The sequence below is a fragment of the Lepidochelys kempii genome, chromosome 13 (assembly GCF_965140285.1).
Source record: "Lepidochelys kempii isolate rLepKem1 chromosome 13, rLepKem1.hap1, whole genome shotgun sequence".
NCBI lineage: Eukaryota > Metazoa > Chordata > Testudines > Cheloniidae > Lepidochelys > Lepidochelys kempii.
Window position 1 is genome coordinate 30,125,719 of NC_136392.1, and position 121,896 is coordinate 30,247,614.

Sequence of the window (121,896 nt, forward strand, 5' to 3'; positions counted from 1 at the left end):
GCCCCGGCCACCCCCCACCCGCTCCTCCGTCACCGACCCCCCCATCCTGACACGCCCCGGCCACCCGCTCCTCCGTCACCGACCCCCCATCCTGACACGCCCCGGCCACCCCCCACCCGCTCCTCCGTCACCGACCCCCCATCCTGACACGCCCCAGCCACCCGCTCCTCCGTCACCGACCCCCCATCCTGACACGCCCCGGCCACCCGCTCCTCCGTCACCGACCCCCCATCCTGACATGCCCCAGCCACCCCCCACCTGCTCCTCCGTCACCGACCCCCCATCCTGACACGCCCCGGCCACCCCCCACCCGCTCCTCAGTCACCGACCCCCCATCCTGACACGCCCCGGCCACCCCCCACCCGCTCCTCAGTCACCGACCCCCCATCCTGACACGCCCCGGCCACCCGCTCCTCCGTCACCGACCCCCCATCCTGACACGCCCTGGCCACCCCCCACCTGCTCCTCAGTCACCAGCCCCCCCGCTCCTGACATGCCCCAGCCACCCCCCCACCCGCTCCTCCGTCACCGACCCCCCATCCTGACACGCCCCTGCCACCCGCTCCTCCGTCACCGACCCCCCATCCTGACACGCCCCAGCCACCCCCCAGCTGTTCCTCCGTCACCGACCCCCCATCCTGACACGCCCCGGCCACCCGCTCCTCCGTCACCGACCCCCCATCCTGACACGCCCCAGCCACCCCCCACCTGCTCCTCCGTCACCGACCCCCCATCCTGACACGCCCCAGCCACCCGCTCCTCTGTCACTGACCCCCCATCCTGATACGCCCCGGCCACCCCCCACCTGCTCCTCAGTCACCAACCCCCCCGCTCCTGACATGCCCCAGCCACCCGCTCCTCCGTCACCAACCCCCCATCCTGACACGCCCCGGCCACCGGCTCCTCCGTCACCGACCGCCCCCCCCGACAGGCCCCGGCCACCCCGCCACCCGCTCCTCAGGCACTGACCCCCCATCCTGACACTCCCCTTCCATCCGCTCCTTCGTCACCGACCCCCCATCCTGACACACCGCTGCCACCCACTCCTCAGGCACCGACACCCCCCTTCCTGACACACCCTGGGCACCTCCCCTCACACTCCTCAGTCACCGACCCCCCGCTCCTGACACGCCCCGGCCACCCGCTCCTCAGGCACCAACCCCTCATCCTGACACTCCCCTGCCACCCGCTCCTCCGTCACCGACCGCCCCCCCGATACGCCCCGGCCACCCCGCCACCCGCTCCTCAGGCATCAACCCCCCCCGCTCCTCAGGCACCGAGCCCCCATCCTGACACTCCCCAGCCACCTCCCCACCCACTCCTCAGTCACCGACCCCCCCTTCTGACACGCCCTGGCCACCTCCCGACCTGCTCCTCAGGCTCCGAACCCCCATCCGGACACTCCCCTGCCACCCGCTCCTCAGGCACGAACCCCCCCGCTCCTGACACGCCCCGGCCACACTGCCACCCACTCCTCAGGCACCGACCCCCCATCCTGACATGCCCCGGCCACCCGCTCCTCAGGCACCGACAGCCCCCCTTCCTGACACGCCCCAGCCACCCCCCCACCCCTGACACGCCCCTGCCACCCGCTCCTCAGGCACCAACCCCCCATCCTGACATGCCCCAGCCACCCGGTCCTCACTCACCGAACCCCCATCCTGACACGTCCCGGCCACCCGCTCCTCAGGCTCTGACCCCCCCCATCCGGACACTCCCCTGCCACCCGCTCCTCAGGCTCCGACCGCCCCCCCGACACACCCCGGCCACACCGCCACTCACTCCTCAGGCACCGACACCCCCCTCTTGACACGCCCCAGCCACCCTGCCACCCGCTTGTTGGGGACCACAGGTCATGGCCACTAGTTAAGTCGAGGGGATGGAAGGTCATAAGGGTCGAGGAAGTCTCCCTGCTCTAGGCCTAAGGGCTTCTTGTCAACCCCCCCTTAACTAAACTCAGGCCCGGCTGGTTTGAATAAGTTCTTTTGCTCTTAAAACAATGTTGCAGCCGCAGATAATGCCTTATAGTGTAAGGCAAGTTAAAGGTAACAGGTGGAGACAGCTTCAAGGCCAGACAGGATGTGCTGGTTGTTTAAGTTGCTAGGAATGCTTGTTAGAGGTTGCAGGAAATAAACATTGTTGTAGCCCATATAAGGAAGGCAGAGTATTTGTGCAAAGCTTTGATTGGCTGATGTGTAGTGCAGTAGCATTAAGGAATATAAAAGTGTGTGTAATGACCTGCTCTGAGGTGCAGGATTTGAGATTTCTCTCCCGGTACCTTTCTTTGGAATTCCAAATAAACTTTTCTGCTTCTCCACCCTGTTGTGTTTATTGGGTGACGCACACTGGACAACAAACCCCTGCTGGTGCTTGCCTCAGGCACGCCTTGCTGGCAACACGCTCCTCAGTCACCGACCCCCCATCCTGACACGCCCCAGCCACCCACCCCTCAGCCACCGACACCCCCTCCTGATATGCCCCGGCCACCCTCCCACCTGCTCCTCAGTCACCAACACCCCCCCCCGCTCCTCACTCACCGACCCCCCCCTCGTGACACGCCCCGGCCGCCCTGCCCCCCGCTCCCTGCTCCTCAGTCACCGAACCCCCAACCCCCTCGACACTCCTCTGGCCACCCTGCCACCCACTCCTGACACTCCCCGGCCACCCTGCCACCCGCTCCTCAGTCGCTGACAAGCCCCCTTGTCACATGCCCCAGCCACCCTCCCACCCGCTCCTCAGTCACCGACCCCCCCGCTCCTGACACGCCCCGGCCACCCTCCCACCCGCTCCTCAGTTGCCAACATGCCCCCTCGTGACACGCCCCAGCCACCCTCCCACCCGTTCCTCAGTCACCGACCCCCCCACTCCTGACACGCCCCAGCCACCCTCCCACCCGCTCCTCAGTCAGTGACCTCCCCACTCCTGACACGCTCCAGCCACCCTCCCACCCGCTCCTCAGTCGCCGACATGCCCCCTCGTGACACACCCCGGCCACACTCCCACCCACTCCTCAGTCACTGACCCCCCCCGCTCCTGACACGCCCCAGTCACCCTGCCACCCGCTCCTCACTCACTGACCCCCCCTCGTGACACGCCCCGGCCACCCTGCCCCCCGCTCCCTGCTCCTCAGTCACCGACACACCCCCCCGACACTCCCCAGCCATCCTGCCACCCACTTCTGACACTCCCCGGCCACCCTGCCACACACTCCTCAGTCACCGACTGCCCCGCTCCTGACACTCCCTGGCCACCCTGCCACCCGCTCCTCAGTCACCGAGCCCCCCCCGCTCCTGACACTCCCCGGCCACCCTGCCACCCGCTCCTCAGTCACCGAGCCCCCCCCGCTCCTGACACTCCCCGGCCACCCTGCCACCCGCTCCTCAGTCACCGACCTTCCCGCTTCTGACATGCCCCAGCCACCCTCCCCCCCGCTCCTCAGTCACTGACACACCCCCTCGTGACATGCTCTGGCCACCCTGCCACCCACTCCTCAGTCACCAACACCCCCTCCTGGTCACCGACCTCCCCACTCCTGATACTCCCCGGCCACCTGCCACCCGCTCCTCAGTCCTCGACCCCCCTCCTGACACTCCCCGGCCACCCTGCCACCCGCTCCTCAGTCCTCGACCCCCCTCCTGACACTCCCCGGCCACCCTGCCACCCGCTCCTCAGTCACTGACCTCTCCTGACACTCCCCGGCCACCCTGCCACACACTCCTCAGTCACTGACCTCTCCTGACACTCCCTGGCCACCCTGCCACACACTCCTCAGTCACCCTCCCCCAGTCACCAACACGCCCCTCCTGCCACTCCCTGGCCACCCTGCCACATACTCCTCAGTCATGGACACGCCCTGGTCACTCACAGCCCCTTAATCTCTCAGTCACCAACACCATTCAATTGAGTGTTGAGAGCCACTATAGCTGGCACAGAACAGCAGGCATGAGTAAAAGAAGAAAACCCCTCTCTAGGGCAGCATTCAGAAAAAGAAAGGAAGCAAAGGAAGCTTTTCTATCTAAGCAGGAAGGAGCTCTCCTGAGATACATAGACACAAATGTTCACGGTGAGCCTTCCGGCCCCAATGAGGATGTGAGTGGCAAGGAGATGCCTGATCTTCCAGTTAGTCAGAGTGCAGGTGACCTGGCAGCTACTGCAGCATCCATATCTCCTTCTCAAATGGATGTAACCATGCACATTCCTGAAGAAAAGTTTAGATCAGAGAAGAGTGTGGTGGAGGCACAAGAAACAGCTGCTGCTGAGTTTAGTTCCTTAAGTCTAGATGATCCAGGACTGTGGACCCACTTGAGCAGTAGCCTGAGGGACTTCCTTGTACTGCGTGGACTACAGCAAGTGAAAAACTTCATGTTCCCCAAAGACAATGAAAATAGAAGTGTCCATCCAACACATTACTGGCATGAAATCCCCAATGGTGACAAAGTGGAGAGGCCATGGCTTATGTACTCAAAACCCCAGAATGCTGCATACTGTTTTTGATGCAAACTCTTCCAGTCTAATGTTCCAGCCACATTGGGTTCTACAGGAACAAAGGACTGGAAAAATCTGGCTAGAAATCTGGCATGCCATGAGAAGGCAGCAAATCACCAGGGAGCATTCCATAGGTGAAAAGAGCTTGAGATGAGATTAAGGTTAAAGGCTACCATAGGTGATCAGCATCAAGAGAAGATTGCATCAGAGTCTCTTTACTGGCAAAAATGTTCTGAGAAGGCTCATTGCCATTGTGAGAATGCTTGCTACCCAAAACTTAGCACTGTGTGGCACTTCAGATCAGCTGTATGTGCCAAACAATGGAAACTTCCTTAAAATTGTGGAGCTGATGGCTGAGTTTGATGCTGTACGCCAGGAGCATCTAAGAAGAGTCACCACCCAAGAAATGTACACACACCACTACCTTGGAAAAGTACACACACCACTACAGCTTGGCTGTAGACAATGGATCGTGTGGTGTGGTCTGGCTGAAAGCTGGAGGCATGTAGGTAGGAATAGCGATCAGTAGGTTTCCGGTATAGGGTGGTGTTTATGTGACCATCGCTTATTAGCACGGTAGTGTCCAGGAAGTGGATCTCTTGTGTGGACTGGTCCAGGCTAAGGTTGATGGTGGGAGGAAAATTGTTGAAAACAGAAGATTGTGGCAGATCTGAAGTCAGCAAGATATTATTCTGTTATTCTGGACTGCACACCTGACATCAGCCATACTGAACAAAGGACTTTAATGGTGCATTTTGTAATAACAGAACCTAGTGAAAATGTCCCTGCAATGGTGACTGTCAGAGAGCATTTTCTAGAATTTATTGACACTGAGGACTACAGGAGCTGGTATGACAAATATGCGTCTTAAAAAGCTGGAAGATACGGGAATTGTGATAGCTGACAAGAGAGGTCAGGGCTATGACAATGGTGCCAAAATGAGAGGAAAGAACAGAGAAGTGCAGACATGGATCCCAGAGTTAAACCCTCAAGCTTTTTTTGTCCCATGCAGTTCTCATTAATTGAGCTTGGTGGTCAGTGATGCAGCATCAGCTTCTAGTGAGGCTGCTGAACTTTTTAATGTATTCTTCCTCTGCATCAACTCATCAACGGAAAATTTTGAAGCAACATCCTCTCTGACACTGAAACTACTGCGTGCCACATGATGGGAAAGCCGAATGGAGGCGGTAAAGCCTATCAAACACCAAATTGGGAAGGTAGATGATGCCATAGTTATCATTATGGAGGATAATGCTATGACAGGAACTGTTCGTGGGAGAACAGTGGCAGAGGGAAATGGAATCACCAGAAACATACATACCTTCAAATTTCTGTGTGGCTTAGTGTTGTGGCATGACATACTGTTTAAAATAAATGTTGTAAGCAAGAAACTCCAAGGTGTTGATCTTGATATATCTGAAGCAATGGAACAACTGGACAAAGCAAAGTCATACCTACAGTCTTACTGGTCAGATGAGGGATTTCAAAACATTCTGAAGAGCGCACAGAAGTTGGCAGAGGAACTTCACACTGAAGCTATTTTCCCACCCATTCAAGAATACAAGAGTCACCGAAGATGATGACATTTTGATTACGAGGCATGGGATAATCCCATAAGAGACCCCAAACAACAATTCAAAGTTGAATTCTTTAACCAGGTGCTAGATTGTGCAATCCAGTCAGTTGAAGAACATTTCATGCAGCTCAAAGAACCATAGCACTATATTTGGGATGTTGTATGATATTCCAAAACTCCTCTCTTTACCAGCAATGCAGGGCACTAGAGACAGTGTTGACACATGATGACATGCACGATATTGATGCGAGTGATTTAGGTGATGAACTGAAAGCCCTTTCAAGATACATTTCAGCAGGATCAACTCCAAAGGCTGTTCTGGAATATATGTGTACAAATAAGATGACCACCCTCTTTCCAAATGCTTTTGTTGCCCTGCGCCTACTTCTAACACTTCCTGCAACAGTTGCCAGTGGAGAACGCAGCTTCTCCAAGCTGAAGTTAATAAAACCACATCTACGCTCCACAATGACACAGGAGAGGCTGGTCGGCCTTGCAACTGTCTCAATAGAGCATGAGCTGACCCAGACTGTGGACCTTCAGGAAGCAGTTCAAATCTTTGCAACCAAGAAGGCACAGAAAGCACCACGATGATTATTCAAACAGATAAAAATGCCAGTGTTTACTATGCAGACAAGAAAAGTTAACAGCAAATGTAAGTGTTACTCAAAATTTTTGAACAAGGCATTTTAAGTTATTAGTTCTCCTTTATTGGGGTAGGTGGTAGAGCAGTACCATGAGAGAAGTAGAACAGGAAGAAGGTAGAACTGAGACCTTTCAAAGTTTTGGCCCAAGCGAAGGGGTATGAGGGCGTCATTTGAGCTCCCCACCTCAGGTGCCAAAATGTTGTGGGCTGGCCCTGCCCAGACTACAAGGAGACTGGTCTGTAAAGGAAGCTTACTGGAACACCTCTGAGGGTGAGGTTTCATCTGGATTCAGTTTTCTTACTGTATTAGACATAGACTTGTGTGTTCTATTTTATTTTGCTTGGTAATTCACTTTGTTCTGTCTGTTACTACTTGGAACCACTTAAATCCTACTTTCTGTATTTAATAAAATCACTTTTTACTTATTATTTAACCCAGAGTATGTATTAATACCTGGGGGAGGGGGAAGAGGGGGGAAAATAGCTGTGCATCTCTCTCTATCAGTGTTATAGAGGGTGAACAATTTATAAGTTTACCCTGTATAAGCTTTATACAGGGTAAAACAGATTTATTTGCGGTTTGGACCCCACTGGGAGTTGGACATCTGAGTGTTAAAGACAGGAACACTTCTTAAGCTGCTTTCATATCAGCTTGCAGTTTGTGGGATGTGGTTCAGACCTGGGTCGGTGTTTCTGGCCGGCAAGCGTGTCTAGCACATCCAGGCAGGGTTCTGGAGTCCCAAGCTGGCAGGAAAAGCAGGGGCAGAAGTAGTCATGGCACATCAGTTGGCAGCCCCACGGGGGTTTCTGTGATCTAACCCGTCACACTCCCCTTTTCCCAAACCCCATACACAATAATGCTAGCAATGAGACAAGCGCTATAAGACAAACATGAGACCTAAAACATGAAACACAAAACATAAGACAACATAAGACTTCGTTGCAACGATGCACCATGGTACATCTCAATTGTTCTTCAGCTGGTACCAGCTCTTTCTGGTGCTCTGAAAAACAGAAGCTGTGAAAAAGACTTAAACATTGTAAACTGTAGGCTATCATAGAGCAGAACATAGGGTCGGGGTGGTTCCCCCTACATGCTTGACTTGTCCCCGATGGACCCACTTCCCACAGGGGCCTCAGTCAATTTGGAACACTATCACTTCCCTTATTACAAATAGTAAACACCCCCTCCCACCTTGCTTGGAGGGGCTTAGTGTTCCATTTCATATACATTACCTGATCACTGACCTATAGGGTAATCCCCAGATATTCCACCTGTGGTTGTATTAATTGTGCCTTTTCCAGGGATGCCTTCATACCATACTGCTGAATCAACTCCAGTACTCGTTCAGTCCTCCCTCAGGCATCCACATCATCCATTCCCATTATCGGATATTGTCCACATATGAGACCACCCACCCCTTATCCCCTGGAGCGAGATGGTCTAACATTTGGGTCACTACCTTATGCGCAATAGCGGGGTTGCTATGAAATCCCTGGTGTACAAGGGTAAAGCAATACTGTACCCAGTCCACATGGAAGCAAATTGGTCCTGTGATCCTTCCTTGAGTGGGATAGCATAGAAACAGACAAATCCAATATAGAAAATCTTTTAGCTTCCCTCGGTATGTCTTGCAACACCTGGGTCACATCCATGACTACTGGAGCCCACTGGGGGGTCATCGCATTGACCCTCCGATAGTCAACAGTCAGTCTCTATGAGACACCATCAGCTTTCCTCACAGGCCACATGGGGGAGTTAAAGGGGGAAGTCATTCTCTTCACTACTCCCTGCTCTTCCAGCTCTTTGACTAGCTCTGCTACAGACCAGCGTGCCACAGTGGGGAACAGAATATTGTTTCTGGGGGCGGGGACTGCTGGTCCTTCTATTTTCACTGGTTCCCCAGTCCATTTACTGCAGTCCAACTTGTGGGCCACCTATGCCTGGGGAAAATGCTTCCTCCATTCCTCCTTGCTATCCCCGGTCACTGCCGCCACTCCCAACACACTACGCGTCAGCAATCCGGTATCTCCCTTCCTTACTTCAGGGGTCCAGTCTTTCTTTGGGGTCCTCCATAAACCTTCCTATTAGCACAATCAACCACTATTCCTCCCTCCCACAAGCAATCTATGCCCAAAATTGGCTCTATAGTTGTGGGGATATAAATCCAGTGCCATCTTTGGATAATATTCCCCTCCCAACACTTGCCCCTTCACCGAACTGCCATCAAATCCATGGATCTCAATGGTTCCCTGGATTGGCACTCATGGCACGGGGCAGGGAAGCAGCGAGACAGCAGCGCCAGTGTCCACCAGCACCACAAAATCTAGTTCAGATGTCTCAGAGTGTTCATGTGGCCCCCACACCCGAAGGTGCACCCGCAACCTTCCTCCCAAATCCACTTGGAGAGGACCCACCCAGGTCCATCCCTGGGTGCTTTCCTCTCCCAGTCCACTGGGGCCCCCCTAATCTGAAGTTACTTTCTTGGCCCCAGTATCACCCCCCAGCTCCGGGAGCTTCAACCCTAGCTGAATACAGCGGAGTACTAGGGTCTCTGTGGGTTTCCCATTCCATTGACCCATGGATTCCCCATGGTCCTTTAAGGCCATCCACAACTGTGTGCGGAGCCGACTGGTGTCTGATCAGGGGTGCCTTTGTCGAGGCGCTGGGGCTGAGGCCACAGCGACAGGAGGAGGAGCCCCAGCTCTGGGCTGACCAACCACTCTGGTGGCCTGGTACGCTGCTTCCTTAAGGTGTGATATGTCTAGGGGCTCTCCCTGCCTCCACACTCCCATAGCAATCTGAACATCTTTGGGCAACATTGCTGCAATAAGCCTTAATTCGGCCGTTGGAACCACAATCTAGGACAGAGTGCTAGGGATCGCTCCCCCCTGGGCACGGGCCGGATTCCGCCCAGTTAACAATCCCGCTAATACCATTCTCTCCACAAAGACATCAGGGGCCTCCCCTGGAGCATGGGAGCCTGCTGCATACTGGCAGCTCCTGCAATGCCTCTCCTTGAGCCAAACTGCAAACCATTGTGAACGGGGACTGCCACCGTCCGTCCACCTGCGTCCGCAGTGTGATTCCCATATCGCACCCCGGTACAGTGGATGCCATCCTCAAACAGCTTCCTAACCTCCTCTGGATTTAACCCCTGATCCTCTGTCTCCATCAGAAACTGATAACGCCCTTTCCAAGAATGTGCTCACCTTGGCCCTAACCCAGAGAAGTTATCTCCATGGGGGTCAAGGCTATTCCTGCATAGTTACCCTGGTTACGGGTCTGGGGCTCCCTCCATGGGCCGGGGGGCCATGCTGGAAAGTTAACCATTGCACAGCTGCCACCGGGGCTGGCCAAGCTCCTGGCCCATCTGGCGGCTATCCCGGGTCTGGGTCATACCATGTGTCTCCGTCCCAGTCTCTGGGGTCATATCGGAGCGGCAGCTTTGTCCCCGATCCTGGGGGTCTTGCTGCTCTACAGCCGGGACGGGTCCCCTGCTCTAACATCAGTTCCCGCAAACACTCCACCCAGACCTCCAACTCCTTAGACTGTTCCCTCTCTTCCTCGACCTGTTCAGCTCTGTCCATTGCCTTGACGGCGGAGATTGCTAGCTGCTGACAACTTGACCCTGCCGCTTGCGCCTTCCACATATCCCTTTCCGCCTTTACTCACTCCAACTCCTATTTCACTTGCATAGTTTCAGAATTATAATCAGCTTTAGCAGTTTGCCAAGCACAACAAGTTTGCCACAACAGCCATGCTGCCGCCCGATCCTTAGTCTTTGAATCCGGATGATAAAACTCACAGTATTTCTGGTACATATTTTCTACATCCACCCTGGTGTCCCCTGATGAAACCACCCCTGGGACAACACCCTTGGAGTGTGCCCAGAGCAGGAGGAGGGGAAATTTTGCAACCTTCACCTCCCTTGTGGATTCAGGGGGGCTCTTTCCCTTTCTAAACAGTGGCATCGTACCCAAAATCAGGAAGGGGGAGCAGGTGCACCGGGATTCGTAGGCTACCCAAATGTGCTCTCTACTCTTTGTTGCCCCTTTCCTCTACTGTACCTGGAAGGGGGAGCAGGTACCCACACATGCTCTCTACTCCGTGTTGCCCCTTTCCACTAGTGTACCCTATCGGTGGCTGCCTGCAGTCTCTACCACTAATGTTACCTCAATTTCCCTAGAAACCAACCCAGGGTTACACTTATATTGGTTTTATTAAATGCTGCTATTGGATCAAACAGAAAAGGGATGGAGCTTATTCATGCACCCACACACTCACGCAGGCAGAAAGTTACTGGAGACAGCAGAGGAAGCCGAGAAGCTGAAGCAGAGTAGATCTGGTGTGTTCGCCTGAGTCATGGATCCAGGCAGGAGAGCAGATCAAGAAGCAGGGGCCTTGTGCGCATGCCTTCCTCCTTTTACTGGGACTGGGTGGCTCCTGTCACGTACACTGAGTTTTTCCTTCTGTGTCCGTCACCGGGAAGCATTCTCAGACCTCGTTTTTTTTTATGCATACCAGGTTCTTCTTTTCTTTACAGCACCCCGTGATTGCCTTCTCAGAGCAGATTACATCAGACACATCTGGCTCCTGTCTCTGGGCTCTTTTCGCCTTGTAGTTCCTCTCTGCCCAGTCCCATGTACACTCCCTTGTTCACACTCACCCTGATCGCGTGATGGAATAGTGCGAAGCTTGGAGGTTCTACAAGTGGTAACTGAAAAGGTTACAAAGCTTGCAAAAAAGTTACAATATTTAAAAGGCTATGCTAACAATGACTAAAAGTTACAAAGTTTGCAAAAGGTTACAGAACTTAATGATTATAGTAGCAATGACTGAAAAGTTACAAATCTTACAGTCTCATTCTACTGGATTGAGCGGAGGCTTTACACAACATTCTTTGTCTTATATTGAGGCTCTGGGGGGTAAGTCCTTTTTCCTCCCCTGTCCTTCCTAGGAGTTCTCTCTTTCCAGCTCAGTGTGCTTTAGGAAAACCAGGGCCTCAGGCTCTTGGCCAGGCAGTCGCTGCGACTCCTATTCAGGTGCCATGCAGGTGCTGGGAGCCAAGTCAGAGGCTGCAGTTGCTGGCCTCTGCCTGCTGCAGCACAGTGGGCCACCAGGGGTTGTGGCTGTGAGAAGGGGTGTGCACTGGAGGATGGCAGCAGCTGGAGGAGGCATCACTGCAACCAACAGGGGCACCATTTCAGATTTCAGTGGGAGGGGCAACTTTCAGCAGGGCATCGGGGCCATATATGAGTGGCATTGTGACCCCATGTGCCAGGTCAAGATGTCAAAGTGCCAGAACATTGCTCTCTTTTGGATTTCAGATGCTGGAGAGATGTTCTAGACCGCTTGAGCGGCAGCACCCTCATCCCTAGTTGAAATACAGGATAAAAAGCATCCCGCATTGATTGAGTACAGAACAGGCAATCTTTTATTTATGTAAGGGACACTCTTTATAATATGGTACTGCTGGCAACCCTAGGCCCCTACTGACATTGACATCTTCAGTGCCCCGAGGGACACTGACACACCCACAGATATTGAGACTCCTGACATCCCCACAGACACTGTCACTGCAAAACCAACACCCCGATGGCATGCCTTCAGGGACTCGGAGCCCCCTGCAGACATTGATGCCCCCAGAGACACTGACACTCCCAATATGGTGCCCCCACAGACATCAATGCTCCTGTCACTTGTAGCCCACGGAGACACCAATGACCCTCAAAGACACCCCCACACACACACACACATCCATAACTCTCAGTTTGCCAATGCCCAAATGTGAGAGATGTATGACAAACGAACCTATTGATGCCAGCTGGCAGAGGGCACAAGGGATTCATAAAGTTTTACAGGAATCACCTGGGTCAGATATAATAGTTCACTAAAGGATGTCAGGTAAGGTCTCTATCAAGAGCCAGTAGCCCACTGATTAAAATAATCATTTGAGGCCAGGTCTATACTAAATGTTAGGTCGTTCCAGCTATGTTGCTCAGGGGTGTGAAAAATCCACTTTACTACTTGTAGCCAGTTTCTTTAGTGTATTGAGTGTTTGTTTTATTTGCTCAGTAATCTACTTTGATCTGTTTGCTATGCCTTATAATCACTTTTTATAAGTTTTTTTAACCTTTTAACTTTTTATAACCACATGGAGGAAGGGAGCAAATTTCATGAGCTTACGCTGTACAGTTTTCTGTGCAGCTCAAGACAATACAATTTTGGGTTTACACTCTAGAAGGGGTATGCACTTAAGTGCTGGGCAATTCCCACAGTGAGTCTTCCCACGCTGATCTCTGTGTTTGTGGTCCTACCTGCATGTGTGCTGGAGGAGGCTGGAGGGCCTGGCTCAGCGGGGCAATGCAAGGGAACCCACACTGGTGGAACTGGTGGGATCAGTGGTTCCCCAGGACATCAGGTGGCACCCCGGAGAGGGGCGGGGCAACTCATCACAACAACCAGGCCCTAAAAAGTCCTACGACCTAAGAACATACCAACAGAAAGGGGGAGGTGGGTCAAGCAGATGCCTGGGTCTTGCTCTGAGCCCTGTAGCAGTGTAGAGGCAGGTAAGAAAGTGACCTCACATAATTGTGTGAGCTCATATCAGGTTTGCAAGACAGTGCTGATGAGGCAGGGACCTCATAGAGGCCTGTGCACTGACATCAGCCCAGTAGGACCAGGGTACTGGTGGATGTGCCAAGAACCTTGCAGCATCCTGGGCCTTAACATAAGGCCAGAAGCAGATTAGGTTTTGGTGAGGTAGGAAACGTACAAGGGCCATTTCCCTGTCATTTATCCTAGATAAAGATAAAAGTATATGAGATAAGGATCTCATAGAGACTTATTCCATGTAAATCAGACAATGTTTGGTTTTGTATTCCCCATGCTAAGGTTTGCATATGATGGGATTTTAGACAGCTGTATGGTAGATCAGGTGACTTGTACTTTACTGTAAACTGAAGGCTAGCCCTCTGCAGGCCAAGACTGATGTAACCTTGTCAGACATTTATTTCTTGGAATTGTACTATTGTCTTCACAAATTCCACTTTTTGGCTCTCAAACAGGCAGTGGAAAAATTCAGGTAAATGATAGCATCCTTCATAGTCTTCTCTTCAGATCTCTGCAATAAGGTTTAAGTTGCCTGATGTCTTACTCCACTGAAGTGTCTTCTTAAAAAGACCTTGTCTTTTCATTTCTCAGGCCAATTAAGCAATATACAATTAATGTTAAATGTTCATTGCCCTTTTTTATACTCTGTGGAGAGTCTGTTTATATCCATCCCAGTAGTTTCTGAGATTTCCTTTCATTCTTTCTCTGCTTTTAGCAACAACAAACAAAAAAATTTCTGAAAGCAGAATCACTTCAGCTCACTTGGCAGAGACTTCTGCCAGTTCTAGGAATGGGGCATGCACAAATACCTTGATTGTTTTGTCTAAAGTTCCCATTATCTCATCTTTGGTTTCCAGTTGTGCTTTAATCATGGTGCAGACAGTCCAACTCATAGAGGTCATGAAGCAGATAGTAGACACTTGATCCATTATTTTCTACAAACCTCAACACAAGCTTGGAGTCACTCTGATTTGCAAAGAATGTATTTTCTCCTTTAGCAACTTATTTATGCTACTGTACTTTCTCTTGAGCCGTAAAAACTACAGTAAAGAGAATATCTTCTTGTATATTGACAACAAAATTCAGGTAATCAGAACTATCAGTTGTGGAGTATGGTTTCCCTCCCACCCACCCGCCCTCCAGAGCTGGTGAAGGACTTGTCTACATAGGAAAATTATTCTGGATTAAGCAGGGAGGGAGAGATTTAAAGTGCACTAGCTATTTCGGCATTGCTCCCCAGGTGGACGCTTATTCCAGAATAGCTATCATGGAATAGCTATTCTGGTCATTTCCCCCATGTAGCTTTCCCCAAAGCATAGAGGACACCTTTTACAATTAGATCAGAATAATCTTTCCCATTGTTTCCTGTTTCATAGATATTAAGGTCAGAAGGGACCATTATGATCATCTAGTCTGACCTCCTGTACAACGCAGGCCACAGAGTCTCACCCACCCACTCCTGCAAAAACCTCTCACCTATGTCTGAGCTATTGAAGTTCTCAAATTGTGGTTTAAAGACTTCAAGGAGCAGAGAATCCTCCAGCAAGTGACCCATGCCACATGCTACAGAGGAAGGTGAAAAACCACAAGGGCCTCTTCCAATCTGCCCTGGAGGAAAATTCAATCTGTCCTGGAGGACTGTTGTTGTTATAGTAACAGTCACTAATGTCATACACATTGTGAGTCACTGATGTATGATCATTCAGGATGAAACTGTCCATAGAAAGAGTTATAGAGATATCATGCAGTGACCACAACCAGACAGTCTCTTCATGGACAGTTAAACTTCTCTGCAGTTCCTCTGTCATGCAGAGCAGCTGCCCCTAGTGGTCCTACAAGCACCCCCTGCAGTTTCCCTCCAAATTCTCCAGAATAATCCAGTTAAAACTGAAGTCTTTGAAACTATATTCCCCTTCTCCTGGGAACTAATTTATTCAATATCATTCAGCTCCCACAAAAGCGTCTTTCTGCTTCCCCCTCAGGTTTAGGGTCTCAGAGTCCTCCTACTTGGGACTGTGACTTTAAGAAGGGAGTTACGAGCCAGGATTTAAATTTAGGAATTACAGATCACTCCTTTGTGGAGTGGGCTGTTGGCAAACTTCTTTCCTTCAGCAGCTGATCACTCTTCCTCAGGCTCCTCCTCTATATCCCTAGATTTGACTGGAGTTAATGATATGACCTTCCTGTCACATGACTAAAAGCATTTCCCTCACTCCTTAGAAGGCAAGTTAAGCTTATCACAGGTGGATTGGGGGCCCACGTTCCCTTAAGAGGCCAGTCACTGTAGGATAAGGACATTGTGAGGCAGCAGTGCCTTAGCTGAAGTTTCTGCCTGTGGAGTATGTAACTACCTTGACTTTGCATTACTAATTCCTCCTCCTCCAAAACCTGATCTGTAATACCCCAAAATCTGCTACTATTTGGCAAAAGGGAACCACTCATTATTTTGTTCTACAATAGCACCAGAAGTCCCAACTAAGGTTGTGTCTTTGCTACAAGTACTACAGCTGGGGGAATGCAGCTGTAGGAGGTGAGTGTAGACACTACGTTGACAGAAAGGGTTTTTCCATTGGTGTAGTAAATCCACCTCCTCGAGAGGCAGTAGCTAGGCTGATGGAAGGAAGAATCCTTGTATTGACCTAGCTGCGTCTACAGGGGTGAGGTTGACCTAACTATATCGCACAGTGTGTGAAATTTTTCAGAACTCTAAGTGATGTAGCTAGATTGACCTAAATCTTAGGTGTAGACCAGAATTAGGACAGTCCCTTCCTCAAGGAGCTTGCAATCTAAATAAAAAAAAGACAGTGTAAATATTCAGTTCTCTGCAGCAAAAATAAATATAGGCATACAATAATATAGTCGTTGCTAAAGTTTCTCACAGGGCCAGTTTAACTTGATTTATGCTGTCACTGGTTTTTCAGTCCCTGAAGGTCCCAACAGCAAAAACGTTCCTGGAGCCTGCCCTTTTCCATGATGTTCTAAAAAGCTTTGATGTGAGGCAGTGAATACCCAGGACTATCCCTTTGAACTGTGAGCATCAAATGTCTCCTTCCAGTGGCTAATCCATGCTCTCTCTCTCTCCTTCCAAAGTTGATGTCTCAGCAATAAAGAGGGACATGTATTGTGCATCTAAATGGGTTCTTTCACCAAAGCAAACAATTCTTTCTTAAAATATTAAAGGCTTGTCTACCAATATAATTATGCTGCTTTAGTTACACTGATATAACTCCCTGTGTGGACATTTTAATTCCCAAATAAGAGTATCCACACAGGAATTATACTCGTATAACTAGAGCAGTATAGTTATTCCAGCAAATTTCCCCATGTAGCCCAAAAGACTCTACGTAAATTCTTTTTGTAATATATTTTCATACCACAAAGCATTGGAAATGTGACCATTAAATGTTATCCAGATAATCATCTTAGATTTCAGATGTGATTCTACTAGTTAGAACAAAGGCCTGGAAGTCAGGCCTTCTCTGCATTCTCTGCCAGTGACTTGATACATGTGTAACCTTTATTTAGGTGGGCTAGAGTTCACTTCATTTCCCTTCTCTAGTACTTAAAAAAACCCGACTCCCACAGAAAAGTGGCTGGAGACCCAGAGTTCAGTCTCTCAGGATTTTCAGCAAGGATTGCACAGTGTCAACCTCCCGACATTCAAGTCCCAAAAGGAACTAAAGAAATTCATTTAATTAAATAACTTCATAAAATCTTATGATAAAGAAATAAATATGTCATGTTGTAAAAAATAGAGTGGCTCTTTTATAATCTACAGACATTATCTTCAGTTATACATAAACAAATAAAGAAAACAAGTTAAAATCTGAACAGTTCAGTCCCCACAGAAACACAGCGAGAAGAAACTCAGAGTTCCCAAAAGCTTAGGTTGAGTTTGCCTGAGTCTCAGTTAGTCTTTGATCACCAAATCTAAACTGTCCGCCGAGTCCAAAACAGCATCTTCCCTCCACATGCTTGTAGGAATCTTCATTTGGAATCCATGCTGACTCTTCCTCTTCTGAAATCACAGCTAGCCAGTCAGCTAACTGATTAACCAACCACTCAGTTAAGTATACAGATTAAAAAAACCCTCTGTTTCAAGAAAATACAAAATGGAGAATAGCAAAATATAAATGACTCTTTCCCCATTATCACATTTAAACAAAAATTGGTGAATCATAGTAATTGAGACAATAACTAAAACAGTTTGGCTAAAATCAAACAATATTCAAAGCATACAGTTAAAACAGAATATATTATTTCCCCCTTGCTATAATTAGCATTGCCCAGGCTTCCCTGTTATAGAGGTAACAATATCACTAACCTGCTGCAAAATGCTTCAGAGCTAAGGACAACAGCCTACTTCCTGCTCCTAGGCTCAGCTTCTCCCAACTCACCCAGGCCATGTGGCCCTTTGTAAAGGAGCTGCCTTGACTGCTTGCCTTCATGGAGTCTGACCACAGCAACAGGGAACCTATGGAGCAGATCCAAAATTACCACACGCAATGACAGAAGCTTCTGAATGTGGAGTGCTAAATCTGCCTAGCAACAATGACCCAGACACAACACACACCTCCCTCCCTCCAGTGGGTCTCTTAAAGAGATATCTCCCTTGTAGATATATGGGTTACACATGACTTTGGGTCAAGCCACTTATCTTTTCTGTCGCTCCATCTATTAAACTGGGGATAATATCTCTCTCCAGAGGGATTAGATAATGAATATTCATACAGCACTTGTCAGGAATTAGGATTCGCAGCTGACCCTGGGACCAGCTAGCTCCATGTCCCTAATGAGAAACAGACTCACAGCTGAATCACCTGATTGGTCAGACTGCATGATTGGTGGGAATATTTAGCAAACTGCTTCTTAAGCCTAGCAGCAGCTCAAAGCATTTACACATAGCTGTGTTAGCTGCTTGTAAGGGCTTGAGATCCGTGGATGAACCACACATTGTATATGTTGTTTTAGACTGGTCTTTGTGGGCCAGGCTGGATGTCCCTTCCTCAGGTGCACGGGGGAGTAGGGGAGGGTTCAAGAAGACTCCCACCTTGTGTATTCCATGCGAGGTGCAACCACTCAGAATTGTAGAATCATAGAAAGGTAGGGCTGGAAGGGACCTTGAGAGGTCATGTAATCCTGCCCCCTGCACTATAGCAGGACAAAGTCAACTAGACCATCCCTGACAGGTTTTTGTCTAAGCTGTTCTTAAAAATCTCCATGGGCGGGGATTCCACAACCTCCCTTGGTTCCAATTCCAGTGCTTAACCACCCTGACAGGAAGTTTTTCCTGAGGTCCAATGTAAATCTCCCTTGCTGCCAGTTACAGTGACATTCAGAGAAAAGTTGCCAACTTGTAAATCACAAAATCATTCACAAGCAGCTTAATAGTGTTAATAAAATCCATTCCATGCTCTTCTTACTATATTCTGTTGCACACCAAGTCAGTGTTGTTATGTCTCACTTGGGCATGTCCTCAGAAGGAAGTTCATTTACTCCTGGGGGAATTTTGCACCAAAAAATTAAAAATTCTGCACACAGTGTTTGAAAATTCTGCGTATGTTACTTGTAAAAGTAACACGCCAGGAAATCCTCTCCCCGTCGGGGAATCGAACCCTGGGGAACTGCATAGCACACGGGGATACTCACCGCTGTACTAACGAGGAGAACTGGTGGGGAAACAGGGCCCTTTGGCTCACCCGCTGCCAAGAGCATCAACTGCGGGCTCAGCACGGCCAAAGGGGACAGAGGACAAGGGAAAGGAGGAGGCCACTGTACTGGAATGCTAAACTGTATTATTCTCTTCAGTCACTTGGTGGCACTGTGACTAAAATACCTGATTTCAACCAATCTCAGCCATACCTGGCAGAGCATAAAACCATCTTATGGTGAACACATCTGCTGTGCAGAAGACAGCTCTGTAGCCAATCCATAGATGCTCCAGAAGTAGAGGACATGGTGTCAGGAGTAAAGGGAGAAGAGGAAGAGAAGGGAAACAGCAACAAAGGTTGCCAAGACAAGGAACAAAGCTTACGGGATCTCCTCAGCATGCCACTCTTCAATGCCCCAGAGAACTTCTCAATTGACAAACTTTCCCGATGGACAGGCTGCTAGCAATACTTTGCAATGTTTCGAATGGCAAAGAAACTCCATAAAGAAACTGGAAACAGACAGCTAGTTTCTTTCCTTTCTGCTGTGGGGAAGCGGGGAGAGCATATCGTTTCACCCGTTGCCTTTCCTGCAGACAGTCAACAAGGGTGGCTAGGAAAGGGTTCTGCCTATGTTCGATGCACCCTTTCTACCTCAGAGCAATGTGGTTTATGAGAGAGCATCTTTCCACCAGCGAATTGCAGAGCCAGGGGAAAATGTCCAAAGTTTTCGACGAGCTCCGCCTACATTGGCTGAGAGCTGTCCTTTTGGGAACGTACACCATGAAAATCTCAGGGACAGGCAGGTTATTGGGTGAAGAGCTACAAATCTTTCCCAGTGGCTACAGCTAAAGAGGGATTTCTCCCTAGCCACAGCCAGTCAAACAGCAAAAGACTCTGACCTGCCGAACCAGCATAACCGTGCACAAGCTGAGAAAGGAACCCACTTCCAAAGTGGCCAGCCATGAAGGGAGCAGCCAAGATGGATGAAAAGACTAAAATCACTTCCCAAGACTTTCACAAGGGACATCACTCAGTTAAGAAACTGCCAGCTCTAGAACCTGGGGGCCGTCAACTTGCATGGAGGAAAAGGACGGTCAACGCCAACTCTCGTAAAGAAAAAGAATTCAGCGCCCAGGTGATAGGTGAGCGAGATCCACAGTGCAGACATCAACAGAAACCGTCGACATCTACAGCTTGTTCCTCACAAAGACCAACGAACAGAGCAAACTCTACAGATGGAAGAGGCAGAACAAGAAGGAGGAGACCCAAGGATTCCAAACCCACCGCAGTCCGTCCCCATTGCAACTAATGGACAGCCACAGGACCAAGTTGTTATGCGCTCAGGTGCTCTAATTAGAAAAGCTCTGCCATTAGGGGACTCTTCACAGACTGATATACAGTGAGCTTCAAAGACAGCGTAAGAGTGGGCAGAGAGATGGAATGGAATGCTCAAGCGTACGCTACTGCTGATCCCTTAAGAGGCACTGTGTTGAAAGGACCTTCTTTCAAGGAACCTCAGCCATATCCAGCAGTGCATTGATGAAAGAACCTGACCATGGAGCCAACAGGCATGTCTGAGAAAGCTCTGTGGGCAGGCTGCAACTGTTTCAGAAAGACATGAGAGAGGGGAACAAAGAGCAGCCACGCCAGGAAATCCTCTCCCCGTTGGGGAATCGAACCCTGGGGAACCGCATAACACACGGGGATACTCACCACTGTACTAACGAGGAGAACTCGTGGGGAAACGGGGCCTTTTGGCTCAGTTGCTGTCAGGAGCACCAACTGCGGGCTCAGTATGGCCAAAGAGGACATCAGGCATGGGAAAGGAGGAGGCCACTGTACTGGTGGCACTAGCTTTCAGTGAGGAAGAAGAGGAGTTGCGAACTTTAGCCCTGTGGCCAGGGCTACGAGGAAGGGGTCTTGTGCAAAAAGGCCCAGGGAATGCAGCAATAGCTATTGAAGGAAGCAGCACATGGCTGCTATTTGTAGGATCCCAGGGTTGGGATCCAGATTAGTGGGGAGGCCTGGGTCCTCCATAGTGCCAACTGGCAAAGTGGCCAAAACCCCAAGAAGGAGACAAGTTTTTTTTTGAAGGCCAAGTACAGGGCTGGAATTTGAAGTTAGAGAAGGGCTGAAGACCCTGCAGAGCACCAGCCACTTGTTGGATTTTGTTATCCCGGAAGGGGACTGAACTTGAAAGAGGTACCTGGCTGGAGAGCTCCAATAAGAACCAAGAAATGTAAAGAGTCTCCAGGAGAAAACCTGATGGTACTGCTCTATAGCCGGGTAGTCAGTGACTTAAAGCTAACCCAGAAGTGGCTGAGAACTGAGCACAGACATGGGGTTAAAGACATTAACAGGGGCACAGAGAAAGGCCTTGCTGGACCTCTTACTGGTTCATCCATCCATTCACCTATTAACTGATTGTCTTAGGTGAAGGGCTGAGCCACTAAAGTCTCACCTGATGAGAATAACAGCCCACAGGGGGAGCCCCAGGTAGAGAAAAGAAAGAGTGCAGGATTGCACCCAGCCAACAGGAGGCACTCACAAGAGGTGACTGTGCCCCATCAGACACCTCAAAAGGTCCTTCTCAAGAATTTTCCATTTTGTACTTTTCACATGGCACAATATCAACACCAAGTCCCCTGTTTCAGAAGAGCATGAAAGAAATTTTGCATATGGCTAAGTCTATTAATATGGTAACATAGTAACCTGGAGCAAAAGGGAATATTGTGCTGCGATCCCAAAGGGGAGTGATAAAGTCCCAGAAACTGTTTAGAGCAGAGAGAAGGTCTCTCTAACTCTTCTGCAGCAGAAGGAACCAGGGTGTTTCCAGGGGTGGGAGGGGCTGAGGCTGGCTCCTGCACAGGAGGGAAAAGCAGCCTGCCCTCAGGGCTGGGGTGGAGCAGGAGGAGGAGATGGCTCCGGTTATGAATGAAGCTGTCCCAGATATCAGCTGTGGTCCCACTCTAGAGAGCATCACAGAGTGTGTCCTGAAGGGATCCCCAGGAATGGAAAATGGGGAAAGGTGTTTTTTTTAAGCAGATGGGAAATTGTTTAGGGAATTGCTATGGGAAAAAACAAAACACCCTTGGCAGCCCTATAAGCAGTTGGCTGTGCCCACCCAGCACCATAGGGAATTAATGTTTTTAGCATATGGTTGTCCTTTTGCTGGTCACTTGGGGCACAGAGAACTTATGACAGCTTAAAGAGAAATTCTACTGGTGAGGAGAACAGAACAATGTGAGGAATTACTGCAGGTCTTGTGAATTCTGTCAAGAAAGTAAAACACCTGTAGGACCCCAGGAAGTTGCCCTACTCTCCTTGCCTGTGATACAAGAGGTATTTCAGAGGGTAGCAATGGACATTGTGGGCCCTATGCCATGACCTACCTGAAAGGGGAAGAAATATCTTGGTGGTGGTGGGTTTTGCCACTAGAGAGCCTGAAGCAGTGGCTCTGACTAACACTGAGTCAGAATCTGTGGCAAGAGACCTCACTAGCTTCAGGAGAGTGGGTTTCCCTAGAGCAGGGGTGGGCAAACTACGGCCCAGGGGCTGCATCCGGCCCTTCAGACATTTTAATCCGGCTCTTGAGCTCCTGCTGGGGAGCAGGGTCCAGGACTTTCCCTGCTCCAGCCAGGGAGCAGGGTCAGGGGCTTGCCCCACTTTGTGCGGCTCCTAGAAATAGCAGTATGTTACCTCTCTGGCTCCTACATGTGGGGGCTCCCAATGCTGCCTCTGCCCCAAGCACTGCCTCCGCAGCTCCCATTGGCCAGGAACCGTGGGGGCAGCGTGCAGAGCTGCCTGGCTGCACCTCCGCATAGGAGCCAGCGGGGGGACATGCTGCTGCTTCTGGGAGCTACTTGAGGTAAGCACCACCTGGAGCCTGCACCCCAGACCCCCTCCTGTGCCCCAAGTCCCTACCCCAGCCCTGATCCCCCTCCCAGCCTCCAAACCCCTCAGTCCCAGCCCCACCCAGAGCCTGCACAACCAGCCAGAGCTGCACCCCAATCTCCTGCCCCAACCCAGAGCCTCCTCCCACATCCTGAACTCCTCATTTCTGGCCCCACTCCAGAGCCCGCATCCCCATCGGGAGCCCTCACCCCCTCCCACACCCCAATGCCCAATTTCATAAGCATTTATGGCCCACCATACAATTTCCATACCCAGATGTGGCCCTGGGGTCAAAAAGTTTGCCCAACCCTACCCTAGAGAGATTTTTATCTGACTGTGGGTCAACTTTCATGACTCAACTTCCATAGCTCACAGAATAGCTATGTGGGGATTTAACAACTAAAAGATACCTCATATCTCCCAGAAATAAATGGTTTGGTGGAAAGATTCAGTGTGACCCTAAAAAGTTATGCAGGGAATGTATTGTGACAAAGTTCTTTCTCTACCTTGGTGGGTCTTGCACTTAGTGGCGGATTTGCTCGCCTCGGAGATTTTCGGCAGCCCTGTTTGGCTATTTTCATGAACCCACAGTCCAGGTCAACTCCTCCTGTGTCTGACCAGGAGTTGGGAGGTTTGGGGGGAACCCGGGCCCACCCTCTGCTCTGGGTTCCAGCCCAGGGCCCTGTGGAATGCAGCTGTCTAGAGTGCCTCCTGGAACAGCTGTGTGACAGCGACAACTCCCTGGGCTACTTCCCCATGGCCTCCTCCCAACACCTTCTTTATCCTCACCATAGGACCTTCCTCCTGGTGTCTGATAATGCTTGTACTCCTCAGTCCTCCAACAGTACACGTTCTCACTCTCAGCTCCTAGTGCCTCTTGCTCCCAGCTCCTCACACACGCACCACAAACTGAAGTGAGCTCCTTTTTAAACCCAGGTGCCCTGATTAGCCTGTCTTAATTGATTCTAGCAGCTTCTTGATTGGCTGTAGGTGTTCTAATCAGCCTGTCTGTCTTAATTGTTTCCAGAAAGTTCCTGATTGTTCTGGAACCTTCCCTGTTACCTTACCCAGGGAAAAGGGACCTACTTAACCTGGGGCTAATATATCTGCCTTCTATCACTCTCCTGTAGCCATCTGGCCCAACCCTGTCACAGTATGTAAATAGAGGGTTCAAGATTGGGACAAATTATTAATATATTTCCTGTTTACTTATAGGGAGGTATCAAGAATCAACTGGGTTCTCTCCCATTTGTTCTCCTATACAGCCAGAAAGTCAGGGAACCCCTAGATCTCAGAGACTCCTGGGAAGGGGAAATTGAAGCAGATGAAGAGCCAGTAACTAAATATGTACAAAGGTTCAGAAACGAATTAAAAGACATGTTGGGTATTGTACAAACTAACCTCAAAGACAGTCAGTCCAGACAAAAGGCATGATACAATAAACATGCTTGTAAGCACCCTTTTGAAATAAGAATGGTATTGATATTATGGCCTGTGAAAAAGTGCAAAATGCAAAATTCTTAGACTACATTTAAAGTCTGATGCGTATCCTGTATGCAGTGTGGTTGTATCTATGTTGGTTGCAGGATATTAGAGAGAGAAGGTGGGTGAGTCCTGAAGAAGAGCTGTGTGGCTCGAAAGCTTGTCTCTCTCACCAACAGAAGTTGGTCCAATAAAAGATATTACCTCCCCCACCTAGTCTTTTTGGTATGTATCCTGCAGCTTTTAATTTTATTTCAATACTTTAACAATCAGAAGAAAATTGCAACATGGATAAAAAACGGTTACTTGTATAACACCACAAAAAAACCTATGCTGGATGACTTCCTTTCCCCTCTCAGTTAATTTATTTTTGTCCAACTCCTGTCTCTGACATCCTGATAACACCTTACTACATATTCACAAGACACTTGGAGAATTCTCATTGATTAGGATAATTATAATTGGTATGATCCAGCTGTTCTCAAACTGTGGGTCATGACCCCAAAGTGGGTCATGCGTTCATTTTAATGGGGTTGCCAGGGCTGGCATTAGACTCACTGGGGCCCAGGGCAGAAAGCTGAATCCTGAGTCATGCTGCCGCAGGCTGAAGCCAAACCCCAAACAACTTAGCTTCATGGGGCCCCCTGTGGCGTGGGGCCTCAGGCAACTGCCATGCTTACTACCTTACTACCTCCTAACACTGGCCCTGATTCTAGAATAAAACAGGGGCACTGGGGTCATGTAGTAATTCTTGTTGTCAGAAGGGAGGCACAATGCAATGAAGTCTGAGAACTGTTGTATAATCTACTGTTTTGTATGTGTCATTCTAAAGTGTAGAACAAACGGTTAGTAACCTTTCTGTAACTCTTGTTCTTTGAAATGTGCTGCATATGTCCATTTCACTGTAGAAGTGTGCATGCCCCAAGCACAGTTGCTGGAAATTTTCCCCTTAGTGGTACTCATTGGGTTGACTCTGGTGCTGCATACTGAGAGCATCAGTATAAAGGCCCAGTTGACCCTGCACTCCTCAGTTCCTTCTTTCTGGCCAACTCTGAAGAGGGTCCTGTAATGCTCTTATTGAGAGGTAGGGCCACTTTTGATGGACCCGCAGTGGCCGGGAGGTAGATAAGGATATGAGAGGACTCTTCTACTACCTCCGCTTGCAAGCCTAAGTTAATGATCACCCTCTTCAACAGCTCTTGGTAGGCCTTGAAGTCATCTTGAGGGGGTGACACGCCCACCCTCGACCACCTCATCTGGGAAGGCGCCCACACCGGCAGGGAGCCTCTCTCTCCTTCTGTACCAATGGGAGCCAGTTCCTGAAGGTCAGCACCAGGCTTGATACCAGAGTGCTGGTCGGGCACTGCCCGATGGGACAGAAGAGCCCTTCTCTAATAGGCCCCAAAGTAAAAGAGTCTTGTGTGGGATCCTGGCATCGGGAAGAATCCTCACAGGTTCCAAAAGGGTCACTGCATTGGCATAGGCCCGTGACCACTGGGCCCAGCAATCAATGGCATTCTTGTGCCCAGGTCCATGGCAGGGTAGGGTTGACAGAATGGTTTACAAGGGTGACTCCTCAGACGGGAGTATGACCCAATGATGAGTCTTCCCCTAGGGACCACAGAGGTGTGGTTCCTATTGGTGCTGGGGCAGGGAAGTTTGTGTTGTGGCCAGCAAGGATGGTTTCCCTCTGGATGTTACCATGGGTCCTGGAACCAGATAAGAGCTGGTAATTATGTGCTCCCTCTGCCCACCACCACAGACGCTGCTCTCTGTATTGCTGGCAACAGCAGTACTGAGAGCGCTACCAGGTCTCTGGCCGCAGCAAATGCCTGCAGCGTGGACAGCCCCTGGTGCTGACGGTTCATCCAGGACCAGATTGAACAGTATCTGCAGATGGGCCGGAGTCAGCTGTGCTGCCTGCGATGTGGAGGCAGAGGAGTGGCCTGACTTCGTTTGCACTTTGCTCTGCTCTCCATTCCTGGCTTCTTCAGAATAGGGAAATGCCCCCTGTCAGCCAGCTGCTTCTTATGCTTCTTTCCCAGCACTAGGGATGATGAACGGTACTGGGCCTCCTGTATGGCAGGATGAGTGCTCCGCACCAACAATGAGATACTCAGGGCTGAGTTCAAATGGCTTGGCTCAGAGGAAGAGCTAAGCACTGTGTTCATCAAAAGGACTGTCAAGGTTCCTCCCCCACTCTGAACTCTAGGGTACAGATGTGGGGACCTGCATGAAAACCTCCTAAGCTTACTTTTACCAGCTTAGGTTAAAACTTCCCCAAGGTACAAATTAATTTTATCCTTTGTCCTTGGAATATCCACTGCCACCACCAAACTCTAACTGGGTTTACTGGGAAACATAGTTTGGAAACGTCTTTCCCCCCAAAATCCTCCCAAATCTTGCACCCCACTTCCTGGGAAAGGTTTGGTAAAAATCCTCACCAATCTGCATAGGTGACCACAGACCCAAACCCTTGGATCTGAGAACAATGAAAAAGCATTCAGTTTTCTTACAAGAAGACTTTTAATAGAAATAGAAGTAAATAGAGGTAAATGAATCACCTCTGTAAAATCAGGATGGTAGATACCTTACAGGGTAATTAGATTCAAAACATAGAGAATCCCTCTAGGCAAAACCTTAAGTTACAAAAAAGACACACAGACAGAAATAATCATTCTATTCAGCACAATTCTTTTCTCAGCCATTTAAAGAAATCATAAACTAACACATACCTAGCTAGATTACTGACTAAAAGTTCTAAGACTCCATTCCTGGTCTATCCCCGGCAAAAGCTGCATACCAACAGACCCAGACCCTTTGTTTCTCTCCCTCCTCCCAGCTTTTGAAAGTATCTTGTCTCCTCCTTGGTCATTTTGGTTAGGTGCCAGCGAGGTTACCTTTAGCTTCTTAACCCTTTACAGGTGAGAGGATTTTTCCTCTGGCCAGGAGGGATTTTAAAGGGGTTTACCCTTCCCTTTATATTTATGACAAGGACCTTTAACCTGGCCTCCCAATCCTTCTTTGTACGAGGTTTAAACGCATGGCAGATCCAACAGTGATCCCCGATGAGAGCCTCACCTAAGCACTTTAAGAAACTAGAGTGCGCGTTGCTCAAAGGCATACCTTGTTGCAGGAGGCATGAGGCTTGAAGCCCGGTGACCAAGGCTTACCTCTGCACTGGGAGTGGATGAAACTCTGCTGATGGAGAAGCACCAACTAAACTATCAACTATTTACACTCTAACTATACAAAGTATTAAGAAAACAAAGATAAACAAAGACCACGGAGAACAGTTTGCTATAGCAAGGACAGCAGTTCCAGTGACTGTCATGGACAGTAAGAAGTAGCTGAGGGTCACAGGGTTGACCAGGCCCTTATACCAACGCTATGCGTGTGCAGCACCAGAGTCGACCCAACTGGTACCACAGAGGGAAAAGCTTCCATCAACCGTGCTTGCGGCATGCACACTCCTACAATGGAATGGACAGGTGCTATCACTTGAAGAACTGCAAGCTCTTTAGAGCAAGGACTATATCTTTTGTATTTTCATAGTGCCTAGTGAATCTGCCTCTCCAGTAAAGCGAACACTTAGAACATTTGTGGTGTTCTTCAGAAGTTAAAATGCATATTAATGGAGGAACAAGAGAAGGCTACTTACTGAGGTTCTTCGAGATGTGTGTCCCTGTGGATGCTCCACTCCAGGACACAACTCCAGGACACTCCAGACACAACTGCGCTCAGTTGCTGTCTCGCGGCATTGTTAGAGTCTGCGTGAGCATGCGCATCCCACACCCCGTCGGTTCCTTCTCTACCGTAGAGATATCAGAATAGTACTCCAAAGTAGAGGGGAGGAGGGTGGGTAGTAGAGCACTCACAGGGACACACATCTCGAAGAACCTGCTACTGCAAGGTGAGTAACCTTCTCTTCTTCTTCGAGTGCTGTCCCTGTGGGTGCTCCACTCCAGGTGAATGTGAAGCAGTACCCACTATGGATGGTGGGACTTTGGAGTTGCAGCAGTGACAACTGTAGACAGTACTGTGTGGCCTACTATGGTGTCTGCTATGGTATCCTGTGTGATAGTGTAATGTTTGGCAAATGTATGGTCAGATGTCCACGTGGCCACTTTGCAGATGTCAGTAATAGGTATGTTATGGAGGAAGGCAACAGATGTTGACATCACCCGAGTAGAATGAGTTCTGATGCCCTCGGGCGGTTGGCTATTCTGAGTTCAGTAACAGGATCTGATGCAGTCAGATATCAACTTGGAACGTCATTGCTTAGAGATGGCCGCCCCCTTCGATCTCTTGGTAGTGGAGACAAATAGCCGAGAGGATTTACAAAATCGTTTAGTCCTGTCTAGATAAAAAGCGATTGCTCATCTGACATCGAGGGTGTGCCGCTTCTTGCGAAGTCTTATGAGATTTGGGATAGAATGCAGGTAAGTATATTGGTTGATTAAGGTGGAAGGTAGACACCACCTTAGGTTGAAATTTAGGATGGGGTCACAAGATAACCTTATCTTTAGAAAAGGTTGTGTAGAAGGGTAGGCCATCAGGGCGCTTATTTCCCCTACTCTTCTCGTTGACGTTATGGCAACTAAGAAAGCTACCTTCATAGACATGTGGAGAAGGGATGAGGCAGCTAAGGGTTCAAAGGGAGGTTTCATAAGACAGCGTAGAACTAGATTGAGATTCCAGGCGGCTGTCAGTGGATGAAACTCAGGGTAGAGATTTTGCAGGCCCGTGAGAAAGCGTTTTATTGTGGGGCGGGCAAAAAAGTGAATATCCGTCCACTAACTCATGAAGGTGGTGAGGTCCGCGAGGTGTACTCTGATGGAGCTAAGCGAGAGCCCGTTGTGTTTTAGTTTCGGAAGGTAGTCTAAGATGTTAGGGAGGGTCACAGCATGGGGCGTTAAGCGTTATGGGAGCACCAGATGGAGAAGCGTTTCTACTTTTGCAAGTAAGTCTTAAGAGTGGAGTCTCTTCTACTGTGCAGGAGGATATACCGGACCTGCTCAGAACAGGCTAGTTCATGGGTTTGGAACCATGAAGGAACCATGCCATCAGATGGAGCTTCTGGAGCTGTGGATGAAGAAGTCGTCCCTTGTCCTGAGACAGCAGGTCTGGTCTGTTGGGGAGAGTCCTTGGAGGACGGGTGGAAATGAGCAGCAGTAAGGGTACCATGTCTGTCTGGGCCAAGCTGGGGCAATAAGTATGACCTGGGCCTTGTCATTGTCTGATCTTGTGGAGAACCCTGTGTATCAGAGGGATCAGTGGAAAAGCATACATGAGGGAGTTGTTCCACAGGATGAGGAATGTGTCTCCTAGGGATGCAGTCCCGAGTCCCACTCTGGTGCAAAAGAGGTGACATTTGTGATTCTGGGTTGTGGCAAAGAGGTCAATCGATGGAGTGCCCCCAGAGGGAGAAGAGCTGTCATCGTATCATGGGATGTAATTCCCATTCGTGTTCCTCAAAGAAGTGTCTGCTGAGCGTGTCAGCAGTAGTGTTGTGACGTCCAGGTAGGTAAGAAGTGGTAATTTCTATGTGGTGTTGTATGCACCAATTCCATAACCAGGTGGCCTCCATGCATAGGGAGTGCGATCGTGCTCCCCCCCCCGTGTTGATGTAAACCATACATTCTATATTGTCCATTAGGACCCAGACGGATTTGTTCTCTATTAGGGGGAGGAAGTGAAGGCAGGCATGTCTGACTGCCCTGAGCTCTAGGAGATTTATGTGCAGACGTGTCTCTGACAGGGACCAGTGACCCTGTGCCATGTGTCCCCCGAGGTGGCTTACTTGACCACGAAGGTGGTGGCTGCCATGTGGCCAAGTAGCTGTAGGCAAATTCTTGCTTGTATCCTGGGGCGAATGGAGAGTGTGTGTATGAGATGTGTAATAGCTAGGAATCTGTTGTGTGGGAGCGACGCTCTGGTTTGAATTGAGTCCAGGTGAGCACCGATGAATTTGATCTGTTGTGGGGTGTCAGGGTGGATTTTTGAAAGTTTATTTGTAGACCTAAATTACGGAAGAGAGAGATGGCAAAATGGGTAGCTTGTAATGTCTTGTCGTATGAGCCACCTTTGATGAGGCGGTCGTCCAGGTAGGGGAAAAGAATAATCCCATGCCTGCGAAGGTGGGCCACAACTACAGCTAGGGTCTTGGAGAATACTCTCGGTGCTGTGGAGAGTCCGAATGGGAGTACCCTGTATTGAAAATGGTCGTGTCAGAGTGTGAATCACAGGAAGCGTCTTCGTGCTGGGTAAATGGATATGTGAAAATAGGCATCCTGTAGGTCGAGGGCTGTGAACCAGTCCCCTTGTTCCAGCGTGGGTATTATTGTGCCCAATGTGACCATCATGTGACCATGTGAATTTCTGGACATGTACGAATTTGTTCAGTTGGCATAGGTCTAATATAGGTCTCCATCCCCCGCCCTTCTTTTGGGTCGGAAAGTAGTGGGAGTAGAACCCTTTCCCTCAGTATTGTGTCGGCACAGTTTTCACTGCACCTAGCTGTAGGAGACAAGCCACTTCTAGGCGAAGTAGGTCCTCGTGAGAGGGGTCCCTGAAGAGGGACGGGGAAGGGTGAGTGGGTAGGATAGAAAAGGGATGGAGTAACCTGACTGAACTATTTCCAGGACCCAACGGTCCTGTGTGACCTGTTGCCAGGCATGGTGGAAAACCTGGAGGTGGTGGCAAAATGGGCAAATAGGCGGTGGAGTCAAGGGTTGGTCACGCAGACCCTCAACCAACACTTCAAAATTGCTGTTTGTTTCCCGATGGGTGGGAGGTAGCTGGTTTCGCCTGGTTTTGTCTGTGCCTAGGGAGTCTAGCATGATTCCTGGCTATATCATATGGTCTGGGCTGGGGTCAGTGATATTGGCATTGGGGGAGGTTTAGATTGGATATTAGGAAAAACTTTTTCACTAAGAGGGTGGTGAAACACTGGAATGCGTTGCCTAGGGAGGTGGTAGAATCTCCTTTCTTAGAGGTTTTTAAGGTCAGGCTTGACAAAGCCCTGGCTGGGATGATTTAACTGGGAATTGGTCCTGCTTTGAGCAGGGGGTTGGACTAGATGACCTTCTGGGGTCCCTTCCAACCCTGATATTCTATGATTCTATGATATTGGTGTGTGCATGGCCTCTAATAAGGTTGATACCTTTCTCTCTTGGGGAGGGACGGGTATATGCCCAGCATGCGCAGGGTTGCTCTAAAGTCTTTCATCGTGTGAAGGACTTTGTCTGTGTTTTTGGAAAAAAGCTTATCTTTATCAAAGATAGGTCCTCCACTTCAGTCTGCAGGTCTTTGGGGATACTGGATGCAGAAAGCCAGGAAGATCTGCACATAATCACTGCAGTTGCAGTAGTGCGGGCTGCTGTGTCGGCCATGTCAATAGATGCTTGTAGGGCTGTTCTGGACATCAATTGGCCCTCGACCAGGACTGACTTAGTCTGCTCTCCTGTCCCCTGGGATATGGGAGGTAAAATCAAAGAGCTTATTGTAATTGTCCAAGTCGTAGCTTGCAAGTAGGGTGAAATAGTTTGCGATTCTGAATTGCGAAGTGTAGGAGGTATAAACCTTGCGGCCCAAGAGGTCAAGGCTTTTGAGGTCCTCGTCCTGCGGGGTGGGCCGACACTGTGGCTGTTTCATCCTGTGTGTCACCACATCCATTACAAGAGAATTAGGCTGTGGATGAGAAAATAAGGAGTTTTAAATAAGAAAGGAACTGATGGGCAGGATCCCCTGGGAGAATAACATGAGAGGGAAAGGAGTCCAGGAGAGCTGGCTGTATTTTAAAGAATTCTTATTGAGGTTACAGGGACAAACCATCCCGATGTGTAGAAAGAATAGTAAATATGGCAGGCGACCAGCTTGGCTTAACAGTGAAATCCTTGCTGATCTTAAACACAAAAAAGAAGCTTACAAGAAGTGGAAGATTGGATAAATGACCAGGGAAGAGTATAAAAATATTGCTCGGGCATGCAGGAGTGAAATCAGGAAGGCCAAATCACACCTGGAGTTGCAGCTAGCAAGAGATGTTAAGAGTAACAAGAAGGGTTTCTTCAGGTATGTTAGCAACAAGAAGAAAGTCAAGGTAAGTGTGGGCCTCTTACTGAATGAGGGAGGCAACCTAGTGACAGAGGATGTGGAAAAAGCTAATGTACTCAATGCTTTTTTTGCCTCTGTCTTCACAAACAAGGTCAGCTCCCAGACTACTGCACTGGGTAGCACAGCATGGGGAGGAGGTGACCAGCCCTCTGTGGAGAAAGAAGTGGTTCGGGACTATTTAGAAAAGCTGGATGAGCACAAATCCATGGGGCCGGATGCGCTGCATCCGAGAGTGCTAAAGGAGTTGGCGGATGTGATTGCAGAGCCATTGGCCATTATCTTTGAAAACTCATGGCGATCGGGGGAGGTCCTGGACGACTGGAAAAAGGCTAATGTAGTGCCCATCTTTAAAAAAGGGAAGGAGGAGGATCCTGGGAACTACAGGCCAGTCAGCCTCACCTCAGTCCCTGGAAAAATCATGGAGCAGGTCCTCAAGGAATCAGTTCTGAAGCACTTAGAGGAGAGGAAAGTGATCAGGAACAGTCACCATGGATTCACCAAGGGCAAATCATGCCTGACTAATCTAATTGCCTTCTATGACGAGATAACTGGCTTTGTGGATGAGGGGAAAATGGTGGATGTGTTGTTCCTTGACTTTAGCAAAGCTTTTGACACGGTCTCCCACAGTATTCTTGCCAGCAAGTTAAAGAAGTATGGGCTGGATGAATGGACTGTAAGTTGGATAGAAAGCTGGCTAGATTGTCGAGCTCAACGGGTAGTGATCAATGGCTCCATGTCTAGTTGGCAGCCGGTATCAAGTGGAGTGCCCCAAGGGTCGGTCCTCGGGCCGGTTTTGTTCAATATCTTCATAAATGATCTGGAGGATGGTGTGGATTGCACCCTCAGCAAGTTTGCAGATGACACTAAACTGGGAGGAGAGGTAGATATGCTGGAGGGTAGGGATAGGATACAGAGGGACCTAGACAAATTAGAGGATTGGGCCAAAAGAAATCTGATGAGGTTCAACAAGGACAAGTGCAGAGTCCTGCACTTAGGACGGAAGAATCCCATGCACCGCAACAGACTAGGAACCGAATGGCTCGGCAGCAGTTCGGCAGAAAAGGACCTTGGGGTAACAGTGGATGAGAAGCTGGATATGAGTCTACAGTGTGCCAAGAAGGCAATGGCATTTTGGGATGTATATGTAGGGGCATTGCCAGCAGATAGAGGGATGTGATCATTCCCCTCTATTCGACATTGGTGAGGCCTCATGTGGAGTACTGTGTCCAGTTTTGGGCCCCACACCACAAGGATGTGGAAAAATTGGAAAGAGTCCAGCGGAGGACAACAAAAATGATTAGGGGAGTGGAACGCATGACTTATGAGGAGAGGCTGAGGGAACTGGGATTGTTTAGTCTGCGGAAGAGAAGAATGAGGGGGGATTTGATAGCTGCTTTCAACTACCTGAAAGGGGGTTCCAAAGAGGATGGATCTAGACTGTTTTCAGTGATAGCTGATGACAGAACAAGGAGTAATGGTCTCAAGTTGTAGTGGGGAAGGTTTAGGTTGGATATTAGAAAAAACTTTTTCACTAGGAGGGTGGTGAAACACTGGAGTGCGTTACCTAGGGAGGTGGTGGAATCTCCTTCCTTAGATATTTTTAAGGTCAGGTTTGACAAAGCCCTGGCTGGGATGATTTAGTTGGGGATTGGTCCTGCTTTGAGCAGGGGGTTGGACTAGATGACCTCCTGAGGTCCCTTCCATATTCTATATTGATATTCTATGATTCTATAAAGTCTACCTTCTTAGCAGGAACATAATATTTACGTTCAGCCTTTTTGCAAGTTGCTGGGATAGAGGCTGGGGTCTGCCAAAGGGTGTCAGCTGGTTCCAGGAGTGCTTCATTTATGGGGAGTGCGATCTTTGAGGGCGCAGAGGGTTGGAGGATTTTGAGGAGTCCGTGTTGTGACTCCTGGACCTCCTCTAAAGGGATGTCCTGACTGCCACCCTTTTGAAAAGTTCCTGAAATTGTTTAAATTCGTCCACGTTTTGTGGAGGCAGCGGCATGAGGGCTCCATCTGGAGCTGATGGATAGTTAGGAGTCAGTGAATTAGGGTATGGTTCATAGTCCATCTCTTCAGGGCGGGTTCAAGATGGAGCTGGAGATAGAGGCACAGAACAGGCTTGTGGTCTGGTGGAAGAACCACAAAAATGAGTGGCAGCAGGAGCTGGCCAAGGGTACCACTGAAGCCCAGGCATAGGATAAGAGAATTGAGGTCTCACCCACGGGGGATGAAGTAGGGAAACTGAGGCTGGTGCTTGTGAGCCGTGTCCTGAGGTGGAGGAGGAGAGGCAGGTGGGGAGAACTCTGCCTCATGCTGCATATCGGGCTTGCTGTCAGTGAAGGTAGAAAGGTCAGGTGGGGAGAGCGGCTGGTCAAACAGTGAGCGCTGTGTGTCAAGGAGCGGAGAGTCAGGCTCAGGGGCCACTGAGATGTCGTCCTGATTTAAGAATTGTTGCTGCTCTCTGCGCTGCGATCCAGCCAAGCGGGGTTTGTGATCAAAGCATGTACTGACTTCTGCTTTGCTTTCGCGGGTGCCGCGGGCCGTTTGTAGGTGCCCTGCGGGAGGTCCACTGTTGCTGCTGGAGTGATAGGCAGGCTCAGCGCCGACATTCTTGTCGGCATCGGGTCTATTTTTGGTGCCAAGGAGACCTTCCCGCTACGGGAGGTTGGGTTCCTGCCTCTGCGCTGTGCGAGAGCCATGGCAGAGGTGCTGGGATGGTTGGAGGTGCCTGCCTTTGGCGCTGTCAGCACAGAGGGCAAGGATCTCGCAAGAGACCCTTTACTGTTTTGAAAGTCTCTGCACGGAGACTGTTGGGTTTCCTGCCTTTTCGCTTGAGAGGGTGAAGCTGTGCTCCCAACTGGTTCTGACCTGGCCGGGGAGCATGAGGGAGAGGGTTTGCTATTGCCCATCTCCATAAGCGGCTGTAGGTATTTCTCCATCAGGAGTATTTTCAACCGCAGGTCTCTGTAATGACGAGCCCTTGTTTTCAGGCTATTACAATGGACACACTTGGCAGGGACGTGTGTCTTGCCAAGGCACTTCACGCAGCGTGAGTGTCCGTTGGACCATGGCATAGGCTCCTGACAGGAGTCACATTTCTTGAATCCTGAAGACCCTGGCATTATTGTACGAGTAATGCCTGGGCAGAGTGTCTCAACAGGAGACAAACTCTAGTCAACTATTCTAAAGGAAGGGAAATAACTGGGATGTTTCTAACTAACTATTTCTATGTCTTTGTACTTATTTCCTTCAGTTACCAGGGAAGAGGATCAGTACTGCCCCGAGTCCTGTCTTCAGCTGAGGATGGTTGAGAAGGAACTGAGGGAGGTCCGGGGGGCGTGTGCTCAGGCAGACTCTAACAATGCTGCGAGACAGCAGCTGAGTGCATTTCCCGACCAGGTACTGCTACTGAAGATCTCCGATCAACAGTGCTGGGACGCACTGTCACCTGGAGTGGAGCACCCTCAGGGACAGCACTCGAGTAAGAATCAGTCTTTTCCCTGTAAACCACATGTGTTTCACATACCTATGTCAAACAAAATGGAAGTGGCTAAAACTTAGTCTCCCTCAGTCTCTCTTATGGAAGCTGTTTCTCTGGCAGGGAGAGGTGACTTGAACGTGGCTATTTCACAATGCATGAGTGCTGTACCCTAGGGGTTGGAAGTTACAAGGTAGGCAGCACTACTTCTTCCCCCCAATCCCCTCGTTTGGGGGAGGTAGACATCTGCCTTATTATTCTTAAATAAATGCCAAGCCACCTGACTCCAGGAGGAGGGTTCTCACTCATGGGTTGCTAGCAGATACGCACCTCTCTGCAGCCTGTACCTATCCCAGAGAGGAGTGGGACTTAGGACACTCCCCTTTGGTCAGCCTCTCACAGGGCCAAGGCCCTTCCATTTTAGGTTTTTACCAAAACATTCCCAGGGTTTACAATAGCTATTACTTAGTTTTTAGCAATTTTCACCCACAATTTGGACCATTAAACTAAATGAAAATACAGATTGTTAAGCAAATCCAATAGATTACATTAGATAGGTGTTTGTTGTTAATAAATTAGTCTGACTGTAAATACAAGGCTAGCTGTTTAAAATAAGGCAATGTAGTGGAAGACACACACACACACACCAGTGCTTGAGTTCTAGAAAAAAGTAGCAGAACTCCCAAGACCCAGCTCCACACTCCAGGAGAGATGACAGCTATGTATCTTGGACAGACCCTCTGGAAGGAGATGGCAGCTTGGTAACCTGGGCTGCCAAGCCACCATTTCATCTTCCCGAATGGAGAGCCTGATCAGAAGTACTCTTCCCCCCCCCCGCCCCGTATCCTCCCATCCCACAGTATTAGCCCTGATATTTACCCTGAAAAATGTGAAGTTAACTTTTTGCACCAATTCTCACCCTTTTAAAAAATGTAATGAACACTGAGAAATTTACAGGAAATTTTAAACAAAATAAACTAAAACAAAGGGCCTTGACCATTGGCTACCTTGGTTTCCCCGTATCTAGCCTGCTGGCTTTTGTGTATCAATCTAAGATACCTATCTCTCCCCATTCATGGTATAAGGAGCGTAGGCGTCTAACTCAGGCTTTGTGAATTGCAATGTTGTTTCTGTGATTTTCTAAGTGCCTAAAAGTTAGGCATTGTGATGCCTACCATGGCAATGCCTAAATTCCTTTGTGAATTTGGGCCTAAGTACTCAAGGTATGACAGCCAAAGTATTGTCATGGATCAGAAACTGGCGACAAGCAGAAAACAAGTAGGTCAGAAGAAATGGTCAATTTTCATCATGGCAGAAGGTTAACTGCAGCTGCTTCAAAGGTCTGTACTAGGCTATTCAATATATTTACTAACAATATGGAAGAGGATAGCCACATTTGCAGACGACAAAATTATTTGGGCTAGTCAAGACCGGAGAGGGGTGTGAAGAGCTTCACCAAGATCTAACTAAGCCAAGTGAATGGCAGCACGATGGGAGATTAAATTCAATTCTGATGCCAAGTAATGCACATTGTAGGGAATAATCGGAACCTCTTAAACACCTTATAGGATGTTCTAAATTAACTATCAGCTCAGTAAGAGACCTGGTCTGCTTAATGAAAACCTTTCTAAGTGTGCAATAGCAATCAACAGCAAACAAAATGTGAGGATGTATAAGAAATGAGAGACTACTGGCATGGTGCACCTCACCTGGAACGTGTTCAATTCAGTATTAAGTGCTGTATCCATATAGAAACTGAATCTTGATTGTTTTGTCATATCTCTCACATTGTTTAGAATGACTCTTGAGGAAGCTTGTGTGTAGTACATGTGACAATTCCACTGAGCAATATTTTAAAGATCAAGATAAATTATTTACATTCTAGTAACTTGATAATTGTAGGAAAGGAAATTAAGCAAAATAATCTGCTTGGCTTTTGTCTGTTGGGGGACAAAAATCTGTCAGTAAAATGAATTTAAACAGTTCTCAGAACTTAAACACTGCATCCTTTTCTCATTCTTATTTCCTGCTGCCATCTATTTGGCATTATTTTACTCACAGGCCCTGTCTACACAGGGAAATTGATCTGTGGTTGACAGATGTCAAACATAGTACCCAGGGTTTTAGTTGCTGAAGTAAATAAAGCCAATTTAAGCATAACATTACTTACAGAAAGCATGATTCAAAGGCAATTTTCCTAGTATATGCAAGGCCACTGAAAACTACAGGATTTTTTTTTTAATTCTAACATTTCACCTTTTTACTATTGTTCAAAGGCCAAAATCCATATGCTGTTTATGTATAGACTATGTCAGCTCTTTTTACAGGCCCAAAGTCCAGAGTTTGGTCAAGAGGCTGGAGGCCTAGCAAATAGTAAACAATATTAGCTAAGAGAAGCAGAACAAACAAATGACAACCTTGCTTTTTGCTAAAATAAGCTTGGTCAGCAAAATGCCAGGTGGGGAGCCATAACTGGTGTCTTTATTTGAAGCTGCAAACAGACCAAAGGAATGAAAGGGGCCCTGTTTCTTCTGTAGGAAGAGATACCTTCCCACACATCAACCTTGAGTTTATGGAAAAGGTTCAAACATGTCAGGATGAGATATGACATCCTCCCTCTCACAGAGGCACACCCCTCCTCCCAAGCAACTACCAGTGCCTGCCTTAGAAACACAAATGAGCAACTGAAAAACAATTTCTATCACCATATACTTTTCACTGTTTTCCTGTTTTAACCCCCCAGGTATGTATCTGTTGGACAATTAGAGGAGATACTTCATTCCTGTGGACCCCAAATCAGAATTCAACATATATATTTTATACTAATACACTTATACATTGTTTGAAGTACTAATTGTACGTTACTTGTTAACTTGAAACCATGATTATATTATGTAATCTTTGACTATTGGCTACTGTGCTTATCTTGTCTTGCTGCTAGACCTAGTTACTTTTCTCCGCCCACGGAAAATCCATATAATCCACTGTAATCAATTGATTGGCAGTGTCTCTGAGCCCAATAAGCAAGGTGACACTCCACCAGTGCTGTGTGTAATAAACCCACGCGCTTGATTCTACGCGGTGTCCATTTTGTTCCACCAACTGTCTTAAACTTAGTTTCTCTCTGTCACTCAGGCAGGAGCATTATACTTGCTCTTTGAGATGGTACATTTATTGACTGAAGTACAAGCAATCTGGAAAAATATGGAAAGAAAATCTGGAGAGATAACTGCATACAGAGGAACCTGAACATTTACCCATTTGTCACAGAGATATAATTAGACTCTGGAAAGCAGGTGTAAATTACTAGACAGACAGACAATGTCAGTCATCACACAGTTTTAAAGAACTTTTTATGGTAAAATACATATTTACAAATGAAGGCACTTTTAAACCATAACAAAACTTTAAAACCTAACAGCTTGGCAAACTGTTCAAGTCGAAAATTTACTTTGCTCTATCAACATTAGCATCTATTCTGGGTCAAATTTATTATGAAAAGGAATTAAAAATCCAACTAATACTTTAAGTTTTAATAAAAAACATTAAACCTAATCATAACAAACAAATTTCAGAACCATTATTTTAATTCAAGATCAGAGAAACTGAAACAGTCTGCAGGGCATACCTCTTAAGAAATAAAATAGGTTTACACATGATGAGAAATTAAAACCAAGTGACTAAATTATTGCATCATCCAATACTGCTGAGTGACAGCTTTACTGTCCAACAGACTATCCTAGCCTAGTTTTCTTGAGGAATATAACCCTCATGCAGAGATTCAAGCACAACTGGCTCCATTTACGTGAAGTCTAATTCAAGATCTCTTTCCACAATAAGGTAGGTTTTCCAGGGCTGTGCTCAGGACCATGATTACCTATGCACAAATGCATCTTGTCAGTAACTCAAGACTGGAAGTTGGTATTATGTGTTTTTTCAACTGTTAACGTTATCACATATTTAAAAGGAGTTAACTGTAATCTGAGCTAAGATTAGTATATCTTTTGTTATGCCACTTTATAAGACTGCAGTCTTCATTTTCAAAAGGCAAAATACGTTTTTCAGAGCAGTCAAAACAATGGCAGCCTTCAAAAAGTTAATCAAAACCTTACGGGACTTGTGAACTTTCCCTTTACTGCTGATTACCAAGGTGAATATGTAAACCAAAGTGCTCTCCCTTATAATCAATTTCATCCACCAGATTTCCAGTTCTGTTACCAGATTAATTCAGTGAGACTGTAACATGTGACATAACTTCTTCCTTCCACTGAAAATTATGATGCATCAAATCCTGGCGTGCTCAATAACCAAGCTAATAAAAGCTAAGTAAAATAGTCAGAGCTCTAGAAAAGAGTTGTCCATTAAAAAGACAGTTCAAGTTTATAAGTATAAGATGCTTATAGCAACTTTGAACAGAAAAGTACAACACAGAATTACCTTATGGCTCTAAGCTTTAAAAAAAATCTCAACTGTTAAAATTAGACTACTGCTTATAAACAGTATTATATAAACATTAAGTTTTCTTCATCTTGATAAAACAATCCTATCAAAATTCTCTCTAACATTTAAGATGTAGGAGTTTTGCTGGAATTTTACACATTGCCATTGGAACAAATCTAAAGCTACACGTCTGTAATAGCTACAAAAAAAAAAATGTACAAACATGCCTCATCTGTTTGGGCTTACAATCTGTGTAGATACTACACAACATAGGAGGGTACATGGGTCAGAAAAAAATATAAAAATCCTAAAAAAAAGAAATTTTTAAGTTCATTAAGTGAATCATCACACATTGTGACAGCAGTAACTGATGGCCAAAGCCCAGAACTGTTTAACCATTATTGATACACGCGAACCTTTTTCAGTTAAGATACAGTATCTATGAATATTTAGTGCTGCAGAGGCTGCGTGCAGAAGGAAGGAGTGCTTCAGATCTGCTGCCAGTGGCAGCATTCACTGCTCTGGAGGAAGCTGAATTCAGAAGAGGCTCCTAGAAACATATCCCCAACACTCTAGAATAAGTGTGCATTCAATTTATGCCTCTGCAGTTGTACTTGCTGATTTCTGTCCCAAACCATCAGAAACATACTTAATCCATGTCACAACATTCACTTTAGTTGACATCCTGAAAATAGCTGGAGAACAGCATTTTACCAGTTACACTAAGCTACAAAAGCCAAAAATTAACCCTGGTCGAATCACATTATCAAGTCTTTCATAAAAGGTGACTTTTTTCACGTAATATAGAATGCAGAACGAAGAACAGATGGGTTTATCTAACCCTTAATGTAGTAAAACAAAAGTTGTCTCCTGATCCGTCCACATTAAAGTAATGCATAAGATTCTATAATCTTCATGTAAAAACAAAAAGGCACTTGAGGTGTTTCCCTGCAAACAGATCCGCAAACGCTGAGTATAGTGATTGCCCCTTCTGCTTTCCTACATCCAGTCAATTCAATTTCAAAAACAGAACCACTGAAACTAGGAGCTGGCCCTCATGCTCAAAGCAGAACCACTAAACTAGAAGATTAGAGGTGAATATCTGACATGGCTCAAAGAACCATTTCAACATGCTAATCAGCAGATAGTTTCATAGCACGCCTGACAGCAATAAAGTTAATGTGATCATTGCCTCTAATTCCCCACAGTTCAGTCCTTAACACTTCCTTTTTGCATTCCTACTGAAGTCAGGTGACAGTACAATTTTACACATTAGTAAACTGTCTGCACACACTACAGCTGGAAAGATGGAAAAACTGTGTCCCAGGTATGATGAACTCTGGAGGCTTCAGTCCCTTGTAGCTGTTAGTGATTTGCTCTTTCACTGACAACATCCTGAAGACGTTTTAGTAAGACATCATCATTTTCCTGGCAGAGTCGTTTTGCTGGAGACTCACTGTCACTGTCAATTGTAATTGCTCGCTTCTTACTCCTGTGTTCACCTTGTTTTATCATATTGTTGATGTCCTTCAAACTCTATCAATAAGAGGAGATTTATAATTAAAAACAAATATTCAAGCCACTATAATTACTCAGTATGACTCTCGGTTTTCAACATGGTCTGAAAACAGTATTCCTACTCTGGACGAACACAGCACCTTCCATCTGAGAAGCACTAAGTGTTTTATCCTTTACTTCAGGAACTGCAAGACCAGTTTGAAGAAAGTCTTTGCAGCACTCTCTTATGAAAAACCCCAAAGCCAGACAGAAATTTGGAAGAGGGAGAAATTTTTAAGCTTTGCAAACACTAAAAGTCTTATGTGAATGTCTTACCTTAGAAGAAAAGGAGTACTTGTGGCACCTTAGAGACGAACAAATTTATCTGAGCATAAGCTTTCGTGAGCTACAGCTCACTTCATCGGATGCATCTGATGAAGTGAGCTGTAGCTCACGAAAGCTTATGCTCAAATAAATTTGTTCGTCTCTAAGGTGCCACAAGTACTCCTTTTCTTTTTGTGAATACAGACTAACACGGCTGCTACTCTGAAACTTACCTTAGAAGGGCTCCCATTAAACTTGTATAGTAGAGCAGTCTGAGGTGTCAGGCAGGCACCATTCTTGTGTGGTGAAACATAAACAGAGTGTTGCTGGGATATCCGCCGAGGAGACACTGGCTGCTGTTTAACGTAGGGGAATGGGGAAAGTGGAGGGGCTTCCACCTTAAAAAAAAATGGTGCACACACAGTTTGCCTGTAGGAATTTACCAGATGCACATTAAAGAATTAACTTCATAAATAAATGAAATGCACATCCATTTTTATCAGTGTGTCCTTTTGGGCCTTCTGTTCCAGGTTACAGTTACATTCTAATATTCCAATTCAGTATTCAGCCTGGCAATCACAAAAGAAACTATTTTATTTTTCAACTGTTTCACATGGATGAACTGAGGGGCACTTAAATGTGACTCAGTTTCCCATATTAATATGGCACCCATTCATCAGTTTCTGCTCCATTTCAATGGATAGCCTATTAGCAGGACAGACATGCAATCTTGCTGCTGTAGTATGTTATAGCCCAGACTATGATTATTTTCTTTATGCAACCATGTAGAAACAAACACAATCAGATGATGAGGTGGATCCACTTCATGCTGAGTGTCAGAGGGTGGGTTTAGACATATATAAACTACAAAGTTTATGATCTACAGGGCAGTGATAGCAACAGTGTGAGTTTTTAAACGCTGACATTTTATGTCTAAAAGTCAAGAAAACTACCACTAAGCATCCATGCACACTATTAGACATATCCAAAATTAGAATTATGTTACTTACTACATGATCCTGGTTTGTGACATCATACTTGAGTGCAAATGATTTTACTCTTCCTACATAGACTGCATTGTAAAATTTTATCAGATCTCCTCTCTCCTCCTTTCCTGATTCACTGGAGTTCTCTGGTGTTGATCTTACAGGTGAAAGACACACTTTCCCAGGAGAGTCTATCACAGTAGGAAAAAACAGAAATGTCAGATTTAAAACCCTTAATGTCAGCAATCTAAATTAGATTTTTAAGATACAAGCTAATACAAAACCAGTCACACACACTATAGAAATTCCTCTTGTAAAGAGTTAATAAAATGATTAAGAGAAGGTTACTCATCTGGTGCAGTAACTGAGGTTCTTCGAGACGGTTATCCTTGTGGATGCTCCACTTTAGGTGTCTATGCGCCCTAGCTTGTAATTGGAGATTTGTGGCAGCAGTGCCTGGTTGGGTCGCACATGTGCCGTCACGTGCCACTCCAGGTGGTTACATAGCGCTGCATGATCAATCACCCCTTGGTTCCTTCTCTACTGCGGAGAATCTATGTGAAACTCCGAAGCAGAGGGAAGGAGTAAGGGTAGTGGAACACCCACAGAGACAACCATCTCAAAGAACTTCAGTTACTGCACCAGGTGAGTAACCTCTTCTTTGCGGAGTGTCCCTGTGGGTGCTCCATTTCAGGTGACTGTTGAGCACTGCCCCTCTGTGGAAGGGAGGGGCTTTGGAGATGCGTTACTGATGGTGGATAACATGAGTCTAAAGCAAGCATCCGATATTGACTGTTGCTCTATAGCAGTATTTCATGAATATGTGGGTGTGACGGGTTCCCCACCTCCAGGGTGCCACCTGGGACTGGGATACCACTGAGCCCACCTGACCCACCAGCCTGGGCTCCCTTTCACCCTGTAATGCTGTGACCAACTGCAGACACGCTCCCAGTCTCACACTTTCACCAGCACAGAAGTAGAGACGCACCCAGCTGCAGAAACACACGAACACTGAAATTAGCTCTGCCTGAGAAGGCTCAGTTAAGGAATTGCCCAAGCGCACACCCCTTCTCTAGGGGATAAACCCAGAATTATACGGTCTTGCACTGCACAGAGAACTGTACAGTGTAAGCTCATGAAATTCACCCCCTCCCTCACCGTGAAGAGGGATATACACAGCTTTCTGCCCCAAGTAAGAATTTTTACACACACTGGTTTTAGATAAAACAAACGTAAGTTTATTAACTACACAAGATAAATTAAGTGATTATAAGGGATAGCAAACAGATCAAAGCAGACTACCTGGCAAATAAAACCAACACACAATCTAAGCTTATAAGCAGAAAATTCTCACCCTAAATGTTGGTCTAGGCAGATTGCAGAGATTCTTGAAGGTAAGCTGCCCTTGCTTGCAGCTTAAAACTCCAGATATTCCTTTTACAGGCCAGACATCCTCTAGCCTGGGCTCAGCCCTCCCCACCCAACTTAGTCTCTTGCTTCTCAGGTGTTTCCAGCAGCCTTCTTTCTTGGGCAAGAGTTAGTGAAGAGTGGCCCACGATGATGTCACTCTCTTAAATAGTTCTTTGCATATGGTGGGAATCTTTTGTTTTCCAGCGATCCCCACCTCTGGTCAGTGGAAAAATACTAGTATTATCATGAGTCCAACACCAGGTGATTTGGTCAAATGACCCTACAGCCATAATTCAGAGGCTGTTTGTAATGTCCCCAGGAAGACTTCTCCGTGGGTGATTAGCATCTTCTAAGACCTACTGTTCTCCCTAATGGCCCTTCCCAGTGAGACACCTAGACGGATTGCATTCTGCCTAGTAGGCATTCCCCAGGTGTAAACGTATTTGTAATAGATGCATAGACAATATTCCTAACTTCAGATACAAAAATGATACATGCATACAAATAGGATAATCAATCAATCTTTCCAATGACATCTCATGACCCATCTTGCATAAAACACATCTTAGTTATGCCATAATCATAACATAACCATATCTCTGTGAAGAATGTGGAGTATAATGCCACAGTGGGCTGATGCCCAAGTTACTGCTCTGCAAATGTTGATAACAGGGACATCATTGAGAAAAGCTACGGATGCTGAAAGTGCTCTGGTATAGCGTATGTGGATGCCCACTGGGGCTTGTAAACGAAGTTTTTGATAAAGGTGGATGCATCTTGATATCCATTGAACGTTCTATTATAGAAGTGGCTCTTAAATTATTGTATTGGTGACGCCTTTCACATAGGAAGCCTCTGAGTGCGACCCCCCCATATAAATTAAAAACACTTGTTTATACATTTAACACCATTATAAATGCGGGAGGCAAAGCGGGGTTTGGAGTGGATGCTGACAGCTCGCGATCCCCCATATAATAACCTCACAACCCACTGATGGGTCCCGACCCCCAGTTTCAGAACTCCCGTATTACAGAGACAAATAGTTTTGGTGACTTTCTAAATGCTTTTGTTCTTTCAATGTAGAAAGCTGATGCTTTTCTAATGTCCAGTGTGTGGAGTGATGCCTCTCTTTTGTCTGCATGTGGTTTTGGAAAAAACATAGGTAAGTAAATGGGCTGATTCAGATGAAAGGGGGAGGCAACCTTGGGTAGGAATTTGGGATGTAGTCTTAAGGTAACTTTGTCTTTAAAAAAAGTTGTGTATGGGGGGCGGGGGAGGCATTAGGGTACCTAGTTCCTTCATCCATCTGGCGGATGTGATGGCGATGAGGAAAGCCACCTTCTTAGATAGGTGGAGTAGTGAGCAGGTGGCAAGCGGCTCAAACAGTTTTCCCATAAGTTCGCGAAAGATGAGGTTGAGCTACCACGTAGAAGGTGGGTTTCTTATTTCTGGATAAGTGTTCTCAATGCCCTTGAGGAAACGTTTAGTTGTTGGGTGGGTGAATATGGTGACCCCATCCACATTATGGAAAGCTGTGATCACCACCAAGTGTACCTTGATGGAGCTTGTGGACAGCCAGTTTTTATATGTAATCCAGTACCCTTGGTAAAGGGGAGGATGTTGATAAGATCTGTTTATCTTGGCACCAAGTGCTGAACCGTTTCCACTTATGCATATATGCGTCTTTCTCATGCTCTGTCAGGGTTCCTTTCCCACTCTGAACTCTGGGTTACAGATGTGGAGACCCGCATGAAAGACCCCCTAAGCTTATTTTTACCAACTTAGGTTAAAACTTCCCCAAGGCACAGATTCCTTTCTTGCCTTGGGATCGCTGCCACCACCAAGCGATCTAACAAATAATCAGGGAAAGGACCACTTGGAGTCCTATTCCCTCAAAATATTCTCCCAAGCCTACACCCCCTTTCCTGGGGAAGGCTTGAGTATATATCCTCACCAACTGGTTACAAAGGGACTACAGACCCAAACCCCTGGGTCTTAGAACAATGGAAAATTCAGTCAGGTTCTTAAAAAGAAGCATTTTATTTAAAGAGAAAAAGGTAAAAGAATCACCTCTGTAAACTTAGGCTGGTAGTTAACCTTACAGAGTAGCAGAAAATTCAAAGAGCACAAAGAAACCTCCTCTAGCCTTAGTTTCAAAGTTACAACAAAACAGGGATAAACCTCCCTCTAGCAAAGGGAAAATTCACAAGTTGAGAAAACAAAGATAAATTAATACACCTTGCCTGGCTGTTACTTACAAGTTTGAAATATGAGAGACTTGTTTAGAAAGATTTGGAGAATATGGATTGATGTCCAGTCTCTCTTAGTCCCAAGAGCGAACAGCCACAGAAACAAAGAACCCAAAACAAAACCTCTCCCCCCCACCAGATCTGAAAGTATCTTTTGTCCCCATTAGTTCCTTTGGTCAGGTACCAACCAGGTTACTTAAGCTTCTTAACCCCTTACAGGTAAGGAGGAATTTAGGCTACCCATATGCTTATGACATGTTCGTTCTATGGCTGTTCATAAGTATGTCTTTTACTTCCTTTACTTTACTTCTTTACATTTATGAACAGGGTGTCTCAACCCCTCTTTGCCTTGGAGAAAAGCCAGGCCTTGAGATGGAGTATTATGAGGTTAGGATGGTGAACATGCCCCGCATCTTGTGAGAAGAGGTGAGGTATTAGGGGAAGGGTTTGAAGTGAGCGTACCGCTATCTTTAACAGGAACGGAAACCATGTTTGTCTGGGTCATGTAGGTGCTATTAGAATGACTCTGGATTTGTCTCTTGATCTTGTGTATGAGTGAGTTTAGGAGTGCGGTCAGGGGGAATACATATATTAACGATGCATCCCATTTGATGAGGAGAGCATCTCGTAAGGAATGGATGTCCCAGTTCTGCTTTGGAGCAATATTGTGAGCACTTGGTGTCCTGTGCTGTTACAAAGAGGTCTATGAGGGAATCCCCATAGTTTGAGTATCGTAAAATTCTGGGATCCATCTCCCATTCATGACTGTGATAACTCTGTGCTTACTGCATCTGCGGTTGTGTTTTGACATCTCGGAAGATAGGATGCCGATATGTTGATGTTGTTGCTGATGCACCAATTCCAGAGCTGCACTGCCTCTGTCCATAGGGAGTGTAACTGTGCCACCCCCTCCCCCCCGCCGTTTATGTAAATCGTGCATACTATATTGTCTGTGAGGATTCTGATGGCTTGGTTTATGATTATAGGTAGAAAGTGGTTGCATACGTTATGGACTACCCTTAGCTCCAGCAAGTTTATGTGCATGTTGGACTCTGATGGGGACCACTGGCCTTGGATTGTGTTGTTGAGTAGATGCACTCCCCAAACTATTAGGGAGGCATCCGTAGTGAATGTCATTGTTGCAGTCCTTTGTAGAAATGGGACTCCTGTTCAGATGTTCTTGGGTTATGTCCACCATTTTAGGGAGTCTTTTTTTACCCTGTGTGGCATCATAAGACATCTGCTTAGGCTATTCCTGTGTGGCATGTACACTGTTTGAAGCCAGGCCTGCAGGCATCTCACGTGAAGTCTGGTGTGCTTGACAACAAATGTCGTTGCCGACACTTGTCCCAGTAGTTGTACATACGTTCTGGCACATATTTGTGAGCTGTCCTTTACCATCAAAATTAAATTGACAAGTGTGATGAAGCATTGCTGATGAACAATCTAAACAAGCTCCTATGAATTCCAATTTCTGGACATGAATCAATGTGGGCTTTTGTGCGTTATTTGTAACCCTAAACTCATGAAAAGTGTTATTGTACTCTGTGTGGCACTTATTGCTTCTTGTTATGTTGATGCCCTTATGAAGCAATCATCCAAATATGGAAAGATCAAGACTCCGTGTCTATAGAGGTGTACTGCTACCACCACCAAAACTTTGGAGAAAACCATTGGGGTTGTTAACCAGTCAAAGGGCAGTACTTTGTATTAGAAGTGTTGTTCCCCTAGGGTGAACCTCAGGAATCTTCTGTGTAATGGATGAATGGTAATGTGGAAATACACATCCTGCAGTTCGAGGGCCGAGAACCAGTTCCACTTTTCTAACGCTGGAATTATGGTTGTTAGTATCACCACTTTGAAATGCTGGTTTTGACAAATTTGTTGAGTTTCCTTAGATCCAATGTGAGTCTCCATCCGCCTGTCTTTATGTGAGAAAATATTTTGAATAGAAACCTTTCCCTCTGTGCTTCATTGGTACAGGTTCCTCAGCGCCTAGATGAAGGAGATGGTTTACTTCCTGTTGCAGCAGTGACTCATGAGAGGGGTCCCTGAAGAGGAACAGAGAGGGAAGGTGGGATGGAGATAAAGGGGATGGAGTAACCAGTTTGGATAATTTCCAAAACTCACCTGTCTGTAGTAATATTGAGCCAGACTCGGTGAAACAGTGACAAGTAATATCTGAATGGTTGGGAAATAATCTGTTTCCAGCATTAGAATGTGCAGTTGTTTCATGTGCTTGACCACACCTTCAAAATTGCGTCTTGTGGTGGATTGTTGGGATGTCCAAGGTTGGTTTTGATTCTGTTGATGTCTGGTTTGCCTTTGCTTGCAGTGTTGGTCATACTGCCTGTATGTTTGTGCGTATGGCAGCAATCAGAATCTCTGGGTATAGCTGCCCTGTTTCTTTTTATTTGCAAATGTATAGATGCCCAGGGATTTTAATGTTGCTCTTGAGGATGTGGAGGGACTCATCCGTTTTGGCCACAAATAATTCTGGGCCTTTGAAGGGTAGGTCCTCGACTGTTGACTCAACCTCCCTGGGGAACCCAGAGAGATGAAGCCATGATGCACAGTGCATGACCACAGATGTTGCAATGGATCGTGCGGCCATTCTGCGGACTCAAGTGAGGCCTGCAGGGCTGTGCTGGCAATTAGATGGCCTTCAGCGATATTAGATTTAACTGTTTTTTTTTTTTAATCTTCAGGTAAACCATCAATAAATTCTGACATTTTCGAAAAGATGGTGTGTGTGTGTATTTAGACAGTAGAGCCTCGTAATTAGCTATGCAGAACTGAAGTGTTGCAGATGAATAAGCCTTGCGGCCAAAGATGTCTAACCTTCTCCAATCTCTGTCACATGGGGTTGTTCTAGCCTGGTGTTGTTTTCCCCTCGTTTACAGCCTTCACCACTAGTGAGTTGGATGTGGAGTGTGTAAATAAGAACTTAATTCCTTTAGATGGCACATAGTCTGATGTTTTGCATGATGGGGGTGCTGTTCCTGATGTTTCTCAGATGGTTTTGGCAGGCTCCATAATGGCATCATTGATCGGTAATGCTATCTTCATTGAGGGATATGACTGAAGTATGTCTAGTAGTTTGTGCTGTGATTCAGGTACCTGTTCTAGAGAAATGTCCAAGGACTCTGCCACCCTTTTGAACTGTTCCTGAAATACCTTGAAGTCATCCCCTGTGGTCGGGGGTGAGGGGCTTTATAGTTTCATCTGGTGACAAAGATGAGAGGTTCACAGGTGGCAAGGCTTTCTGGTCAGATATGTCCTCCATTTTCTCAGTCACATCCTTTTGTGTTTCTGAGGGTGCTGGGATAGGTGGTGATAGAGATCATGGAGCTCTCAATCTTGATGGGCTAGGGGGCCTGCAATGTTGAGCCCTGTACATTCCCCATGGATCCCAGTAGGGCCAGTTTGGTGAGAATGGCATGGGGGATGGTGCCCATACCAAATACATGTGTCTGCAGATGAGTGATGGTCTGGTACGTGGGATGGTCCAGGTTTGGGTGAGGAGTGATGAGATGTATATATCACTCCTTCATCCTCATCTTCATTATCACTAGACAGAGGGACAGCTGACCTAGCTGGAGTAGTCAAGCGGCTTGGTACTGATCAAGATGGAGTGCCATAAGTACTGAAGAGAGGAGATTCCAGTGTTGAGTAGATCAATAGGTCTCCATGTCTCAGGAATTGGTGTGGAACCATGAGCACTGTGAGCATTGCCAGTGGTATGGGAGTGTGAGTTGTAGCCGTTGGTGCCGAGGGTCTTGTACTGTGCTGCGTAGGTACCACAGGTGGCGCCACTGTGCCAAGCGTCTTTTCAGCTCCATGGGTACTCAGATGGAGGGTTTCACTTTGCTCTGTGAGCCTTTGCTCAAGCTTGTGCGCACAGGGTCTTTCGCTCTCCAGGAACTCTCGGTATCAGAAGATGCTGATGTCTTGCGATCCAACGTGCTTGGTACCAAGATAGACTTTGCAGTTGGGGATCACTTTTTCTTGTCTGATTTCTGGTGTGGTGAAGTCTGGGACCGCTTTTTGGTAGCCTTCTTGGATAAAGGCTCTTTCATAGGCACTGCAGGGGTAGAACCTCTGCCAGAGGCTGTCAATGGTGAACGTTGGTCTGGAGGTGTCCTGGACTTGTGGTCCAAGGCCAGTCTGAGGGATTTCTCCATCATAAGGAGTTTAAGTTGGAGATCCCTAGCTTTTCTTGCTCTGGCCATGAGGTTATGGCAATGTGGACCAATATTCCCTCTAATTTTTTCCATCCATTTGCAAAAGGAATTTTGTTATGTGCACCAATTTATCCAGGTAATGTGTGGATGTGCGCCACCAGTAGAAACAAAAAACTTAAATATAATTTATATTTTTAAAAAGTTACAATAGGGATAATTACTTCAGCCACGACAGGTTAGGCATTTTAGAACTCACTACTCAAAGAATTTAATTGAAGCATAAGAGAGAAATACAAATTATGAAATGCATAGAACAGTCAAAAAACTCAAATAACAACACTTTGAAAGGATAAAATTACAGAGAATATACGTGCATTGCAGGAAGCATCAAGTAACAACAACAAGTGTGTGCTGGGAGGTGAATGTGAAAAACAAGAAATGTGTTGCCCCTTTAAGTACATTCACAGCCTGGCAGGACTCCCCAGTGGACTGCAGCTACGCTGGGGCATCCTTCAGGCAATCAATATTGCTAACTCTAACGCTATATGGTGCTTTTCCTTAAAGCGCTAGTGTGTACACAAGGGCACAGGAAGATGGTATCGAGAAAGAAGTGTGTATATACAGCATCTCCTTGAGATCTGAGAGAAGTGGAGCAGCTTTCTCCCATTCTGAGTTATAGTCAGGGGACTAAAACTTAAAAGTATCTGTATACCAAAGTGTGGTGTCCTGGCTGACAGCTCTGACATGGAGCTGCGTGCCAGGGTGGATTTGATAAATCAATTTGATTTAAATCATGATTTAAATCACTAGTCAGGAAGACTCAATTTAATCATGGATTTCTACATAAAAGTGCATTCTTGTTGGTTGTTATAACCTTAATACATATTCTTTACAACTCAGATATAGATGTAGGTTTCATTTTTAGAAGGTACACACTATACATTTTTAAAGTGATTTATTCTGAAAACTTTTCAGATTAGTTTTATAGCTATATCAGAAAAGAATGATTGTTTGCTTATTTAATTTACCTAAGGTAACTGAAGCAGATATTTATGAAGTCATTGGGAGGTGAACTATCTCCAATTCCACAGGTTAATCATTAATATTTGGAGGATTTTCTTGCCATGCTGAATTAAGAGGAGAACATCACCAGACAGACATTTGAATTGTTTTATTTAACTAAAACAACAACAACGTTATGTATTCTGGATTTTTTCTTCAACAGCAAACATATAATATTTTAACAAAACAAGCATATGCATGTTGTAATTCAGTTAAACATTCAAGTTTTTTAAATGAAATATTTTAAAAATATTTTTTAAACTTTTTTTTTAAAAAACCACCATTTTTGCTGTTAACAAGCATGTTATCTCTGGAGACACAAATCCACAGTTTGAGAACTGCAAAACTAAGCATCTCTGATGGTATCTTCTAGACTGAGCACTGAGTCCCATTGGGTAGACAGAAAGATTAACCTAAATAATCTATACAGAAGCCCCTGGACCCCATAAGATTGGGTCCCTAATCTATGAACTATTGGAACTCATTTACAAAACTTATTCTTAAACATTACATGAATATATTGTCTCATACTATAGAATTAAAATTTATAATCCCTATTCCATGAGGAAATATCTTTGAGCTACAATGTATCTTAATTAAAACTATCCTAGGATAGGTTTTTTCCTCAAAAATCATTTTATGAAAAAATCCATTTTTAGTTTTTTTAAAAAAAATAATAATTGATTTTTATCCACCCTGCTGCGCGCTGATAGAGAAATCAGGCCATTGCCCCAATCTGGGCAACATGTCTCCAGCATGGGAGAACACATCTCCCAAGCTGCATTCTTCATTGAAAGCCCCCCCCCCTTTTTTCCCCCTTTTCTTATTCTACAGAAGACCCAGCCCTCTTTCTCCACCAGGGGCAGCTCTGTGGAGGTTACTGTCATTCTAGTGTTTACACAGCAATTTACAGTGCTATGACTCTATATTCACAATGGAAAAAAGCTAGAAACTCAGGGATTGTTTTAATTAAAGTACAGAATTTCTAATGAGAGCAGCCCAAATAGTGTAGCCTCACTAAAATCCTGAGAGCTACTGTTTCTTTTTAGCCCTATGATTTGCTGCTGTATGTTGCCCTTTTAAGTAGATCGGCACTCAAAGCAGACATAGCAGCAGCAGCAACCAGCAAGCTCCCACTGTGCCATTCCTGAGCCCTATCACACTGTCCCGCTCTGCAGAGATAGGGTATGGAGCGGGGGAAGGGGGACATCCTGACATCAGCGCCCCCCTTCCCCCAGCTCTGCATAGCAAGCAGGAGGCTCCTGGGAGCAGCTCCAAGGCAGATGGCAGGAGCAGCATGGTAGTGAGAAACCTGAAGCGCGCAGTACTTGATAGCTTGCTGGGCAGTCACGCGGCTATGCAGCTTAGAGGGAACTTAGATGTGGACATTTTTGAGGAATGTGTGTGTGTCGCTGAGACAGTGGACACACTGTGTGTGTCCGTCAGAGACAGGGACTGACACTCTGCAAGTCAGGCAGCGTTTGAAACCCGGTGATCCAGGCATGCCGGAGAGAGGCTATCTCAAACAAGAAGGGAGCAGTAACTCTGTGGGAGCCAAAACTTATTTGCCTACTGAGGGGAATAAGGGTAGAAAAGCAAAAAAAATTTTTTTTAAATAAAATAAATAAAATAAGTATAAAAGGTAAACTATCTAACTACTGAGTATACTACCAACTATAAACTATCTTATCTAAAGGCTAATCTTATGTAAAGGTAAGTGAGGGTGCTGCTGATTGCTCCGACTCAAGCCAAAGGTGGTAGAGAAGGAATTGAGGGACAGTGCAAGACAGTGACGGAGCGTGAATGACCCAACTGGTCATGGCTACCACAAATCTCTGATTACAAGCGCAGAGTGCATAGACATCTAAAGCAGAGGACCCACGGGAACACTCCCTGAAGAAGAACAGATGTTACAAGTTTGTTATAGATATGAGTAGTGTGAATTACAAATGATTACAAGCACATTAGTAGAAGGTGTTGAACAACCTATTGACTTGTTGTACTCTGTAACAGGCTACAACAAAAACTTTCTTTTAAAAAAAAACCCCACCATCCACCATTTATCAAATCCTTATCAACTATTTATAAATGGAACCTTAAAATATAAGGAGTGACCACACTGCCTTTCCCACGAACATGTTATTTCTTCTTTTAATGAGTTACAATTCTTCTGAATGAGAGAGGAAAGACCGGCTTGCTTAGACACACATGTATATTGCTGAGGCTTCAGTCCAGAGGCAGCAATAATAAAGCTACCATTGACCAAGATCACTCTTTTTATGGTGGTCAGAATCGCACGGTTGTGATAAAGATCTGCTTTAATTACTGTAGCACACACCATGTTTTATGAAAACCCATGACAGACTATACAATTTGTGAAGCCTGATTTAACTGCCAATCTTTAGTTAAAAGGCACTTTTATACTGGATTAACTGACAGAGTAAGGCTCAATACTTGACTCATGCCTCCTCTGTAAAAATAATGATTCTGGAATATTGTACATTATGTATACAACGTAACATTCAATGGAAACCGTGGTAGTTACACAGCAAGCTTGGTTACTGCAACTGTTCTATCACTTGCTAACTCCAAAATTAACTTGGTTCACAGCTGAATACAGTCTCCTAATAGAAGTCATGTTAATCTCTAAATTGTTTGCTAACAAAAACTCTTTTCATGGAAGTAACTGGATGTTAGCCAAGCACCTTAATAAAACATAAACCTAGGGTCTGATACTAAGACACCTTATGCCGGAACAGGAGTGAGTACAAAAACTAGAGTCAGGACAAAGAAGCTCCATTCCCCGCTCTACCACTAACCTGCTTTGTGACAATTGGGAAGTCACGACTTCTCTTCCCATCAACAGGGGGGTTAAGATTTAACTAATGCTGATATTAGATAAAAGGCACTGACGTGGTGATTTAAGTGAAAAATTCATTCACATGCACTTGGACAGAAATACTGTCACACGGTTTGAAAACTGGCTAAAAGATCAAACAACTCTCCTGGCTTAGAACCTCTTGGTTGGCTGATGTCAGAACAAGGGCATTTGAACTTACTGTTAACAATTCAAGTTTGCTGTTCTGATATTGGAGGAAGACTGGGGTGGATAAAAATCGGTATTTAAAAAAAAATTAAAAAAGACTTTAAAATTTTTATAAAATTGATTTAATACATTTTTCTTTTTAAAAATAAACCAATCTGAAATCAAATTTGAAACTATGATAACCTATATTAAAGCTCAAATTTCCTATAATCTATTAAAATAATTCAAATAATAATATTCAAGCAGTATGTTTGCTGCCAAGGTTTTAAAGAAAGCCAAATGCCCTAAACTGATGAAAGTCACTGGCTAAACTCCTAGAACCAGAGCTTTGCAGATCAGTAGCCTCCTGTAGGTGCAGAGAAACTATTTTCTTAATTTCTGTTTATTCAAACTAATTCAGTTCAATGATTAGTTCATTCAGAGTTCAAAAACTTATTGGGAGTTGAAAAAAAGAAGGAAAGCTTGTTTCCCTCTTCCAATCTATAAATATAAATGAGGTATAAGAGGATGTGATCTACTAGTTCTAAGATCTTGAAGGACATGGTAACTAGAAGCAATCAGTTCAATTCTAACGACAGATAATACTTCCTCTGTTTAATATATCAGTTAGCTTTAAATACAAAACCTGTTTTGATAAATATTTTTCTTCTTATGTGTCCAACACTTTAAGGTAGGTTATATTTATTTAGAAAACATTTTTAAAATGCTGGTTTTGTGCACTTTAATTGAATTCCGGTTTCTATCCAAATGCAACTTGACACACATGACAAGCGAAAAAATCTAATCTAATAAAGAAATGCATCATTCACCATTTTCTAACAATAAAAAAGTAAAACTTAAGAATCTGAATGAACGTATATTAAGCTAAATAACTGCTTAAGTAAGTGTGTATAAATAGAACGTATCCTCCTGGTGAGTAAAAAGTACCATCAAATACAGAGTAAAGGCTATATTTAGTTGCAAATCAACATGTTTTAATGGGAATCAACCTTTCTTTAGGAAAGTAATTATAAAGTACAAATACAAAACAAGATTCAAATTGATTATTTAAAGATTTCCTGTTTACTGATTTAAATAATTTTGATTTAAATTAATCCACCATAGGGGCAAGAGAACCGAGATCACCTCGCTTTTTATTTAAATAATGTTAGAGACCCCATCTCTAACTTGCTGGGCTAATGTCAAGACATTGATCTCTTTGAAATTACTGGTCAACAGCTGTAGTATGCTGCTGTCATGTAAAGCCTAGGACTTCTATGAGGTAACTCTAGCTTGCTGAGCTGATGTTGAGAGAGAGTCCTCTGAGGTCAGTGGTTCAATGTCTCTCACTGACAAGATAACAGAGACCCCAAGATGATTATATGAGGTATAGACCAACTAAGGATAACTTTTCTGGATAAATTAGACTTCTGTTGATCACTTTTATGGTTTGTAATAGTTAATGCCTTATTTTGATCAACTGTGTAGCAGCAGAAACCAATTTACATAGCATCGCTTTGAAAAATCTATCTTGGATTTTGGAGAAAGAAAAATGCTTTAAGAAAAAATATAGACATTTACCCACACTCTTCGCAAAAATCAAAACAGCAGACATACTAAAGCCAATCCTGACTCCTATCTACGTCAGGACAGTAAGTATTTCAATGCAAGAGCTCCTCATTGAGCCTTCCCGAAGAAGTGAATCAAACCAATCTACCTTCTGACATTTTAAAAAGATGTTTCTAATCAGTCTTTAGAATATCCCATCACTCACTCTCTTTCCATTTATTAAGTGTTATCTCAAGAGAGCTGCACTTATATAGAATCATCATCAGTTGCTCATTTAAAAAAATTACGGTTCAACCAACCTAATTTAAAAATAGGGATTCTTAAAGCATTTGTGAAGTTCTATCCTATTTGTTCCAATTGTGAAATGCATTTTCCATGTCCTAGCCTACACAGCATCTGACTATCAGTGTCTGTCGCCTTATGTCAGTACTGTTGCTTTTTAATCAGCTTATGATAAAATGAAATGCTAATTTTTCCTCTTTGCAATTAGATGCAACTATTCTAATGGATTTTATACTACACATTAGTTCTTTTAAATCCATTTGACTGTTATTTTAAAAACAGCAGGTTAACTTTATGAACTTACCACCATGGCATGCATCTGATGAAGTGATCTGTAGCTCACAAAAGCCTACGCTCAAATAAATTTGTTAGTCTCTAAGGTGCCACAAGTACTCCTTTTCTTTTTGTGGATACAGACTAACACGGCTGCTACTCTAAAACTTACCACCACCTGTCATCTCCACATCTTGGTTTGAATTTGTATTTTCTGATGTGACCTCTTTGGGACTATTTTTCAACAAAACACTCCTGTAAACCTGCAATACATGGGGAAAAATGCAGTTGTCAAGTAATACAAGAAACTCAAACTTAGATTAAATCACAGTTCTCAGGTTAAATGCGTGTAACATTCATTCTCCAGTATTAGTATGAGCCTACTTGAAAGAGAGCTTGTATCAAACATTTATCTAAAGGGAAGACACTGTTATTTACTCACATTGCTGTTTGCTTGTGGCTGGTTTCTGTAGCTTTTCATTATGTCCTGAAAAGTTCTTTCCTCTTTGGTCACCTGGAAAAGAAAAAAGAAAAGGAGTACTTGTGGCACCTTAGAGACTAACAAATTTATTTGAGCATAAGCTTATGCTCAAATAAATTTGTTAATCTCTAAGATGCCACAAGTACTCCTTTTCTTTTTGCGAATACAGACTAACACGGCTGCTACTCTGAAACCTGGAAAAGAAAAAAAACCCAAGAGGAACTATTTAAGACAAAACATAGCAACTATGATTGTTATATTACAGCACATGAGTACTTATGCTTGTTTAAAAGGGAAATTTTCCGGAGTTTTCTTGATCTCATTTAGTCTGAAAAAAGTAATGAAGCTAAGAAAAGTAAATGATATATCAGAGTAGGAATAACTCATGTATTTTTTCTAGCCTACAACAAGGTGATCTTTAGTTTAATGAACAGCCTGCTCCAACTTTCCTTTCCATTACAGAGAAAGGGAAAACTGTGCCACATTCAAGAACTCTTAGCATGTTGAAAGACTTTGGGGTTATGTAGGGCTTCACAGTAGTGGGAACAGAAGCCAGCCCACCCTAAGCCCTCACTTTCCAGCCCATACACAATACAACTTCTAAATAGGGGAGGATGGGAAAGCAGATCCTACAAGAAATTAGCCTTACTTCAGCAGGAGAGAAAAAGATCAACATGTTTGATGCCAACATGCTTTATTCTTGTATAACTCAATTTGTGTAGTTTTGCTGTGATGTTGCATGTTTCAGAAATATGCTTTGTACATTTGATTTCAAATCCATACTGTACATTTTTCATGAGCATTATATATAGCTTGAACTTATACATTTAAAAATGTAGTATTCTGACATCTGAATATGACAACATGAGAACAGTTTTTTGTTAACAATTCCTGCTGCTCATCTACACTTGTAAAATTACTGCTCCCTTAAGCTGAAGCTTAAAAATTAATTCTTCCCCTTCCCCTTCAGAAGCTACCCCTGAATTGAAAAAGAGAACAATTATTAAGTCTTAGTGGGTAAGTAAAAATTTTAGTGATATTTGAAAATTGGATTTCTTATCCTTTGTTACAGGTATCTTCCTTATTTTCTGGAACAAGATGCAAGGTTACAAGGACACACACAGTCAGCTCTGTTTCAAGGTAAATGACATGAATCACCAATTGTAATAGCAAATGATCAACAGTTTTGCAGTGGAACTACAAGAAAAAATGTATCAAGGTCCACTTGCTGCAGTTGGGCTGTCCGGTCTCATTGCACTGGAGGCAACACTTCAGAGAAAGCCAGGAATCATGCAGCTGGCACACCTACTCAGTAAGACAAGGGAACACAGAGATCATTCAATGGTGGTATTTTTCTGCAAACCTTGTAGCAGTGTCTAAACTAAGATTTAAGGATTGCTTACAATTACTAAATGTATAAACAAGTAATTGTATTCCATAGCAGCTTCATTCTACAGGTAATACCTCTTCTTATTTTGTCTTTCCTATTAAGGGCTCATTGGGCAAATCAATTTAATATTCTCATCCCATTCAGCACAATGGAGTCCTGGTTCATACTACGGCTCCCAGGTGCTACAGTAATACAAATAATTGGCACTTTGCCTAGTTTGAGTTCTGTGTTTTGTTTTTTCCCTGAGTTTGCGTCAGTCAGAAGTAAGATTACAAAACTCCCATTTGTGTGATAAGTTGGGCTGTTTATAGCACCTCAAAACATAATGTGAACAAGCTTGCACATCCCTTTTTATTTCTTAGCAAAACATTATATTGCTAAGATAGATTCTTAGCTAGGTTCCTCAACCTTAATATCCTGTGTATGCAATTGCTAGAAGAATTGTTTTTCTGAAAAAAGTGAAGTGTGGATATATAAAGCAAATTATTCCATGGAGGTGCAAGCCCCAGCAGCCTTTTAGTTAGTGCTCTGCATAACTACACAGATGCACAAAACTATTTCTAGTCATCGTTTCTCACTTCATAGACCAGCAGGGGTGCAGGCAGAGCACCAAAGATAAGCAATGTGAGGCAATCCCTTCTGGAGACAGACTATAACTATGTCCTTTCTAGCTGACAACGGAACAGTGTGAAGGGGCTCAAAAAAAGGAGTACCATCCAGTCCTGAGTCAAAAGGATTGTTGATATAGGACCTTGAGGGAGGATATGTAAAGCAAAGGAAAAGAAGACTTCAGGGCTTCATCAACATCTTGGAAGCACCTCCCCTCCCCAGTAAGATATCAAAAGTAAAACAATTGGATAGTAGATTTGCAGTTTATTTTATTTACTTCCTGGAAATAGCTTAAGATATAATACTTCCTAAAATCTGTACGTTACCTTTGCCATAATGTAAAAGGCACAAAGGAGGAGCTGATCCAAATGTCTGTCTTTCATTAGATCAGTGCAATGAACTAATGTGAACTCAAAACATGTCCATATCTTCCTGCGCAACTCAATGGAAACATCCAGTTTTAAGCACAAATCACGCAAGCGCACACTTGCCAAATGATACACCTGGGATGGAAAACAGCACAACAGAGAGTGAAGCCAACTGAATCTTGAAATCTAGTTTTATCACAATTGTGAGTCTTAAAACAACAAAGCATGCTAGCAATTAAAGGGAAGAATTCCAGAAAGCAATTTTTTTTTTACCTGTGCATGTTTCTGCATCTCAGAAACAGCGATTTGAGATGGTTGGACTGTATGTACTCCAACTCCATGATTGTCTAGCTAGATAAGTGCTGCTACCTGTCAGTTAAGCACCTTTTGGATCCCAATTCCAGCTCTTTGTTTTCTAGTTCCAGACAAATCCTCCACAGCATCAAACACAAACATTCAAAATGTTAAAGCAAGGAAAACAACAAATCAGAATCCTACTTAGCAAAATACCATTTCCTTAACCAGAAGCAATTTGCCTTCACAACACAGAAGAGATGTCTAGCTCCCACTCCACTAGTTTTCTTGTCTCTTAGCAACCAGAAACTAGAATAGAAAACTTCCATTCCTATATTTGAAATTCAAAAATCTACGGGTAAAACCCTACTTTCTGCATGTTCAAATTCATAAGCCCAGAACTGACAGGATCTATGTAGCAATCCCTTCATACAGAGACCAAATTCGAGAGCGGTTAAAAATGAGAATCCATCAACTAAAAGCTACTCTAATAAAAAATGCTAAATGTACCGAAGCTGCCATCTTACCAATCTCTGCAAGGGGTTCTGCATGGGAGAATGTACTCAAATACTGAGTTGTCATCTCTGCCTTACAGGCTTCAGAAATACAAAGTCTGAGCCATCTGGCCAGTATAATTTGACAAGCATTGTACCTAACTACTCCATCTACCTGACCACACACCTTGGGACCCCTCAGATGAGCAGGAAGTTTGAAGAGGTCATATACTTTACTTACACCCAAGGAGATTAACCTACACAGTATTTATCAGGTTTCTTTTTAAAAACACCTCATTCAGATGAAAACCCGAGATGACCTTGACAAGTGCAACATGATTAACAGTCTTTCATTAACTGTAGAAGTTCTTTCCCCCCACTATGAGAACTAAGAACACATAGGCATTTATGTCTGGAAGTAAAAAAAGAAGCCTTTTAATGATCTGCTCTATTGAAAAGTTCCACAAGACAGGCAGAAGAGAAGAATATCCTTTTGTGCACAAGGGTTTGAGTTCATAACCTGTAACCAAACGGTCAAAACTCCCTTAAAGATGGGGTTTCATCAGAAGCCTGGATTTTAACTTTCCTAGCAACAGGGAACAGTAGTTTTGCTTATTACAAAAATTTTCCAAGCACACAGTGAAAGCAGATAAAGATTCATAAAACCACTGTATGATTGAAAATTAAGCTTGCACGTTGGTTGGACATTAATTTGGACCAACTTAATTCTCATCCCTCCTCAGACAAGAGGTGGGGATAGCAGTTGTTTGATTGAAAGCAGGGAACCAAACTCCATTCTGCCTGTGAGATCTTAAGAGAAATCAGAATCTCTAAGAATAAGTTTTATTTTCTCTCTCTGTAACAAAGCACTCCAATGAATGAATCGCTCACTGCTAGTGTTGCTAGCTGAAACGATGGCCACCAGGAATACAATTAAATAAAGAAGCAAGAAAACTCCAACAGGGAAGCATACAAATAGTGCAGATACTATGATTTAAGTTTTTGGAAGGCAGATTAAGACTGATCTAATCAGGTATACTCAGGGGGTTTGCTCATGTTTATGGATAAAGAAATCTTCCCTCACCTTGTCTCTCTCTAAAATGAAAATGCAAGAGAAAGGCAGCAAAACTCCTATAAGTTATTCATGCTTATTCATCCCTCAAATTCCTTCCTTCCTCTGGTAAGCAAGCATGTTATTCCTCTTTCTGAATATTGTCCCAGAGGGCTTAAGTATCCAACACAGCTTTGTGAAGCCCCACATAAGCAGCCAATTCTGGATGGGTCAGTGGGTCCAGGAAACAGATGTTACTTCCAATAGAAGAGATGACAGAATGGAATTTTCAGAGACAGGAGAAGCTGAAATAAGAGTGTGTCTGAGGGTACGTCTACACTACAAAATTAGGTCGAATTTATAGAAGTCGTTTTTTTAGAAATCGGTTTTATATATTTCAGTGTGTGTGTCCCCACAGAAAATGCTCTAAGTGCATTAACTCGGCGGAGTGCTTCCACAGTACCGAGGCAAGCGTCGACTTCCGGAGTATTGCGCTGTGGGTAGCTATCCCACAGTTCCCGCAGTCTCCGGAAATGAGATTCAAAAGTTCGTGGTTCTTTTCCTGTCTACCTGGCCAGTGCCTCTGAGTTGAGAGTGCTGTCCAGAGCGGTCACAATGGAGCACTCTGGGATAGCTCCCGGAGGCCAATACCGTCGAATTGTGTCCACAGTACCCCAAATTCGACCCGGCAAGGCCGATTTAAGCACTAATCCACTTGTCAGGGGTAGAGTAAGGAAATCGATTTTAAGAGCCCTTTAAGTTGAAAAAAAAGAGCTTCATCGTGTGGACGGGTGCAGGTTTACATCGATTTAACACTGCTAAATTCGACCTAAAGCCCTAGTGTAGACCAGGGCTGAGCGTGTCTGAACACTAGTCAATTACAGGAAGACAGTCTTCCCTTCAGCATGTCTAATCCATGCATCTAAGAGAGGGATGATGAAAGTTTCCCAAGTCCTAGTTCAAAACCCGTTAGAAAAGAAAGAGCTCAGAGAGATTTAGAAGAGAAAACACCCTTATTTGAGGCCTTACCCCAGCCTACAGGGTCTATGTGCGTTATCTCCTCTCTCTGAGAATTTCTGGCAAAGCACTAAGGAGTTGGAGCTAGTACAGCTATCTGCACCCTCAGCAGAGCTGGGAGAAAACAAGAGCAGGAATAAAGAACCAGAAAGCACTAACAATTTGTGGCTAGCTATTGGAGATGCTGCCTGTCAACCAAGGAGATTAGAGAACAACACATCTGGCCCAAATTAGTGGATCTGAAAAGCAATTTTTTAGTAATAGGATTTTAAAGCATTTTCTGGCACAGGTGCCTTTATTAGTGCCAGAGGAAAAGTAACTGAATAACACAGGAGTATAATGGAACAGTTTGCTGAGAGACAGACAAATTTAAATATAATCAAGCATTAACAAAACAGAGCACTTGGTCAATAAAAAGATTACCTCACCCACCTTGTCTCTCTAAAATAGAGAAAAACATTTAATACAAAGCAACTCTTAGCCAAGATATTTACCTTTCTGTAAAACAGTGCCATGGAGCCAGTTTTCTTTGGTTTGCTTCCTGTCGACTGATGTGCTTCCTGTGCTTGATTCATACGGGAATGGTTTGGAGATGCACCAGTTAAAGCTTGAGCAGTGAGAGGTACTTGTCCATGACTCTCCACTTTAGACTGCTGAGATAAATTCACTGAAACGGGAATCAAGGTAATCCCTCCAGTGTTGTTTGCAATACCTGAAGACATATATAGGAACATTATTTTGCAGCCAAGCTGCACAGTTGAATTGCAAATATAATCATAATTCACAGAAACAGTTAACGTTAAGATTGTTCTGCAGTGTTTGATGTCCAAGGAATCCTTGTTTCCCTGGCAGTGCATTCATAAAGGAACAACTTTATCATACTCTTGAAAACACTTAAAGGGAGGGACACTGTAAACGTGAAAGATCACACTTCCGTCTAAAAGCATTGTTGGTACAAAATTTATAGGAAACATTAAATAGTTCTATAACTGAAAGCTAGCAACATCTTGCTTATTTTTTTTCCAGTTTATTTTGTGCACAGTCAGTTTCACTGTTTCCCCTGTTATCAGTTTCTCTATCAAGCGCCAAAGGGGAGAGAAAGCACCCCTTTGAGAAAGAGAAAGCACTATATTTTAAAATCAATTTCAGAATAAACCCCAAGACCTACTGTTTAATGAAATTGACACATTTACAATAACCTAGAGCTGACGGTCCCTTTAAGAAAACAGTTACTTACTGCAGCTGTGGTTCTCCGAAACGTGATGCGGACATGTACTCTAGTTAGGTGTGTGCACTCCCAGTGCATTGAAGCCAGAGGTTTTTGCTAGCAGTACCTGTAGAGGGGCAGTGCTTGTGTCTTATGGCTCCTCCCCTGGCTATATGAGGTGGCGCCACCGTCACACCACTCAGTCCCTTCATAATGAAATCCCATGAGAGGCGACTCCAATGCAGAGGGTACAGAGGGTGGGTCATGGAATACATGTTCTCATCATACCTTGAAGAACCAGAGTTATGGTAAGTAACTGTTTCTTCTTCTTCGAGTAGATGCAGATGTGTATTCCAGTTAGGTGACTCATAAGCAGTACCACAATCTGTAGGCAGGGCTCAGAGTTTACTGGAATAGAGATCACAGGACCGTTCTTCTGAGGCCTGCATCTGCTCAGGAAGATGCGGTAATAGCATAATAGTCCATAATTGTACATGACCTTGTGGCCACTTTCCAAAAGTCCAGTGAGGACACGTCACTGAGGCATGCTATCGATGTTGCTTGCACCCTCGTGGAGTGAGCCTGTATCCACTGAGGAGGCATAGTCAAAGCTATCTCATACATAGTCTTGATACAGGATGTTATCCATCTAGAGATGGTCTGTGCAGAGACTGCTTGCCCCTTCATGCAGTCTGCATATGACACGAACAGGCGAGATGAAGCACAAATGGCTTAGTCCTGTCCAGGTAAAAGGCTAGATATGACCTGACATCCAGGGTATGGAGACGCTGTTTCTCCAGGGAAGCGTGTGGCTTATGGAAAAACATGGGTAACTGCACTGCCTAATTCAGAAGAAACAGAGACCACCTTGGACAAAAACTTTAGGTGTGGTCGCAGCACCACCTCATCCTTGGAGAACTGAGTGTAAGGTGGCTCAGCCATAAGGGCCTGTAACTCACACCCTTCTTGCAGAAGTAAAAGCTATCAGGAACACAGTTTGCTGAGACAGGAGGGGCAGTGGACAAGACGCAAGGGGTTCAAATGGAGAGCCCATTAGAACACTCAGAACCATAGTTAGGTCCCAAAGAGGAACCAGTACTTGGATCCGAGGATGTAAGCGGAGAAGCCCTTTCAGAAATCTCATCACCATGGCACTGGAAAAAAAAATGCTGATACTGCTGCCAAATGTACTTAGCGAACTGAGGGCAAGGCCGGATTTCTGACGATATAACAGGTACTCACAGATGCCCTGGATGGAAGCCCCTGTCAGTTGGGTCCTGCAGGCCAAGGACCACATCGAGAACCTCTTCCCTTTAAGTATGCCATCCTAGTGGAGGACTTCCTACTGTTGAGCAGGACTTGTTGGACAGCCTCTGAGCATTGCTCTTTCTCTTCATTCAGTATAGCAGGATGCAGGGTGCAGCCATGGTGCTAAGTGAGCAGGTTGGGATGGAAAGGAAGCAGTATGGGAGGCTGAATTGACAGAGCAAGGAGATCTGAGAACCAGGACTGTCTCTGCCATGCAGGAGCAATGAGGACGCTTGGCCCAATCTGCCTTGAGTTTGTGGATGACATGAGGAATGATCAGAATAGGTGGAACGGCATACAAAAGAGTTGACTGCCAGCTGCAGTGGAAGGCGTCAGAGAGGGAGCCCAGGCTGAGGCCCCCTCAAGAACAGAATAGTCGACACTTTCTGTTTTCCCTCATCACAAACAGGTCAATCGCGAGGATATCCCCTGTTCCAATGACAACCTGGAGGACAGTCTCCTTCATGGACCACTTGTGGCTCAGGAAGAAAAGCCTGCTGAGATGGTCTGTGAGACTCCTATGCACCCCCTGCAAGCGGACTGCTACTGGAGTGATGTCTTCAATGCAAAATTGCCACAGGTTGATCGCCTCCAGGCAGAGTAACCTGGAATGTGCTTCCCCTTGTTTGTTTACACAGTACATCGCGGTGGTATTGTCAGTGAGCATGTGAACCATTGAGTGTCTGATGCAGTCCCAGAAGACAAGACATGCATTGTGGATGGCCCAAAGTTCCAACAAATTGACACAGAATCATAGAATATCAGGGTTGGAAGGGACCCCAGAAGGTCATCTAGTCCAACCCCCTGCTCGAAGCAGGACCAATTCCCAGTTAAATCATCCCAGCCAGGGCTTTGTCAAGCCTGACCTTAAAAACCTCTAAGGAAGGAGATTCTACCACCTCCCTAGGTAACGCATTCCAGTATTTCACCACCCTCTTAGTGAAAAAGTTTTTCCTAATATCCAATCTAAACCTCCCCCACTGCAACTTGAGACCATTACTCCTCGTTCTGTCATCTGCTACCATTGAGAACAGTCTAGAGCCATCCTCTTTGGAACCCCCTTTCAGGTAGTTGAAAGCAGCTATCAAATCCCCCCTCATTCTTCTCTTCTGCAGGCTAAACAATCCCAGCTCCCTCAGCCTCTCCTCATAATTCATGTGTTCCAGACCCCTAATCATTTTTGTTGCCCTTCGCTGGACTCTCTCCAATTTATCCACATCCTTCTTGTAGTGTGGGCCCAAAACTGGACACAGTACTCCAGATGAGGCCTCACCAATGTCGAATAGAGGGGAACGATCACGTCCCTCGATCTGCTCGCTATGCCCCTACTTATACATCCCAAAATGCCATTGGCCTTCTTGGCAACAAGGGCACACTGCTGACTCATATCCAGCTTCTTGTCCACTGTCACCCCTAGGTCCTTTTCCGCAGAACTGCTGCCTAGCCATTCGGTCCCTAGTCTGTAGCTGTGCATTGGGTTCTTCCGTCCTAAGTGCAGGACCCTGCACTTATCCTTATTGAACCTCATCAGATTTCTTTTGGCCCAATCCTCCAATTTGTCTAGGTCCTTCTGTATCCTATCCCTCCCCTCCAGCATATCTACCACTCCTCCCAGTTTAGTATCATCCGCAAATTTGCTGAGAGTGCAATCCACACCATCCTCCAGATCATTTATGAAGATATTGGACATGGAGTAAGGCTTCCTGTTCCAACCACTGTTCCAACCTGTTCCAACCTCAATTAATCCAGATGTACTCCCCAACTCAGAAGGGAAGCGTCGGTAACCAATGACTTGGTCTGAGAGGGCCAAGTGAAAGGGACTCCTTGGCACACACTGTGTAGTGACTCCCAAGAGCACAAGAAATCTGGGACTGGTGGAGAAAGGCAAATCAATCTGTTCAGAGAACGCAAGGCAGGGTAGCAGACCATCCTTAGGTACATCTGAAGAGGGTGAAGGCACAGCTTACCCAACTGGATGAGTTGCATGTAAGCGGGCACATGACTCAACATGCTCAGACACACACAGACAGTCGTGGAAGGCCAAGATTATAGACTGAGGCAGAGCTGTTGAATTGCTTGGAAGCGGTAGGCCAGCAGGAACACCCTTTACCTCGTGGAAACTAACAGGGTCTAATTAACTCAATTTTTTTTTTTTTTTTTTGAATGGGAACTGTGATTGTCTTTGTGGTGTTTAAAGTCAGTCACGGACGGTCAAGCAAATGCAATGTGGTGTTGACATGGGTGAGAACCTCCTCTCTGGAGCCACCCTTCAGCAACCAGTCATCGAGGTACAGGAGGATGTGGATTCCCTTCCTCCTGAGAGAAGCCATGACACCACAATGCATTTGGTGAAGACTCAGGGGGCAGAAGCGAGGCCGAATGGGTCAATAGTGTAATGAAAGTGGCAGTCTCCTACCACACAATGCAGAAATTTCCTCTGTATCAGTCGAATCGCCACATGAATGTAAGTTCCAGAGTAACAAATCAGCCATTCTGAGACCATGTGAAGAGTTTAGCTGAGAGTGAGCATGCAAAATCTCACGTATCTGCTGTGGAAGTAGGAAGAGGGGAAAAAGAGGATTTGAGTGCAGCCATCTTAGTTTGTTAGAGACAGAGCAACAGTCAGGCTAACACAGAACCATAATAACGAAAGATTTGTAGAGGCAGGACTGGTGAAGCGTATGGGAAACTGCAAGCAAAGCTGTTTTTAACTTTGCCTTGAGATAACAATGGAATGTAATTGTTAGCAGGAAATGTTGAAAACAAATAAGATATCAGAAAGAAAAATGCATAAACAAGGCACAGCTTTATATAATGAAAAGGTATAAATACTGCTTTATATTGTTTTGTATTTTCAAGATTTGCATAAGGACAGACACTCTGTTCAATTGCTGTCTTCCCTGCAATTGCATGAATAAAATTGTCTCTGACTTGTTGCAAACAACCTAAGAGTGAAGACTGAGTTTTCTTCCACACTGATTCACTTGTTGAGGCCGTGAAAGTTGAGAATGGGTCTCATTCATCCTTGGATTTCGGTATCAGGAAGTACTGGAAGTAAACGCTGTGGCCCTGGTGCTCCAGGGGAACTTCCTCCACCACTCCCAATGTCAACAGAAAGCTGATCTGCTTGATGAGCAGAGTCTTGTGAGAGGGGTCCCTGAAGATGGATTTGGGGGTGGGGTACATAGTCTGATCTGACAGCGTCTAGGACCCAGCTGTTGGGAGACAACTGAGTCCCAAGCACTGCAGAAGCAGGGCAACCAGTCCCTAAAGAGACAAAGAGGGTGGAGTATTGACTGAATCAGTGCTCTGGACTAAGGAGTTAAAATGGGTGATTAGCTAGCACTGAGGGAAGGCGTGTGGACTGTCCAAAGCCAGAGCCTGACCGATTCCTCTTGTGGGATCTATCCCTCTTTCTATGGTAATCCTGCTGTTTCAGGGGGAAAGGCTGTGTGAAGAAATGCTGTGGGCGATATTGTTGCTGCTGCTGTGCCCGATAGTGGCATCTTTGTGCAGATGGCATGCACCCTCCCAAGGAACTCAAGGTAGCCCCAGAATCCTTAAAGGAATGCAAAGTGTCATCAGTCTTGTCCAAGAACCAGAGCTGGTGCTCAGAATAAGCAGTTTAAGCAATTGCTTAGGGCCTCAACCAGCTCAAGGGGGCCTCCTAGTAATTATTGGCATGTGTTGTGTGCCACCAATAAGCATTCTTCAAAAAATGCCGGAAACTCCTCATGCAAGGCCTTGGGCAACTGGTTCTTGAATCTAGACACGGCTGACCAATTGAGGAAATCATACTTGGACAGCAAAGCTTGATTTGCGATCCTCATCTGTAGGAATGATGAGATATAGATCTTTCTGCCCAGAATATCCAATCGCTTGGAGTCTCTGTCCTTGGGGGCAGACTTCAACCTACCCTGGCCCTGTCATTTACTGCCATTATGGTCAGGGAATTTGGGGCCAGGTGTGAACAGAACCCCTCAAATCCCTGCCTGGGAACAAAGTAGTGCTTTTCCACGTGCTTAGCCCCTAGTAGTATCAAGACCAATGTACTCCACAGGGCTCTCACCGGCACGAGGTGCATATCATTGATCAGGAGAGCCACTCTCCCAGGGATGGCAGGCTGTAAAATGCCCACCAGTTTGTATATGTTCTCTTGGAGAAACTCCACCTGGACGCCCAGGGATGCAGCTACCTGGTATAAAAGGTCCTGATACATCTTAAAGACCTCCAGAATAGAAGGGGAAGACGAACAAGGCAGCATGGCATCATCTTGAGATAAGGATGAGGGTCTTGGCTAAGACACAACTGGCTCTTGCTCCCGGGAAGACATACCCAGGAGGGAGGCTCCGCAGGAAGATCACTGATGCCTGAGCTTGCAGCTGATCTGCAGTCATTTAAAAAGGGACAGAGAAAAAGACAGAGAATATCTTATTGCCCTCATGTAAATCCATGGTACGTCTACATCTTGAATACTGCGTACAGATGTGGTCCCGTCATTTCAAAAATGATATACTGGCATTAGAAAAGGTTCAGAAAAGGGCAACTAAAATGATTAGGGGTTTGAAACAGGTCCCATATGAGGAGAGATTAAAGAGGCTAGGACTTTTCAGCTTGGAAAAGAGGAGACTAAGGGGGGAGATGATAGAGGTATATAAAATCATGAGTGGTGTGGAGAAAGTGAATAAGGAAAAGTTATTTACTTGTTCCCGTAATATAAGAACTAGGGGCCACCAAATGAAATTAATGGGCAGCAGATTTAAAACAAATAAAAGGAAGTTATTCTTCACACAGTGCACAGTCAACCTGTGGAACTCCTTGCCTGAGGAGGTTGTGAAGGCTAGGACTACAACAGGGTTTAAAAGAGAACTGGATACATTCATGGAGGTTAAGTCCATTAATGGCTATTAGCCAGGATGGGTAAGGAATGATGTCCCTAGCCTCTGTTTGTCAGAGGGTGGAGAGGGATGGCAGGAGAGAGATCACTTGATCATTACCTGTTAAGTTCACTCCCTCTGGGGCACCTGGCATTGGCCACTGTCGGTAGACAGGACACTGTTCGTATGTTCTTATGTCCTAGCTGCAAGACCAATGCTTAGAGAAATTTTCTCACTTTCTGCCAGAGTGTTTCTAGCCTTGGAAGAACATAGGGCCAAGTCTACCCCTAAATATTAGGTGGACATAGCGACATGGCTCCCAGGCATGAAAAATTCACACCCAAAACATGCAGTTAAGCCAGCCTAAACCCTGGTATAGACACCACTAGATCAAGAGAAGAATTCTTCCATCAACCTAGCTAACATCTCTCAAGGTGGTGGATTAACTACAGCAACAGAGAAATCCCTTCTGTGGCTTCAGCAAACATCTGTGCTACGGCACTACAGTGGCTCTACTGCGGAGCTGTAGCTCTGCCACTGTAGTGTAGACAAGACCTATGTTATAGGCCCCAAAAATCACATCTTGCTCAGCACATCTGGTCTCTCCTCCATTTAATTCCTAAGTGGTTTTAGAAGCAGGTATCCCACAAACTACTAAAGTTAAAAAGAATGGCTTTATGCCTCTTGAAAGCTTGAATTCCTAGATTTCAAGTGGTTATAAAGCATTTGTTTCTAGCCCTATGGAACTCTAAAAGTGAACTTGAAAAGCTAGTTCAGACTAGGTGGACACACTTGCGAGTCCCAAAATAAAGTGCATTTGGGCATCTGATTGTGCACAGGTCACCCCATTTACTCACTAAAATTCCTACTCAAGGCTAACCGTTTGCCAAGTCTGACATTGCAATTGCCAAGACTTACTGTCAGTATCTTCAGAATGTATAGTAATGATGCATCTTGTTTACGGGATTGTAGTCCAGCTCAGCTCAACTAACACCTCTAGTTTCATCATTTTATGAATGGGACCGATAACAGGATTTGTTTAAAATACATCTTTGTCAGTCCAATCATCTCCTTCTCGGAGAGCTTTTCCATGCTTCAGTCAGGTGGAGAAGTTTCTATGGGTCGCCCTTGGAAAATCATGGGCCCTTTGTATTTCCAAAACACAGATTTCCAGCTCGGCCACAGGACCAACTTGACAGTCTAGTGCAGGGGTTCTCAAACTGGGGGTTGTGACCCCTCAGGGGGTCGTGAGGTTATTACACGGGGGGTCGTGAGCTGTCGGCCTCCATCCTAAACCCCGCTTTGCCTCCGGCATTTATAATGGTGTTAAATATATTTAAAAGTGTTTTTAATTTATAAGAGGGGGTCACACTCAGAGTCTTGCTATGTGAAAGGGGTCACCAGTACAAAAGTTTGAGAACCACTGGTCTAGTGCAACTTAGCTGCACTACTGTCCACGACCATCTGACAGACAATGACACCATGATGCCCCGTGCATTGTCCTCGCACGTTACTGTGGTATACAGAGCTAGAGAAACATGAAGCAGCAAGGGAGAAGCCTGGAGGACTAACAGAAGATTCACCCCCAAATCCAATTGCTTGGTCAAGAATTATGGCATTTTTATGCTGATACTATTATTGAGGTGATGAAAGTTGTCTTCTCAGCCTTAACTTCTGCAAAATCCAAATCAGAGGAAGCATTCTGAATTCTGGGCAATCTGATTAACCCAGATTGTCTCAGCAATGTAAAATCAAGTGTTTCTCACATGTATAGTAGTCAACGTACACATCAGATAATATAAACTGGAATTCAGTCAGAGCTGACCACTTCAATAGGAACAGTACAAGAGTGGGAGATAAAATATGCCACCTGTCCTGGTTTCAGAGTAACAGCCATGTTAGTCTGTATTCGCAAAAAGAAAAGGAGTACTTGTGGCACCTTAGAGACTAACCAATTTATTTGAGCATAAGCTTTCGTGAGCTACAGCTCACTTCATCGGATGCATACTGTGGAAAGTTTAGAAGATCTTATTATATACACACAAAGCATGAAAAAATACCTCCTCCCACCCCACTCTCCTGCTGGTAATAGCTTATCTAAAGTGATCACTCTCCTTACAATGTGTATGATAATCAAGGTGGGCCATTTCCAACACAAATCCAGGTTTTCTCACCCTCCCCCCCCAACACACACACACACACAAACTCACTCTCCTGCTGGTAATAGCTTATCCAAAGTGACCACTCTCCTTACATTGTGTATGATAATCAAGGTGGGCCGTTTCCAGCACAAATCCAGGGTTTAACAAGAACGTCTGGGGGCGGGGGGGTGGGGGGGTGGGGAGATGTGGTTGCTGGTGATTATACCACACAACAGAACCACTAACCCAGGAAACTATCCTTGCAGCAAAGCCCGTTGCCAACTGTGCCCACATATCTATTCAGGGGACACCATCACAGGGCCTAATAACATCAGCCACACTATCAGAGGCTCGTTCACCTGCACATCCACCACTGTGATATATGCCATCATGTGCCAGCAATACCCCTCTGGCATGTACATTGGTCAAACTGGACAGTCTCTACGTAAAAGAGTAAATGGACACAAATCAGATGTCAAGAATTATAACATTCATAAACCAGTCGGAGAACACTTCAATCACTCTGGTCACGCGATTACAGACATGAAAGTCGCTATTTTACAACAAAAAAACTTCAAATCCAGACTCCAGCGAGAAACTGCTGAATTGGAATTCATTTGCAAATTGGATACAATTAACTTAGGCTTGAATAGAGACTGGGAGTGGCTTAGTCATTATGCAAGGTAGCTTATTTCCCCTTGTTTTTTCCTCCCTCCCCCCCGCCCCCAGACGTTCTTGTTAAACCCTGGATTTGTGTTGGAAATGGCCCATCTTGATTATCATACACAATGTAAGGAGAGTGGTCACTTTGGATAAGTTATTACCAGCAGGAGAGTGAGTTTGTGTGTGTGTGTGTGTGTTGGGGGGGGGGAGGGTGAGAAAACCTGGTTTGTGTTGGAAATGGCCCACCTTGATTATCATACACATTGTAAGGAGAGTGGTCACTTTAGATAAGCTACTACCAGCAGGAGAGTAGGATGGGAGGAGGTATTTTTTTATGCTTTGTGTGTATATAATAAGATCTTCTAAACTTTCCACAGTATGCATCCGATGAAGTGAGCTGTAGCTCACGAAAGCTTATGCTCAAATAAATTGGTTAGTCTTTAAGGTGCCACAAGTACTCCTTCACCTGTACTGGGTGGCTCTCAGATGGTTTCTCTTGCTGAGGTTTTGGTTGTAACCCCAAGCAAATCACATCATGTATGGAAAGGGCCCTGTGTCCTTCATGGATGATGAAAGCAATGGAAAAGACAACAGGCCCATTATTGTCAAAGATTCCTAATGCCTCCATTAGGGATAGCAACATACCAATAACATTTAAATAAAGAGTGCTTAGGACCTTGCTCAAGACACCATATTTGATTAACACACAGTTTTGTCTTGCCTTGAATCTCCCCTTTTAAGAGAAGGTAATTGAAAAGATAGTGATGAGCTACCTCCAGTACTGATTATACAGATTTTGATGCCTAACTTCTGGGTTCAGGCTTGTTTATGGAAACATCTCTATTGATATGGATGATCTTCTAGTGATGATGTAAAAGGTAAAGTTCCCAAGCTGATTTTAATAGATTTATCAGCAGCTCTGGATAACATTGTGACTCTAAGGTCTGACTGACTTGCCTGCAAAATATTGCTGGAGTGGACTGAGGAATCTTTCAGTGGGTTTACTTCTTCTCAGAAACTTCTAAAAAGGGTAGTGCTTGGCAATCTCTTCTTCCCTTACCCCTGCAAATGCCGGGTTCCATAGCATACCATTTTGTAATCCCTTCTGTCTGACATTCCTATTAAGCCACTTGGAAAGATCAAGACTTTGGACTACTGGGTCATCAGTATAACAATACTCAGGTCTTTGCCACCATCTCAAACACTATGACGTCTATAGTCTCTTTACTCTGCCAGCATACAATATAGAGAGATGGATGAAGATTTAAGCTGGGAAAACCTGCAGTTTTGTTTCCTGGTAAGGGGAAGGAGATGGGGGATTAAGCCAATGGTATGTCTGCATCAGCTAATAAGGGTGTAATATCTGACTTTCACCAAAATGGTTCACATCCTCAGGGTCTCATTGGATTTATCGCTGCTCTTTGACTTAACCTGCATTGGTGACCCATAGTGTGGGTGAGTTTGCCATTGATCATGGACCATTCTTCTTCGATCTGGATCTCACACAGTCATCCACACCTTTGTTACTACCAACTGGGACAAATGTGTTTTAGGACCAATTCCTCCAGCTACTTGAGAACCCTTCTGCCTTCCTCCTAACTGCTTCAGGATGCCTCAAACACAGGACCTGAGGTCAAGACTCTACACTGGCTTCCTGTTTTCTTCTGGCTGTAATTCAAAGATGTTGGTAATCATATTCAAAGCCTAAATGGTGTGGAGCCAAGGTATTGAGAGAATACCTCCCACCCTATACACCTGCACAGCAATTAATATCTATTAAGATCGGCTGGGAGACTGCTGAAGTTGAACACTCAGGGCATGACACTATACAATGCAGTTGTAGGGTGCTGCAAGTACAAGCATAGGTAATAAAGCAGTACAGAGAGTGCAGTGGAACGTACTCCTGAATGAGTGAGATAGACATTATGACTGCCAAGTCACTTCTGTCTAGGAGTCTTTAGAAAAGAAGGCAAAGGTAAGTGTCTCAGTTGTATTCCATGGATTGTTGTGTACTGCACTATAAATATCAAGAACATGGTTTCCCATGTTTGGCAGCATGGCTCTCAGTCAAAGGTACTACCCTTAGAATTTGCTCCTCTTGGTATCATGAACATATAACGGTTTCTGAATGAATTTAATTTAGAGAGCACTTGACTGACTATTATCTTAGTTTCTGTGGATGGCATATCTAATTTTATTTTGCTCCTTTAAAGGTCGCCCATGGCAATAGACCTTACAGAAATTTGTAAATATTAAACTTTAATATGCTTCTTTTTATATTAGAAATATTGGAAATTAGAGAGAGCTCCATTAAATCATCTAGTCCATTCCTCATGGACCAGAGCAGGATATGGGGAGCTGCCATACAGCCAACTTCAATCTGTCAGAGTCAAGTACTGTGAATCTTTCATGTATCAATTTGTTTCTAAAATCTATATCCCCTTATCCTTAAGTAAAATCATGATATACTGAGTAAACAGATAGGAAAACAGATAAGGATACAGCTGTACCTGAGGACCTAAGCATATTAAATCCCCAAGAATTACTTGTGTCATACATCTTCATAAGGCTTCATCTGTGACGAAGCAAAATTGACAGAGCAACTACTTCACAAACCCTGCCCCAGCCTGCAGTAGATGCATTACCAGGATAACCTGTAAGCAACAAGTCTTTGTCTAGACACTAGCCCACGCAATAATAAGCACTCAGGATGGCAAAGTATATTTTCTCTTAATTTTTCTTTTCAAAACAATTTTCTTTAGATGTTACTTGTTTAAAATGCAAAGCCCTCCAAACTGAATCTACATTGTGTTTGATAGTACAACCAAACCCCAGAAAATGGACATAATAAAACATTCAGCACCATTATAAAGTGCAGTGAAGTAAAATGAATGGATATCTTACCATGCAGTGGGATTGTAACTTTCTGTCCCATTGTCCCTGTTACAGTAGCTGTTGCCATGGTCAAAATTGTCTGTCCCGTTGAGAAAGAGACGTTTTCAGCGGCAACGCTTGAAGCTGGGGCAATTTTCAATTTAGTTCCTTCAGATAGAACCTTTTCTACCTGCATGTCTTTTGGGCTGTCATCGCCAAAGAGCCTTCTCTTAGCACTTCCAGCTGTAGGAGAACTGTAGCGCTCATGAACAGAGATCGGAGACAATGGCTGCATGTCTAATATGCAAGAAAGGAAAAAACATCACTACAATATGCAGCAGTTTAATAGAAATACAATTTCCAAACTGAGAGAACTGCTAGTCCCCAAGCTACAAAACAGAAGTCAGAATCACAAGAAACCTTCCACAGACAGAACAGTAGCACCATAATACACAGATCAAAGTCCTCTAGCCCTTCAATTGCTTCCCCTTATTCTCTACTATTCCCAAACAATTTCATTTGATTGACAATATACTTGGATTCTTAGTCGCTGGAAAGCGATGGAAACCTCATCCTCCTCCAGTCGCATCTTCCCTGTGCTCTAGCTGCTGGGACATCTTGTGTCTCTGTCTCTTCCTCTTTAATTCCCTCGCTACTATCCAGCTTGAATCCTCCCTCCCTCCCTTTGCTCATTCCCTTAACTCTACTGCTCACAAACTCTGCTCACTTTTGCTGCTGCCCAATAGCATGAGTGGAAGCAGTTAAACTGATCAGTACAATATCAGTTTCACTCTTTTCCTCCATGGAACCCTTCAGAAGCTCAAGATAACCGCCTGCTGCTTAAGATACTACATGGTGTGTGTCCCTCTCCATCCCACAAAGCAGAAGAGCTTCTGGGTAAACAGCAAAGTGAAACTGGCTAAAAACTTGGAAGTTTCACTCTGCCTCTAGCTCTCATCCACTCCCCGTGGACATTTCCTTGTCAGCAGAGGCAGGTGCATGTTTTCAAGCTCTGCTCTTCTCCCCTTCAGTATGCTTCTTTACTTTCTGTACATTTTTTTGAATGGTAACAACAGGTCATACAGTTCAGTGGACAGAAATGTTTGCCTTTTTGTGAAAAAATAGCAAGTCCAAGCTGTTGGTTGTGGGGTTTTTTGTTTTGCTTTGTTTGTTAAAAATAAGTGTCCATTTAAGAACTAATGAGATAGAGGATAGTATTTTTTAAAAAAGAAACTGACCAGTCAAATCTGAGAACGGAGGCATAAAGATAGAAAATACAGGACAGAACCAAACTGCATAGTGAACTACTGAATAGATTAGAACAGCAGGAGAAGCAGAGCTACCAGCTCTCAAGGATTACAGCTACACCATCTGAATCACTATAGACAACCCTAGAAAAGGCACAAAGGCAAATATTACTCTATTCAGGTTAGGCAATGTGGACATAAACACTGGTGTGCCACTCACTGCAATACAACTGATGGAAGAACAAGCAATTGAGTGTTATGGAGACAAAGCCATAGAGTTAGGGAGAAGATTTCCAAACAGAAAGTTTGAAAAGCCAAATGACTAAGATTCTAAGCAAACACAATTCAAAGACACCCAGGATTTCTCTATGTATTACTATGAATGGTTTGAAATACTATATACTACAAACACATCAGAAGCTCTCTACTCACCCCGTCGTAAACTCCCACCAAGATCTGTGCGAACCTCTTTCAACCGGGGGTGCACAATAGGAGATACTGGCATCAGAGGGAGGTGCCCTAGCCCACTTCCTCCATTACCGGCTTCAAAATTACTTGGGTATATTACCTGGGATATAAGAGATGCCAGTTTAAGAATAAATAATCTTCGCCTCTTCGTACCATCTACCATTATTAAAAAGGGTGTCAGAGAACACTGTGTCTTCGTTTTATAATTATTTCACTACTGGATAAATTGTTGCATTTGATTAATATCCTACACAAAATATCAGCCCTGGAAAAGGAGTACATTTGCATTTTCTGGTAATTTATTTTCCCTTCAACATACTTCTTCACAGGTTGGGACCTTGTTTTCTGAGGCTTGTAGAGCTTTCCATAGGGCAGAGTCACTGGTCCAGGCTAGACTCTCCAGAATCTGTTCTTCAATGTTGTTGAGGTGCTTTACCATGTCTCTGGAGAGTCCTTCCTCAGACCGAATCAATACTTCAATCACCTAAAGGGAAGCAAGGCAGTTTAATCAGCCATACTAAAAGCAAAACCACCTCACTCATCCTTAATCACACTCTGACAGAATGCTAGTCATAGCACCCTGGTCACTGACATTGCTGCAGCTCAGAAAAAGTTGCCGGCACAACTGGGAATAATTAGCTATTTTCTGTTGGTGGATTATGAGTACCTGGGTTGTAATTACTAGACTACTGATACAATTGGGAGAATATAAATGGAAGGAACAGGAAGCAGGAGGGGAAGCTCAGAAGGTGACCAGTACAAAGGAGAGAAGCAGTGTGGAAAGCTCCTGCTGCAATATGCCTGTGTCATGTTCTGTTTAAAAAAGAACTGTGGAATAAAAGATACATGTGATGAAAGGAAAATGACCTGGGTGTGTTTACGACTGTGAGACTATGGGATCAGGCTAGAAAGCATGGTACACTCATCAACTGACCATTCATTTCAGGTCCAGTTCAACCCTCCCTCCTTGTTTTTAAAAGCTCCAGCTTCTATTACATACCTTGCATGTTTCTGCTTCTCTTCCTGATACCTCTGCTCATCCCACACACTCCCCTCACCCCAAAACATACCATCTTGCCATAGCTGGTACAAAAGCATTCTATGCTGGAATCCTGTGGTCTGGAACAGCTTCCCTACATCAATTCTCCATCTGATTCCAAGTCCCAGAGGGCCTGTGTTATACAGGAGTTCAGACTAGATGATCATAATGGTCCCTTCTGGCCTTAGAATCTATGAAGACATTTCCTCCTTTCAGAGTAGCAGCCGTGTTAGTCTGTATTCGCAAAAAGAAAAGGAGTATTTGTGGCACCTTGAGACTAAAAAATTTATTTGAGCATAAGCTTTCGTGAGCTCACGAAAGCTTATGCTCAAATAAATTTGTTAGTCTCTAAGGTGCCACAAGTACTCCTTTTCTATTTCCTCCTTTGTTATATATTTGTTTCTTTCTCCCTCTCCTTCATCTTCACTGAGCGAAAATGTAGTTTAGTTTAGAATTTTAAGACCCAGTATAAAAGGCTTCATGTGAAATGGTGATTTTATATATATGTATACACACACCCCATCATTTCCAGTTTACAATTAGATTTAAATTTAGTTTTTAATAGATGCTCTACCACTTTATAACTAGGTGATGTTCACAAATACCATTACCCATCAATCTAAACCTTCATTTGAAAAAAGGTTAAAGCCCTTATGGTTGTGAAGTTAGCTTTACAAAGAACAATCTGACTCGACAGATATTAGTGACATCACTTAATGCACTGACACAGTACAGTGAGGAGTGTGGTTTAAGAGCCTATATCAAATAGAAAATGTGATTCAAGTATAAACCAATGCTGTGTAAGAGAAAGTTACTCACCTTGTGCAGTAATATAGGTTCTTCAAGATGTGTCCCCCTGCGGGTGCTCCACTTCAAGCATTTTTGCGCTCGTGCTCGTAATCAGACACATCTTGAAGAACTTCCGTTCCTGCACAAGGTGAATAACTCTCTTCTTCTTCTTCTTCGAGTGCTGTCCCTGTGGGTGCTCCACTTTAGGTGACTTCAGAGCAGTGCCCTCCAGTGGAAGGATGGGCTTTGGAGTTGAAATTGTGAGAGCAGACAGTACAGTGAGTCCAAAAGAGGCATCGGACGTTGTCAGTTGTCTTAATGCGTAGTGATGCGTAAAGGTATGGACTGAGGCCCAGGTTGCAGCCCTACAGATGTCTGTGACAGCCACCACCGCGAGGGACCCGGGAGGAGGATGAGAGAACAGAAACTCTCAGCCTTTGGCAGGCACCAAGTACTTCCTTTCTGTTCTCTTTGCTGTGGGTGGAACAGAGGCAGCAGTCTGCCAAATGGCCTTAATCGGTCCCAAAATGGCATTGTGGAGGGGCAGGACCACCTTAGCAGGGGCTGCGGCTGACAGAATGTCCAGGAACCCATCTGAAGTTTCCTTGATGACCTCTGCCTGCAATCTAGATGTCACCCTCTTTAACAAATCTTGGTAGGCCCTTAAGTTGTCCTGTGGCAGGGAAGACCCCTTGAGCATGAGCACGAGCACATCCTCTGGAGACAATGAGGAAGACGTGTGAGCTGCCATAGCATTCCTTGCCGCCTTTTCCCTAGGTCCACTGACTTGGGTACCGGTATCAGTTCTGGTCTTGGTACAAGGGAGCATCCCCGCTTTGGCATCGGCAATGGTGCTGGGATCTGCTCCGGCGCTAGTCCCGGAGGTTGGCTCTGGGGTACCTCTGTGTGCCCCTTATGCTGCTACAGTCTCTGAGCGCACTGAGTAGGAGCAGCGTGAGCCCGTCCCTTGGCCTGGTGGAAGCCTCCACGGGTTCCAAAAAGGCCATTGCAGAGTACTTGACCCCACGGGCCCATAGGCCAGGTCCCTTGGGTCATTCCTGCTCCTGGTGCTCCCAGTGGCAGCATTGCCTATGGGGACTGGCATGGAGCTTCCCTTCAGTGCAGACATCTTGATTAATTGGATCCGGAGTTGGAGCTCGACGAAGACACCAAGGAGGAGGACCTAGGTGACCACAGTGGGGCCAATCCTCCTGGTGTCTGCAGTCAGTGCCATGGAGACATTTCTGGTGAGGCAATGAAGGGGAGCTTCCCCATGGAGGCTGGTCTTGACACTGGCTTAAAGGCGGTCAATGCCTCAGTGCCGCTGGTGCCGCCTTCTGTCTCCTATCCGGACTCGGCACTGACAGAGTCATTAGCTCCGAAGCAGCAGCGTAGGCTTCCAGGGTCGAAGGCACCGCAAACTGGTCCTCCAGGTGCTGACCTGTCAGTTGGTCAAGTGCTACTGGGGTCTGTGGTGCTGGCAGTGGTTGTTGTTGCAGTGCCAGGGAGGGAGAGCAGCCCGGCACAGGTCTCGCTCTATCCCGCTGGGCTCGCTTATCTGCCTTCGGTGCCGGCGAGCGTGTCTTCTCCTTTAGGCCCCAGTGCTTCTTCGGCACTGGTGAGGAGGACCAGTGCCAAGAGCCCCTAGTGGTGCACTTTGTACTGATGCTGAAGTACTCAGCGCGGAGTCTGACCTCAGCTCCGAGGCGGGTCTCAGCGCCACCTCCATAAGTAGGACTTTCAGCCTTGCTGCTCTGTCTCTCTGCGTGCGGGGTTTAAATTCCCAGATGTTACAGCGCTCTTTTCTAAGAGCCTCTCCCAAACACTTCAGACAACTCAAGTGAGGGTCACTAGTAGGCACAGGCTAGGTTTAAACCCGGCTCCCAAGGTATGTCCCAGTACCAGGGGAGGGACGGACCAACTCTCCGAGTATGAAGAGGAGTCGAAGTCCTAACCTATAACTAACTAACCTACTGGAACTACTAACACTATGAAACTAACTACTTACAATGCAAGAACAGTGGAAACCACTAAAAGCACTTTGCTCAAGGCAAAGGAGGAAGTTCCGACAGCTGGATGGCGGTAAGAAGGAACAGAGGAGTGTGGACTTGGCAGGAGCTGGTGCTATGAGTGCACAATACCCGGGGGTGCCAGCGCCGAGCCTATGAATACTACTAGGGGAAAGTCTCCGACAGCTGTGCTTGGGGCATTCGCACACCTAAATCAGAACGGACATGTGCAATCACTCGAAGAACTGCGAGCAACAGCAGAGGCACACACACTGGGGCTATTGCCTGAGGAAAGGGACTCTAAAATGAAGGCTAGGGGAATGTTTCCACTACTCTACTCTTGCAGCTACCCAAAAGCTGAGGAAGTGGTAGAGTAGCAGACACACCCCAACCTCCAAACGTCAACAGCCAGGAGGCGATGGGAGGTCAGAAACAGAGGCTTTGGGAAGGGAAAAAGAGAGCGGGCAGGGAAATATACCTCATATACCATACTGACAAGAAAGGCTGGGGTCCCCAATGAGGGTCCAGGAACAGCACTGCGACTAGAGTCTCAACACCCTCTTGGTTTCTCAAAGGCTGGCTTCTATCTTGGGCATTGTTCCTGAAAAGCAGGGCCCCCACATCTTAACTGGCTGGCTAGACCTCCGACTATTAGGGCCTGGAAGTTTTCACTGGATGCCTAGGTATTGGTATGTCTGTGAGAGAGGCCAAAAGACAGAGAGACTGAGATAAGGTAAGTTAGTAAAGAAGAAAGGCACAGAATTTGTGGGGGAGAGACGGAAGAATAACGGTGACAAAAAGGTGGAAGTGGGGAACAAGAAGAGAAGACAGTGCTCTGTTGCAGGAAAGTCAGTTAAGTAAAGACAGGAAGGGAAAAAGATTTAACAAATGGGATGTAACAAGTAGGACTGATCAAACAGTACTCAACAAATATATTATTTTGAAGTATTTTATCAGTATTTGTGGTATGTGACCAGTTCTACTACTGGTGAAATATTTAGGAAATTTGAATACTGGTAGAAATACTGGTCAAATATAGTCTAAGAATATTTTATTCCACTATTTGACCAACCACAGTAGTAAGTCACGTTTACAAATCATTTGTTACATCAAAAATTAACTGACAGCATGTTACAATTAAATAAAGTATACAAACCATGCACAAGTGCTTTATTCCTTTACATTACAAGGGAAAGGGTGTCACAAGTATTACATATGTTGGATAATAGATGTCAATTCTTGGTAGCATATTCAAGGGCAGTGTGGTGGGGCACTGCCCCACCCCCATGCCAGATTGGGCTACAGCAGACCAGAGCAGCTGCGCAAGGTGGCAGCCAATCAGGGAGGGCCTGTTAGAAAGCCAATCAGGGCCAGTATTACAGCCAGCCAATCAGGGCTAGGCTAAGCCCTATAAAAAGGCTGCCCAGGAAGGGAGCAGGCAGTCTGTCCCAGACCTTCATGGGGGAAGGTCTGTCTCCTGAGCCCGAGACAGACACCTCGGACAGAGCAGTGCTGGGCAGGGCAGGTTCGGGGGGTGCACAGAAGGGCTCTGGCCCAATACCTGCCAGACTGCAGGCCCTGACAGAAAGAGCCTAGAGGATGTGAAGGGCCAGAGGGGAAGTGGCCTAGGAACAGTTAGACAAGGGGAGAGGAGGAGGGCAGAGAGGCTGCCACTAAAGGGTCTTTGGATTGGGACCCAGAGTAGTGGGCAGGTCTGGGTCCCCCCCCTTCTCCTTGTACAGCACCTGGCTGTGGAAGGGTGGCTGTGACAGACTGCAACTGGCCCTTGAACAGAGGGGCTACACTTGAGGGGTTGTGGTTGGCCACTGCGGCAGGAGTGAACTGGAAAAACTGCTGTTAACTCCCCCCTGGAAGGGGGCCAGTGTGGACTTAGGGACACTGCCGGAGGGCAGTGTCTGGAAGAGGATGCTGGGAGCAACGTGGGTCGAGATACCAATTGAGGGCAAGAGATGGATGGGACACCACTGGCAGGGGGTGCTTTGCATGAACTGACCTAATTCCCAGAGTAAACAGCAGGAGGCACTGCAGTGGTGAGTCCCAATCCTGTCACAGGCAGCCTTACACTAAAATAGCACACCTGTTACAGGTCAGCACTCGCCCCTCTGCTATACCTAACCTAGGAATAGAGGGCTTCTAGGACTGTCAATCTAATACTAAACAGAGGTACTTTACAAGTTTATAATTCAGATCCAAGTATTTGAACACAATGTTTATGCTTACCTTATAAAAATAGAATGGTCGGAGATCAAGAACCTCAATAATCCAAGGGAAAGTTCGCAGTGAGCTATATGCAAATAGCACAATCTCCAAACAACATGCCATCAGGGAACGATGGAAAATGTCTTGCTCCAAAAGAGCCTAGATGGGACACAGAAATGGTTTTCAGCCACATCATTGAGGAATTACTCATAAATATGTTTTCTTAAATGATACCAGAGAGACTGAACTACTGAGAAAGAACAGCATTCTCATCATCACACACACAAACTCTATCCACACTAGATGAAATATGATGATTTGATCTGCTAAGGCCTACACTAAAAAAAATCTAGAATAGGAATTTAAGTTTTGTTTTAAATCATACCCTGAATTTACTATTCATTAATTAAACCTTAACTGAATTAAGATTTGGGATATGGAAAAAGTTACAGAAGAGCAAGCACTGAAAAAGAAGTCAAGAGACAAAGGACATAGATTCCAAGGCCAGAAGGCCTTGTGATCATCTAGTCTGATCTTTTTTATAACAAAAGCCAGAGAACTTTGCCAAAATAATTCCTAGAGCAGATCTTTTAGAAAAACATCCCATCTTGATTTAAAAATTGTCAGGGATGGAGAATCCACCACGATGTTTGGTAAATTGTTCCAATGATTAATTATCCTCACTGTTAAAAATGTATCCCTTATTTCCAGTCTGAATTTGTCTAGCTTCAACTTCCAGACATTGGATCATGCTATACTTGTGTCTGTTAGACTGAAGATCCCATTATCAAATATTTGTTCCCCAATGTAGGTACTTCTAGACTAATCAAGTCACCCTTTAACCTTCTTTGTTAGACTCAAGGAGCTCAATCTATTTATTTTATCACTATAAAGGCACAAAAATGATTATAGGTCTAGAAAACATGACCTATGAGGGAAGATTTAAAAAATTGGGTTTGTTTAGTCTGGAAAAAAGAAGACCGAGGGGACATAAGTTTTCAAGTACATAAAAGGTTGTTAACAAGGAAGGCGGAGAAAAATTGTTCTTCTTAATCTCTGAGGATAGGACAAGAAACAATGGGCTTAAATTGCAGCAAGGGAGGCGTAAGTTAGACATTAGGAAAAACTTCCTAACTGTCAGGGTGATTAAGCACTGGAATAAATTGCCTAGGGAGGTTGTGGAATCTCCATCATTGGAGATTTTTAAGAGCAAGTTAGACAAAAACCTGTCAGCGATGGTCTAATAATACTTAGTCCTGCCATGAGTGCAGGGGACTGGACTAGATGACCTCTCAAGGTCCCTTCCAGTCCTATGATTCTATGTTTTTTAATCTATTAATCATTCTTGTGGCTCTTCTGTGAACCCTGTCCAATTTATCATGTCATTTAGCATGCCTGTTCCACTCTTTACAGCCAGATTTGCTGTCTTATAAGCAGTATAGGTGCTGACACACTGGAGAAAGAATAGCAGCTAAATCAATTGTATTACAACTAGCACATTGCTAGATTATGACAGTTTAAGCTACAAAAAGGAAAATTCCAATGGCATACTTAAGTACTGTACTACATTCAACTACTTTACATATTTGTTCCCTGAAAGATTAATTACTGTTTCTTTGGCCCTTTCCATTACTTCCCGCTTTTCCAAAAGTTTCAAATGGTAAAGGCTGGTTTTATACTTGTTTATCTACTAATAATACAAGTCGAAGGGGAAGCAGCCCCTCATGCCAATGACAGTAAAGCTGCTTTCATACTATGGGTAAAAGGATAAAAGCCTGCACACCAGGAGTTAAAGCAGAATGCAGAGTGTGCTATCTGCAGTTACTGCAAAGCAACAGATGTTTTGTTGAAGGATAAAGAGGAGAACAAAAATGCCTTGCCCAGCATCTATGTTCTAAAAGACAATATAGGCAAAGAATTAGCAGTTGTAGGCACCTTCATATATAGTTCTTTTTATTGTCAAACGCTAGTCTATTCAGGTATATATCACATATCAACACATACGAGTTAGGGGGGAAAAAAGGATATATCAGTATTAAACGCAGATGAAAGGAATCATTTCAGATGCAGGAGAGAAGGATAACATAAAGAAGAAAAACAATCTTGGAGAGAAATATTTGCAAGTCACTTTTCTTTATCAGTTCAAATTACTTGACAATCCAGTTTTTGATTTAAAATCAGGTAAGAATTCACCTTTGTTGTAGTTAGGGATGTAAAATATTAAACAGTTAACTGGTAAGCATTAGTCTTACCAGTTTACTCACTCTACCCATTAGCCCCCAGGCCCGAGCCAGACGGCCAGAGCAATCCCAGTCCCTCTCCCTTTAATCTGTTAATTAGTTAAATGATATAATTTTAATCATTTAAACAGTTAACTTTTAAAACAATATTTACATTCCCAGTTGTAGTACAGCAGAGTGTGTAGGATTTACTACGCAGCCATAAGAAAATATAAGGAAGGAACTGTTAGTTGAGAGACTAGTAACACTGAAGAAACATTGAGCTCTCAGGAAACTATGACTGGGTCAAATGTCTTGAAATCTCATTTAAGGAATGAAATTAATATTAAACTGGAAAATTGAGCCCATCAATCCACTATTTAGCTAGTCAACAGACTGAGGAACCAATTCTGCCTTCAGACTGATTTAAATGGGAGCTCTGTGGATTGACCCAAACACGGAATTTTTCTGAAAGTATTCACAAGGGTGAACTTAAAGAAGAGGAAGCTCTTCTGTTCCAGCTTTCTACTTACTGTCATGTCCTTCCCATGCAATCTTCGTGTTTCTTGTACTACTATCGTCTCCAAAATTTTGTAATACAAAATCTCTGCCAGTTTTAGTCTGTTAACAGCAAAATCTGCAATTGAAACCAAACATTGCTGAAAGCTTGTATTCCACGTCAGCAGTTTGGGGGGGCGGGGTGGGGGGACAGGGGATGAATAAACAGCTTTGATTAAGTTAACCAGTATTTTACTTTCCATAACAGAAACACATGTGTGTTGTAAGCCAAGAGGACATACTACTCTGAACTCTTTAGTAATGTCATGTGATTCAAACCTTACATGCAATTAACGTATTTCATACTCTTTAGATGTTCAAACTTTAGGAATGCTTATGTGTAAGGTCTCCACTCCAGTTTTGTAAGACTTCTGAATTTCAAATATGCAATGTGTTGCATTAACACGCATACAGGAAAGTTAATTTAATTAAGAAACCTTTTTTCCCCACTTCTTATGTAGTTTTTGTGTATACTATTTCCTTTTAATTTGATCTCTTAAAAATAATTGTTAGATGAATGCAAATTTTCAGTCTTTTATTAAGAGTTTCAATATAATTTCTTTCAAGTCCCATCCATTTTTAACTACAGTAACTCCTTGCTTAACATTGTAGTTATGTTAAGCAAAACTATGTTAAGTGAATCCGATTTCCCCATAAGAATTAATGTAAATGGGGGGGCCACTGGTAGTAGGTTCTAGGGAATTTTTTTTCGCCAGACAAAAGATTATGTGTATGTGTACACACACACACACACCGTATAAGTTTTAAACAAACAATTTAATACTGTACACAGCAATGATAATTGCGAAGCTTGGTTGAGGAGGTGGCGTCAGGGTGGAAGAGGGTGGGATATTTCCTAGGGAATGCCTTGCTTCTAAATGATGATCTAGCACTCAATTGAGCCCTCGAGGGTTAACACATTGTTGTTAATGTAGCCTCACACGCTACAAGGCAGCATGAATGGAGGGAGGAGACACAGTGGCTACAAACATTCCCTGTGGAAACTGAACATGATGATGAACCCACGCTATCCCACTGGAGCGCACCACTCCCTCCACTTTCCAAAGTCCTGGGGGTGCATGTGTGAGAGAGACACAGCAGTGGGGGGAGGGACACCTGACTGATAGCCTGCTGGGCAGCTGCCGCACAGGGAACTTAGGGGAGCTGATGGGGGGGGGCTGCCAGCCCACCCTGGTTCCAAGCCTCCAACAGCTAGCTCCAACAGGCCACTCTTCCTGTAAGCAGTGGACAAAGCAGGTGGCTGCCAAACAACGTTATAAGGAAGCATTACGCAACTTTAAACGAGCATGTTATCTAACAGATCAGAGACATAACAATGAAACAATGTTAACTGGGATGACCATAAGTGAGGAGTTACTGTATAACTTTGCATGGTTTCATTCAACTCTGTACAATGTCCTGTTTGGTAGTTATTGACCTGTTGCAATGAAAATATGCAACAAGTTCTGAACCAATGAGTAGAGGCTCAATATTTTAGTTATTGTTGCCTTTACTTTAATAAATAACGGATGCTTTAGTAAACTTTTTTAAAAGATACTCTTTAGTTTGATTGCTGACCTCCCCAATGCAATATTCTTACTATCTTATAAATGTCTCAATAGGAGTTGTACTGAAGGCACCTTCACCTCCATGGAGTTGGACTGATGTATGGATGAAATGTCCCAGAAAACACACTCTAAGGACATTTATCTCTTCAAAATTTTGATCAGCCTGTCCCAATCAGTGAGGAGTTGGAGTAATATTAGCACATTTCTATGCAGCAAGTTGTCCCTCCGTTGAAAATTCAGTTTTCATCTACACCAATTGTTCATTTTATTTAGTACATGAAGAATCAGCCCAAGCATTTTTCTTCCCATAAACGTGTCGCCTTTGATACAAAAGCGATGCACTTCAATATGCTGAAACATTCTATGCATTTCACATATTCCTACCTATGTGAGATCCTGGCTGGTCATCTGTTGACTTAGTATAACTCCGACAGAAAGCCTCACCTATTTCTTTAACTCGATTCAAGATGCTTTCCATAGGGTTGCGTACGCAAGACCTACAGCAGGACCCAGAAAGAGAAACCTCATTTGTATATTACAGAAACATAAAGCCCTGAGAAGATTAATTTCACCAAGCTTTCCTCTTGGCAACCAATGTCCCATCCTTTGATGTATTTTACACTCTGGACAACACACATTCAAACAGATTTACAAGCTAACCAGAAAAAGAGACAGTCCATGTTGGTTTTAATATTATTACTTGCAACTCCTATTCTGAACTGTAACCTTGCCTTATTTCATTCCGTTCTGTACAACATTCTGTTCAATGGTTACTGACCTGTTGTACGCAAAGAAAAGATGCAACATGTGTTCCAGAACAAAGAGTAGCAGTACAATATTTTTAAAAGGCCATATAGGATCTGATAGTTTGAGAAGACCTAGGGCTTGTCTACACAGTGGAGCAATGCACACTATGGAGGTAAGATTTCTAAAGGGAACTAATTATTGTGGATTAACTACTCTGAGTAGACACTGCTGGTGCACACTAAAGATTTCCTAGTGCACTTTAATGTAGTAAGTACTAGTGCTTACTATGTTAAAGTGTACTAAGAACTTTTAGTGAGCATCAGCAGGCACAGACCAATTAATCCATAACACATTAGGAATCTCACCCCCATAGTGTGCATTACTCCACTGTGTAGATAAGCCCTGACTAACTCCATTATCATTTTTGTACATGAGGCGTGCTTGATAAAGAATGTGCTTATATAAACTGAATTCTGTTCTCCAGAGCAGTGCACTAGTTCCCCTCTTTAGAAATAATAATGGACTTTTGTTTCTTTTAACCTTACATTACTTCGACTTTTATATTATCTTAAAAGTATTAAATTACTATGTAATACTCTGAGCATCCGGACAGGAAGATTGTGGGAGGATTTTATAAATTATTTTAAATTATGCAAATTGCTACCACACAATTAAGACCAAAACAGATTGGTGTGCTTTTTTGTTTGTTTGTGGTTTTTTTTTTTTTTATGCGGGGAGAAAGGAGGAAAGAAGAAGAAACCTATTGATTCAAATAAAAAAAAAAGAGGAAATGGATGGAAAGTAATGCTAGTCAGAGTATAACACCTCAGTACTTTGATATTCATATAATATTTGCACCAGAGATAACTTGGGCTACCAATAATTTACCTTTCAGTAGCCCAATCTATTAAGATACAACTAGAATGTTCCCCTAGACCAGTGGTGGGCAAACTATGGCCCGTGGGCCGGATCCAGGATGTGGTGCCAGCCGCTTCTGGGAGTGGCGCGAAGCCTGCAATCGCTACCCCCGTGGCACTGTGGGTCCCGCGCTGCTCCCAGAAGCGGCTGGTACCACGTCCCTGCGGCCCCTGGGGGAGGAGGGGGCAGAGGGCTTCAGGCACTTCCCTCGCCTGCATGGACTGCACCCCGCTGCTCCCACTGGCCGGGAACGGGGAAACGCGGCCAATGGAAGCTTCGGGGGAGGTACCCGCAGGCGAGGACAGCGCACGGAGCCCTCTGCCTCCCCTCCCCCAGGGGCCGCAGGGACGTGGTGTCGTCCGCTTCTGGGAGTGGCGCGGGACCAGGGCAGGCAGGGAGCCCACCTTAGCCCTGCTGCATGCCGTTGCCACCCCGGAGCCACTCAAGATAAGTGGCGCCAGACTGGAGCCCGCACCCTGAACCCCCTGCTGCACCCCACATACCTCCTGCACCCCAAACCCCTGCCTGGAGCCTCCTCCTGCACCCAACCCCCTCCCTGATCCCCCTCCTGCACTCTGCACCCCTCCCTGCACCCCAACACCTGCCCTGAGCCCCCTCCCACACTCTGTGTCAATAAAAAGCAGGTGCACAAATTATGTTTAGCTGATGAGTAAAAAAAATTTGGCCCTATTAATCTAACAGTAAGTAATGAAGTTTTTTTAAAAGCCATACTTTTCCAGAAGCACAGATTCATTAAGAAATAAAAGCTTTAGGTCCTCACAATAAGGTCTTTCAAATGGAAACACTAAGAAGACGGATTTTTTTTTTTCCCCAGCAACCCTCATAAAACCCTTTAAAGAGACTTGAGCATGGAGCAAAAATGTAGTAGCCTAACAAAACCAAGTCTGAAGAGAGGGGTCACCTTTTGTAATGAAAGTAGGGGTTAGTGACATGCTTACTCAAAGATAGCTATAAGCTGTTCACTTGGCGCATTTTTCAACCCAGCCACAATGCTCTGTAAACGGCTCACACTTTGTGTTGCTGAAGCAACAGGAGTGATTACTGCTTCCTTCTCTCTCAGGTATCTCCTTCCTGTCAGTGGTGTAGAAGGTGCAAATGATCTTTTCTGCCAAGTAAGATAGAAAATAAGTTAATCATCAAAAATTATGTTTCTACAGATGTTCTGAGACATGAACTACAAAGTCATTCCCAAAACTCACAGCTACACCACAAACCACAGAGAAAATGAGTATACCGTCACTACCACAAAATGGCTGAGATTTAAAATAAAGTGTTTTTAAGGGCAAGTTCTATAATAAATTACAAACTTAATAAAATCCCCAAACTAAAAGTCAGAAGTTTAAACAAAGAGAGAAATCAATAAAATACAAGACTTAAACGTCTTAAAAACATAGACAAGAGGTTTAAGATCACTTAAACACTGACAAATGGTAAAGGCAAAAGTACTCCAATGCATAGCCATAACTACCTCATGACACAGAACTACTGTATAATCAACCTCCCCTTTTAATCTTAATATATTTATCCTACATGCTGCAATTACAATTCAGTTCCAAAGCTCTTCTCTGCATGCAACACATTTGGGTTTAAACTATGTATATATTTTACAAAATGTACTAATATTTCAAGCGAAGCAATGATATCCAAAGAAAGCTGAAGCAGTATTTGTAAACATTGAAAGACTATATATAAACAACCAACCTTTTTTGCACTACCCACTTAAAGCCTCTACTCCCCTTTATGGAAAAACACTTCCCCCTAGTCTATCCTTGCCTCACTCCATTATCTACAGACCCCAGTTCACTCCTTAGCACAAAAGTTTCCCATTAAGAAGACTGAGCTTCCTTTAGAAGTGAATTAATGTAATTTTAAGAAACAAACTATTTGATATTAGCATTATTTCGGGACAGATTCCCAGCTGCAATCAAGGAGCATTTGACACAGATGAGGGGGATTCCCCATCCACTTCCAAAGGTGCCCAATTCACTACCAGTCACAGGACTGCTATGTACAAGTCTTCCGGTCCAAGTTAAACCAGCCTGAAGGCTGCTCTAGCCTGCACCACATGCCTGCAACCTCATTATAGCATGCTGTGGTGATTCACAGCTAAAGAAGTCCCACCTATGCCATCTTCCCCACCAGCCACTGAAATGGCACTGAAGCTGCTATACCACCCGAGGATCCCCTTACATGGGAAGAGATGCTCTGGGGGATGGATCCATCTATTTGAAAGCTACTTAATACCAATGGAGTGGCACAAAGTGGCTGGAGCACAATCCTGGACTGTATTGATTATATTTTCCATTTCCACAATTCAAGATATGAATAACATAAGAAAATGTTACTTTTTGTAATATTAAGATGGCTACTTTTCAGAAAAGTTGGAAGGATCAAGGTTAGCCAGAGCCTTCAAAGTCACAATTTATAAGTAAGCAGAAAGCATAAGAAAGGATCTGCTGTGCTATGAAAATTTTAAAGTTCAAAATGGGCAAAATGAGTCAAAATCACTGCACATTCACTCATTAAACGTCAAATATAAAGCCCAATAGCTTTGCACTGTATTGAAGAATGATTTTACAAAACTGATCTGTACCAGTGCTAGCTTCTAGGAACAATTCTTTTTCAGCTGTATCCAACTTATTTTTGAAACTGTCTAAGCAGCATGAAACTAGTAACACTTGTCAACTGTAATTGACGCACCATCCTTCAGAGAGACAAGATGGGTGAGGTAATATCTTTTATTTAACCAACTTCTGTTGGTGATAAAGAGAAGCTTTTGACCACCACACAGCTCCTTCTTCAGGTCTGAGCATCACAGCTAAATGCAAGGTGGAACAGATTGTTTAGCATAAGTAGTTAGCATATATTAAGGCAGAGATTCTCAAACTGGTGGGTGCACCCCCCGAGGGGGGCTGCAAAATGTTTTCTAGGGGGGCAGGTATGAGATGCTCTAGGGAAAAAACAAAAACCCCTTAGTGCACACATTTTACCCACAGCAATTAATAACTAGCAAAGCTGATTCCTCCAGACATATCAAATCCTCAGATGGCGCTGTGCATTTTGACGGATTTCTGTTAAGCTTGCATAGCATTATATAAAGTTGTTGCCATCTGTACATTAAATCTGTTTGCTACAATGTGGTATGCTCATTTAATTGTAAGCATCAACCACAATCACAGTTTTGCTTTTGCTCTTATTACAGTGGATCATTGGCTCATTTGTGCAACAGAAAAAAAATACCCCAACTCAAGTGAAAACCAGAGAAGGCCAAAACTTTTCTGAACTACTTTACTGTACATTAAAAACTAACAATGATCTCATCTGCAGGTACAAGGAGATCTCCAGATAGCTGTCTCAAGCATCTAACCCAAGATGGAATTGCTCTGCTCCAAAAACAGGTGCACCCATCATACTAGTAACAACAGTGTGATGCCAGTAAGCAGTATATCACTAAAAATTTAAATTACTATATACTTAAATGGCTGTTTGAATAACTGCCTTACTGTTTTTAATATTTAGTAAGAGTTGCATGGTGATATTTTTTTAAATCGGTATAGGTACTGTGTAGTGGCGGGGGGAGGAACGTAAACTACTACAGACACAAAGAAGGGGAGCGTGGTCAAATAAGTTTGAGAACCAGTGTATTAAGGGACCATTCAAAGAGGAGTGGCCCCTCTGGAGTCATAGGACAAAAAGAGGGGGTTATTGGTTACAGATTGTTGTAATAAGTAGGGCCCTACCAAATTCACAGTCCATTTTCGTCAATTTTAGTCACAGGATTTTAAAGATTATAAATTATTGCAGCTATTTAAATCTGGTTTCAGAGTAACAGCCGTGTTAGTCTGTATTCGCAAAAAGAAAAGGAGTACTTGTGGCACCTTAGAGACTAACCAATTTATTTGAGCATAAGCTTTCGTGAGCTACAGCTCACTTCATCGGATGCATACTGTGGAAACATGGTCTCTGTGTATATAATGTCTTCTGCAGTTTCCACAGTATGCATCCGATGAAGTGAGCTGTAGCTCACGAAAGCTTATGCTCAAATAAATTGGTTAGTCTCTAAGGTGCCACAAGTACTCCTTTTCTTTTTATTTAAATCTGAAATTTCACGGTGTTGTAATTGTAGTGGTCCTAACCCAAAAAGGAATTGGGGGAGAATGGGGGGGGGGGGTTTGCAAGGTTGTTGTAGGTGGTACTGTTTCTGTTCTTTTATGCACAATTGCTGGTGGTGGTAGTTGGAGAGTGGTGGCTGCTGGCCGGGAGCCCAGCTCTGATGGCAGAGCTCCTGCCAGCAGCAGCGCAGAAGTAAGGATGGCCTGGTGTGGTATTGCCACCCTTACTTCTGTGCTGCTGCCTGCAGAGGTGGGCCCTCAGTCAGCAGCTGCCACTCTCCGGCCACCCAGCTCTGAAGGCAGCAGCACAGAAGTAAGGGTGGCCTGGTATGGTATTGCCACCCTTCTGCGCTGCTGCTGGGGCGCCATTGTCAGAGCTGGATGCCCGGCCAACAGCCGCTGCTCTCTGGCCACCCAGCTCTGAAGGCAGCACAGAAGTAAGGGTGGCAATACCATGGCCCTCCTAAAATAACCTTGTGACACCCCCCCCCTCCCCTGGCAACTCCCTTTTGGGTCGGGGCCCCCAATTTGAGAAATGCTCGTCTCCCCCCATGAAATCTTTGCAGGATTGGGTCCACATCAAGTATGGGTTGTAACTGTTTGATGATACCCCATATAGATTCCAGTGGGATGGTAGGCAACAACTAGGGGTATGTAGTTGGAGGGGGTTTTATTTCTGCATTGAAGCAGGTTCTCTGAGCATTTAGGTGGCCTGTTCCACGATGCGATCTATTTCTATGGCGGAGTGTCCTTGTTTGGTGAAGATAGTTAAGTGTGTAAAGGTGTATACCCCAGACTTTCTCCTTGGAGCATATTCTTTGGTATCTGGCTGTAGATAACAGATTCTTTGGTGTGTTTTGGGTGGCTACTAAATCTATAAAGGTAGGTGTGGTGGGTTTCTTGTATATGTTTCTCTATAGGATTTCACTGCTGGATCTGATTGTGGTTCCCAGGAAGTTGATGCTAGTGTGGAAGTGTCCCAGAGAAAGTTTAATGGATGGTAGTGGTGGTGGAAGTTTTGGTGAAAATCTATGGACAGACGGCTTAAACTCTCTCAAAGGATGGAAATATTCTTGCTGTATCTCAGGTATATCATTGGTTTCACGGTGCATTTTTCCAGAAATTCTTCATGAACAGGTTGGCATATTGGGGAGCCATCCTAATACCCACGGCTGCTCCCATGGTTTGGGCAAAATGTTTGTTGTTGAATGTAAATTGTTATGGGTATGGATGAAAAGGATGAGAGGGTTGTCTATTGTCTTGTAAATATTTGAAGCAGGCAGCTATGCTGTCATTGTGATAGATGTTGGTGTATAGAGAAGTGACATCCGTGGTGGCAAGAATGGTGTTCTGAGGGAGGTTGTTAATGCTGTAATGTTTGTGGAGTAAGTCATTGGTATCCTGGAGAAAGCTGGCCCTTTGTGCAGTGCGTGATTTGAGGATGATTTCTGAGAGTACCAATATTCCTTCAGTTAGAGTGCCTTGGCCAGATATGATGGGTCTGCCTGGGATCCCTTGTTTGTCTATCTTGGGAAGCATGTAGAAGGTCCCTGGGGTGGGTTCATGCTGATGAGTTTGTAGATTTTTCTCTTGGAGTTTTTTGGGAGGGGAGGATTTTGATGATATCCTTAAGTTCCTGGATAAACTTTGGCGTGTGGTTATCCTTGAGTTCCTTATAGTAAGTGGTGTTGGAGAGTTGTTGGTTGGCCTCGTTAACTAAAGTCATCACATTTGAGGACTACAATGCCACCCTTTTTGTCTGCTGGTTTGATCACTATCTTGTGGTTAGATTTCAGTGATTGTATGGCTCTCCTCTCGGCAGTGGAGAGATTATGGTGGATTTGATGTTTGTTAAGGATTTTATCATCAATTTTTTTCCTGAAGCAATCAATGTAATGATCAAGAGTGTGGGTTCATCTGCTCTGTGATGTCTAGTCAGAAGATTCTTTTTTCTTGTGATTTTCGGTGGAAATGTGGTAACTGTGAGTGGTGTCGTCACTGTTGTGGAAGAACTCTGATGCAGAAATGGTGGAACAACTCGTCTAGTTCTCCATGTTAGGATGGTATCCAGTACTGTGGTGGGGCAGAAGTTCAGTCCCTTAGAGAGTATAGATAATTCAGTGAGGGGTAGGCTTTACAAATTGATGATATTTGGGTGTCGGATAGTGTCCATGTGGTGGGCACTGGTGCCATGGTTTCTCCCACAGATGGTGTTCTGTGGGTTGAATGGTCTCTTAGAATATGTACTTACTACTTATGCTAAACAAACAATCTGTTCCATTTTGCATTTAGCTGTAACTCTCAGAATACCTTTCCCAGACCTGAAGAAGAGCTCTGTGTGGCTTGAAAGCTTCTCTCTGACTAACAGAAGTTGGTCCAATAAACGATATTACTTCACCCACCTTGTGTCTCTAATATCCTGGGACTGACATGGTTACGACTACCCAGTATACCCCATCTTTCTGACAGCTAATTCTTATTTTTCCCCTTAGTTTTTCTTTTAAAGTGACCACGGAAAATATTTTTCCCATGCTCATATCAAACACCAGTTTAAGATAATGAGAAATAAATAGATTTATGCCGCTGGCTTAATTTTTGCAGTTCACCCAGCATGGACAATGAAACTAGACAGATGAAGGGCACTTTGTTTCTAGTGTGTTTTGATTTCTGTTTTTCACAAAATAGCAAAATGTGTTGGGGTTAACTGCCTTGGAGAACGGTTAATTTTTTTTTTAATCAAAACTTTTTAAGATTTCATAATACTCTTATTTGGTTGTACCGGCTTAAAAAAAACCCCAGATACAAAGCCTATATTTTCAGACTAATCTCCTTAAAACACATTTTTTAATGCCGAAGTATATTACTTCACATGACAAAGCATCCTGTGAAGACTGAGTTCCTATTTCCAGATATTTGAAGTATTATCATCTACTGAAGCACAGAGAAAGAGATATAATGAACAATATTCTTGGGTTACATGTAAAATGTATTTTCCCCAATTTCTGACAAACAGTGGGCATTGAAACCTGCATATGTAAATAATAAGAGTGAAACAGACAGGTTACATTACCTTTTCAAAATGCTGCTGAAGATGACACTCCACATGAGCTCTTGTTGTTGTTTTCCCCATTGGCACGTCAGCAGCAAACTTTCGGGGAGTTCCAATTTCTTCTTCTGCATCTGCTCCTAAGAAAACCCTCTCATCAAAGTCACCCACTGATAAAACATACTCTTCATACTCCTTATTCAATGCTTTGCTGGAAAAGAAGCCATACTGCATTTATTAAGGGTTCAGCTGTTAAAGAAGCCAGATAAACTAGCCAATGGAATTAGTCTATACAGTTGAAAACAATGAATAGTCAAAACATTTATTAATTTTAGTAATAGCACTCCCTGTGATTGGAACCTAACCAATATCAGTAATAGTGCACATGCTAACAAATGCCTTGACTCCCTTTTTCTAACACCATATCCTAATGGTTCTCAACCTATTTACCATTATGGGCCACATATGCAGTTCTCTGTGTGTTATGTGGGCTGCACCCACACAATATATATACTACCTGTATGGCCCTGAGGATGTCACATGGGCTGCAGCTATGTGCTGATTGGGCCATAAGTGAACCATGGGCCACGGGTTGAGAACCACTGCCCTATTCTGATTCCCTTGGGCTCACTGCAGGGCCTGGTCTCCCTGACCTCTCTTGCTGCTGGTGACCCTCCAAGACTTGGTTTCCAGTAAGTATTGAAGGAAGTGAGTTAAACTCTGCTCCCACTGGAAAATGAAACAGCCGTGGAGCAGAGCTGAGATGTTTCTTGCATGTATAAATGGCTTAACGTTATCATTGCTTAAGAGCATCATCCAGCACTTACTTGTTATCTGCAAAGCTGCAAAAATCCAAGAGGCAGTCTCCTTTTAAAATCTGGAAACAAGACAGTTGAAAAATAAGATTATATGTAATACAATTTTTAAAAGGTAGTAAATCCAAAACCTGTTCAATTCCAGAAGAGTGGATGCATGATAGTTTAATTGTAATGCAGATGACTAGGATCAAAATCATTCTCTGGATTTTTGCTGCACAAGACCAGTGAGGATGAATTTGTTGTACAGATGACATCTCAGCAGTATAAGCCTCCTCACTCTGACAATGTTTTGCTATATCCTAGCCAGAGAACTATGCTACCGACTATCCCCATAGGTAGTCTATAAAATTGCTTTATAACATAGTTCTCACATAATTCTCAGTCAGAAAATTCCTGTCCACACTTATCACAATGCTAGAATTCTGCTGGTATATTTAAACAGTGCTCTCACTAGCACTGGTCTGGTCCCAGTATAGACAGGGCCTTAGCCAGTCCACATAATGGAATCAAGAGGAGAAGGCAGGAGTTCTCTGCTAGCGTATAACTGGGGAAACCAAACAACAACAAAAACCCCACAACCCTAACTAATCTCTCTCCTTCACAGAAGAAAAATGTTTAAACAAAAATACCCACTTCTGCCAAAATGCCCAACTACCAAAACCTGTGCCAATCACTGTGTCCATTTGTTTCTATTTTACATCCCCACTTGCACTCCTTTGTTTATGTGTAAGGATCATTTCTTTATATGGATGCTACCATTATAAGCACATAAAAATGGCCATACTGGATCAGATCAAAGGTCCATCTAGTCCAGTATCCTGTTTTCTGATAGTAGCCAATGCCAGGTGCTTCAGAGGAAATGAGTAGAATAGGTAATCATCAAGTGATCCACCCCATCGCCCATTCCCAGCTTCTGGCGAACAGAGGCTCAAGACACCATCCCTGCTCATCCTGGCTAATAGCCACTGATACAGAAATTCATGGAGGATAGGTGTAGTTCTTTTTTGAACCCTGTTGTAGTCTTGGCCTTCACAACATCCTCTGGCAAAGAGTTCTACAGGTTGACTGTGCGATGTGTGAATACTTTCTTTTGTTTGTTTTAAACCTGTTCCCTATTCATTTCATTTGGTGACCCCTAGTTCTTGTGTTATGAGAAGGAGTAAATAACATTTCCTTATTTACTTTCTCCACACCAGTCATGATTTTATAGACGTCTGTCAGATCCCCCTTAGTCGTATCTTTTCCAGGCTGAAAAGTCCAGTCTTATTAATCTCTCCTCACATGGAAGCCGTTCCATACCCCTAATCATTTTTGTTGCCCTTTTTTCTGAATCTTTTCCAATATATCTTTTTTGAGATGGACTGACCACATCTACACGCAGTATTCAAGATGTGGACATACCATGGATTTATATAGAGGTAATATGACATTTTCTGTCTTATTATCTATCTATTTCTTAATGAGTCCCAACATTCTGTTAACTTTTCTGACTGCTGCTGCACATTGAGTGGATATTTTCAGAGAACTATCCACAATGACTCCAAGATCTTTCTTGAGTGGCAACAGCTAATTTAGACCCCATCATTTTATATGTATAATTGAGATTATGTTTTCCAATGTGCATTACTTTGCATTTATTACCACTGAATTTCATCTGCCATTTTGTTGCTCGATCACCCAGTTTTATGCTACCATTTTATAAACTCTTAAGTTATTAGTAAGTACCTTCCTATCAAAGAGCTTTGAAATGTATGGTTTAAAGTAGTGTTCCTTTATTCCTTTGGCTTCTACCATAAGTCCATCATGTAGTTCACAAAGTGTGGCAATGATGCAAGGAGGCTCTTCAGAGGCCTTGACTTCAGCAGTGTGAAAGTCTGCTGGTAAACCTGGAAAAAACAAAAAGGTCAGCTATCAATTATATTTCAAAAAGAACAAACAAGAAAAAATGTCTTTCAAATGCAAACACTAACATACCTTTGAATGATGGATTTAGCAACTCTCTCCTATCTGGGTACAAAAGGGCATTTGCAAAAATCAGGTCCAAGCAGCACAGAAGCAAATGATAGGAATTTACTAAATCATCTCCAATCATACGAAAATTACCTTTAAAAGACAGCAAATCACATCAAATAAAACCACAAAGTTAATCACTCAAAATGTGTACAATGCAGGCAGCTAATGAAAACAGCTTACCCTTGGTGTAAACAAAGAGCGTCCAGCAGAAGTTGAACAATTCTTTAACACTGCACTTTCTTCTACCAGAAAAAAAAACAAGAACAAAAAAAAAAAAACAGGAGAAAAGGTAAGACTTCAATCCCATAATACGGTGCCTTACTTGTTTGTTTTATGGCTAGAGTGCCATTATTTCCTCATGTAAAAAATATGGTCAGAACCTAAATTCCCTCTAAGCTGCGAGGCCGCACAGCAGCCTATTAAGCACCGCGCAGGCACTCAGGGCTCTGGCAGGGAGAGATGCCTCTCCCCGCTGGCGCCCATCCCAGCCCCGGACCTGCCGCGGCCAGGGGAGAGGCACCCCACCCCTGCCGCGGCCCGGACCTGCCACGGCTGGGGGAGAGGCGCCTATCCAATGGCCCCAACCTTGGAGCTTCACAGTGGGGAGAGGCACCTCTCTGCCCCAGCTCAGGTGCAGCTATGGGGAGAGAGAGAGCTGGAGGAGTCCTCTCTCCCCACCATAGCCCCAGGGCACCCCAAACCCTGCATTCCCTTCTTCACCCCAGAGCCTGCACCCACAGCTGGAGCCCTCACCCCCCCATACCTCAATGCTCTGCCCCAGCTCTGAGCCCCTCATCCCTGGCCCCACCCCACAGCCTGCACCCACACATATCACAACCTCTGTCCCAGCCCTGAACCCCTCCCACACTCCAAACCTTTTGGCCCCACCCCCACCACATGAATTTTGTTATGTGCACCAATATGGAGGTGACGTGTGACACATCACCTCCATATTGGTGCACATAACAAAATTCATTCTGATGTGTGTGGGAAAAATTAGAGGGAACACTGGTCAGAACGACTTCTTGACTATTTTGCTTGACGTTGAAATGCAAATTAATTAGGCCTGTTGATTAATCGCAGTTAACTTACACGATTAACTCAAAAAATTGTGATTAAAAAAATTAATCATGATTAATCGCACTGTTAAACAATAGAATACCAATTGCAATTATTTTGGGATTTTTTTCTATATTTTCAAACATATTGATTTCTATTACAACACAGAATACAAAGTGTATGGTGCTCACTTTATTTTTTTTATTTTTGATTACAAACATTTGCACTGTAAAAATAAGAAATCGCATGTTTCAATTCCCCTCATACAAGTACTGTAATGCAAGCTCTTGATTGTGACAGCGTAACTTACAAATGTCAATTTTTTGTTACATAACTGCATTCAAAATTAAAACAATGTAAAACTTTAGAGCCTGCAAATCCACTCAGTCCTACTTCAGCCAATTGCTCAAACAAGTTTGGTTACAATTTTCAGGAGATATTGCTGCCTGCTTCTTATTTACAATGTCACCTGAAAGAGAGACCAGGCGTTTGCATAGCACTTTTGCAGCTGGCATTGCAAAGTATTTACATGCCACATATGCTAAACATTTGTATGCCCCTTCATGCTTTGGTCACCATTCCAATGGACATGCTTCCATGCTAATGATACTCCAAAAAAAAAAAAAAAAAAAAAGTTAATTAAATTTGTGACTGAACTCCTTGAGGGAGAATTATGTCTCCTCTTCTGTTTTATATAGCAGTCTCAGATGATGACCCAGCACATGTTCATTTTAAGAACACTTTCACAGCAGATTTGACAAAACGCAAAGAAGGTACCGGTGTGAGATTAGTAAAAACAGCTACAGCACTTGACCCAAGGTTTAAGAATCGTCCAAAATCTGAGAGGGACAAGGTGTGGAGCATGCTTTTAGAAGTCTTAAAAGAGCAACACTTGGATGCAGAAACTACAGAACCTGAACCACCAAAAAAGAAAATCAATCTTCTGCTGGTGGCATCTGACTCAGATGATGAAAATGAACATGCGTTGGTCCGCTCTGCTTTGGATTGTTATCGAGCAGAACCCGTCATTATTATGGATGCATGTCCTCTGGAATGGTGGTTGAACCATGAAGGGACAAATGAGTATTTAGCACACCTGGCATGTAAATATCCTGCAACGCTGGCTACAGCAGTGCCATGCGAACACCTGTTCTCACTTTCAGGTGACATTGTAAACAAGAAGTGGGCAGTATTATCTCCTGAAAATTGTAACCAAATTTGTTTGAGCAATTGGCTGAAGTAGGACTCAGTGGATCTGTAGGATCTAAAGTTTTACATTGTTTTATTTTTGAATGCAGTTATTTTTTGTAGATAGTTCTACTTGTATTAGGTGAATTGAAAAATACTATTTTGTTTTTTATGGTGCAAATATTTGTAATAAAAATATAGTGAGCATGTACACTTTGTATTCTGCGTTGCAACTGAAATGGATATATTTGAAAATGTAGAAAATATCCAAAAATATTTAAATAAATGGTATTTTATTATTGTTTAATCGTGTGATTAATTTTTTTGATCGCTTGACAGCCCTAAAATTAATGAAAGTCAAAATTACACAAGTTATGTGATCAACACCTCCCTGGTCCACAATCTCTCTAATCCGGCACAGGACAACATTCTGCGACCCCACAAACTCTTCCTAATTCTTCTTTTGGATCTTCTGACCCCCTCCTCGATCAGATGAGCTCCTGTTCTGCTATGATTAAGGCTACATTTATGTCAGAGGTCATGGAAGTCACTTCCAGAGACCTCCATGACATTCTCTGCTTCAGCCCCAGGGGCTTTGGGACCCTGGAGCCAGCAGCCAGTGGGGCCCTGGCAGGGTTCCAGCTACAGAAGACAGGGGGCTCTCTGAAAGGTTCCAGTGACAGGTGACGGACTCCTGAGGGGGCCCTCCTCAGGGTTCCAGCTACGGATGACAGCCTTGGTTTGGGGGGGGGGGGGGTAACAGGACAGGATGCCTTGGGCAAGTGGCTCAGGGTGTCCCATTTTCTCTTTGGGAAATATGGTCACCCTGCAGCTCCCAGCTGTCATGGGTGGAGGGGGACCCCCCTGCAGCATCCAGCTGCCGTGGGCTGACGGGGTACCCCACAGCTCCTAGTCACCACGGTGGCGGGGGAAAACCATGAAGCCGCAGCAGCAAGTCATAGACAGGTCACAGCTTCCTTGAATTTTTGTTTATTGCCAGTGACCTGTCTGTGATGTTTACAAAAATAACCATGACAAAATCTTAGCCTTAGCTATGATACCCTAACATGCATCATGATGCTGATGTCACAACTGTGTCAGAACTCTCCTGGAATTGGTCCACAGTGGGACAACTAAGGGAATTTTAATTATATCAACTGTTTTTCTACGTGTTTTAATGCCTTAAAGTATTAAATATAGTTAAGCAACCTCACCATCAAAAAATATGAAGAGAAAAAAGTAAAACACAGAAGAATGGTTCAATGATATTAGGGGTTGAAGTAATTCAGATCCAGGGAATGGAAAGAACTACTAGGAAAGGTACTTATGAAGACTGCTATATTCTACACAAAAGAAAGTCTCTGGTTATGAAGGTTGTCTCCTCACTGTAAATCTATTAGGGGTCAACTGTCCATTCAGTGCACACGTGTAAACCTCACTAACAATAAGGAGATTTTGGTCACTGGAGAAAGCAGCAGGGGAAGTAAGGATAGCAGAATAAAAAAATAAGTGTGAAATTTTTTCATTCATTTTAATGAAGTGTTAATATCAAAAGTTATTTGTAATCACATATTACTCACAAATCAAAATTGCATCTTTAAGGATCTATACTATGTAAATACCTACTTCTAGGGCAGGGGTGGGCAAACTTTTTGGCCTGAGGGCCACATCTGGGTATAGGAATTGTATGGTGAGCCAAGAATGCTCACAAAATTGTGGTTGGGGTGCGGGCTCTGGGGTGGGGCCAGAAATGAGGAGTTCAGGGTTCATCGCTTGACAGCTCTAAAATTAATGAAAGTCAAAATTACACAAATTATGTGATGAACACTTCCCTCCACGCCTCCCGCCATGCAGGAGGTGGCTCCGGGCTGGGGCAGGGGGAGTGCGCTTGCGGTGGGGGCAGTGTGTGGAGTGGAGCCCCCGGCTGCCCCTATGCCTAGGAGCTGCGGGGTGGTGGGGGAGAGACATGCCTCTGCTTCTGGGAGCCACACGGCACAGCCCCCAACCTTGCTCCCTGGTGAAGCGCCGGAGCAGGGCAAGCCCCAAACCTAGCTCCCCAGTGGGAGCTCAAGGGCCGGACTAAAACAGCTGGCAGGCCGGATGTAGCCTGCAGTTTGCCCACCCCTGCTCTAGGGGAACACAAGTAGCTGTTTAAAGGTGACCTGAACTTGCAAAGAAAAAATAATGAATTTATAACTTTTATATTTAATAACGTTATTCTTTTCTGCATTAGAAGTTCAGATTTTGTCTATCCTGGAACTTTATAGACAAACTAATAGCATTCTCAGATGGAATAAGACTGAAAGTGAGAAAATGATTGTCAAGGTTCCTCCCCCATTCTGAACTCTAGGATACAGATGTGGGGACCTGCATGAAAACCTCCTAAGCTTACTTTTACCAGCTTAGGTTAAAACTTCCCCAAGGTACAAATTAATTTTATCCTTTGTCCTTGGAATATCCACTGCCACCACCAAACTCTAATTGGGTTTACTGGGAAACATAGTTTGGACACGTCTTTCCCCCCAAAATCCTCCCAACCCTTGCACCCCACTTCCTGGGAAAGGTTTGGTAAAAATCCTCACCAATTTGCATAGGTGATCACAGATCCAAACCCTTGGATCTGAGAACAATAAAAAGCATTCAGTTTTCTTATAAGACGACTTTTAATAGAAATAGAAGTAAGCAGAAGTAAAGGAATCACCTCTGTAAAATCAGGATGGTAGATACCTTACAGGGTAATTAGATTCAAAACACAGAGAATCCCTCTAGGCAAAACCTTAGGTTACAAAAAAGACACACAGACAGAAATAGTCATTCTATTCAGCACAATTCTTTTCTCAGCAATTTAAAGAAATCATAATCTAACACATACCTAGCTAGATTACTTACTAAAAGTTCTAAGACTCCATTCCTGGTCTATCCCCGGCAAAAGCTGCATACCAACAGACCCAGACCCTTTGTTTCTCTCCCTCCTCCCAGCTTTTGAAAGTATCTTGTCTCCTCATTGGTCATTTTGGTTAGGTGCCAGCGAGGTTACCTTTAGCTTCTTAACCCTTTACAGGTGAGAGGATTTTTCCTCTGGCCAGGAGGGATTTTAAAGGGGTTTACCCTTCCCTTTATATTTATGACAATGATAGAGGGGAAAGGATTTTTAGCCAGGTTGATTAGAACTCTTGTTTTTTGTTTACACCAATTTCACAGCTACAACTAACACCTTTGAGAGAAAAAGTCAGCTGAATTCAATTACTCCTGGGGGAATACTGCGCCACTGCACACAAAATTAACAAGCTGTGCATATTTTTCATTTTTTGCATAGAAAAAAAGTTTCTTCCAGAGAGTTGCTTCAGTTCTGCCTTTTCCCCCACCGAGGGCACTATGGCACTAGAACAGAGCAGCAGCTCCCAGCCAGCTAGGAAAGAGAAAGAGCCTGCCTTCTTCACAGTGCCTGTTGGGCCAGATCAGGAGACAGGGGACATAGGGAGACTGCATGGGATTGCTGTGGGGGTCAGACAGTGGCTCGTAAGGGCTAGTAGGGGAGGACAGCCTGGGGCAGGGAAATGGGAATTGAAGTGCAGGGCTACAGGGGGGAGGGAGGTGCAGGGCCACCTGGAGACAGGGGGATATCTGAATGGAGGTACAGACACATGGGGACAGGGGGAGTGGGTGTCTGAAGGGGGGCGGAAGGACAGGTCGACAGAGGGTGCAAGGACACATGGGGATGGGGCCACATGTGCCTGACTGTATGGAAGAGGCTAGGGGTCGGCCAGAGTATGCATGGTGGAAACTCCCTAACAATCCCTTCCCATCACCCCAAAAAAACCTGTTCCATACTTTTCCCCAACCCTCCAAGTTCACGTCCAGGCTCCTTCCCAGCAATTACTTCCCTCTCCCTCAGCTACCCCTAACTCCCCCAGTCTTTGCACTACCTCTGAGGGGTGTGGGAAACATGGTTCTGTAGTGTACTTTAAATGAATTACTACTCAGCATTCTGTATTAAAAATGAATTACTCCAAATTCTGTATTAATATACCTAGTAAGGAATCTATTTGTCAAAAAACATTTCCTGAATCTTTTTGGTTGTCTGTATTGTTACAGACATACTTGCTGACAGGTACTTTGAAATAAATGACCAAAAATAATTGAAACTGGTGTGATTATATTGGGTTATTTTGACAAATAAAATATACAGAATTTTGCAGAATTTTAAAATATAGTGCGCAGAATTTTTAACTTTTTAGAGCAGAATTCCCCACAGAATATTCAATTCCCCCTTTAATTAAGATAACAGAAGCTTTCCAACAGATACATGCAGGGTGGATTTGATTTAAATCACTACTCAGGAAGACTCTATTTAATCATGGTTTTCTACAAAAACGTGCATTCTTGTTGGCTGTTATAAGCCTAATACGTATTCTTCACAACTCAGAGATAGATGTAGGTTTCATTTTTAGAAGGTACACACTATACATTTTTAAACAGTGATTTATTTTGAAAACTTTTCATATTAGTTTTACAGCTATATCTGAAAATGAATGATTGTTTGGTTATTTCGTTTACTAAAGGTAACTGAAGCAGATATTTATGAAGTCATTGGGAGGTGTACAATCTCCAGTTCAACAGGTTAATCATTAATATTTGGACGATTTTCTTGCTATGCTAAATTAGGAGGAGATCACCACCAGACAGACATTTAAGTTGTTTTATTTAACTAAAACAACATCATGTATTCTGGATTTTTTTCTTCAACAGCAAACACATAATATTTTAACAAAAGAGCATATGTCCCTCACTTCTCACATTTATCTCCAAACTTCTTCTCCTTGTCCAGATCTATTCCGCCCCCAACCATCTTCTATTCATTAAACCTTTTGAAAATTTGCACTTTTAGAGAGAGGTAAGGGATTGACTCTGTGTACACCAATTTGCAGAGGGACAGTAGAGTTGAGGTCTGTTATTTCTCACCTCTATATATTATTTAAAAACATTTTTGCTGTTAACAAGTACGTTACTTCTGGAGACACAAATCCACAGTTTGAGAACTGCAAAACTAAACATCTCTGATGGTATCTTCTAGACTGAGCACTGAGTCCCATTGGGTAGATAGAAAGGTTAACCTAAATAATCTATACAGAAGCCCCTGAAACCCCATAAAATTGGGTCCCTAATCCATGAACTATTGGAACTCATTTACAAAACTTTTCTTAAAAATTACATGAATATATTGTCTCTTTCTATAGAATTAGAATTTCTCATCCCTATTCCATGATATGATACCTTTGAGCTATAGTGTATATTAATTAAAACTTATCAAAAAAATCCTATTTAAATTTAAATTTTTTTAAAATCATTGATTTTTATCCACCCTGGATATGAGAGGACTCCCAACTCTCTCTCTCTCTCAAAAAACATCAAACAAAAAAACCCCACCAGAAAGAAACAAAAAACCCCCGACAGACTTGATCTCTCATATTTCTCATGTAAGACAATCAGAAAACTTTTTTTTAAAATGAATATTTTTTTGGACATCAGAAAGAAGCACACAAACCCAATTAAAAAAAGAACTATGTAGGATACTTGACAATGCATAACATTACGCACCCATTCAGAAAAGTAAAACAATATTGTAGCCTTCTGAACCTAAAGGAATCATTTCAGGAAAACTAATTACAAGAGCTAGTATCTGAACAGGACACTGAGGCCAATACCCCTACTCTTGAAAGAAGTGCTATAGGATTTTTGTTGAACACAAGTAATCAGAAATTTAGCTTGAGGTTTCATTTGAAGAACAGTATCTTCAGCATCACAGCAGGTGCTTAATGCTCACCCAAACAGGGGCACTAGTGCTAGCCAAAGTCCTGATATCTTGCAACCAATTGCATGCAGGATGACCAGGCACTTATGCAGAGCCCCACTGACATCAATGGAACTCCACAGGGGCATACATGCAACTAAGTGCATCTCATTGCAGAACTGAACCCAAAAGTGACATCTATCAAGTTAACACCTTTTCCTGATTTTCAAAGTATAAATCATGGCCTTACCGTTGCTTAAACAGAAGTTTTCAGTAGGGCTGTCAAGCGATTAAAAAAAATTTATAGCAATTAATCACACTGTTAAACAATAGAATACCATTTATTTAAATGTTTTTGGATGTTTACTACATTTTCAAATATATTTATTTTAATTACAACACAGAACACAAAGTGTACAGTGCCCACTTTATATTTATTTTTGATTATATACATTTGCACTGTAAAAAACAAAAGAAATAGTATTTTCAATTCACTTAATATAATAAGTACTGTAGTGCAATCTCTTTATCATGAAAGTTGAACTTACAAATGTCAAATTACGTACAAAAAAAACTGCATTCAAAAATAAAACAATATAAAACTTTAGAGCCTAAAAGTCCACTCAGTCCAATCGCTCAGACAAGCAAGTTTAGTTACATTTGCAGGAGATAATGCTGTTCGCTTCTTGTTTACAATGTCACCTGAGAGTGAGAACAGGCGTTCGCATTGCACTGTTGGAACCGTAACAACACTGCCTCTGGCAGGACACAACTGAGAATATCAATTCAGGATTGCTTAGAGCAGGGCAGTTACAGACAAAGCCTGGGTTTCCTTTACTATTAAGGCACACCAAACCAACCAAACACAGAAGACCTTGGTTTTACCCCACTGGCTAACCAGAAGTCATACAAGCAATTTCCCTTAGATACTCCAGTTCCCTTGTATCACCACCAGCACCGCTTCTTATGGGGATGAATGGTTATGAAAACCAATACCCCAGTAAAAGAAAAAAGGTTCTCCCGATCCCAAAGGACCAAGTCCCAGACCCAAGTCAGATCTTACCCACAAATCACGCTGTTGCCAATCCTTTAGAATCTAAAATCTAAAGGTTTATCCATAAAAAGAAATATAGATGAGAGTTAGAATTGGTTAAATGGAATCAAATACATACAACAATTGCAAAGTTCTTAGTTCAGGCTTGATGGGATTACTGCTCAATTAAACTGATCAAGTCTCTGGAATACAAACATCCCAGCTTGGATGGGTCTGTCAGTCCTTTGTTTGGAGCTTCAGTTTCAAGTGAAGTTCCTTCAGAATTAAGAAGCAGGAATGAAGACAAAATGGAGGGGTTTCCAGGGCCTTTTATATCCTCAGCCATGTGGAAGAAAACCCCTTTTTTCTCCTGTGCAAAATCACAGCAACAAGATGGAGTTTGTAGTCACCTGGGCACATCACATGTCCATGAATGATTCAGGTTTTTGCAGGCCGATGCCATTGTTTACATGTTAGTTTGAACGCTCCCAGGAAAGCTCAGATGTGGATTGGTGTCTCCCAAAGTCCATGGTCAGTTAAGTGTTTCGTGATTGGGAACTTACTGAGAATAGTCCTTTCCCAAGAAGCTGACCAAATGCTTTACTGGGGCTACTTAGAATCAAACACATTGAGATACAAGTACATAGCCAATATTCATAACCTCAAATATAAAAATGATACACACATACAGACAGCATAATCATAACCAGCAAACTACAACCTTTCCATAGACACCCCCTTGACCTCCTCTGCACAATATTTGCTGCAAATATATAACAGTGCTTGCAACAATGATCTATACAGTCACAGTTCTTGTCAATAACATCACACCGGCGTTGCAAGATATTTACGTGCCAGATGTGCTAACCACTATTCCAGAGGATATGCATGCATACTGATGACAGGTTCTGCTTGAAAACAATCCAAAGCAGAGCGGACTGATGTATGTTAATTTTCATCATCTGAGTCAGATGCCACCAGCAGAAGGTTGATTTTCTTTTTTGGTGGTTTGGGTTCTGTAGTTTCCGCATCCAAGTGTTGCTCTTTTAAGACTTCTAAAAGCATGCTCCACATCTCGTTCCTGTCAGATTTTGGACAGCACTTCAGATTCTTAAACCTTCAGTCGAGTACTGTAGCTATCTTTAGAAATCTCACATTGGTACCTTCTTTGCATTTTTTCAAATCTGCAGTGACAGTGTTTGTAAATTAAACAACATGTGCTGAGTCATCATCTGAGCTCTCCCGCAAGGAGTTCAGTCACAAATTTAATTAACGCACTATTTTTTTTTAAACAAACATCATCAGCATGGAAGCATGTCCTCCGGAATGGTAGATGAAGCATGAAGGGGCATACAAATGTTTAGCATATCTGGCATGTAAATATCTTGCAATGCCGACTACTAAAAGTGCCATGCGAATGCCTGTTCTCACTTTCAGGTGATACTGTAAATAAGAAGCAGGCAACAGTATCTCCCGTAAATGTAAACAAACTTGTTTGTCTTTGCAAATGGCTGAACAAGAAGTAGGACTGAGTGAATTTGTAGGCTCTAAAGTTTTACATAGTTTTGTTTTTGAGTGCAGTTATGTAACAAAACAAAATAAAAATCTACATTTGTAAGTTATACTTTTATGATAGAGATTGCACTACAGTACTTGTATGAGGTGAACTGAAAAACGCTTTCTTAAAATCATTTTTACAGTGCAAATATTTGTAATAAATAATATAAAGTGAGCACTGTACACTTTGTATTCTGTGTTGTAATAGAAATCAAAGTATTTTAAAATGTAGAAAAACCATCCAAAATATTTAACAAACAATAGAATACTGATTGAAATTTTAACAGTGCAATTAATTGCGATTATTTTTTTTAATTGCAGTTAATTTTTTTGAGTTAATTGTGTGAGTTAACTGCAATTAATCGACAGCCCTGGTTTTCAGTAAAATCATTTAAATCTCTCAATATACCTCTGTTTCCTGCTCCTTTGTGGTTTAGGTGTTTCTTCATAAGGATTTTGAAATACATCCAAAAATATTGGTTCAAACTTTCTGAAAATCACAGTCGATACTTCAAAGTTTCTCTCCAGCCTCTCCATTCGTTCCCGAAATTCCTGTGGCAGGTCTGACATGTCCATCCACTTTTTCATTTTACTAAAAAACTGAATTAAACTTAAAAGAGCAACATTTAATTATAATTTAATCTCCAGCCATGAAACAGATTAAATAGTTTAGACTAAGATTTCCCCCCCCCCCCATTCTTAATCTTTTCTTAAAAAGATGGACTTTTGGTGAAAACCAAATCTGACTAATTTATTGCTTAGTAACTGCTTTAATTACAGAAAAGGATAAACACACTTTGCTAGACTCTAGTGCTGAGTATGTTCCACACAGTTGACTCTTACTTGGGGATTTCCTTTGGTTTCCACACCTTTATATGGATTCATTTAGATCAGAGAACGTGGCTCTCTTTGGTGGGGTCAGAAAAAACAGAAAAGTTATGGGGCAGGGAAAATGTAATTTTCACAACTGGGTGCTTAACCAAGACACCTGTATTGAAGAATTACGTGTTGAACTAACACTGAAGTGCATAAATACTTATGTAATTATATATCTCTAAGCACCCAAGCATTCATCTGAGTTTTAAAAGTTAACCGTTTTAAAATATTTAATTTAAACGGTTAACAAATTAAAGGGCTGGCTAAGGCCCAGCCAGAGCGGGGCCGGACTGGGGGGTTAACACTTACCGGTTAACCGGTAACACTAATGCTTACCAGTTAACTGGTTAACATCCCTACTCTGGCCTATGTTATGGAGGAAATAAGACTAGAGGATCTTAACAGTCCCCTCTGGCCTTAATATCTGTGAAAACTGGATAATGTGCTGGATTTTATATTTGTGCAATATCAATGATACCCTACTTCCACCGCTACGAGGAAAGTGCCATTCTGCTTTCAGTTAGAATGTAAGTAAAACAGCAGTCAAAAGGGGAGCAGATCTAGAATAAGGGAAAAAAGAAGCTGTGACTACACACAGACGTTTAGGTCTCCAGAAAAAAGCAAAAACCAAAAACACAAAAGTACCTTAGTTTGGCTGACCGTAGTATCCTAGTCAGTGAAACGCAGTTTCCTTCCATAAGACCACTTCCAACAGTGGGAAGTATGCTTTTACGACAAGCAACATATAGAGCACAAGCCAACCAATGCACCACTTCTCCCTGTCAAACCAGAAGTAAACAATCAATGGACAAACTTTTCCAGGGCAACAATGCTCAATTTGCAGTCTCAGCTTTTCATCTACTTCAAGTATCTCTAAAATCCTTTGGGACAGGAACAAGAACCAACATTTACTCAGGGTTGGATGATTTTTTCTTTTTAAATCTGGCCGGAACAAGAGAACCAAAACTGCCCAAATAGAACCACACCATAACTTCCTAGGAGTGGAAGATTATCCTTAATTTGCATGGAACAGAGTAGACAGCAGCTGATTGTTCCTTTAAAGACAGACAGACACTACAAGGCCTGCAATATGATTTGGCCACTTAGATCACAATAAACCACTGCATATTGCAGAGCCCTGAGGTCTCTGCTGACTGCACCTCTGTGTTAAAGATAATATACTGTAGTACTCCACGAGGCCACAATCTGGCTACTGATCAGCTGGAAACCCATTATCATTTCTGCAACATCAGTGAAGCCAGCCCTGTCTATTTTATCCCCCTACTGGCACCTTCACATGGAAGTTCTTCCATGTTTCCTTATAGTTAGAATGCCCTCTCCAAACTATTGTTAAAGCCCATGGGTGCCGGTTTGTATAATTTTTGGTGGTGCCCAGAACAGGTCCAAGCAGAGCCGGGGCAACCACCCCGAGCCCCAGGGGGACTCAAAAAGAATCCTTCTTTTTGTAGTTTACATTTACAACACACACTTTGCTTCTCTACAAAAGAAAAAGGACACTAAACTTTCTAAACTACTACGTGCTACAAGGGGCCACAGCAATGGTTCCCTCAACCCACCCAGCAATATTGTTAACCTATCCAACTATACTCTCAGACCAGCAGAAGCAGCTGTCCTATCTCGGGGCCTCTCCTTCTGCCCCTCCACCCCCACGAACATGATAAAATTCTGTGGTGACCTAGAATCCTATTTTCGACGTCTCCGACTCAAGGAATATTTCCAAAATACCTCTGAACAACATACTAATCCACAGAGGCCTCCCTACCAACACTACAAAAAGAAGGATTCTAGGTGGACTCCTCCTGAAGGTCGAAACAGCAGACTGGACTTCTACACAGAGTGCTTCTGCCAACGTGCACGGGCTGAAATTGTGGAAAAGCAGCGTCACTTGCCCCATAACCTCAGCCGTGCAGAACACAATGCCATCCACAGCCTCAGAAACAACTCTGACATCATAATCAAAAAGGCTGACAAAGGAGGTGCTGTTGTCATCATGAATAGGTCGGAATATGAACAAGAGACTGCTCGGCAGCTCTCCAGCACCACTTTCTACAAGCCATTACCCTATGATCCCACTGAGAGTTACCAAAAGAAACTACACCATTTGCTCAAGAAACTTCCTGAAAAAGCACAAGATCAAATCCGCACAGACACACCCCTGGAACTCCGACCTGGGATATTCTATCTACTACCCAAGATCCATAAACCTGGAAATCCTGGGCGCCCCATCATCTCAGGCTTTGGCACCCTGACAGCAGGATTGTCTGGCTAGGTAGACTCCCTCCTCAGGCCCTACGCTACCAGCACTCCCAGCTACCTTCGAGACACCACTGACTTCCTGAGGAAACTTCAATCCATCGGTGATCTTCCTGATAACACCATCCTGGCCACTATGGATGTAGAAGCCCTCTACACCAACATTCCACACAAAGATGGACTACAAGCCGTCAAGAACACTATCCCCGATAATGTCACGGCCAACCTGGTGGCTGAACTTTGTGACTTTGTCCTTACCCATAACTATTTTACATTTGGGGACAATGTATACCTTCAGATCAGCAGCACTTCTATGGGTACCCGCATGGCCCCACAGTATGCCAACATTTTTATGGCTGATTTAGAACAACGCTTCCTCAGCTCTCGTCCCCTAAAGCCCCTACTCTACTTGCACTATATTGATGACATCTTCATCATCTGGACCCATGGAAAAGAAGCCCTTGAGGAATTCCACCATGATTTCAACAATTTCCATCCCACCATCAACCTCAGCCTGGTCCAGTCCACACAAGAGATCCACTTCCTGGACACTACAGTGCTAATAAACAATGGTCACATAAACACCACCCCATACCGGAAACCTACTGACCGCTATTCCTACCTACATGCCTCCAGCTTTCACCCTGACCACACCACACGATCCATCGTCTACAGCCAAGCTCTGCGATACAACCGCATTTGCTCCAACCCCTCAGACAGAGACAAACACCTACAAGATCTCTGTCAAGCTTTCTTACAACTACAATACCCACCTGCGGAAGTGAAGAAACAGATTGATAGAGCCAGAAGAGTTCCCAGAAGTCACCTACTACAGGACAGGCCTAACAAAGAAAATAACAGAACGCCACTAGCCATCACCTTCAGGCCCCAACTAAAACCCCTCCAACGCATTATTAAGGATCTACAACCTATCCTGAAGGATGACCCAACACTCTCACAAATCTTGGGAGACAGGCCAGTCCTTGCCTACAGACAGCCCCACAACCTGAAGCGAATACTCACCAACAACCACATACCACACAACAGAACCACTAACCCAGGAACCTATCCTTGCAACAAAGCCCGTTGCCAACTGTGCCCACATATCTATTCAGGGGACACCATCAAAGGGCCTAATAACATCAGCCACACTATCAGAGGCTCGTTCACCTGCACATCCACCAATGTGATATATGCCATCATGTGCCAGCAATGCCCCTCTGCCATGTACATTGGTCAAACTGGACAGTCTCTACGTAAAAGAATAAATGGACACAAATCAGATGTCAAGAATTATAACATTCATAAACCAGTCGGAGAACACTTCAATCTCTCTGGTCATGCAATCACAGACATGAAGGTCGCTATCTTACAACAAAAGCACTTCAAATCCAGACTCCAGCGAGAAACTGCTGAATTGGAATTCATTTGCAAATTGGATACTATTAATTTAGGCTTAAATAGAGACTGGGAGTGGCTACGTCATTATGCAAGGTAGCCTATTTCCCCTTGTTTTTTCCTACCCCCCGCCGTTCTGGTTAAACTTGGATTTAAACTTGGAGAGTGGTCAGTTTGGATGAGCTATTGCCAGCAGGAGAGTGAGTTTTTGTGTGTGTGTGGGGGGGGGGGGGGCGGAGGGTGAGAAAACCTGGATTTGTGCTGGAAAGGGCCCAACTTGATGATCACTTTAGATAAGCTATTACCAGCAGGACAGTGGGGTGGGAGGAGGTATTGTTTCATGGTCTCTGTGTGTATATAATGTCTTCTGCAGTTTCCACGGTATGCATCCGATGAAGTGAGCTGTAGCTCACGAAAGCTCATGCTCAAATAAATTGGTTAGTCTCTAAGGTGCCACAAGTACTCCTTTTCTTTTTGCGAATACAGACTAACACGGCTGCTACTCTGAAACCTGTTCAAGAACAAGGCAAAGTTTGTGCCTTGGGAAATTTTTTAACCTAAGCTGGTAAAAATAAGTTTAGGGGGTCTTTCATGCGGGTCCCCACATCTGTACCCTAGAGTTCAGAGTGGGGAGGGAACCTTGACGGGGTATGACAGGGACCAGCAGCAGTGCCATGTGAAAGCCAAGCAGCTGCAGCAGCATACCAGGTGGCCAGGGAGGCCAACAACCAATTTAGTGCCAAGCCACAGACCTGCCGCTTTTATAAAGAGCTGCATGCCACCCTCAGCAGAGATTGCAGCACCCCTCTCAAAAGCACCATGAATAGCTTGAAAGAGCTTAAGTCACACGCCCCTGCCACAAACAGCAAAGAGTAGGAGATATTGGACGAAGAGGAGGATGGGGGACAGGTGACCATGGGATCCAGCTATGCAGTGAGCCAGGACCTATTTTTGACTCCACTGCAGTCCAGCACGAGTGAGCCCAATGCAGGGGAAGGAACCTTAGCTAAGAGCGTACATAAATTTTCAATTACAAAGTTGTTCCCCCCCAAAGTAGTAGGACACAATCTTTTCACTTTTCATTAATTTACTCATGCTAGAAGAGGTAGTGGTACCATCAAGAGGTAGAGCTGCTATCTGATTTTCATCTCTAGAGCTAGGGATGGTGACCAAGCATAGCAGTTTGTTTATGTACACAGGGATGTCCCTTGAATCCTCCTGAGAGATCTCGATGAAGCTTTAATGGAAGTACTCTGCAATCCTCTGATGGTTTCTAGGGGGGGCTGCCTTGTTTCTTCCTCCAAAGTAGGACACTTTCCCTGCCACTCAGTGATAGCTTCAGCAGGCCCCATTACAGTACTCAGGCTAGCAGCACATGGGCCCAGGTGGCTTTGGGATGCCAGTAGCAGCTGCATGAGAGCCTTTGATACCTTCAAGAGTGAGATATCAGCTAAAATCACTATCAACTGTGGAAAAGGGTACCAGTATTCATGGTCATTATCCTATATATTATTAGAATCATGCAACCAAGTAATTCCCTTCTCATTTTCCTTCACCTGCCACGATGAGTATGGCCTACTGGGGGAGGGAGGGGGAGACAGTGATTGGTGCCATGCACAAGCAATCCCAAGCAGAAGTGAGAATGTAGTGCTTAAAACTTTTGGGGAGCAAGTTTAACATCTTAAGTTTCACTTTCTGTAGTGAATGTACCAACAATAGTACCGCTGTGTGATTTATCTTCAGCTGTTGCCACTGTGGCCTTTGGAGTTTCCCCCTCCACATTTGCAGAGCCACATAAGGTGGAGAAAGAAGAGGACTCAGAATAACATGTTCCAGGACATCCTGCAAGCCAGCGCTGCATTGGACCATAAGCACAGGGCCTGGAGGATGAACAATGCAGACAGCCTGGAAAAGGAAAGAATGGAGAGGAGAAAGGCCCAGGAGTCCCAGCAGGAAAAGGAGAGGAAGATCAACAGGGCACAGTGGAGCTTCTCAGGCAGCAAACACAGATGCAGCAGACTCTGGTGGACTTTCAGATTCAACAGTCCCAGGCTTGCTCCCTCTGCAGCCCATTGAGACCTCTCATAACCAGCACACCCCCAACATTCCAAATGGTTTAAGGAGTCGTTGCAGTACCCTTAATGTCCATCAGAGTAGAGTGATAAAGACAATCACAGCTTCACATACACAGGTCTGTGTAAGCCATAGTTGGTATCTGTGTAGCTGAAATGGACATGAAAATTCTTTCACCCTTCATAACTACATTTATTATGTTTTTAATGTATTTGTTGTGAAATTACAATTTTGTTGCACTGATTTTGTTCCAATAGAATTTTATTCTGTAACATAATTCATCTTTATTAATTCACAACATATACTGCCCTTTATCTGTTACTTCATGTCACACAATCCACATGACCATTCACAAAACAAATAGGTGAATTAATGTTATATTCCTACATGTACAGCAATCACCAAACGATTCCTACCAGGCCGCAAAAGAGCAGGGTCAGATAGAGCACACTACACCACCATACATTACTCACTATTAAAATGGTCATTCAAAGCCTTCCTGAGCCATTTCGCTCTGCCTTGAGCCCTTGTATTTGGATGTTCAAATTCATCAGACAGCCATGCCACCTCAGCAGAAACTTTCCCCCCTTTGCCATACATACATTATGCAGGCCAAAGCAGACAGCTATAACCATTGGGATATTTTTCTCACTGAGGTCCAATCTTGTGAGTTAACAATGCCAGCGACCCTTCATAATAAAAAGCACATTCAACTGTCATTCCACACTGGCTGAGCCAGTAGTTAAATTGTTCCTTGGTGCAGTCGAGGTGGTTGGTGTATGGCCAGGGAAAAAAGGGATAGGTTGGGTCCCCCAGCATCACTGTTGGCATTTCAACATCCCAATAGTAATCCGCCGGTTGGGAAAGAAAGTCCCTGCTCGTAGCTCTCTGAACAGTCCTCTGTTCTTAAAGATGCAAGCGTCATGCACATTTCCTGAACAGCCCACATTGATGTCAGTGAAGTGTCCCTGGTGATCCACCAATGTTTGCATAACCACAGAAATGTAGCCCTTTCTGTTGATGTACTCAGTAGCAAGGTGGTCTGGTGCCAAAATAGGGATGTGCGTGTTGTCCATTGCTCCACTGTAGTTTTGGAATCCCATTCCTGCAAATCCACCCACTATGTCCTGCACACTGCCAGAGCAGGAGGCAATTAATGGCCCCACACAGCCCCACACCACAACGGCCTCCGTGGTATATTTCCCAACTCCGAATTGATTCCCAACTGCCCAGTAGCAATCTGGGGTTGCAAGTCTCCACACTGTGATTCCCACTAACTTCTTCACTATCAGTAAAGCTCTCATTTTGGTGTCCCTGTGCTGGAGGGCAGGTGTGAGCTTGGCACATGAATCCAGGAATGTGGACTTGCACCAAAAGTAGGGATGTAAATATTGGTTAAAAAAAGTAAACCAGTTCAACGATTAAAATTTCGTGTAACCAGTTAACCGAGGTAGCTGGGGCGCCAATCCGGTCAGGGTCCAGCGCAGCCAGGGCTGGGGTCTGATGTGTTGCGGCCAGGGTCCACCCCACCGGCCCGATGTGGGGCCGCCAGGGTTAATGCTTACTGGTTAACCTTTTACATCCCTAGATGAAAGATCTGCAGCCACTGCTCTTCATTCCAAACCTACATTAGAATGAGATCCCACCAGTCAGAGCTTGTTTCTCAAACCCAGAAGCAGCACTCCAACATCTGCAGCTATTTCTGTGAATGCCACCAACAACCTTGAATTGGTTCTCATGATGTAGCACAGCAATGTGTCCAAGAAATCGTCATGTTCCCCACTGATTTGTTTTTTCAAGCACCTGTGCAAATACTCCAGGATTGCACACCCTGTGATTTCAATGTTTATGACAATAGTGCAAAGCTATGCAGTCTCCACGCTTTTGTCAGAGATGACGGACAGCGAGGAGGGCCACGTGGGTTTGTGGAGTTTTGAAATAAAGGCACAAAAATTATGGGATACAGATAACATTATGAGATGGAGACAGCTGCAAACTGGGAAGTAGACCCCATGCTCCCAGTCACCCCTGCATGACTCGTTTCGGCCCGATTATGCATTGCCAAAACTTCCCAAGACAGTGCGCTAGACAGGGGTAAGTTGCACAGTGGGATACCTACTCATGGTGCACTGCATTCTGCATTGATACAAGCATTCTTGGTGAGTATGAGCACCACCAGCAAAAGCAGCTAAGTATGCACACACACAAGCAAAGTACTAACAGTGACGGCCGTATGCCAACGTAACTTGAGTCAATGTAAGTTTGTAGTGTAGGCATGGACAAAGTACCTCCTGCTCCATCCAACTATCAATCAAATTTGGGGGCTGCTCTAACTTGTGCAAGGGAACTAGGGATCATATGCCAGATGGATCTAGCTCAGAGGTGGGCAAACAATGGCCTGCAGGCCACATCCGGCCCACGGGACCATCCTGCCCTGCCCTGGAGCTCCTGACTGGTGAGGCTAGCCCCCGGCCCCTCCTCTTCTGTCTCCTGCGCGCCCCACCCCTGCAGCCATGCTGCTGCGCGGGCAGCGTGGCTTGTGCCCACCCACCTCCCAGGCTTTCCAATAAGCCAGTCCTGCCACTCTGAGCGGCATGGTAAGGGGGTGGGGAGTTGGATAAGGGGCAGAGGATCCCAGGGGGCAGTCAGGGAACCGGGGGGGTTGGGTGGGGTTGGATAGGCGTGGGAGTGCCAGGGGATCCCGGGAGGGGGCGGTCAGGGGACAAAGAGATGGGTCGGTTGGATGGGTTGGGAGTTCTGAGGGGGGCAGTCAGGGGGCGAATAGGCGGCGGGGGGCCAGGCTGATTGGGGAGGCACAGCCTTCCCTGCCTGGCCTTCCATACAGTTTTGCAACCCCAATGTGGCCCTCGGGCCAAAAAGTTTGCCCACCCCAATCTAGCTGGTACACAGCATGCTCTAGCCATTCCTACTTCTTACCCTCTGCACCACGGGCTGTAGTAAGCTATATTTGCATGTGGTTTCTGTTCTCCCTGCAAATAAGTGGTGAAAAGAGTGAAGGACTGGGCAAAACTCTGCCCCAAAACACTGACTCCTGATTTCTTTGAAAAAGTATGTTCAGCTTTTAGGCTGAAAAATTTGGATACCACCACTCTGACCTTTAAGGTCAAGATCATTCTAGCATCCTTTGAAAGCAAGATACATATACCCACTTACTCTTGAATAACTTTGACTGTGGACACTCTTGTTCCAGAACAAGGCACTCTTACTCCAGAATAAAAGTGTCACACGTAGACTCCAGCCCTGAATAGTTTGGCATGGTTTTAATGCTTATACTAGCATAACAATATCCTCCAAGAGTGTGATTAAATGACACCACCACTGAGCTATGCTGACTAAACCTCCAGGGTGGACACAGTTGTGAAGCCAGAAGAGGGCTTCCGAGGGCATAGCTAATATTGTTTGGGGAGGTGGTGATCTGGCACCAGAAGTCCTCCTCTCGGTGTACACTGCATCTCCACCGGGTGGGGGCATACATGGCACTCTGCAAAGGGACACAGCGCCTTCATGTGTAGACAGGCCCTTATGCATTTTCTCTAATAAGTCACCCTTTACCTGAAACGTGTTTGGCCAACCCCCATTGGCAGAGCACTGATCTCCTGCCAAGCAGAGTACCAGCCAAGGCAGTCAGACCCTGGGGCTGGAGTCCGATCCGCGCAGCCAGACAGGAGCCTTGGGAACACACGCACACACCTGAGCTGGTGTCTGCGCCAGACCTTCTGCGGGCGCCCCACGTCTGTCTACAGCCTGCAGCCCCTCCGGGCCGGCCGTTCCCCGCCGCGGCGCTCGCCTAGCCCAGCGCGGGCCGGGGCTCCCACGGAGCCGAGTCTGCCAGCACGAGCGCTCGCTCACGCCTCCGCCCCAGAGCCAGCGGCCGCCCAGGGGGGAAGCCTGGGCCCTGCAAGGCCGCGGGCAACCCAGGAGCTACCCCAGCAGCACGGCCCCAGGGAGCCCCTCCTGCGGGTGGATCCCGGGGCAGCGCCCGCTGGGCCCGGCGCCTGCCCCCTGACCCGTCGGGCTCCGGGCGGAGCCGGCCACGGCCCTGCCGCTCACCTCCAGGCTGTACGTGCCCCGCAGCGCCGTGAAGTCCCGCAGAGCCTCGGCGGCGCTGGCCGCGTCCAGGTTGAGGTCCTGGCAGAGGCGGTCGATGACGGCGCGGGCCGAGCCCTGGGCCTCCCCGGCCGGGGGCTCCTTCTGGGACATGGCGGCTCCACAGCCCCCAGCGCCGGCCCAGCGGCTCCGGGTCCAACCCACAAGGCCCTGCGCTCAGCGCGCCAAAACCGCTTCACCCGGCCGGCCCTCGTATCCCTCCGCCCAGCCGGGGCCCGCTGCCGCTCTTCCCTCGGGAGTGGCCCTGCAGGAGAAGGTCGGCCCCTAAGCTCTGCGGCCGTTGCCTCTCCCCGGACCCCGCTGCTAGCGGGCCGGCCGCGGAGGAATATGGAGCAGCGGAGCCGGCGCGTGAGAGGGCGGACGAGCTGGTCTTGTTGTGCCGGGCGTAGTGTGAACTGCTCTGACTTAGTTTGCCCCCCCCCCGGTGCAGGGCTAGCCATTTGTAACCGGTAGCGGTGAATAAGAAGTGAGGTTTCAGGGTCGCAGCCGTCTTAGTCTGTATTCGCAAAAAGAAGAGGAGGACTTGTGGCACCTGAGAGACTCACACACTTATTTGAGCATGAGCTTTCGTGAGCTAGAGCTCGCTTCATCGGCTTATGCTCAATTAAATACGTGTGTGAGTCTCTCAGGTGCCACAAGTCCTCCTCTTCTTTTTGAGAGGTAAGGGTGTTCTTATGGGCTGCCTTGTCCTAATTTGCTAAAAC

At 44.6% G+C, this 121,896-nt stretch overlaps 1 protein-coding gene and 1 long non-coding RNA gene across 9 annotated transcripts; both read right to left on the reverse strand.

Annotated features, from left to right (window-relative positions):
• Positions 1 to 17,044: 17,044 nt before the first annotated feature.
• On the reverse strand, positions 17,045 to 18,077 carry LOC140896990 (uncharacterized). The gene is made up of 2 exons (XR_012154657.1): positions 17,648 to 18,077; positions 17,045 to 17,415 (listed from the first exon to the last, which is right to left on the reverse strand). It is a non-coding gene; the product is annotated as an uncharacterized LOC140896990 (long non-coding RNA).
• A 21,207-nt stretch (positions 18,078 to 39,284) lies between these two features.
• Positions 39,285 to 121,375, reverse strand: RBL1 (RB transcriptional corepressor like 1). 8 transcript variants are annotated; one of them, XM_073309946.2, is made up of 22 exons: positions 121,136 to 121,375; positions 111,965 to 112,098; positions 110,853 to 111,053; positions 99,996 to 100,054; positions 99,777 to 99,905; positions 99,528 to 99,688; positions 97,812 to 97,861; positions 97,009 to 97,195; positions 90,765 to 90,931; positions 88,525 to 88,637; positions 86,548 to 86,651; positions 83,817 to 83,954; positions 78,058 to 78,222; positions 77,703 to 77,838; positions 76,054 to 76,320; positions 63,448 to 63,665; positions 60,056 to 60,232; positions 57,692 to 57,763; positions 57,422 to 57,512; positions 43,220 to 43,386; positions 42,443 to 42,607; positions 39,285 to 41,924 (listed from the first exon to the last, which is right to left on the reverse strand). In XM_073309946.2, exons 1-22 carry the CDS (start codon positions 121,283 to 121,285, stop codon positions 41,754 to 41,756), a joined length of 3,222 nt encoding a protein of 1,073 aa, XP_073166047.1. In that variant the 5' UTR covers positions 121,286 to 121,375; the 3' UTR covers positions 39,285 to 41,753. The 8 variants fall into 8 exon arrangements, with proteins under 8 accessions (XP_073166047.1, XP_073166049.1, XP_073166048.1 ...); XM_073309948.2 differs by having other exon boundaries at positions 99,777 to 99,809; positions 99,996 to 100,057; XM_073309947.2 differs by having other exon boundaries at positions 88,585 to 88,637; positions 99,996 to 100,057.
• Positions 121,376 to 121,896: the final 521 nt, after the last annotated feature.

Bases quoted from the DNA above. Each gene is read 5' to 3' on its own strand.
- RBL1 (XM_073309945.2), bottom strand. From the start codon at position 121,285: ATGTCCCAGAAGGAGCCCCCGGCCGGGGAGGCCCAGGGCTCGGCCCGC. The intron at 111,054-111,964 runs GTACTTTTGTGT...TGCTCTTTTAAG, and splicing joins CTACGGTCAGCCAAACTAAG to TTTAATTCAGTTTTTTAGTA. The intron at 77,839-78,057 runs GTATGTTGAAGG...CTTATATCCCAG, and splicing joins AGGTCCCAACCTGTGAAGAA to GTAATATACCCAAGTAATTT.